Raw genomic sequence first — 144,179 nt, 5'->3', positions numbered from 1 at the left:
CTGTTGTTAAAGCATCATTTAAATATAATTTCCATAATCCATAACTTTGTTTAAACCATTTTACTCCAGCACTAGTTACTGCAGATAACTGAGAACTCACTGTGCTTAACGTTGAAGATGTGATGATATGACAGGCCCTTCCTCACTTAACAGAGGCCACAGGCAGTTTGATGATACACCTTAACACTAATGAACAGTTTATGCTAACCTTTAAGTAGTTCTTCTGATTTTAAAAGTCAGGATAGATACATCAGTCTAATAAAATGAATTCCTTAATCCCTTCAAAACACTGATAAGGCCTCAAGTATGTGTCAAGAAACAAACCAGGTGGTTTACGTTGCTGGGGAAGTCTGTCCTCCACAGAACAGCCTATCCCCTAGCAGATCAGCTTCTGATTCAATAGTGCTTAAGACTGAATATTAAATTAAACTCTTTTCAGTTTACTATGTTAGTAAGCTGAAGACTGCAGTGACTGAAGACTGGACTGAGGCAAATTCCTTTCCTGCAGGAGAGCCAGGTCCCATCAGAGGAGCAGGGAGGGCAACAGCCAGGGCGGCAGCAGCACTCTGTGCCTGATTTCCACCTGCCACCACACACATGTTAGAGCCCCAAGTGAACCCCGTTGAAGCTCGGCTTTACATGGCACTTGTCACTTTGTAACAGGTATCTACCCTTCTGATAAAGCCAGAGGTGCCTACACCCCGTTAGGCCTGGTCCACAAGTCAAAAGCTTCACATAGAGCAATATTTGACTTTGCTTCAAGGACTATTTCGAGCACAGGTGATCCATCAGCCCCTTCTGAACAGTCCTACTGCCGAGGATTTTGTCAGAGTCTCCTTGCGTAACTTGGTTTCAGCCTTCCTGCTTCTTTTATTCACTTGGATCAGTATGTTCTCACTATGCCATCTAGTACCACAAACCCCAGGTACTTGAGTGATTATTTTAATAAAACTTAAAACTCACAGAAGGCTGTTGTGGACTGTCTACATTACATTTAAGCACAAAGGATTTACCTTTATGAGTTCTACTGCTCCTATACTCTCACTTTGCCATCTCAACTGCTCAGAATTCTAGCACATGTACAGACAGCTCGGCATCTTTCTGGTCCCACAATAAAGCATTACACACAGAGACATCATTCTCTATGTGCATTGTTCAGACAATATTTTTGCATACTATGTTATTTTTAACCCCTAAAACTCATGGGCATTTTTGGTGAAGCAAGTTTACTCTCCTCTTACGGCTGTAGTTTTTTTCCTACTCAAAAGATATGCAAGGCATCTTCCTCATTAGCGATATGTACATACATATAAACAGCCTCGAAGCTGATTCTGTTTTGGTTCTGTTTATAAAGAAAAGCATGAGAACTGAAAAAACTTTGTCCCCAAGATTAGCATTCACTTTTTGCTTCAGTTTTAAGGTCTGACCTTTTTAAGTGCTTTATTACTACAAGATACCCCCAGGCATAACATTTTACCCAACTAAAGTTTTCACACCATTAAAAACACATTCTACTGTGTTAGTTCTACAACAGTAATTGCACTGGCACACAATTTATGTTGCTACTGGTAATCTTTCACTGCCAGATACCAAAACCTTGGAAGGGAAGGGAAGCAGCATGGGCTCTGCTGTGCAGGGAACTGCTGCTATTGGGAATGACCTCATAGTTATCCATGCTGACTTGCCCTTTTTGGAGTTGTAACCTGGCATATGCTAATCCTGTTAACTGCACCAGAGCATAAAAATAGGAGTCACAGCTCCATCAGAGAAGGGATTCTTCTAAACAGCTTAGGAAGAGACAGGGTAAGGACAGGGTAGGTGAAAGCCTAAGCAAAGGATCTTGGCTTCATAGTTATTTCTGTTGCTGTAAAACTAAACTCCAAGAAAATGGGTAAGTCTGAGCTTGCATAAATTTTATTTTGTTCGAGGGCTGTATTCAAAAGCAAAAATATATTGTATGATAAAAAGCCCTCCATGCCATCTCAAAACAAAAACACTTCTCTCTTTCCCATCATTGACTGTTTAACTTAATATACAATGTAATTTTTTATTACTCATATTGCTTTCCAAATGCTAGCAGTGCTAAATTTAACAATTTCTTTATATGTAGTTAGATTTCTGCTTCCAGAATTAAGAGGTTTGGCTTCCATTTTCAACTAGATATTAAAGTTTAAGAAGAAATTCAAAACCAGTGCAATGCAAAAATTTTTTCAATACACTGTAGATAGACTATTATCAAACAAATAGGAATCAGAAAAACTAAAATTAGAAAAACAGCACAAGCATTCATAAAAAAAGGTATTTAAAAGCTCCTAAAATTTTATTTAGTGTAGCCATTCTTCTATAGCTTAAGTAACCAGAGTGAAGATGAAAATGGAAGATTGTGTAACACCATGAAATTCTGTACCTTCTCATGCCTGTATCGTAGCCAGCTGTTCTCATACCTTTCATTGTACTCAGCCAGATTCTCAAGGAAGTGATGTCAAGCTGCAGTGGTCCATCACAGCCGCCTATATACATCTATCTAATAGTACATATACACAGAAGTAAAGAAGGTACAAGCTATTGACACCCTCTGAATCATAAGGCTCAAAACAGGGTTTTAGTCATCCCTCTCGATTCATCTCTTGGATAAAAACATTTTTTGAGTATGGCAGGATAGTTTCTTGTATTTCTGTTTGTAGTAAAGTCCTGAAGTTCTACATCATGGTTTGGAAGAGACTTCAAAGAAGCTGGTTTTGCAACATATCTACCAATGCTAAACCCAAAGCATATACTAGCACGTCAAGGCCAAAACAACTGTTTCTGAAGCCCTAAAACTGAGAACTTCAGGGAAACACAGCAGATACTACAAATGTCATGCCTGAATCAAGACAGCACGCTGGAAATCTCTCCCAGCTGACCCATCCCAGGTGATGCTGGCTACAACATAGCTCCCCTGTTCCAAACCGATGTGACTATTTTGGGCCCAAAGGCTATGAATTAGTGTTTATTAAAAGGAGTACTAACTAGCAACAATGCTTTCAAGGTCTTAACATACCCTGGGCCATGCTGAAGCACATCCTTAGGTGTCCACAGGGTGGCAGCAGGTTGATGCAGCCACCTCTGCTCTTCACCATGGGGTCCACACCATGGCTAGTTTGCAGTGAGAGTGTCCCCACTTCACAAGGTCAGTCAGTGCTCTTCTTCCATCACATTGTATATTTATGGCATAATTTCCCACTTCAGTGATCCTTGCAACTTCCTATGGTCTTCCTGGGGTTTTCTGAACCTGCATGGTGATTTCATGATTACACTCCACAAATGATGTCCTCCAGGCTAAATAAAGAAAGTGTAACAGACCAGGGTGTTGAGAAAAGGCAAAAAGCATAAAGCTGTCAATTAAAGATGAATCTGTCCTACTGAAACTGATATTCATCTAATTTACATTGCAAAAACTTGTAAGGACTTGAGACAGATTATGTTTTTCTTCTAGCAGACTGATGAAAACCACTAATACCAGGGAAAAAGTTCATAACAACTTTGAGAAAGCACTATATTAGATGTCTTTTGGTTGCTAAAAAGGCATTACAAGAGTTACCATGGATAAAAATAACTGAATATATGATGTGCTATGATACTATGATAGCACCCAACACTGCTGGCTCAGCAAATCACAGTCAGAGGGTGCAGGTAGAGCACAGGCCCAGCAGAGCTTAGAAGTTAGTAGTTTAGTTTGACTAATGACTTGTTTTGCCTTTTTTTTTTTCCCCTTAATGTAAAGAACCATGTGTTCTCATATTTTCTGTATGTTAACACCGGGCTCTTTTGACAGTGTGCCTCAGAAGATACTTTGTTAATCCTAAACTTACGGAATAACATCCAGTCATTGTCTTTTTCTTTTGAAGAACAGTATGACAGTAGAAGAGGAGCCTGCAGTGGATAGCAGCTTGTGGTCAAAATCCAGCACAAATGAGCTGCACTGGCTGCAGAGGACAGCCTAATGCTCATGGTTCAAGGCAATATACCAGTCCAGAATACGGGACATAAGCCCTCACTGAAAGGACATGAGTGCTCATCAGGAGTGACCCGGGCCAGCAAGAGGAGACTACAAAGCTCTTTCATAGGGGGATTTTCACTTCTGAGCTGAAGAGAAGATAGTATGGGAGCTAAAGGGATCTGTCTGGGGATTGCATTTCGACATGGCTGGGAAGGGCCTTGTCAGTCCTCTCCCATGATCCACACAGAACTGCTCCGCCTCATCTCACCCACAATCCGCTTAGCACTGGGGAAAAGCCTTCCTCTCTGGAGGCTTGGCTCTGCTCCCCCTGAGCCATCACATCCTTTGGAAGGAAATTCTCAATCAAAAGAACTTTTGCCCACTTGCAGCCTTCTGTGGGGACAGCACACAGACAGCAGTGCTGAGCTGTAGCCACAGCACTGGCAGTGGCCAAGCTGTTGCCAGTGGGAGACGCATTCCCATGGAGGGGGAACCACCCCATCCCTCTCGCTGACTCGCCCTGACACCAGGAGCAACATCCAACGTCCCCCCTGTTCCATGTCACAAACACATGGTACTCACACAGCAGAGATGTGGGCACTGAGCAGATGTCTCCAGAGAGATACCAGGGCCATTGCTAGTCAGATCTTGCTCCTGAGGTCCCTCCTCTGAGATACCCACTACAGCATGTCTCAGATCCCTATGGGGAGGTGGATTCTGAGTCCTATGCCCTCCCTCCCCAAGGCAGGGGTAGGGGCAGCGCCATGGGGAGATTTGGAGAGGGGCAGCTGGGCACATATTGGGAGCAGGAGGCCATGGGCTGTGGAAGGGGCACTCTCAGACATGACAGTGACAGCTTCTCTTGGGATGGAGGTCAGCAGGAGGCTTAGGCCATTCAGTTGGGGTTTATTTTTAACATATTGTGGGAGACATTGGCCTGTCAGCCTCACACAGCCTCTGGAAAGCAGCTAGGCTGTGATGAGAAACAGGCCTTGGGAGAAAGATAAGAACTGATGAGTTGTGCCAAGGTGGCAGGGAAAACCAACGGATAGCTGCAACACTGAACTGGGGAAAAGTCCTGAACTGTGAGAAGTTACCACTGTGTGAACAGCGCGTGAACGAGAAGTTGATTGGTCTGCACAGTGTGTGTTAGAGTGGTCCTATGCTGGTAGGAGAAAAGGTTGATAGCTGTCTAATTGCTGATTTGTTAGCTATGAGGTAAGAGCTTTGGCAAGAACATAAGTATATACCACTAGAAAAATAAACCACTTTGTTTTTAAAATTCTCATAGAGTTGTGCAGGTCTGATATCCTCCTGCAACCCCATATCCCATATTAGCTACAGCATCCTACAAATACGTCATGGTCAGTTTCTCTGTCTTCATTTGAGATGCCACCACAGGCATGCAGAGAATGTGCTGGAGCTGCAGATGGGCAGATAATGGTCTCTGCAGGGTTTGGGTTGCTCTGTGCTGCCATAAACCTTCCAAGTGCCATTTTGCATTTGCCACAACCAAGCTTGTCCATTCCGTTTTTGTTCCTTCTGGGAAGCTGAGTGTCCTTGACCACTCGGGGCTGTTTACCCTGTGGACTGCCACCAAATGGCAAAATACTCACCACCATTGCTCCCCAGTATGCTAGCCAGTACTGCAGGCTGGAGCTGTGGCTGCAGGAGAAGGGAAACTGGCAGCATTTCTCTCCCCCTGGGCTTAGCTGCTCCTCGGCATGTGCAGGTGTGCCTCTCCAACAGCCTCTAGAGACTAAGAGCTGCTCCTTGTCTCTGAACACTGGAAGTCTGAGGCAGACAGAGCATGCAACTGCTCTCGTCAGGCATGAAACACCCCAAAATGCCCCTGCTACTCACTAGGCCTTTACACCACGATGGCAAGGAGGTATGAAGGTAACCTGCAGTTATTATTGTGCTGTCTTCACTGCGACTGGTCTACAAACCCCTACAATGAGAGAAGGCTCAGAGAAGATAGACATGGATGACCTTCTCATGAGGGTCAGAAAGGAATCTAGGAAGTGGCCACAGCTATTGTAAAAGATGCTGAACTTAACACAAAGGGGATCAGTGGGTGATTTTTGTTGTTGATAAATGGCTGCATCAGTTGAGTGGGTCAACTGGTTATGTAGATTGATTTCGTCAAAATAAGCAATAGAAAGTATAATCTTCCTGAGCCAGCCAGACCAGCATGAGGGGAGTGTGTCTGAGGTTCAGCCTAACATAGAGTACAAAAACGAAATAACCCACAAAATGGACTTTGAAGAAAGTAATAGGCTTGAGCTGGCTTCAACCCATCTATGGCTTTCCAGTGACTGGGGATGCCCAGCATCATGACAGTGAAGCTGAGGTGGGTGACCCTGGCTGGATGCCAGGTGCCCACCAAGATGCTCTATCACTCCCCCTCCTCAGCTGGACAGGGGAAGAAAAGTACAATGAAAAGCTTGTGAACTGAGATAAGGACAGTGGGAGATCACTCACCAGTTACTGCCAGGCAAAACAAACTCGACTTGGGAAAAATAATTTCATTCATTACTAATCAAATCAGAATAGGGCAATGAGAAATAAAACCAAATCTTAAACCGCTTTCCCCCACCCATCTCTTCTTCCTGGGCTCAACTTCACTCCTGATTTTCTCTACTTCCTCCCCTTGAATAGTGCAGGAGGATGGGGAATGGGGGTTGTGGTCAGTTCATCACCCATTGTTTCTGCTGTTCCTTCCTCCACACACTCTTCCCCTGCTCCAGTGTGTGGTCCATCCCACAGGAGAGACAGTACTCCATGAGCTTCTTCCAGCATAAGTACTTCCCATGGGCTGCAGTTCTTCATGAACTGCTCCAGCATGGGTCCCTTCCACATGTCCTTTCCACAGGACAGAGTCATTCAGGAGCAGACTGCTCCAGCATGGATCCTCCACAGGGTCACAAGTCCTACCAGCAAACTTACTCCTGTGTGGTCCTGCCAGAAACCGGCTCCAGTATGGCCTCTCCACAGGGTCACAGCCTCCTTCAGTCACAGCCACCTGCTCAGCGTGTGGTCCCCCACGGGCTGCAGGCGGATCTCTGCTCCAGTGTGGACCTCCATGGGCTGCAGGGGACAGCCTGCCTCACCATGGTCTTCCCCGTGGGCTGCAGGAGAACCTCTGCTCTGGTGCCTGGAGCACGTCCTTCCCCTCCTTCTTTGCTGACCTTGGTGTCTGCAGGGCTGTTTCTCTCACATATTCTCACTCCTCTCTGATAGCTCCTGCTGCACAGCAGTTTTTTCCCCTTCTTAAATATGTTATCACAGAGGCACTACCACCATCACTGATCACTCAGCCTTGGGCACCAGCAGGTCTGTCTTGGGGCTGGCTGGCATTGGCTCTATAGGACATGGGGGAAGATTCTAGCAGCTTTTCACAGAAGCCACTCCTGCAGCCCCCTGGCTCGTAAAACCTTGCTACTCAAACTCAGTACAGGATGGTATAGATACAGACTGGCAATAGGAATCATGTTTGTATTGTAGTTCAATTGTATACTACAATTGCTATGCTGTGCTTGGGTTGCGATTTCAGTGCATTGCTGTATTGGTCTCCTAAATCAAAATCCCATGTAATGTTAAATATCTTCAAATTTGGTTAAAACATTAAACTCTCCTCATGTGAAATATCTGAAATAGTATTAGACCAAACTACCTGTCTGCAATAGATACTTCAGAAAGTGAAAGGAAATGAAGGTCTTACGGCTGCTGCCCATAGGTGGCAGGTGGGTGCCTGGCACAGGTGAGATCTCTGACAAATGCACCCACCACCACCTGCAGAATTTGCCTCCACTCCCTCCCTGGCCAGGCAAGCCCTGCTTCTGACTGAACAGCTTTTGTGTGTGCTGAAGCAGGTCATTAATTTACACAGTGTGTCTTTCCACCAGTAGAGAACATTGGTGCCAGGTTATGACTGGCAGGAAGAGGCAGCAGTGGACTGTCATTGTGCCTTACTGACCTGCTGCAGGCCTCAAGTAGACTTAGGTTATATACACATACATACAGACTTTGTGTTTCTCTTCGTTGTGATCCCACAGATGCTGATGCTGCCCATTGAAACGGATGTTTTTCTCAGTCCCACAGCTGCTGAGAACTGAGATCCCTAGGAAGAATTGCTTGCCTTCAAGCCTGGCTCCTCACAGATCTAAAGTTTGTGGCAGTCTGTTTCACAGGTCTCCCTAGGAAGTTCAGGTTTCTCAATTCTCATATAATTTCAGCACCAATTGATTAGGAGCACCTCCTGACTTCCTCAGAATTTCAGATGTGAGGTGTGTTTCAAGCTGCAGCAGTTTGAACTGAACAAATTGACACTGTATAAAGTTGAATTTTGCTGAAAGTTCCCACTAAGTCTACCTCGTTATATAGTGACAAATAATGTGGAAGACGATAATCAAGGAAGTGTATTTTCAGTGTGTTTGAGTAGCCCCTGGGTGTTCAGGATATACACAAGTCTTAAAAGTAACCACTTTCACTAATTACCACCATAGGAGTTAGACTATTTGAATAAAATTTGAGTCCTTGCCTAGAGTCTTTTTTCTATAGAGCAGATAATTAGTGGTACATTTTTAAAACACACTGTCATTTGCTGATTTCTTTTGAACTAAATTTTATCACGCTGTTTTATAACTCTTGCCACTAACTGAATATTTTGGATGAAGTATTTAATTAGAAAAAACTCTTTTGAAGTAGTTAGTGACAAAAATGGTAAAATAATTCCTATCTCGGTTTTTTTGTTGTTGGTGGTGGTTCATTACTATTATTATTTTGCAGTGCTATTACATTTACTAAACCCGTTAATACCTATCTGGATGACATAATATTCTGAGCTGACTCATGTTACACAAGAGGTGGAAGAAAAAATAAAAAGGTTAAAGGGACATGTCAAATGAAACTCTTCAGGCTTACCACACTCCCAATAGGTCATATTTCTTACTACTTACTTCAATGTAAACAATAATAAAACTACTATAAAAAAGTTGTATTTTCCTAAAACATAAAGAAGGATTCTCAGAAGCTTTGAATGATCATTCAGATACAAATGGAGCCAAATTCTTATGGAAGAGTTTATTATCTTTCACTGCTTTCAAATCAGGCTGTCAGCAGCCTCTAAAACACTCGTCAGACTTATTTCTTTTCCTAGAAATATCACAACAATTAGACTACTTTTGGATGGGACAGAGAGTGTAAAATTATTATGGAAAGATAAACATTAGAATCATAACAGAGAAGACCTTATTCACCTCTCACATTTTATTAGATATTTATTCACCAGTTAAGGCCTTAATTCAAAGCAGTTAAGTACATCCTTAGTCAGAACCTCAATGGCATAGGTTTAATCAGTGTAATCTAACATGTGTTTAAGTGATTTACCAATCTGAAAAACCAAGTCAGGCTTCATCCATTTTATAACAAAAATTTATCTCATCATATCCAATCTACTGCTATTTGGATCTAAGTATTGTCTGCTGTAAAAAAAACCCAAACACTGAAAGTTAATAATGCACTATCAGTTTGGCTGTGTAACTTAAAAGGAGGATGTATATTAAATATGAATGCTCTGCTGCAAGAGAAAGCTGAGTAATGATATAATCATTTTGTTTTCAATGGTTTGTTGAGTGGAAATACTTAGGTTGTTTTTTCCCCCATCAGTTCTATGCTGGCAGAAATCTTAAGGGATTTCAGGGCTGCCACAAAGTGTTAATTAATCCTGTATATCTCACTGAGTACCAGAGCAAACAATGACTTTGACTGATATAACTGTACAGGAGTGGATATTTTCATTTAGTTGGGGGTAAGTATATTAAGAGAAGAAAGTACTGCACAACTGAATAACTTCAAAAGGAGGGTTAAATAATTTCTGTTCATTTTGGAAGAAAGAGCTGAGTCCTTCTGGCAATGTCTTTCTCAGCCTAGAAAGATCTATAATCACTGGACTTATGCATGGAACCATGCTTTTCAGGTTAATTTGCTCTAAGGATGTTGACTGGGTCAAATACAACCCCTCCCTTCTCTAACAAGGTAGGCAGAGAAAGGACTTGGGTTTTGTCCAGATTGTGTTTAGGAATTAACACTGAATTATTCCATACTAGCAAGGCCAAAACCCTTACAGACATGCCCCATTCTGCCCCAAATCTGTAATATTCATGGAAATATTATACAGAGGGAGGGAGTGTTGACAGCTGCTGAGACAGGTTTCCTAGGAAGGTGATCTTTGCGTCTCAAAACCTGTGTGGCTTCACATGGAATTTAAGCCCTTGGTTGGATTCTTTTTTCTTTTGGTCTAGCACCAAATCTGTGTCCCCAGTGGTTGTAGGCTTTGATTCAGTTATGTATTGACTCATAAGAAATTATTTTTTTTTTCACTGGACATATTCCTGAACTTGAATTTAAGCATATATCTCAAGGGTATGATGCCTCTGTAACAGCCATTTATTGTAAAATATCTGTTCTTTTCATTCTTGCATGTTCCCTTCCCTTACCCTCTCACCCCTGTTATTCTAACATGCAATGTTGTCATAATGAAATCCAGATTCACCTGGGGTGATATTTGGATGACAATTTTTTAAATTTTATTTTTTAATGTCCTTGTGATGTCTCTAGGAAATTTTCTACTCTGCTCATTCTAAACTTATAAATAGAACAATGACATGGTAAGTCACTGATTTAAGAGTGTTGTGATCAAAAGAAGGAAAGAGGAGATAAGGGAGTTACTCCAACTTTGTATAAAAAAATGCATGTCTGGTCAACTCTAAAAAGGCTGATAGGAGGGGAACATCCTACCCCAAGAGGCACCACAAGATGCATGATTGCCTGAGAAGAAAATAGGCAGTAAATCCGGAAAAGATAAGGACGGGTGTGTGTGTGTGTGTGTGTGTGGAGACTGCCACTACTGACTTAGCTTAAGACCAGGAAGAAGTGTGTGTGTGTGTCTCCGCCTTGAGTTTGCACAGAAGAATTAAAGGACACTGTAACTTTAAATCGAGACAAGGCATGTTAACCAATGAAGGACAAAGTAATAAGAAACTAGCCAATGGTCATTACTGTAAAAGTGTTTGTGTAGTCTGAAGTGTGTAAATCCACTGAAGTTCTTTCTTGCAGTGTGCTGCCTTTGTGGAATTATGACTTAGTACCCCACTGTGAGAAGACATGGAATAAATATAAAACCTCTGCTGTGTGTATATTGGCATATTGCACACCGGATAAACAACCTTGCTTGTGGGACAACACTTGTAGTCATAAACATATCACAGAGAACTCTGCCTAAGGCTTGTATTAGTTGAATAGCTAACCTTTCTCATCAAGCAATGCTACTGAAAGAACAAGAAATGCAAATCTGCAAAGTACTGAATAATTACAGTCACAGAGGGGAGGCTGTTTTCACAGCTGTTTTACCACCGACATAGACATTGAATGCTAAATTACACTTGTAAAACCTTTGCAAAAATTGTTATGGTAGCTATATAAAACCCGCATTTCTTTAAGTCCCTTCACTGTCAGCTTGTATTGTAAACACTACAAGACAAGAGACACAGGTTATCAGCATGGGCAAAATGTTGAACAGTCATTGGTCTTTTGCTTCCTGTCCTCACCTAGTAAGCAACAGGTAGACCTCAAAACTAATGTCCACCTTTAGTAGCGCAAATGTGCTTTTGGCTGTACAAAAGCAGACTTCTCTCTGGCTGTCTGAAGTTCCAGGTAAGTCTCTTAAAAAATAGCGGGGTGGGGAGGGGGGGAGGTGTTCTGTTGTTTTCTAAGTCCTACATTTCCAAATAATTTATGATCTGGCTTTTTTTTTTTTTTTTTTTTTTGTCTTTTAGGTATTAGGGGGAGGTGGGATGCATGCTCTCTTCAAGGGTCATATGCATTACAATGATTGCGTAGCTCTCAATTGGAACACACACATGAGATTCTGATGTGAATCAAAACCCGTATAGCTAATACGAAAATACATACAGCTTGTAGTTACTGGATTTCTATAGCAAGCAAACAAAGTATCCAAAATATCCTATGCACATCAAAATGCACCACTGTTCCAGGGAGTTCCACTCAGAAAGGGAATGTCATTCTGGTGAGACAAGGTGCATGGTTAGGACTCTGGTTTCAGACTGATGGGAGACTGGCCTTTTTAAGACCAAGTAATGCGCAAGTTTTATTTTTTGCCAAGAGAGAAACATTATCCAATAAAAGAAGAGAAACTAGGGTACAAAAATTTTGTTTTGGTTATTCAGTTCTTCTGATGGTGAAACTTCTCAAAACATATCTGTCTTTAAAGAGTTTAGTTCTAGCTTTGAAGAACCGTTTGGGAGTTGGACTCAATGTTCCTCATGGGTTCCTTCCAACTTGAGATATTCTATGGTTCTATGATTGGAAGGCACTATGATGTTAGATTTTTTGGGGGGCTATACCGTGTAATTCATGAAGAAAAACCCCAAAAACCTGAAGAAATACACAGAACAAGGAAACTTAAAACATAAGCTTTGTCAGGTTGTAATCACCTCACACTTTCAAAAGGCTTCCTATGAAGTTCATGGTCCATTTCAGATACCTAGGATGTTCCCACATATCCAATACTGTTCGTCCTCCTAAAGCCACCTTATTTCTTTGTTCATTCAATTAAAAAGAGTTCCATTACTGCATTGAGCTGCTCCTTCTCGTGAAGATCTTCTGAGAATTGTTTCACATCCCTGTCTGGCTCTTTTCACTTTGGGCACCAGGCATCACAAAGATTTCCAATAAGCATCTGAAATCTAATTACAGTTCTTCTGTCTCAGAACTCATTGTCCTGGTTCAGCTAGGATAGGGTTAAGTTTCCCCAGCAGAGAAGGGGGAAGGGATCTCCAGCCGGGTTATTCATACCATGCTGACCTCAGATCCGGGCGCAGGAGTGCGGGAACTTTTTCCTTTGTGGCTTTGGTGGCAGGGAGCATCGCGAGCGAGCTGTCTGTAACCATTTGCGGTATTTCTCTGTATATCTTTTGTCTTGTTTCCTGTTATTACTGTTTATTGCTGTTATCATTGCTACTGTTGTTGTTCAGATAGTTTATCACACTGTTGTATTAAATTTCTTCTTATTTTAACCCGGGGTTTGTGCCTCACTGCCAGCCTGACCGGCTGAGGGTGGGGGAGGGGCAACGGCAATGTGGTCTCTGGTCCCTGCAGGGCCTAAACCATCACAGGCTTTTTGGCGCACCAACGTGGGGCACGAATTGGGTTGAAATAAAAATCAAAAAGGGACATACCCTGAGCAGAGTGTGTTAGAGCAATCTGTTGGGTGTAATTTTTTTCTGCTTGTATTTGTATTTGTTTGATAAGAAAATGTTTGCAATGTTGGCCCACTTGCTTGCATGGTGAGGCTGGATTAATCCTTATATCCAGTATATGATCCCAGTGGTGGTGTTTGTTATTGGTGGAAAATGTATAAAGGGTCTTATGTTGACCCTTATAGTCACTGGCTATTGAACGCTTATGCTGCCTTTGTATCACTGGGGGGGGTGGGGTGGGCCGGTACCTGTTTGCTGCCTGGGCTTTTGTTAGGGGTCTCACTCCCTCTATGGGTGAGCCAGGGGAAGAGATCCTCTCAGGTTTGGAGAGTTTTGATTATCCTTGGAGCCTGCAGGCCAGTGTGAGTGTGGCACAATGCTTTCTGAATGTCTGTCAGATCTTGTTTTGGGCCATGCGGCACTTCTCTAACAATAGCAGTGCCCGGAAACCTGCCCCGAGGTCAGATAATAGTGAGTGGCAAGGGCTGTGGGAAAAGATGGGCAAAGGCCTGAGTCAGTGGGCACCTCCAGTGCTTTGGAATTTCACTCCCGAACAAATGCAGAGACCTGATAAGCTGATGGAGTGCTTAGAAAGGGTGTGTTACCAAGCTGGCAAAAACCAGGAGACACAAATCGCTGCAATGTGTTGGGGACTTGCCCATGCCTACCGTGTCCTCTTTAATACCACCCACTGCACTCAAGGGGAAGAAAAGGCCACAGAATCTGAGAGTGAACTTACCGGTACAGTATCTGGGCCAGGGGAACAGGCAGAAAAAGTTTCAGTCTGTTCAGCCTCTACCAGCACAGCGACTGAGCCAGAAAGACAGCCAGTGCTGGTATCAGTCACCCCGATACAGAAAACAAAATATACTGGAAAGTCAGCTCACAAAGTGGGGGATGGGGATGAGCAAGGCCCAGCACGGGAACAGAAGGAAGGGCCAGAGGTGATCGTCCGATCTCTATCCCCGACTGAGTTGCGAGATATGCGGAGAGATTTCGGCTGCCTGGGAGGCGAGCAGATTTGCACCTGGCTGCTCTGATGCTGGGACAATGGAGCCAGTGCTTTTGAGATGGAGGGGAGAGAGGCCAAGCAGCTGGGATCTTTGGCCAAGGATGCTGGCATTGATAGGGCAATAGGGAAACAGACTCAAACGCTCAGCCTTTGGAAGCGACTCCTGCTCAGTGTAAGGGAGAGGCACCCCTACAAGGATGACATCCTATGTCAGCTAGGCAAATGGACCAGCACTGAGAAAGGCATCCAGAACCTCAGGGAACTGGCTGTGTTTGAGATGATCTATGGTGATCTGAATGATGAGCAGTCACCCATGGACCCAGATCAGTCCCCTTGCACACACCTGATGTGGCGAAAGTTCCTGAAGGGCGCACCAGAAGCACACTCGAAAGCATTGGCAATAGTGTCCTGGTGGACAGACACCCACACTCTGACAGTGGATGGAGTGGTTGGCAAGCTCCGGCAATAGGAGGGAAATCTCCCTTCATCTCAACATTCCTGGGTCTTAGCTGTGGAGGAACTGTCTCAGAGGGTCCAGAAAATGGAAGAGGACATGTCCTACATTCCACCTGCACGGGCTGATGTCTCAGCCATTAGAAGTAAACGTTTCCCCACCCAAGAGAAAGGCAGCAGAAGGCAGACACCACCAGGCACCCCGTGGCTTTTCCTCCGTGACCATGGAGAAAACATGAGGAGGTGGGATGGACAGCCCACTGCCGCCCTAGCTGCACGAGTAGAGCAGCTGAAAGGGAAGACCATCACAAAAGGGGAGTCCTCCAAGAAGAGCGCAGCTCCAGTGTCCAGTCAGAAATCCCCCAGGCAGAATAGAATGGCCAACGTTATGTCTGACCCTCTTGAGGGGACCAGTAAATCATTCTTGCAAGAAGTGAGTGATGCTGAGCAGGATTAGAGGGGCCCTGCCTCCAGCCAGGTGGAGGAAAGGGATAATCGGATTTACTGGACAGTGTGGATCCGATGGCCTGGCACGTCAGACCCACAAGAATATCAGGCTTTGGTGGACACTGGCACACAGTGCACCCTGATGCCATCGAGCTGCAGTGGGGTTGAATCCATCTGCATCTCCGGAGTGACAGGGGGATCCCAACAGCTGACCCTACTGGAAGCTGAAGTGAGCCTGACTGGGAAGGACTGGCATAAGCACCCCATTGTGACTGGCCCAGATGCCCTGTGCATCCTGGGCATAGACTGTCTCAGGAGAGGGTACTTCAGAGACCCAAAAGGGTACCGGTGGGCTTTTGGTGTAGCTGCCCTAGAGGAGGTTGAACAGTTGTCCACCTTACCCGGCCTCTCAGAGGATCCCTCAGTGGTGGGGCGGCTTAAGGTTGAGGAGCAGCGAGTGCCGATTGCTACCAGGACGGTGCACCGGCGGCAGTACCGCACCAACCGAGATTCCCTGGTCCCCATCCATCAGCTGATCCGCCAACTAGAAAGCCAGAAGGTGATCAGCAAAACTCACTCACCCTTCAGCAGCCCTGTATGGCCAGTGAGAAAGCCTAATGGCAAATGGAGGCTAACTGTGGACTACCGTGGCCTGAATGAAGTTACGCCAGCGATGAGTGCTGCAGTGCCGGACATGCTCGAGCTCCAGTATGAACTGGAGTCGAAGGCAGCCAAGTGGTACGCCACAATTGACATTGCTAACGCGTTCTTCTCCATTCCGATAGCGCCAGAGTGCAGGCCACAGCTTGTGTTCACTTGGAGAGGCATCCAGTACACCTGGAATCGATTGCCCCAGGGGTGGAACCACAGCTCCACCATTTGCCATGGACTGGTCCATACTGCACTGGAGAAAGGTGGGGCTCCAGAACACCTGCAGTACATTGATGACATCATTGTATGGGGGGACACAGCCGAGGAAGTCTTTGAGAAAGGGAAGAAGATAATTGAAATCCTCCTGAAGGCCGGCTTTGCCATTAAGCAAAAGAAAGTTAAGGGGCCTGCAAGGGAAATTCAGTTCCTAGGAATAAAATGGCAAGATGGGCGTCCCCACATCCCAAGGGAGGTGATAAACAAGATAACAGCCATGGCCCCACCAACCTCTAAAAAGGAGGCTCAGTCTTTCCTGGGCGCTGTGGGGTTCTGGAGGATGCACATCCTGAACTACAGCCTGATTGTGAGCCCTCTCTACCACGTAACCCATAAGAAGAACGATTTTGAATGGGGCCCTTGAGCAACAACAATCCTTTGAACAAATACAGCGGGAGATTGCCCAAGCAGCAGCCCTCGGGCCAGTCCGGGAAGGGCAGGAGGTTAAGAACATGCTCTACACCGCAGCTGGGGAGAATGGCCCTACCTGGAGCCTCTGGCAGAGAGCACCTGGGGAAACCCGAGGCCGATCTCTGGGCTTTTGGAGCCGGGGATACAAAGGTTCTGAAGCTAATTATACAACAACTGAGAAGGAGATACTGGCAGCGTACGAAGGAGTTTGGGCTGCCTCAGAAGTGGTCGGCACTGAAACACAGCTCCTCCTGGCACCCCGACTGCCGGTGCTGGGGTGGATGTTCAAAGGAAAGGCCAACTCCACACATCATGCAACAGATGCCACGTGGAGTAAATGGGTTGCGTTGATAACACAACGGGCTCGAATAGGGAACCCCAGCTGCCCAGGGATACTAGAGGTGATTAGGAACTGGCCAGAGAGCAAAGGTTCCGGGATGTCACCAGAACAGGAGGTGACACGTGCTAAGGAGGCCCCACCATATAACGAGCTGCCGAATGAGGAGAAGCGATATGCCATGTTCACTGATGGGTCTTGTCGTATTGTGGGAAAACCATCTGGGCTGCTGAAGTATGGCAGGACATTTCAGCCCGTGTGGAAAACCTCGTTGTGAAGGTGCGCCATGTGGATGCCCATGTACCCAAGAGTCGGGCCACTGATGAACATGGACACAACCAGCAGGCAGACCAAGCTGCTAAGATTAGAGTGGCTCAGGAGGACTTGGACTGGCAGGGCAAAGGTGAACTGTTCATAGCCCGGTGGGCCCACGAGACCTTGGGCCACCAAGGTAGAGATGCAACATACAGGTGGGCTCAAGATCGAGGGGTGGACCTCACCATTGACACCATTGCAGAGATCATCCACGGATGTGAGACGTGTGCTGCAATCAAACACGCCAAGCGGGTGAAGCCCCCGCGAAATGGAGAGCGATGGCTGAAATATAGATATGGAGAGGCCTGGCAGATCGACTACATCACACTGCCACAGACCCGCCACAGGAAGCGCCACGTGCTCGCAATGGTGGAAATAACCACTGGATGGCTGGAAACTTACCCAGCGCCCCACGCCACCGCCCAGAACACCATCCTGGGCCTTGAAACCTAAGTCCTGTGGTGACACGGCACCCCAGAGAGAATTGAGTCAGACAACGGGACCCACTTCCGAAACAACCTCATAAATGCCTGGGCAGAAGAACACGGCATCGAGTGGGTCTACCATATCCCCTACCACGCACCAGCCTCTGGGAAGATCGAGCGCTACAATGGACTGTTAAAAACTACATTGAAAGCACTGGGAGGTGGGACCTTCAAACACTGGGACATGCATCTAGCAAAGGCCACCTGGCTAATCAACACAAGAGGATCTGCCAGTCGAGCTGGCCCGGCTCAGTCAAAACCTCCATGTGCTGTAGATGGGGATAAAGTCCCTGTGGTGCGCATGAGGAATATATTGGGAAAAATGGTCTGGGTTAGTCCTGCGCCAGGTAAAGGTAAAGGCAAACCCATCCACGGGATTGCTTTTGCCCAAGGACCTGGGTGCTCCTGGTGGGTGATGCAGGACAATGGAGAGGTCCGATGCGTACTACAGGGGGACTTGATTCTGGGTGAGAACATGCCGTGAATTATACTGTGCCTTTGTTAATTGTTATTTTGTTATTGCTAACTGCTAAATGGCAGCTGGACATGACGCAGATGGTATAGAATAAAGGGGTGGATTATGTCCTGGTTCAGTTAGGATAGAGTTTAGTTTCCCCAGCAGGGAGGGAGAAGGGATCTCCAGCTGGGTTACTCATACCATGCTGAGGTCAGGTCCGGGTGCAGGAGTGCAGGAACTTTTTCCTTTGTGGCTTTGGTGGCAGGGAGCATCGCAAGCGAGCTGTCTGTAACCATTTGCGGTATTTCTCTGTATATCTTTTGTCTTGTTTCCTGTTATTACTGTTTATTGCTGTTATCATTGCCACTGTTGTTGTTCAGATTGTTTATCACTCTGTTGTATTAAATTTCTTCTTATTTTAACCCGGGGTTTGTGCCTCACTTCCAGCCTGACTGGCTGAGGGTGGGGGAGGGGAAACAGTAACATGTTCTCCGGTCCCGGCAGGGCTTAAACCACCACATTCATCCTTGGAATACTTGTTTTGAGACCTAAATCCTCTAGCAGAAGTATTATGAAATGCTAATTTAGGCCATATAAATGAGAATTATTGGCTGTTTTAACCAACAGTGTCTGATAATAATAATTCGTGATATTCCAATTGGTTCATTAGCTTTTTTAGTGTTGAATAATTGTTGGGCAACACTGACATCATCATCATCATCATCATCATCATCATCATCATCATCATCTTTTTTAAATTCTGGTTTTATAATTTTAATGGTTCTTCAAACGGTAATCCAGCCTGGATGGCACCTTTGAGATAACTATTTGAAGAGAACTAATAATGTGTCTTGCTCCTGGCTGTCAGAAATGGAATGAACCCCACCTTCCTCTCCTAAGGGAGGAGCTTGAATTGTCTTTTAATTGTGTTAGAATTATGAACCCTATGGTGTGTAGCTCCTGGAATATCTAAAATCCTCTTGTCAGATCAGAATTAAATTTTTATCTCTTTACCTCTGGCAGCCATGTGGCTTATGATGGATCAGTGGGAGGCAAAGTGTGAGGTCATCAAGTCCAGAATATTTTTCTGTGTGACAACTTATAAGAATGAGCAGTGTTCTGAAGACATAAAAAGGCTGTAAGTAGACACCATCAGTCTGCAACAGAAACACAAAAAGAAGAAGAATAATTATTTTCCCTACACAAAGTCTTATGCAGAAACATGACAATGAGAGTTCAAGTACTTCATTTCTTTGTTTCTTCTAGTAGGCTGAGCTCCCTGATTAACTTACCTTTCCCATGACACACAGTCACAGATGACTCCAAGGGTGTATTACATATCTCTGTCAGAAGATGCCTGAGGTACTTTAGAAGTAGAGTTAACTGGACAACGTCCTTACTACTAGAAAAAGAGAGGACATATATTACAATACCCATAATTGTCCATGATACTTTAAAAGAGAGATGCAGTATGAAAAGTGTTGAAAAGTGATGCTTCAGGTGCAGGCAAAATAGAACTCCAAACCAAACAAACCTCCCAAGAAAATGTTTCAGTTCAGGTCAAACTACAAATGAAAATACTTTGCTATTTAGTAAAATTTAAAAATTTGCATAGGAACTTTCATTTTTTGATGAAAATATATTTCCTGTTGATGTTTTTCTGCCTAGTAGTTCCAGATGGTCTTTATTAGGTAATTTCCTAGAAAACACTTATGAGATGCTGCTAACCCCCTTAGGTCATGCTGAAAATCTCACTGGACATAATGGAAAAATCATTTTGGTTTTACACATGTATGTACTTGGAAGAAATGTATATAATGCTAGAGACTCTACCCATTCTGATTATATTCAATTTACCCAAAATGATGATTGAAGTTACTCTTATCTGATAGCATTTATCTACACATTTATGGGTTGCTATACCTAATACTGATGTTACACTCCTGTTCATAAATAATTCCTTGGAAAACATGCCTTCAGATCCAAGCTTTTGAGATTGGTAGTGAAAGCTGTGCTTTGGAAATGCACTTTCTTTAGGTCACAGAGATTCATAAATCTCAGTGTTCATCAACTGGTAGATACTGAAATTTAGTGGGTTTGGTTGATTTATAATTTTAATAAGATAGCAGTATGTCCAAGCCCACAGCTGATACGTACTGTGTAAATGTCATCTTGGCTTTGCTACTCCAGCAACAGCTTAGTTTTCTTCTGTCCTTTAAATCAAAGCTGCCTTTAAGGGTCACAGTCTTCAATTTTATGGCTCTTCTTGAGTGGTTCATCAGACCAATACTCTACAAAATGGATCTTCATTCCTTCTCCCCCTTCTCGAGCTCTGCCTCTAAAAGAGCTGCCCCTGAAAGAGCTGCCTCTGTCATGCAGGAGGGAGAGGGGTCCCATAGCATCCCCCTTCCTCAGATAAACAGGTCTCTCCATGACAAGTCAAAAGCTCCTCCACTCTCTGAAGACCTCCCATAGTTAATAAGCAATGAAACATTTTAGTGAAAATCATTAGAATTAAATAAAACCAGTAATAATACCCCATGTTACTGTTCACCATGGAAGGATGAGTAGGCATTCTCATTTGATGTTTTTGTTTTCTAATTAGATCTATCATCAGCCAAAACAAACTTTAATTCATTATTTGTGTTTGTCACTGTTTTGCCATAAGATGACACAGACATGATTTTTTTTTTTTTTTCTGGTTGCAAATTTACCATAAACCCACAGTATTCCCCTTGACTTTAATCTGAATGGGTTCACAATGAGTTGCTGTAAATGATCCTACAAATTGCGAAAAGTGTGATTTTGTTTCCATGCTTCCATGGCAATGCTTCTTTTCTCAAAAAAAAGAACAAAGTAACATTTCGAACAGAACCTTTTAGAGCTTCTGGCAGAAAAAAATGAACTCAGTATGTTATATGATATATAATGAATTTTCAGGAACTAAGAGGAAATAAAAATATTTTACAAATGCTTATGGTACACTTAGCCCTACTATTTCTTAAAATCTCTTCCATTACATTGTTTAATCTCGAACTTGAGAAAACCACAAAGGAGAAAGTAGAGGTTTGTTGTAATAATTGTGCATAGCACTAGATTCAAATAACTGAAAGTAACGGATTTGTTATCAATATTGTTACACCGTCATCTGTGCTGGTCACCGCTGCCAGCCTGGTCCTTCCTATACACTAATACTTTGATGAACCATTTACTTTTGCTGACAACTGCCTCTTACAGACAGGCAGGGTAGTTAATATCAGAAGTCTCTTAGGTCTGTTTTGATGTGGGAGAACACAGGTAATTGGTGCTCAAATCACTAAACCTTGATGTGAGTAAAATATTTTTGAAAGTCAATTTGCTTAGTTTTAAACAACTAAGAGTCAATTAGAAGATCTTATTTTGTCTAGGATTAAAAAAAAAAAAATTACACAGATGGTTACCTTACTACACCTTACTACAGAAACACATCATTCTGAGGTAGAAAACTTCCCTTGATAAAAGGAACTTGATAGAACAAGGGGGAATGGCTTTAAACTGCAACAGGGGAGGTTTAGACTGGACATCAGGAAAAAAATTTCACAGAAAGAGCAGTCAGTGGAATAAGCTGCCCAGGGAGGGGTTGGAGTCACCATCCCTGGATGTGTTTAAGGGTCGTTTAGATGAGATGTTGGGGGATATGGTGTAGGGGAGAACTTTGTAGAGTAGGACTGGTGGTTGGACTCGATGATCCCATGGGTCTTTTCCAACCTTAATGATTCTGTGATTCTGTGATTTTATTATTCCCTGTACATTTTTGGGATTAACCAGATCAGTAGATTGTATTTGTTATAGTTAAGATTAAATGACATACAAAGACTACTTGCAACAAGGACTACTCTCACCAAGCCCCCTTTCTGAAGAAGTCAACGAAGGTTGTAGCACTTTGCTGTTCTAAGGAGTCTGAAAGACATTCATTTTTATGAGACTCTCCCCTAGACATACATGTCATAAGGAGGACTAGCATCCCAGAGTATGTATGTAATTTAGACCTTAGCCTTAAGCTCTTTCACAGCCACTTTCCACTCCCCTCATGCCTTTTCCTCTTCATGCACACACAGATGCCAGACAGTGACATGAAGACCTTTATATTTTGATCGTTATCCAGAAGTAGCTCTATAGTGGAGTGTGATGGTTTGACTCTGGCTAAATGCCAGGTATCCACCAAGTCGCTCTATCACTTCCCCCCCCCCCCCTTCCCTTTGTTTTCTCAACAGGGTAAAGAGGGGAAAGAAGATAAACGAACCCTTGTGGGTGAAACAAAAGCAGTTTTAATATAAGCAAAGCAAAGCAAAAGTCCACGCGCGGAAGCAAAAGCAAACAGATTTATTCTCTACTTCCCATGAAGAGGCGATGTCGGGCCTTCTCAGGAAGCAGGGCTCCAATACGCGTAGTAGTTGCCTCGGAGGACCAAGGGTGACCCCACCCCCTTCCTCCTTTCTCCCAGCTTTATACTGAGCAGACGTCATATGGTCTGGAATATCCCTTTGGTCGGTTTGGGTCAGCTGTCCTGGCTGTGTCCCCTCCCAAGATCTTGCCCACCCCGTCCCACTGGGGAAAATGTCAGAAAGAGCCTTGGTGCTGTGTAAGCACTGCTCAGCAGCAGCCACAACACCAGGGTGCTATCAACACCCTGCAGCTCCCAGCATAAACCACAGCACCATGAGGGCTGCTATAGGGGAAAACCGATTCCAGTTCAGCCAGACCCAATACATGGAGTTCTGTAAATTTTTACTCAGCCTCTCTTAATTAATGTTGGGAAGATCAGGAAGTCATTTGATTGCCTTTATAACAGAGGAGACAGCTGACACAAAAGGTTACAGCCTGAGAGAAAAGGTGAATGGGGAAAAACAGTTTCTGCTGTCTAAATAAAGTTTTTTCCTTCTCAACACATGCACATGTAGAGAACTGTGCAAATGAAACTAATTTTATGACAAGCATATCAATGTTAACCTAATTTGAAAATGAAATTTGCCTGAAATACTAAGCCAAATTTGAGCGGCCTAAACAGAGAAAAGCTTGAGAGACACATCTTTTTGTCCTCGTCAGCTCTCCCAGTGGATGAGTAAATGACATCGCATCTGTAGCCTTGATAAAGCTGCTACGACATCCCATGTACCTCTGCACTGCCCTGCTGTCTCACAGACTTAATATTTTCCAAGCCCTTCACTTCTTCCTGTGTGGGAAGTTATGATCTGTAACAGCAGGTTAATTAGAGGAATAAAAATTAAGCTGGTCTTTCAATGACAAACCATTGGTTTGGCCTCACTAGTGGAGCACAATGAAAACAAGAGAGGTGGTGGTGGTGGGGATACACCAGGATTTTAATCCTTTCCTTTAATAATTCACTTTTTAGCCTGGTTCTTTAAATGCAAAATAAACAGTTTATGTTTGTACTCCTCCCACTGCCACCCAATTTCTGAACAGCATTTCAACAGCATTTGATAATAGGAAAAATTCAAAGATTCTACACATTCTCTTACAATAAAGGAGAAAAGAAATAAAGAGGAAGATCCTATTCCTTCAATAAAAGTCAATGTCCTGGTTCAGCTAGGATAGGGTTAAGTTTTCCCAGCAGAGAGAGAGGGGGAAGGGATTTCCAGCCAGGTTATTCATACCATGCTGAGGTCAGGTCCAGGGGCGAGAAACTTTGATTTTACTTTCTTTTTGGCTTTTTGGTGGCAGGACACACGTCGGGTCTGTTACCTGACCATTTGCGGTATTTCTCTGTATATCTTTTGTCTTGTTTCCTGTTATTGCTGTTTATTGCTGTTATCATTGCTACTGTTGTTGTTCAGATTGTTTATCACACTGTTGTATTAAATTTCTCCTTATTTTAACCCGGGGTTTGTGCCTCACTTCCAGCCTGACCGGCTGAGGGTGGGGGAGGGGCAACAGCAACGTGCTCTTCGGTCCCGGCAGGGCTTAAACCAGCACAGTCAAGATAACAGTCTAACCTCTGTTCTTGGTACATGAAAAAGAATTCACACAAATAAGATATTATGATCACGCCCTCTCTGCCAAAACAATGCCGAGACTTTGACAGATAAGAGAGAATCCAACCATGAAATCTTCCAGCAACGTTGCACCTGATTGGTGCCATTCTTTATGCCCTGGCTGGGTGTTGTGTACTCTTAAACAACTGGTGCATCCCAGAAACTACTGGAAAATGAACAATTCATCTATAATATAATACTTGTACCATTATAGCAATGCGCTCAGCATTATTAGTACTGTAATGTACTTCTAGCTATTTTTGAAATAGGGTACTCCATTATATGGAGAAAATTATGAAATGTTTGATTTTCCTTGACACAATTTCTAGATTTGCAAACCCTAATGTTTCCAGCAGAGACTGAGAAATTCCTTGTGCTTCAACTCTCATAATCACTTGTACTTAGCTGTCCTATTCCCTTAGCAGATAGACCTCTGATTTATGCTCCTCCATCACAAGAACCAAAATAAGAACAAAGTTAAAGGAAGATAATTCTATTGTTTGGGGTGTTTTTACATGTTGGTTCTTTCCTACAACTTCAGTGATAGGCCACAATATCTTGTAATAAGAACTGCATGAATGGAGAATTAAAAAACAACATATAAAGCAGAAAATATTTTCTAAATCAGAAAATGTCAAAAGAAAGCAACAAAAAATGAATTTTTCCTTCCTACTGATTGCAAAGAATGGGGATACAAGAAAATAATTTTGGATTGACTCAGCATGAGAAAAACCTTTTATAATAATCTTGTATTTAACTCGTTCATTGTCTTCCTTCTATCCTTAAAGTTATGTAAGTTGTGAGCTGGCAATACTATTTCAAAGTGAATACAGAATACGGGGGTTTTTTGCCGTCCTGCAGGAAAATGTGGAAAAACACTGTTTTGTAGTTTGTCTCTCTGCCCTGAAATTGAATGAATGTCAGTAAATGTTACCTACTTCCTTAATTCCCAAAATTTTTCTACAAATTTTCTTTCTATTTAAAGTCTGAAAAGAAACACACCTTGAGAATTCTAGGTTGTCATTGTTCAATATTGTCTACTTTCTAGACAGGCATCACTGAGAAATTACAGCCTGGCCTGAAGAGGTTACAGTTTCAATGAGGATGGTGGCAACACGAAAATTTGTGAGGAAACTCTTTCTGGGATGATCACTTGGACAGTCTTGCCTTGTGTTGGTAACAAAACTGTTCAAGCATCCACATGAATGTATAAAACACTGTCTTTTTTTTTTGTTTTGTTTTGCCCAGGTTATCCAGTTCTCAACACCATTCAAAATGTACCTCAAGTCCATCAGAATTGTTCAAGCATGTTCTAAATTCTTTTGCACCTCTCTCCACTATTTGCATATTGGGCTCTAGGGCAACACATCCCACGTATGTCATAGAATCATAGAAGGGACCTTGAAAGATCATCTGATAAAATTTTTTGTGGGAAAGAGAGTCTACATGAGATTATCTAGCATCCTGTCTTGTACTGGGTCTGGCTGAATTGGATTTGGTTTTCCCCTACAGCAGCCCTCAAGGTGCTGTGTTTTATGCTGGGAGCTGGCAGGGTGTTGATAGCACCCTGGTGTTGTGGCTGCTGCTGAGCAGTGCTCACACAGCACCAAGGCTCTTTCTGACATTTCCCCCCACAGTGGGACGGGGTGGGCAAGATCTTGGGAGGGGACATAACAGGACAGCCGACCCCAACTGACCAAAGGGATATTCCAGACCATATGACGTCTGCTCAGTATAAAGCTGGGAGAAAGGAGGAAGGCGGTGGGGTCACCCTTGGTTCTCCGAGGCAACCACTACGCGTATTAGAGCCCCCTGCATCCTGAGAAGGCCCCACATCGCCTCTTCATGGGAACTAGAGAATAAATCTGTTTGCTTTTGCTTCCACACGCGGACCTTTGCTTTGCTTTGCTTTGCTTATATTAAAACTGTTTTTGTTTTACCCACAAGGGTTGGTCTATCTTATTTTCTTTCTCCCTTTGCCCTGTTGAGAAAACAAGGGGAAAGGTGGGAAAGTGATAGAGAGACTTGGTGGATACCTGGCATTTAGCCAAAGTCAAACCACCACATGTCTGATCACATCTTGAAAACCACCCACAATGGGAACTCTACCATGTCCCTGGGAAGGTTGTTCCAGTGATTGATTGTTCTCATCGTAAAAAATGTTTATGTCAAGACAAAACCTCACCCAGTGCAACTTGTACTTATTGGCCCTTTTCTTCTACATGTCGCTCCTTGTGAAGAGAGAGCCTCTCTCCTCCTCTTTGTAGCTGCCCCTTAAGTACTGAAATACTGTGATGAGGTCCCCTCTGAGCCTTCTCTTTTCCAAGGAGAAGAGACCTAACACCTTCAAACTTTTCTCATTGGTCAGGCTCTCCCTTTGATCATCTTCATGGCCGTCCTTTGGATCTTCTTCAGTCTGCTGTGTTTCTTGAATTGTGAGGACCAGAACTGGACACAGTACTCCAGATGCAGCCTGACAAGTGCTGAGTAGAGTGGGATGATGACATCTCTATCTCTGCTAGTAACACTCCTGTGGATTTAGCCCAGGATTCAATTTGCCTTTACTGCTGCAGTGATGCACTGCTGACTCATGTTCAGCTTGTTGTCCACCAGGACCTCCATCTCCCTTTCAGAAATGTTGCTCCCCCACCACTCAGATCCTAGCCTGTACTGGGCTCTTTAGTTATGTCACCCCAGGTGCAGGATCTTGCACCTGTCTTTTTTCAACTTCATGTCGTTCTTTCCTATCCATTCTTCCAGCCTGTCATGGTCTCCCTGTAAGATGACTCTCCCGTCTGATGTGTCCACCCCACCACCTACTTTGGCATCATCAGCAGAGTTGGTGAGGATTCTTGCAATTCCATCATCCAGATAATTCATGAAGATGTTGGACAGTGTGGGGCCCAATATTGATCCCTGGGAGAACCATACTTGTGAAAAGCTGCCAGCCTCAGTAAAATACATTGATCACCTTTTATTCTACTGTCCTGGTTCAGCTAGGATAGGGTTAAGCTTCCCCAACAGAGAGAGAGGGGGAAGGGATCTCCAGCCGGGTTATTCATACCATGCTGGCGTCAGGTCCAAGGGCGGAACCTTTTCACCTTGCTCTTTGGCGGGCTCGGTGGTGGGAACCCTTTGTCCGTAAACCAGCTAGTGGTATTTCTCTGTATATCTTTTGTCTTGTTCACTGTTATTGCTGTTTATTGTTATTATCATTGCTACTGTTGTTGTTCAGATTGTTCTATCACTCTGTTGTATTAAATTCCTTGTTACTTTAGCCCGGGTCTGCGCCTAACTTCCAGCCCGACCGGCCGCGGGTGGGGGACGGGCAACGGCAACGTGCTCTCCGATCCCAGCAGGGGTTAAACCTGCACATTAAAAATTGGCGCACCAACATGGGGCAGACCCTGACCAGAGTGTGATAGAGCAATCTGTTGGGTGTAATCTTTCTGTTTGTATTCGTGTTTATTTAATAAGAAAATGTTTGCAATGCTGGCCCATTTGCTTGCGTGGTGGGGCTGGATTAATCCTTATATCCAGTGTATAATCCCTGTGGTGGTGTTTGTTATCAGTGGAAGATGTGCAAAGGGTCCTATGTTGTTATACTGGCTGTTGAATGCTTATGCTGCCTTTGTATCGCTGTGCATGGGGGTGGGTCGGTACCTGTTTGCCGTTTGGGCTTTTGTTAGGGGTCTCACCCCCTCTGTGGGTGAGCCAGGGGAAGAGAGCCTCTCGGTTTTGGGGAGTTTAAATTATCCTTGGAGCCTGCAGGCCAGTGTGATTGCGGCTCTATGCCTTCTGAATGCATGCCAGATCTTGTTTTAGGCCATGCAGCACTTCTCTAACAATATCAGTGCCCGGAAACCTGCCCTGAGGTCAGATAATAGTGAGTGGCAAGGGCTGTGGGAAAAGATGGGCAAAGGCCTGAGTCAGTGGGCACCCCCAGTGCTTTGGAACTTCACTCCTGAGCAAATGCAGAGCCCTGATAAGCTGATGGAGTGCTTAGAAAGGGTGTGTTACCAATCTGGCAAAACCCAGGAGACACAACTCTCTGCAATGTGTTGGGGACTTGCCCATGCCTACCGTGTCCTCTTTAATACCACCCACTGCACTCAAGGGGAAGAAAAGGCCACAGAAACAATATCTGAACCGGGGGCACAGGCAGAGCCAGTCTCAGTCGCCTCCACCAGCACAGCGACTGAGCCAGAGAGCCATCCAGTGCCAGTGTCAGTCGCCCCGATACAGAAAACAAAATATACCAGAAAGTTAGTTCGCAGAGTGAGGGATGAGGATGAGCCAGGCCCAGCATGGGAACAGGAGGAAGGACCAGAGGTGATCGTTCGATCTCTATCCCCGACTGAGCTGCAAGATATGCGGAGAGATTTCGGCCGCCTGGGAGGCGAGCAGATTTGCACCTGGCTGCTCCGATGCTGGGACAATGGAGCCAGTGCTTTTGAGATGGAGGGGAGAGAGGCCAAGCAGCTGGGATCTTTGGCCAAGGAGGCTGGCATTGATAGGGAAATAGGGAAACAGACTCAAACCCTCAGCCTTTGGAAGCGACTCCTGCTCAGTGTAAGGGAGAGGCACCCCTACAAGGATGACATCCTATGTCAGCTAGGCAAATGGACCAACATTGAGAAAGGCATCCAGAACCTCAGGGAACTGGCTGTGTTTGAGATGATCTATGGTGATCTGAATGATGAGCAGTCACCCATGGACCCAGATCAGGCCCCTTGCACACACCTGATGTGGCGAAAGTTCCTGAAGAGCGCACCAGAAGCACACTCGAAAGCATTGGCAATAGTGTCCTGGTGGACAGACACCCACACTCTGACAGTGGATGGAGTGGTTGGCAAGCTCCGGCAATAGGAGGGAAATCTCCCTTCATCTCAACATTCCTGGGTCTCAGCTGTGGAGGAACTGTCTCAGAGGGTCCAGAAAATGGAAGAGGACATGTCCTACATTCCACCTGCACGGGCTGATGTCTCAGCCATTAGAAGTAAACGTTTCCCCACCCAAGAGAAAGGCAGCAGAAGGCACACACCACAAGGTTTTTCCTCCGCGACCATGGAGAAAACATGAGGAGGTGGGATGAACAGCCCACTGCCGCCCTAGCTGCACGAGTAGAGCGGCTGAAAGGGAAGACCATCACAAAAGGGGAGTCCTCCAAGAGGAGCGCAGCTCCAGTGTCCAGTCAGAAATCCCCCAGGCAGAATAGAATGGTGAATGTTATGTCTGACCCTCTTGAGGGGACCAGTGAATCATTCTTACAAGCAGTGAGTGATGCTGAGCAGGATTAGAGGGGCCCTGCCTCCAGCCAGGTGGAGGAAAGGGATAATCGGATTTACTGGACAGTGTGGATCCGATGGCCTGGCACGTCAGACCCACAAGAGTATCAGGCTTTGGTGGACACTGGCACACAGTGCACCCTGATGCCATCGAGCTGCAGTGGGGTTGAATCCATCTGCATCTCTGGAGTGACAGGGGGATCCCAACAGCTGACCCTACTGGAAGCTGAAGTGAGCCTGACTGGGAAGGACTGGCATAAGCACCCCATTGTGACTGGCCCAGATGCCCCGTGCATCCTGGGCATAGACTGTCTCAGGAGAGGGTACTTCAGAGAACCAAAAGGGTACCGGTGGGCTTTTGGTGTAGCTGCCCTGGAGGAGGTTGAACAGTTGTCCACCTTACCCGGCCTCTCAGAGGATCCCTCAGTGGTGGGGCGGCTTAAGGTTGAGGAGCAGCGAGTGCCGATTGCTACCAGGACGGTGCACCGGCGGCAGTGCCGCACCAACCGAGATTCCCTGGTCCCCATCCATCAGCTGATCCGCCAACTAGAAAGCCAGAAGGTGATCAGCAAAACTCACTAACCCTTCAACAGCCCTATATGGCCAGTGAGAAAGCCTAATGGCGAATGGAGGCTAACTGTGGGCTACCGTGGCCTGAATGAAGTTACGCCAGCAATGAGTGCTGCAGTGCCGGACATGCTCGAGCTCCAGTATGAACTGGAGTCGAAGGCAGCCAAGTGGTACGCCACGACTGACATTGCTAACGCGTTCTTCTCCATTCCGATAGCGCCAGAGTGCAGGCCACAGTTTGCGTTCACTTGGAGAGGCATCCAGTACACCTGGAATCGATTGCCCCAGGGGTGGAACCACAGCTCCACCATTTGCCATGGACTGGTCCATACTGCACTGGAGAATTTGGGGCTCCAGAACACCTGCAGTACATTGATGACATCATTGTATGGGGGGACACAGCCGAGGAAGTCTTTGAGAGAGGGAAGAAGATAATTGAAATCCTCCTGAAGGCCGGCTTTGCCATTAAGCAAAAGAAAGTTAAGGGGCCTGCAAGGGAAATTCAGTTCCTAGGAATAAAATGGCAAGATGGGCGTCGCCACATCCCAGTGGAGGTGATAAACAAGATAACAGCCATGGCCCCACCAACCTCTAAAAAGGAGACTCAGTCTTTCCTGGGCGCTGTGGGGTTCTGGAGGATGCACATCCTGAACTACAGCCTGATTGTGAGCCCTCTCTACCACATAACCCGTAAGAAGAACGATTTTGAATGGGGCCCTGAGCAACAACAATCCTTTGAACAAATACAGCGGGAGATTGCCCAAGCAGTAGCCCTTGGGCCAGTCCAGGAAGGGCAGGAGGTTAAGAACATGCTCTACACCTCAGCCGGGGAGAATGGCCCTACCTGGAGCCTCTGGCAGAGAGCACCTGGGGAGACCCGAGGCCGACCTCTGGGCTTTTGGAGCCGGGGATACAAAGGTTCTGAAGCTAATTACACACCAACTGAGAAGGAGATACTGGCAGCGTACGAAGGAGTTTGGGCTGCCTCAGAAGTGGTCGGCACTGAAACACAGCTCCTCCTGGCACCCCGACTGCCGGTGCTGGGGTGGATGTTCAAAGGAAAGGCCTCCTCCACGCATCATGCAACAGATGCCACGTGGAGTAAATGGGTTGCGTTGATAACACAACGGGCTCGAATAGGGAACCCCAGCCGCCCAGGGATACTAGAGGTGATTACGAACTGGCCAGAGAGCAAAGATTCCGGGATGTCTCCAGAGCAGGAGGTGACATGTGCTAAGGAGGCCCCACCATATAACGAGCTGCCGGATGAGGAGAAGCGATATGCCCTGTTCACTGATGGGTCTTGTCGCATTGTGGGAAAACATCGACGGTGGAAGGCTGCTGTGTGGAGTCCCACACGACGGGTCACTGAAGCTGCTGAGGGACAGGGTGAATCCACCGAATTAGCAGAGGTGAAAGCCATCCAGCTTGCTTTGGATATTGCTGAGTGGGAAAAGTGGCCAAGGCTCTACCTCTACACTGACTCGTGGGCAGTGGCGAATACCCTGTGGAAATGGCTGCAGCAATGGAAGCAGAACAACTGGCAACATAAGGGTAAAACCGTCTGGGCTGCTGAAGTATGGCAGGACATTGCAGCCCGTGTGGAAAACCTCGTTGTGAAGGTGCGCCATGTGGATGCCCATGTACCCAAGAGTCGGGCCACTGATGCACAACCAGCAGGGAGACCAAGTGCTAAGATTAGAGTGGCCTAGGCGGACTTGGACTGGCAGCGCAAAGGTGAACTGTTCATAGCCCAGTGGGCCCAAGAGACCTCGGGCCACCAAGGTAGAGATACAACATACAGGTGGGCTGGAGATCGAGGGGTGGACCTCACCATTGACACCATTGCAGAGATAGTCCACGGATGTGAGACGTGTGCTGCAATCAAACATGCCAAGCGGGTGAAGCCCCAGCGGAATGGAGAGCGATGGCTGAAATATAGATATGGAGAGGCCTGGCAGATCGACTACATCACACTGCCACAGACCCGCCACAGGAAGCGCCACGTGCTCACAATGGTGGAAGTAACCACTGGATGGCTGGAAGCTTACCCAGTGCCCCACGCCACCGCCCGAAACACCATCCTGGGCCTTGAAACCCAAGTCCTGTGGCCACATGGCACCCCAGAGAGAATTGAGTCAGACAACGGGACCCACTTCTGAAACGACCTCATAAATGCCTGGGCAGAAGAACACGGCATTGAGTGGGTCTACCATATCCCCTACCACGCACCAGCCTCTGGGGAGATCGAGCGCTACAATGGACTGTAAAAAAACACATTGAAAGCACTGGGAGGTGGGACCTTCAAAGACTGGGACATGCATCTAGCAAAGGCCACCTGGCTAGTCAACACAAGAGGATCTGCCAGTCGAGCTGGCCCGGCTCAGTCGAAACCTCCATGTGCTAAGGATAAAGTCCCTGTGGTGCACATGAGGAATATATTGGGAAAAATGGTCTGGTTTAATCCTGCGCCAGGCAAAGGTAAAGGCAAACTCATCCGCGGGATTGCTTTTGCCCAAGGACCTGGGTGTACCTGATGGGTGATGCAGGACAATGAAGAGGTCCGATGCGTATCACAGGGGGACTTGATTCTGGGTGAGAACATGCCGTGAACTATGCTGTGCCTTTGTAAATTATTACTTTGCTATTATTAACTGCTAAATGGCAGCTGGACATGACGCAGATGGTATAGAATAAAGGGGTGGATTATGTCCTGGTTCAGCTAGGATAGGGTTAGGTTTCCCCAGCAGAGAGAGGGGGAAGGGATCTCCAGCCGGGTTATTCATACCATGCTGACGTCAGGTCCAGGGGCGAAACCTTTTCACCTTGCTCTTTGGCGGACTCGGTGGCGGGAACCCTTTGTCCGTAAACCAGCTAGTGGTATTTCTCTGTATATCTTTTGTCTTGTTCACTGTTATTGCTGTTCATTGTTATTATCATTGCTACTGTTGTTGTTCATATTGTTCTATCAATCTGTTGTATTAAATCCCTTGTTATTTTAACCCGGGGTTTGTGCCTAGCTTCCAGCCCGACCAGCCGTGGGTGGGGGAGGGGCAACGGCAACGTGCTCTCCGGTCCCGGCAGGGGTTAAACCTGTACATCTACCCATCAGTTTAAAGATGTACACTACTCTCATGATGAGTCATGTTTGTGTGAAATGGATTTGTGAGCCCTTTTTATAATACTAAGAGCTTATTCTTTGGAAAGAAGACAAGCTCTATGGGTGCTTTTAGTACAGTTACAGACTAGATGAAAGCTCTACAGCTGTAACACAACGGCACATCAATAGTGATAAAGCAGCGAGGCCTCAAGGCTAATGCACCAGACCAAAAATCTAAATTCTATGCAGATTTTCCCTATTAGCTTGTGAAGTGACTTCTATGTTCTTTTGTGGTCAAATGGTTCTTATGACATTTGTTTGTTTTATAAACTGTTTCCTGCAGATGGAAGAGGCTGTAGAAGAGGTAGGTGACCTTGTCACAGAATGGGTCCTCAAGCTACACCCAAGGATGTTTTCATTTTACCTGATTTTTATTTGCATAATCCGAAGAGAACCTGTATATTAGCTATTTATGTCTGGAAATGTATCTTTCTTCCAGGGTGGTGATTACTTTCTAAGATGTGTGGTTACTGGGAACAAGTGCAACTCCCTGGTTATCAGTGAATGAAGTGCATGGAAAGGACAAGCCAGAGTGCAGATGTTGCTGAACCAACTCCCTTTTCAGCCTCAGATCTCACTGATCACATCTTGTATTACACCGTTACTGATTGCTGCTGTGAGAGACTGAAATGTCTTATGACTGTCTCAGAGCTTGCTTGTGTCTGTGCAGACCTCCAAGAGAAGCTGCTGCAGCCTGTGAATTGCTCTGGGGGATGCTGCCCAGAGAAGCGGGAGTGTATTGAAGGATGCACTCTCCACTTCTTGGCAGTTGCACTGTCCAGACTCTTTAGACAAGCCTCAAAGGGGCAGACATGGACTGAGCTGGCGCCATCCTGGAGCCATTTGTGGCTCTCTTGTATAGGCCAGACCCCATTCATGCACTGCTAATGAACTGACAAGAGACAAACGTTCCCGCCCTTGTCGGATGCAACAAAACCTGTTGGACCAGAGGAAAAAGAAACTGAAGGCAAGCAGATATGCTGATCAGCTGGTACGATGAACTAAAGAAGGCAGCAGAAAATCTTGCTCTTTGTGCATCTACCATTGAGGCCTGATCTGCGTGCATCCACCATCGAAGCCAGATCCGTGTGCACCCACCACCAAAGAACTGAAGACTGAGGACCAACGGGACGCTGCTGGATCCATGGTGGTGACTGTTCTTGCAGACCTATCCCACATCCTTGCTTTATTTCTGCCTTTTCCTTCTATTCTGTCCTATTGCTACTCCTCTTCACTTTTTTAATAACAAAAACCTGTTTTGGGTTATACGCCATTTGACCTCATTTGTGTCTTAATCTCGCTCTTGGGATCCTATCGAAACCTCCCCTGACATTGGATCGGGACCACTGTCCATTACACTATTGGTTGAAGTTAAATATGCAGTCTGTTGTTTGTGTGCATGTTAAACTCCATGTTGTACTGTCAATATAACAAGATACATTCAGTTTGGGCGTTTTGCTGATGTTTTTTAATATCTCAAACCATTTTCTGTATTTCTGGACTAGACAACCATATGTGTCTATTTCTTCAGATGCAAGTGATTCACAAGTGCTATCACTTTCAGTGAAGAGTGAATAGGAAACTTTAAAATATGAGTAACTGACAAACTACAAAAGTGAAAGGCACTGATTGGAAATATCTTGAGTCAGGAGAAAAGCTGTTGTTTATTTTCCTCCCTGTAGTTTAACTGTTTTGGAAGCAAGAATCACCATAATTCTTTGTGTTCCTAATATATTACCACTGAGAAAAATACACAGGCCCTTGTGAAGATGAACTGAGATAGATAGCTGTTATGCAAGCATGACAGGGGACCCTGCTGCTCTGAGGCAAGTGTGCCATGCTGCAAATACATGTGAAAGAGAGGGAAAGGTTTAAACATGTTTTTGGAAGTTATTCCCCTTTTTCTCATCGCTCCATTTGTCTGAATTCCTTGTACCAGGCTGAAGCAGCTCCAACGTCATATAAACATAAAATCTCTGGGATGTCCTCTTCTTAACGTGGACATTTAACCTCCATTCTCATATCCAAGAAGATTGTACCTTTTCCTGCAGATGAGGAAATGAAACACAGAGCAAGGAAGCGTTACACCTGAAGGGCACTAAAGTGAATCCAGCACCCAAGAGCACGGTTTCATGGGATCCACAGCCCGGATTACAACTGGGGTATTGTTGAATTACCTCCCCTTCCAGCCCCCTTCCACTGCCATGTTGTTTTCCTTGAACTGGAGCCGAGTCCTCCTGTGAGTATGCTCAGCTGATTCAGCTCATGGATTGATCTGGAAATAAGGAAACTTTGATGGATTAAATGACTATACATTCTTACTGACTTTCGCAAATATCACTGAAATGTATTTTTTCTCATCTATTTGAATGTTTTGGTCAAAGTGAAGATTTTAGCAACCCCAATGATATTTTTACAGCAGAATAACATTCCATGACCAGTTTCAAATATCACAGATTCCAAGATGTATTCTCACTAGTGGACACAACACATCAAATCAAGGAGAATGCAAATTGTCATGTTAGCATTATCGCACTACAAAGTAAGGTTACCATAGACACGTAATTTCTCACTAAAATTCCTTTAATAAAGATTTAAAATATCAAGTTCAGCATGACCATGTAGAACAAACAGAAAAAAATACATCCCGTAATCTGATGCAGAGCTTCCCCTGCTCCCCATATAGCTTCCTTGTTGCACAGTCTTTCTGTATCCTGTAAACTAGCCTGTGATTAGTCTTGCTCTGCAGGTGTGGGACAGAAGCACAAGTTGTGTCTGTGTTGTGTTTCAGGCACTGGCCTTAATTCACACTCCTGTTGCACTTGTACCTTCTGGAGACATATCTACATTTAGAAGTGGATTTGTGTATGGCAGGAAGAAAACAACTTGAGCCTCACACTAAGGTTTCATGCAGGTCTAATCACATCTTTATGATGGTGAATAGTTAAAAAACAATGCGACTCACACAGCTAGTCCTGCATATCTGATCACTAACCAATATGGTGCAGACAAGTTGGCCCCATGTCCCTTCTGAGAGGACTTTAGCACCACCTATGACAGTAACAATTTCAGCTGCTTGGACACTCTGAAGCAAAAAAGGTGAAGAGAGCCAAGTCAAGCACAGTTGCCAGGGTTTCGATTTTCTTTGCAGCTTGACCAATAGCTACTGTACCAATAACCATGTGTAGTCGTGGATATGGTGACAGAGAAAGTCTGTGGAATTAAAACCACACTGTCTATGCCTCAGCTACTGTCCTAAACATTTGAAAGTCCCACTTTTTTGCTAGAACCCAATGCATAGCTTGAAGACATCTTGCAGTTATGTTACTGTGAAACACCCCTTTGATCATATATAGCTATATAAGGCCTAAAAAGATGAAAGTCTGCACAATATTGTGCAATGCATTAGAAAACATCATCTCTCAAAGACCAGCAGCCTGTGCCAGCTGTACCCTCTCTGTCAGGAAGCAGAAAGGGCCATTGCTGTCTGGGGGACAGGATGCTGGAAGGCAGGAGAGGGTCCTCAGCAGCCAAAGTCACAGCCCAGATTGTGAGGCGGTACGGCGATGACGAGGCAGGTCTAAGAAGAAGCCAGGAAGCTAGTCTGCTGGTCAAGGTCAGGCCAAAGCCAGTGGCTGACAAGCAGATCCTACAGTGATAGGCAGAGGTCAGAAGCCCCTGACTCAGGGTCTGGCTCATCACATCTTTTTTCAGGCAGAGGCATGGCTGTGGCTGAGCCATGGCAGGACGGACAAAGGCCCAGGAGTGAGTTTCAGTCAGTGCTTGAGGGTGGGAGTCAGGGATGGAGACCCCAGGCAAGGGCGGTCAAGTCCATTGATACCTTCAGATCCTCGACGCTCTTAAGGCAGTGGGTTCACAACCTTGGTATTTAATACCAAGAGAAAGCCCATGTCCTTGCACTGGAGTATATACCTCCAGTCCCTCTGGGAGGTGTCATGGCCACACCTTACGAGGAAGATAGAGAAGTTTCACTGAGGTCAATGGAGGTCATGATCTCTGGTGGGCATCTGGATGATTTCAAACACAAAGCTGTGGGCTTCTGTTCTCCCGCTGATTATTGTGACAGTGAATGCTATGCAATAACAGTTAGAGACACAAAGGCCTCTCAGTTAAGTGGATGGGGTACTCCCTTGACAGGTTCTTCTTCTCCAAGGCACGTACATAGCTGCTGCAGCTCCAGTTTCACCAGATACTCCATGCTGTGCAGCCAGCTGGAGCCTACTTCATCTACATATCTGATCTCTATAACAAATTAACCTTCCGAGAAAAAGGTTTGCACTATGAATAGCAGTCATCAGAAGACAGAATAGTTCAAGGGATGCTTCACACATCTGTGTCACTAGATCAAAACAAGCTCACTCCAGGTCAGGTGTGATGGAGATGTATCCAACAGGTAGGCACTGCCAGTCAGATGATGAACAAACAGCTCCGGGGACTGATCTACCATCTGTAGGATAGCTTCTTGAGGTCAAGGTTGTAAAAGCACTGTGTCAAAGCAAGGGAAGAAAGCCTGTACTGCTGTTCTCTTTATGGTGTTCGTTCTCCAGGTAGATGTAAGATTTCATCCCCCTGCTTAAAAAAATGTTTTACCGTTCAGATACACTAATTTCCCTTTTGGGTTGGTTTTGCTTGAGATTCTTTATATATTCCCCTCAAAGGTGAATGGATTGGTGCCTTTTTGATGCAAGTTTTATAGTATTCAAACCCAGTTTCCTTGTGCAAGTGACAATATGATCCTGCATACAGTGAAAACAATGGCATATTCAGCTCTTGAACCTTGCGAGACTACTTTATAATAATAATCTGTCTACATCATTCAAAGATACTTTTCATTTGACAAAATTACTTGAACAGCAGTTTCTTAAAAAGCAAATTATTTAATAGTAAATGCAATTCACAGTAAGAAAAGTGTGTAGTTGTAGAAAACCAAGAAATAAATTATGGCATTCTTGAGATCAGTGGCATTTCTCTCCTCTCCTTTAAATATGTGCTAAGTCATTAAAAACTTAGTATCAGGGTTTACACCTAATTGGTTTGGTCATTCAGAAATACTGCATTCCAGAAAACAAACAGTATTTTGCGATCACAATAAGTCATCTATGTTTCTAAAGCCCCTTTAAAGGAAATATGGTTCAAAAATACGTGATAAAAATCACTTGCAGTTTTGCAGGATGAGGGCATATGAAGCGAGGTAAGTGTGCTAGTCATGTATACAAGAAAAAAAGAAATAAAAAGATTGTAAAATCACTAACACTGGAGCGTGGATAACTGGCTGTCCTAAAAGCCGAAGGCACTTCTTTTCATTGAGATTCAGGCACAGTATTAAAGAGTAGGAAGGGCAATGAACACTCTTGTATATTATTATTACTCCTTTGTTGAATAAGGATAGCTACAGTTTTTTCCCTGTTTTGTTGCCTGTGTGCTCATACTTTCCCCCGGAATTAGAAATACCTGACGGGGGGACTCTGCGGCCCCCACACTCTCGGGTTGCGTGTTGGTCCGTAAGGGGGACCTGGAATGGGGGTGGTTTGGGACTCTGCATGGGCTGGGCTCTACTCTATTTGCCTCCACCTAGGGCGGGCAGGCAGGCGGGCAGAGGCCAGGCGGGCAGGCCGGCCAGGCAGGCGGGCAGGCAGAGGCCAGGCAGGTGGGCAGGCAGAGGCCAGGCAGGTGGGCAGGCAGAGGCCGGGCAGGCAGGCAGGCAGGCAGGCAGGCAAAGACCGGGCAGGCATAGACCGGGCGGGCAGGCGGGGAAGCAGAGGGCGGTGGGGGGCGGGGCCGGAAGGCGGTGTGCTGGAGGGGCGGGGCGGGGCGGGGCGGCACCGGGCCCCCGCCAATCGGCGCCGTCGGCGGGGGGGCGGGCGCGGGGCGGCCATTGCCGCGTGCCGCTCGCCCCGCCTGCGCCCGCACCCGGTGCTGCCGCTGGCGATGCTGGGGGCGCGCCGCGCTGCCGCCGCGCTGCTGCCGCTGTGGGCCGGGGCTCCGGCAGCCGCCATGTCTACGCTGCTGGTCAACCAGCCGCGCTACGCCTGGCTGCGGGAGCTGGGCCTGCAGGAGGAGAACCCCGGCGTCTACAACGGGCGCTGGGGCGGCGGCGGCGAGGTGCGGGCGGCGACACGGCCTGGGGCTGGGAGCGGTCCCGTAGGAACCGGGCCCGGGGGGAAGGGTTCCACGAGGCGGTGTGCCGCGTCGCGGCTGCGCTTCGGCGGGGCCCTCGGCGTCGCGCCCCCTCCGCTGGGTAAAAGGGCGAGTGCGGCCCCGCTGCTCATACCCCCCTCCTGCTCTAGGTGGTGACGACGTACTGCCCCGCCAACAACGAGCCCATAGCCAGCGTCCGGCAGGTAAGCGCGCCTCGGCCGGGCAGGGCAGCTCGGGGGGCAGGGACCCCGCGGCTGCTGGGAAGAGAGGAGCTTTCCGGGCCCCTGGGCGGACTGAGGGGTGTTTGGGCCTTAGTTTGGGAGCTGCCGCGCCCCCTCTCGACTCGGTTCGCGGAGGGCACGGACCCGCCGGGGTGAGTGACGGCAGGGGTCTGGGGGATGTGGAATCCACAGGCCGTTGGTGGGGCTCGTCGCAGCTTGGGTCCTCTGCTGAAAACAAGCCTGTGGCTTTTCTGGGAAAAAACACAGGCTGTGCGCCTTCCCTGTTAAGTGGAGCTGAATGGCCAGAGGGAGGTATGAAGAACAGCAACGTGGCATTCACGTGGTAAATTCGTGAAACTTTTTAGTGTGAGAACAGTGCTATGACGCTAAACTGCTCCTTTTGTATATTAGAATTCGATTAGACCTTGATGTCCAGTGAGGCTGGTAGAGTAGGACAGTCCTCACAGCCTTTGTTTAATATTGCTTATACTAGTAGCATCTAAGATAAAATATGTGAATATATGATAAATGCCTCCCTCACAACTATTCTTTATGGAGCATCCTTTGTCATCTAAAGGAATATTTCTGCTTGTGGTTTGTTTTGTTTAAGCAGCACATGTGTTTCTCTTTAACAGTAATTTCAAGCAACCTAACATGCCATAATTGGAACAGGATATAAACTTCCTGTGAAGGCGGTGTTCTGTACTGCAGTACTATCCACAAGAAATGGCTTGAGTTGGATGCAGAAGCTTTTCTGTGGCATTTGTTTTGGGGGTTTGGTTTTCCTAACTTTTTCTTTGACATACTGTTTCATGTAGGCTAGTTTGGAGGATTATGAAGAAACAGTAAAGAAGGCTAAAGAAGCATGGAAGGTCTGGGCTGATGTAAGTTAACAGAGGCTTCTCTTTTATAACGTATCTCTGGCGGGTAAAGACATTAAATTGCCCTGTCAGGTGGAGGTGTAAAATCATGTTCATATTGTGTATGTTGGATTAAAGCAAAAATCTGCATTGAGGACCTCAAGAAACAAATCCAGATGACTTGGGCAAGTTACCATTGAGGTACAAAGATCAGGACATTGACTTGTGGAAAATGTTTGTTTTGAAAAGCCTGGCAAATTTAGCCAGGTTTGTGCTTTCCAGCCATTGCCAACAGGTCTTCTGAAGTTCAGAAACATTGTAGCATGGAAATTATTCCTGTGGGTCTGTTTAACTTCCTGTTGCCGCTTGCTTTCTCCTTCAGAGCTCTGCAGAATGTTTGGATAACTTGCGCCAATAAACATCTTCTCATGGGGTGAGGAAGACTGCTGGTTTTGAGTGTTCTTTTTCTGTTCAGCAGCTGTCCTGGTATTTCACAAAACAGCTATGTTGTTCCAAAACTTTAGTGTTACTTTGCTGTGTCAGACAATATCTATTTTTCCTTAGCAAGCTGTAGTTCTCAGTGTACCTGCACAAGCTATGTCAAGCCAGCACCCGTTCTCTTGCTGGCCCTGCCAGGCTTGGTTTTTATCTTCGGTTCTTTGATACAAGATGAAACCTGAATTTCGTAAAGTATTGGGCATTCTGTATTTTATCCAGCAAAGTAGTTTGCCTTGCATGAAGAGAACAAAGTTCAGGACAAGCGCAGGGGCTTCCTCAGGATGTTAGTATATGTTCTTTTGTTACAATTTGTGAATATAATGGTGGTTGAGTCCATGCCCACTCCTAATGTGTTTGAAAATAATATAAAAGCATTCTGACAGATGACAAAGAATCAACAGTTCAAATGCTTTAAAGCCTCATCTCAAAGCTATTTCTGGTTTGTGAATTTTGTTGTTCGTTGTCTTGTCTGAAAGATTTTTTTCTGTAAAGAGATGTTTGCATGGTTTATGTATTCCTCATTCCTCACTTCCCAGAGAACTACTGTTCAGCAGCAGCTTCTAATCCTGTAAATCCTGTTGCGTGAGTATTGTGGCTGCTGATTCTTATCTTAACATACTGATACCACATTAAAAAAAAATTTATTAATACTTGGTATATGGCTTAAATTTTTCCATGATTGAGGCTTCTGTGTGTCTCAGCATCTGCTAACAAAATAAATGTCAGCAGCCACTGTCACACTGAAAAAAAGTTTGAAAATGTATAAATTAAGTATACTTCAAAAGCTCAGAAACCAGTAAGTGTGCTGTTATAAAAAATCCTTGTTTCTTGAGGTGCAGCAGATTGTTTGGGGGCTTTGTGGATATTGTAGCTGAACAGAAGTAGAGGAACTAATAATCTGAATGCTTTTGACAATATTTAGTGGAACTGAAGTTTTGAACAGACAAAAATGACGTGTTACCAGTCTCTGTGGGGCAGGAAACAGTTTCTTGTAAAACAGAGTACATAATAAAAATGGATGAGTAACGATGATTTGGGAATATAGGGGGAAAAGCAGAGCAATCAGTGATTTCTTACTGCAAGGGCAGAAGACTAGCAATATATATGCAGCAGAAGTCACAGATGTTCAATCTCAAATAGATTCTTCTGTTTTCTTTTGTTTTGACTAGATCCCTGCACCTAAGCGTGGAGAAATAGTGAGACAGATTGGTGATGCCCTGAGACAAAAAATCAAAGCTCTAGGAAGCTTGGTAAGTGTTTTAAGAAGCAGTATAACTTTGTGGGGGAAGGGGTGTGTCAAAATGATTTTCTTAGTTTTAACTTACCACTCTCCAATAATAAGCTTAATTGCTAAAATGCTGTTAGTCCTATTAGCTTTCCTAAATAAGTTTTAAATTAAAAAAGGTAAAACAGAAAGAAAAAAAAGGTAAGTTTCCATTCTGGCATCCTGTGCTGAAAATGATAATATATAATAGGAAAATAAAGTGTTAATTCATTCTGGGTCACAGAATTACAGAATCGTCTAGGTTGGAAAGGACCTTGAAGATCACCTAGTCCAACCATTGACCTAACACTGACCATCCTCAACTACACCATATCCCTCAGTGCTATGTCACCCCGACTCATAAACACCTCCAGGGATGGGGACTCCACCACCTCCCTGGGCAGAACATTCCAACACCCAACAACCCCTTCTGGAAAGAAATGCTGCCTAATATCCAGTCTAAACCTTCCCTGGTGCAACTTGAGGCCATTCCCTCTTGTCCTATCGCTTGTTACTTGGTTAAAGAGACTCATCCCCAGCTTTCTGCAGCTTCCTTTCCTTCCTTTCTCTCAGCCTCCTCTTCTCCAGACTAAACACCCCAGTTCCCTCAGCCGCTCCCCGTATGACCTGTGCTCCAGACCCTGCACCAGCTTCGTTGCCCTTCTCTGGACACGCTCGAGTCATTCAGTGTCCTTTTTGCAGTGAGGGGCCCAAAACTGAACACAGGAATCGAGGTGCGGCCTCACCAGTGCCGAGTACAGGGGTCAGATCCCTTCCCTGTCCCTGCTGGCCATGCTATTGCTGACACAAGCCAGGATGCCATTGGCCTTCTTGGCCACCTGGGTACACTGCTGGCTCCTGTTCAGCCGGCTGTCAATCAACACCCCCAGGTCCCTCTCTGACTGGCAGCTCTCCAGCCACTCCTCCCCAAGCCTGTAGCGCTGCTGGGGGTTGTTGTGGCCCAAGGGCAGCCCCCGGCATTTGGCCTTATGGAAACTCCTCCAGTTGGCCTCAGCCCATGGCTCCAGCCTGTCCAGGTCTCTCTGCAGAGCCTCCCTACCCTCGAGCAGATCAACACTCCCACCCAACCTGGTGTCATCTGCAAACTGACTGAGGGTGCACTCGATCCCCTTGTCTAGATCATCAATAAAGATGTTAAACAGGAGTGACCCCAAAACTGAGCCCCGGGGGACACCACTCGTGACCGGCCACCAACTGGTTTTAACTCCCTTCACCACAACTCTTTGGGCCTGGCCATCCATCCACTTTTTTACCCAGTAAAGAGTTTGTCCAAGCTTCAAGCAGCCAGTTTCGCCAGGAAAATGCTGTGGGAAGCAGTGTCAAAGGTCTTGCTAAAGTCAAGGTAAATTACATCCACAGCCTTTCCCTCATCCAATAAGCAGGTCACCCTGTCATAGAAGGAGATCAGGTCTGTCAGGCAGGACCTGCCTTTCATAAACCCATGCTGACTGGGTCTGAGCATCTGGTTGTCCCCCATGTGTTGTGTGATGGTACTCAGGATGAGCTGCTCCATCAGCTTCCCGGGCACTGAACTCAAGCTGACAGGCCTGTAATTTCCCAGATCATCCTTCCGACCCTTCTTATAGATGGGAGTCACATTGGTCAATTTCCAGTCTGTTGGGACCTCCCCAGTCAGCCAGGACTGCTGGTAAATGATGGAAAGCGGCTTGGCGAGCACCCCAGCCAGCTCCTTCAGCACCCTCGGGTGTATCCCATCTGGTCCCATAGACTTGTGTGTGTATTTGTGATGCAGTCAGTTATGGATTGTCTCCTGGATTGTGGGGGGGGTCATTCACCCAGTCTCTGTCTTCTGGCTGTGGAGGCTGGATTCCCTCAGTACAGCTGGTCTTATTATTAAAGACTGAGGAAAAGAAGGCACCTCAGCCTTCTCCTTATCACTTGTTACCGTGTTTCCTCCTGCATCTAGCAGGGGATGGAGGCTCTCCCTGGTCTTTCTTTTGCTACTGACATACAGAAACATTTCTTGTTATCCTTGACTGCTGAGGCCAGATTAATTTCCAGCTGGGCTTTATCCCTTCTGATTTCCACCCTGCATAGCCTCACTGCCTCTTTGTAATCCTTGTGAGTGTCTAGCCCCTTTTTCCAAAGGCCGTAAACTCTCCTTTTCTCCCTGAGTTGCAGCCTGTGATGGTTTGACTCTGGCTAAATGCCAGGTATCCATGAAGTCGCTCTATCACTTTTCCCCCCTGGCCTTTCCCCTTGTTTTCTCAACAGGTTAAAGAGGGGAAAGAAGATAAACTAACCCTTGTGGGTGAAACAAAAGCAGTTTTAATATAAGCAAAATGAAGCAAAGGTCCATGCGTGGAAGCAAAAGCAAACAGATTTATTCTCTAGTTCCCATGAAGAGGCGCTGTCGGGCCTTCTCAGGAAGCAGGGCTCTGCGGCGGGCGGAGGAAGCAAGCAGTCGATTCAATGTGAATGATAGAGCAAGCTTCAACTTTATTGAAAGAAATCACACCTTATATAAGCACTCGACAGTAATCATGCATACTACTCACAAATCTATTGGATACATGTAAAAGGCTACATTATAATATCCCAACCCCCTGCAGCACTTCAGGCATGTCACATCATCTTCCTTCTTCTGGCCTGCCCTCTTTCCCAAGGTTGTTTACCATCACACTCAAGGCCATTGCGTACCTCAGTTTCTCTCTTTGTTAACATAACAGTCCTTTGTTAGCATAACTGTACCCTGGGTTTTTTCCTTTGTTTACCTCATATGGCTGCAATCAGCTCCTGCAGAGACCCATGGCCTTGCTCTCTGCAAGCCGTTCTCCAACAGGGCTCCAACACGCGTAGGACCAAGGGTGACCCCACCCCTTTCCTCCTTTCTCCCAGCTTTATACTGAGCAGATGTCACATGGTCTGGAATATCCCTTTGGTCGGTTCGGGTCAGCTGTCCTGGCTGTGTCCCCTCCTAAGATCTTGCCCACCCTCTCCCACTGGGGAAAATGTCGGAAAGAGCCTTGGTGCTGTGTAAGCACTGCTCAGCAGCAGCCACAACACCAGGGTGCTATCAACACCCTGCCAGCTCCCAGCATAAAATACAGCATCGTGAGAGCTGCTATAGGGGAAAACCAATTCCAGTTCAGCCAGACCCAGTACACAGCCAAAGCTCCCTGTTCAGCCAGAGTGGTCTTCTCTGGCGTCGGCTTCTCTTAGAGCACCTGGGGACCGCTTGCTCCTGAGCCATTAACACTTCCTTCTTAGAGAGCGCTCAGCCTTTACAGTGGTTGTCCTGCTGTTTTCTCACTTGCCTGTCAGATAGGTAACTGTCCGATACTAAAAGTATCCTGACAAAGACCTTCCTCTAGTACAGAGCTTTTAACCGTGGGCACTTTCTGGTGATCTGCAGGATTTTGTGAACTGACATGCAGAGGTGTGTGGCTTCAGAAGGTGAGATGGTCTTAATGAGATTTTCTTGTAGTGCTGTGCAGGACATAAAGGTTGAAGTACTGCGTCTTTAAAACACTTGCTAGTTGCTGGGGTAGAAAGGAAGAAAAGTGGGGAACTTCCCATTTTCCTCTTACAGGGCTTAACTATGTGTGCTGCTATTCAGAAACATCTGTCAGTGAATAACTCTGTGTGTAGTCAAGCCCATAGTGTTAACCTACAAAACTTTGTTCTCCTTTTTCCTTTGATATTGTCTCCTAAGCAGAGTTTCTGTGGTGGAATTAGAGTGCTAATGTACTTTTTTATTCAAAACTGGTACAGCTTCCCTGGTGAACGTTGATAGGCAGAAGTTTGCTACGTGTTCCTTGGACAAAACTTGTTGCTTGTTGCCAGAGCATTTTTCTAGCTTTTGCAAACAGGTAATATCTGTTCAGCTCTTCCAGGATAGGGCGTGAACTTCAGGGTAAAATTTGTGCAGTAGGTATCCAGTTTTTAGTACTTTTCCTGGCATTAGGATATGTAAAAGGGAACAGTATGGCAACTCAGGTTTTGATAATGCCCTTGGAAATTTCCAGCATCACTTCAGAAAGTCCTTGTCAAATGTCCAGATGTATCTCTGCTGCACTTACAGACTCACTGGTGTGTGTCTTGGTAAATATGTCTGATGCCTCTCTGTTTCTGGTCACAGATAGGGGCTATTCCTTCTGTCTTGAGATGACCACAGGTGTCACAGAAATACCTAGAAATGCACTTAGTTACCTTTATTTTAACTTTTGCATAGAGAGTGAAATCTTTTGGTAATTCTTTGAACCTGATTCCTCATTTAACAGCTTTTTTGAAGTACAATCACTAGTCTGAAGCAGTAGGTGATATCTGCATGACAATCATGCCTATAGATATAAGAGCATGACTGTGAAATTAAGTGGAGGTAAATGGTGACTTCTCAAGTCTTAAGTTAGTATATTTTCTCACTTTTGGAGGAAAACATCTTCAAGTACCAGCTTATTCTTATTGATCATCTGTACATCTGCTGTGTACATCTAGTATGCTTTTAACTGAAGAACATAGTTTAGGATTGACTTCAGCTGGAAAAAAAAAAAAGATCCTAAACATCCCAATTTACTAAAATACTAAAGATGTGTAGACATTTTCAGCAGTGTCTGAAAATGGAATCTCTCAAACTCACTTTGAGATGTTGTAACATGAGTAGTTTGCTCATGAAACATGCAAATGACCATTTTCATTTGCTGGAGCAGAGTAATCCCTCTCTTCCAATTTATTCCATGACTAGTACACAATGTATGCAAACATCCTGGATAAAATTCAAATGTTTCACATTCATTCAAATTCAGTGTTTTGTTGATTTTGTTAAATTTGTGAACCTCATTGCTGTTGGATATTCCTTTCAGTAATTATTAATTTTCTCAGTTTATGAGTTGTTGTATGGCAGTGTGACTGCTGTCTAGTTGTCTATTCTGTTCTTTCTTTAAGCTGTAAATAAGTTGGAAGAGGTGAATCTCTTCTAATGAAAAAAATGTGTATTGAATCTTACTTGGTGTACAGATAATACCTGACATTATGTATTGAAGATGCAAGAGAATTTTTTAAAAAATAATTTTGTCTTGCTCTTAATTTTTTCAGGTCTCTTTGGAAATGGGAAAGATTTTTGTTGAGGGTGTTGGGGAAGTGCAGGAGTATGTTGATGTCTGTGACTATGCTGTTGGTTTGTCTCGGATGATTGGTGGACCTATTTTGCCTTCAGAAAGTAAGTATGTGTGTATGTATGTTGGTTATTTGGGGTTTTTTGTGTAAATGAAAATAAGGAGATGTATCTTAGATATGCAGTGATTTAGTGCAGCAAAATCTCTGTACTGTGAATTATTTAGGCAGCATGTTGTCTAGGAATAGATGTGCTGGTAGGCAGTAGTGCCAGCTAATGAAGTATCTAGCCTGATAGGTGTGTGTAACGAGAGGCTGTAGATTTTTCTCTGCTCTTTTTGAAGCATTAGATTCTCTTTGATTTCTTTGTTAATAAAGGTGCTAGAGGAAAGTATGTAAAAAGTTCAGCAATGTAATTAGAAATGAGAAATCTTTTTATCAGTTATTGTTTAACAAATAATCACCGTTCTGTTAACTGAATAGTTAAAACAGTAAAACTTCATGATGTCATGTTACTAGGTTTTTCCACAATCTAGCTAACCTTGTTCTAGTAAGCTGCAGAGTACATATAAAACAGCTTTCCACAAGCTAATTTTCTGATAGATGGAGAAGTAATGCTAGGCCCCTTGCTCACATGGTTTCCTTTTTAAAAAACATTGAATGCATGCAGATTGCATTACCTTGTGTCTTTGCTTTCAGGACCTGGCCATGCCCTTATAGAGCAGTGGAATCCCGTTGGGTTAGTAGGTATCATCACAGCCTTTAACTTCCCTGTAGCGGTTTATGGGTGGAACAGTGCAATTGCAATGATCTGTGGAAACGCTTGCCTCTGGTAAGATATACCACTCCAATTTGCTAACAGTGTATTAAAATCAGAGAGCTGTTATCTCAGTCATGAAATTGCTATCAAATGTTTGGGGTTTCTATATATTTGATTCTATCTCTTGTAGGCTTAATATATATTTATTTTCAGGTTCACGTATAGCCGAAGAACTTTGTTTTATTTTGTGGTAATGTCTTTTATGAGGTATTAAGATTCACGCTTGTCCAGGACTTAGCCAGGTGGCATGTTAATAAAGAATCCAGTTTGAGGTTTTGCAGCAGTGGTAGTGGACAGTTAATATTTCAAATTGGTACAGCTACAATTAAGTCTAAATAAGTAGCTTTACTTCCTTTCCCAGCTCCTGCTTCGCTTTCATCTTCCTGCTTCATTCTAATGTCTGGCATAGGTCTTGTTCGTGTGGATTTCATCAGGGCCTCTGAATGTTCAGCTGTGGAAAGAAATGCTCAATATGCACCTGAAAACCAGCCTGATCAAAGTGTGCTGTGTTTCAGATACCATAAAAAGTGCCTATTTGAATTATTTCTTATTTTCAAAGAATTGAAAAGAAAATGTCTTTTTTTTTCTTTTTTTAAATTTATTTTTAGGAAGGGTGCTCCTACAACATCCCTCATTAGTGTTGCTGTTACAAAGTGAGTTCTGGTTTCTTTGCTTTCTGTTTTGCTTTGTAAACAAATTATTTTCTGTTTGAAGGTAGTGCTTAGTGGTCAGAACTACTTTCTTCTTGTTACTTAAGAAGTTACAGTGTATACATGATGTTGCCTATACAGTTGGACAGTTTTTTCTGGGACAAGGGCTGTGCTTCTGCTGAATTAAGGCTAGCTGTGTGGTTTGCTTCCTTGTCGAAGACGAATTGCTCACAATATTCAGCTTCCCTCAATCATGCACTCATGTTTCAGAATCATCTCTTTTTTTAAGAGTCTCAGTCCAACACCAGCACCAAGTTTCTTGGCAAATTCTTCTGGCTGGCTGTGTAGACCTATATCCTGAAGATACCTTCACCCAATCTTTGTTGTCCAAACCTACTAATACCTTAGCTTTCAAGGGTTCAAAACTCATTGATAAAAAGGAAAAGAAGCCCAAAGAGTAAACATCATGGTGATACTTACTCTAGTGTTATTGTTATTTCACTTGATATATTAGCATTTTAAATACTAGTGTGTTGTGTGCTACAAATAACATTTATTTTTAAATGCTAACTATAAATAGGTCTTTAAAAAATAACTAATTAGTAAGTCTTGTAGCTTTAATATTAATTTCTGAGAGCCCCAAACTACTTATGACTATTTTATATAGCTCCATGAAGTTATATAAACGTCTCTTTCTAATGGTGAAAGACTGTATGCCCAAGCTTTTTACACACTGATCCAGTGCTTGTCTGTGCCAGTTGTGTGGATGCATATAGGGTCTTCTGTATGAGCTATGATTGTAACACCAAAGTCCTTGATGAGAGAAGTGTGTTTTGTATTGTGCAAACTACGTGCCAATTAACTGCAAGACTGCTGCTTTTTAAAAATCTGTATCTTCTTCATGTGTATGGTCAGATGGTTTTAATGGTTCATTCCCTGTTACATGCACCTGTCAGAAATCTCTGAAATTCTTATTCCTTTGATTCTAGGATAATTGCCAAAGTCTTGGAGGATAACAGAGTGCCTGGAGCTGTCTGTTCTTTGGTTTGTGGTGGAGCAGATGTTGGGTCGGTAACTTTTCTTGTGTTTTGTGAAGATGTATAGAGGGTAAACTATATTATTTGAGGTAATACTTGTAAAGTTATTCTGATCTCCAGGAGTTTGCCGTATGTAAACGTACCTGTTGCCATCATTTTTATCAACTATATGTAACTCTGACCTGGCTGAAAGCATAATTTCTACTTGCTGTTGTGAGATCAACTGCTAGAAAATAACTTAGCAGGTATTTAACGAAGAGATATGACTAATATGTTCTACTTCTGCGTATGCTTACAGGCAAAGAATACAGCTAATACTAAATTCCACTCACCATGTTCTTAAGAGTTTTCCATTTCTAGTCCATTGGCCTTTTGGACCACTCATGGAGGAGAATACTTCCCCATTTTCCATGCTCACATAGGACTCTGCACTTGCTCATAAATGCATACCTGTGCTTGGAAGCTGTACCGATCAAATTGTTTTGATTGATTTTTACAATGTGGAAATTGCCAGTACAAATGTATATTCAGATGTATCTTTTGAGCGTTTCAAGAGAAGACAAAATAGATGGTAAGCATTAAAAAAGTCACAGGCATGTATACTTTTTTAGAGAACGTAACAATTGGAGCTGATCTCACTACGTACTTCAGATTAAATTTCAGAATTAGTACAGGTGATGCTCTTATGGGCTGAAAAGTGGGAGGGAAACAGCCTTGTTCCTCTTTTCTGACTAAGAAGAAGCTTTCCTGCCGTCTGCTCAGTCGCTTACCTGATGTTTTCAGAGAAGTGCCTCTTGACTTTAAAAGATCTCCCTGGTTGAAGTTGGTTTATGTGGAAGGTACAAGCAGCTTTTCCAACTGCTTTTCTATTGAACATGGTGGTGTGTCTCCCATTGTGCAGGACAGCAATGGCAAGAGATGAGAGAATGGACCTGTTGTCCTTCACTGGCAGCACAAAAGTGGGCAAGCAAGTAGCGCTTATGGTTCAGGAGAGATTTGGTGAGTGTTTGGGGTCTCCTCCATTTCAGGATTTTAAAATAACAGCTTGTTTCACTTACCTTGTCACCTGTTTTTTGGTTTTTTTCCTTAACTTGGTGGACATAGGGTGTTGAAACTGCTCAGAGCTAGGTACTGTGTTTTTCAGTTAATTCTGTTACAGCTCAGCATTTTTTCCAGGGCACATCCACAAATCCATGGTCCTACAGTTAATTTAGGGGGGTGTCCTTGAATATAATTGCATGGAGTTTGTCGAGATGAACAGCCAGAACCTATGGTCTTTTGGCAATGCATTCATGAAGAAATGCCTCCCCACTTTTTACTCTTTATAGATAACAGGAGAAAAGTTACGATTTTTGAGGTGCTGGTTTTGTTGCATGTATTTAAAAGTGTGCAGGCATGAGTCCATGTATAGCTTCTGGATTCTAACTTTTTAGTTTTAAACAGAAAACTTTGTGAACAGGATTTTCTCATTTTATACATTTCAAGTTCACAGGAATGTAAAAAAAAAAAAAATCAGAACAGTGCAAGCATTCACCCAGAAGTAGATGATGATTCATTCTCTCAGATTGGAGTTAAAATAGTTGCCAGAGAAATAAATAAGCCTAGTTAATTTCTATGTGTGGGTTTTGATCCCTGTAGCACCTCCTCCTCTTTGTCTACATTATAGTGTTCATGTTGCAACTTTTTCTGTTTTCATCTTTTCCAGTCCTATTTTTGCCTATTTTTTCTAAGCTTCTTTCTGCCATAACTGCTCTTCAGGTATCTTTCTTCACAATACGTGATAGGTGTAGTATTCGGTGTAATTTTCTGGTTTGACTAGAGGGATTAGTTGACTGTGATGCCTAAAACTTCTTGTATATCCAGAAGAATATGTTTAATGAAACTTAGATCTCGTTGGAGGTAACCTCAGTGAATGAGTTGCAGTGAATAGAGGTGCGCATGACATAACTTGTTTTGTGTGTTTTTGCTAGGTCGAAGTCTACTGGAACTGGGAGGAAACAATGCCATTATTGGTAATATGCACTGTAGAAATTTAGTCCCATAGATGATATTTGGTAGTTCGTATACAAATGTTTGTAGCAAATTGTTCTTCCCACCCCCACCCCTCCTGAGGGTTTAAAAAGTATGTAGTAGAATATTGGGTTTTCCTATCTTCAGTATTGTGGAGGGGTAGTGTTTTAAGATAAAAAATGAAAGTTCAAGCCCTTATGTATATTCACTGTTGAAGTTACAAAGGGAATGTAAGCCTCAGTAATGAGATGTGGACAATGCTAAATTGATTTTAGAATAGTTTTAATCTTGTGCACACCATGATTTTAGCATTTTACAATTTAAGTACATATATGCAAAGTTATGATACTTGAAAGCAAAGCATGGAGGTATTTATTTCATTAGCACATTTTACAGGTTTAAGTAACTCAGAGTATGATCTAGTTCCCAGATAAATATAACATAAATACTGTGAAGCTGAGCAATGTAGCAGAAAGCTAGATAAATGCCTGAATTGCTGTCCTGTTGTGTTGTATGTAGCCTTCTGTTTCACCTTGCTTATATTCTGAACAAATATAATTGCCTCTTTAGAATATTAAGTTCTTTTGAAAATCACATTTGGGTAGCTCTTTTTTTTTTTTTATCCTGTGCATAAACCTGCTTTATACTTAAAAAATTGTTTCCTTTTCATGTGGAAGTCGTGCTTTTTCTGGAATTGGGTTTGAATGATGGCATAAACATTGTTTGGTTGGACTTTGTCCTACATTTAATAATAATTTTGGATACTTAGGAGAATTCTATGAGACTGGTTAAGCTGAGTGATATTTTGGGGATCCCTTGAGGCTTATACATGCTAGCTTTGCTTTAAACATCCCAATGTTTTCTAGCCAGATTAATTTGTTCAGTTAATTTATATTTTACATTATTGTATCTCTCTGTGTTTTAGCTCCGTTTTTTTTGCATGCAATCTGGATACACTTTACCATTGTTTCTTCATGCTGCTAGACTTCTCAGTGAGAGAAGAACAAGGTGAAGAAACGGCAAGAAATTACTTGTAATTTCTTTAATTAAAATGAAGCTGAAGTTCTTCATAAGCTTTATTACAAGAGGCTGAGGCTGTCTTCAGTAGTTCAGACCTCCATTTATGTCCAATTGCATGTGTCTAATTCCAGGTGTAAAAGTAATAGGAGTTTTGAGGTGTTTCTATATACCTTAGTGTGCTGTGCTAGGGCAACTGTTCCTAATGCATCTTGACCAACCTGTCAGTTTATTATATTGTTTAGTGTGTTAAGTCCTGCAAACTGCCTGTTTACTTCAATAATGCTGATGTTTTTATAATTATTAAGTGTTTGAAGATGCAGATCTGAATTTAGTCATCCCATCTGCTCTGTTTGCTGCTGTGGGAACAGCAGGTCAGAGGTGCACAACTGCTAGAAGGCTGGTAAGTAAATGTGTATTGTCTGATTTGGGTAGCTCTGAATTTAAACTTAATTCAAAGTAGCTCATAAAATGTATAATAATTCCTAGTATTATGGAGAGCAAGAGATAATCTTTGAAACACATTTTTACTTTGTTAAAAATCAGTATGATAGGAAAATAATGGTGGTTTGTCATTCTACTATAATTACAGCTCTAAAGAACTTCTTTATATGTGTTTTTAAATGTATCTGGTGCTAAAACTCAGGAAAATAAAACTTAACCTTATTTCCTGTATTTCTCTGTTTTCATTGTCAGAGCTTCTTTGCTTCTGCCTGCTAAAAATTCTGGTGCAGTGTTTAGATTTCAGCAAAGCAAGGGGGGGGGGTGTGTGTTGCTTACTTCAATTTTTAACCAATTGTTTTCAACAAGTTTAAAGGTTTTATAATGTCAACCTGTGTCTGTGTAGTCTTTTCAGAGTTGGGTTGATTTGGTAAATTCTCATCAGAATTGATGTGGGTTAACTTTGGGTGTATAGGAAGTACAGTGATTCCTCAAATTGTAGCAATAAAAATGACTTAAGTATTTGTCCTAAAACACTTAAGTGAAGAGTTTATAGAATACAGTGATACCATTGATCTGAAGATGGGGTAAAATTAAAACAGGTTTTTGTTTCTTTGTTCCTTTTAAATCTTCATGGTGAAGATTTTGAATCTTCATTTCATGATGTTGGTGCTGTTTCAAGGCCTTGCTCATGTGTTCATTTTTAATTTTGGCATTTGCTGAATATGAGCAACAGTCTCCACACTTCATTCATCCCTCTTCAAAGTGCAGTAGTACTTTAGGAGTAGTTACATAGGGTGAGCTGTCTCACAGCCTTCTTATCATCTTTTGTTTAGTTCCTCCATGAAAGCATCCATGATGAGGTGGTGGCAAGGCTTTCTAAGGCCTATGCCCAGGTCCGCATCGGTGATCCATGGGATTGTAAGTATCTATTTCCAACTCGGGGATTTAGGAGACAAGTTTCTGTTTGTTTCTTTCTGTGTAAATTCCAAAGAGATTATAAATCAAAGCTATCTAATTTAAGCAGTTTACCAGGGAGTGGGGATAGCTGGTTTCATTTAGAATGCAAACTCTGAAACGGAGATGAAGAATCCAGCTAATGCTGCTTATCTTGGACAGACTAAATAATTACTCCTAAAATGTCATGATAAGAACATCTGCAAACATAGACAGTTTTGCTGAAAGTATATCTTTGAATCTTTTGTTTTCAGCTGACACTCTGTATGGGCCTCTTCATACCAAAGAAGCAGTGAAAATGTTCCTTGATGCAGTAGAACAAGCAAAACAACAGGGTGGCTCTGTGGTCTATGGTGGAAAGGTGACTTACCTTCATTCTCCCTGCTACATTTAGTTCTCTAGGAAAAATTTCAATAACATGGTGTCTTAAGCCAAGATTGAACCTCAGTTTGTCCTGTGAGCCATTACAGGATGTTACATTAGTCAGTCTGAGAATATTTGAATTGCAATCCTGTGCAGGGTAAAGACGGGTCTACTTGGAAACTACCTTCTCCTCCAAGAAACACCTTGAGAGTTTTTGACTGTTCCTTGCACTACTCCCTAATTGCACATGATCATGAAAATACAAACAGCAATGTACATGCTGGATATCAAACACGTAACAAAGAAAAATTGCTGTTCTGTCCCGGATTCACAGTATCAAACTTGAGGAGATACTGAAGATTCAAGAGAGCCACCCGCACATCTTCATTTTATGAGATGTTTAATTCTCAAGGACTTGATGTTCTGAGAATTCTTGTCTCTCACTGGCACCTTCTTTATTCTAATACCATTAAAGTTCTAATTGGCTTACTAATCAGTTTACAGGTAGGAGAAAAGAAGTGGTTTAGGAAAACAAGTCAGCTGCTAGACTTTGAGATTTGATTACCTCCTTAGTAGACTTAAGTTATGCTTCTGTATTTTAAATACTTAAACGAGTAAAATATGTTACCTACTCAGATGATCTGACCTTCCATTTCTGAGTGCTGTAGTCACAACTACAGCAATCAGACCATGAAGGATTCCCTTCCTACACTACTATTAAGCAGGATCTGGTTTGAACTTACTCAGTTGTTTCTTCTTTTATGTGTTTTGAAGGTTATAAATCGTCCTGGAAACTATGTTGAACCAACCATTGTGACTGGCCTTCCTCATAATGCACCGATTGTCCACACTGAGACATTTGCCCCCATACTGTATGTGCTGAAATTTAAGGTAAAGTAACAATGGGAGATTAGTCAGGTGTCATGGATGCTAAAACAGGAGCCAGGAGAGAGATTTCAGATGTATGTCACGTTCATGTAATTGTCCTGGCACTTCCAGAAGTGGTAACTGTTGTTTTGCACTGTGGGGTATCCACTGTAATAGCTTACCTTACTGTGTAGCTACATTTATGCATTTTCTGTGAAGAGAGCACTGTAGTTGAGTCTGTACAGGAATAGATTTTTACTGTTCATGTCAACATGCTCAAAAGCAGGTTGTGTGTTTTGTGCAGTGGTAAGAGGTATCCTATCCCTGACTTGGTGCACGTGTATTTGCCAAGTGGCATTTAGTATATTTGTGTTATGGCTGTGGTATGGGTTTTTTTTCACAGTGCTCCTTTGTAACTGCTTTGATTTGAATGATCATGGTTCAGTCACTGACATATGCTCCTTTTAGGAGGAAGAGGAAGTTTTTGCCTGGAATAATGAAGTAAAACAAGGTCTTTCCAGCAGTATCTTTACCAAGGATTTGGGAAGGATTTTCCGCTGGCTTGGGTATAATTTAAATTATTTTTCTACCTTCCTGAAGCAAGTAGAATGTCTTCTTACATGTCTTTTGTAAACCTATGCACAGTGCTAGTTGAGCATTTTATAGCCCTTATTTTAGGGAAGGAACCCTTCCTGATCTGAGGAACCATAGTGTCTTATCTTTGTAGGCCAAAGGGATCTGACTGTGGCATCGTGAATGTCAACATCCCAACCAGTGGGGCTGAGATTGGAGGTGCTTTTGGTACGTTACTTATACTTTTTTCTTTATCCTTTAAATGATGAAATCCTCTAGCATCAGGTCTAATGACTTGGTATTATTTCTCAGGCTTCATTTTTTTGAAGCTGGGGGGACTTTTATTTCTAATGACTCTGGAAGAGAATAAAGCATTACCACTGTAAAACTAGTATGATTTAGGTCTCATCTTATTTTTCAATATTTTAATCAGTCCATTTAAATTACTAAATCTGAAGAAATCGGTGAAGTTAAGTTTGAATTACACTGCTTTAGCAGAAGACAGAAATTGACCAGAGGTAGTTGGATTTCAGCTTTTAAAAATATCAGTAGTTGGTTTTTAAATATTCCATGTATCATTTTTCCCCCTTCCATCAAGGGAATGTAACTCAGAAGTGTGTTCTGAATGTGTTTAGAGATGTGGCTGAGTGGAAAACTATTTAAACCGGTTTTAACTAAAAACTGTCTTGAGCAATTCCAAGCACAAATACAGGCTGGGCAATGAGTGGATTGAGAGCACTCGTGCAGAGAAGGACTTCGGGGGTATTAGTGGATGGAAAATTGACTATGAGCCAGCAATGTGCACTTGCAGCCCAGAAAGCCAACTCTACCCTGGGCATCAGCAAGAGAAGTGTGGCCAGCAGGTCGCGAGAGGTGATTCTCACCCTCTACTCCACTCTTGTGACACCCCATCTGGAGTACTGCATCCAGCTCTGAGCCCCCAGCATAAGAAGGATATGGACCTGTTCAAGGAGGTCCAGAGGATGGCCATGAAGATGATCAGGGGGCTGGAGCACCTCCCTTAGGACATGCTGAGAGTTGGGGTTATTCAGCCTGGAGAAGAGAAGGCTTCAGGAAGACCTTCTAGTGGCCTTACAGTACTTAAAGGGGGCTACAGGAAAGATGCAGAAGGACTCTCTATCAGGGAGGGTAGTGATAGGACAAGGGGTGTAATGTCTTTAAACTGAAAGAGGGTAGATCTAGATTAGATATAAGGAAGAAGTTCTTTACTGTGAGGGTGGTGAGGCACTGGAACAGGTTGCCCAGAGAAGCTGTGGATGTCTCATCCTTGGAAGTGTTGAAGGCCAGGTTGGACAGGGCTTTGAGTAACCTGATCTAATGGAAGGTATCCCAGACCATGGCAGGGGATTTGGAACTAGATGATCTTTCAGGTACCTTCCAACCCAAACCATTCTATGATTTTTGTTGTTTGCATGTGTATATAAAAAATACAGCATAAAATATCTTTGTGAGAAAGTCTTTAAATACATTTTTGCCTTTATTTCTCTTTTTTGTATATAGTGAAGGAGGTGGGGGGAGGGAAGAAGAAAGATTCACCTTACCATTAAACAGTACAAGAACCAGCACATTCTTGTACTCTCATCTCATGTTAAAATATCTTTAAAACAAGGTCCTCTGGTGCCAGCATGATAAAACTTTCAACTCCAGGCATATACTTTTTGGATCAAGCATGAGGAGAGAGCTAGCTGCGTGAGTTGTATGTGGTGGTGTTCTGATAATTTATTTCAGGTATGGAACAAAGACAAAGGCGTAGTTTTTCCTATTAATTTTTATAAAATGTCTCATTTGCTGGAGTTAGTCTAGATCCCCATTCTCCAAAAAAATTTTGAGTTCTCAGTTAGAAATTTTTTACTACAGGTGGTGAAAAGCACACTGGTGGGGGAAGAGAATCTGGAAGTGATTCATGGAAACTTTATATGAGACGGTCTACTTGGTAAGACAGACTTTTTAAATTCCAAGTAAATGTAAATTACAGATAGGCTCACAAAAGTTCAAAACATAAATCCTTGACTACAGGAGGTTATCTACATGAGGTTATCTATGCTAAATGTGAGATAGCCATGTATGAGTGTAACTGCCTTTTTATGCAATAATTTACATCTATGTTCCTAGTAGAAGGTGATTTGAAGGGTCTAGATAGAGACCTTTCTTTATTCACTTCCTCAAAAAGAAAAAAAAAAATCTCTTTTTTTTTTCTTTTACCTGATTTTAAACTCGGTTAAAAATTAAATTACATTACTGAAACTTGACAGGGAATACATGAAGTGACAACCACAGTAAGGGGGCCAGTGTTGCCACTGGTGGGTGATTTATCTATGTATTTGGTATCTATCCATAAATCTTCTGGCAGCCTGTAGTGGGTGACCATTCCCACTCTCTGATGGCCTCCCTAGCCTTTACCTGTGCTAACTTTGGTTTCCATGCAGAGGCTTATGAATGTGAGAAATTGTGCTTTGATTTTTCCTGTGTGAACATTCTCCTATTAAGAGATTAAATGGAGAAAGATACTTTACTTTCTCTTTGATCTATCAAGAAAGAGATAATGGGGAATGTGGTCTTTCCCTATATATAGTTGCTATATTGAAAATCAGAGTAAAGTCAGTTTATAACTTGAAATAGACAAACTGCTTACAGAAGTCTTTTGTATACATGTGATAGAAATCTGAAGCCTTGTGTTTAGCAAGTGGACTGTATAATTTGTCTCAGTGATAAAGTCTGGTCTCTAAATACTGGTTTCTCTTCCAGTACAATCAACTACAGCAAGAATTTACCTTTGGCTCAAGGAATCAAGTTTCAGTAACAGCCTTATGAATGGCCATGCCATGAACTCTCCTAGCATTTCAGAACCAAGCACCTTCTAAGCCTCATGGTGAAGAAAGTTAATTACCTGAAATTTACCTGCAGGAGATACTAATTCTGTCAAAAAATCAGCTTCTCTAAAATTGCTTCGCTTTCAATGTATGAAATTAACTACTTCAGTCTTCAAATGAGAACTATGTAGTCTTTGGGAAGAAGGGAAGGTGACTGGAACTAACAAACTTGGATTTGAGTAGTGTGGATAATCTGTTGCCTTATCACTATATTTCAGTATCAACATTATCTGTATCCTCTGCTTCCCCACCATTCACTGGTATTTTCAGATGGTAGGGCTATGCTTCAAACTATGTGGTGAATTTCCTTACATAACTGGTGCTGGAGGGGATGAGCAGTACGGGGCTATTTTTCAGTGCATAAATAAAGGTACATTTTGTGAGATACCTTGGGCTTCTCAGGTTTTTTATTCATTTTTTTTGAGCAGGAATGTTCAACTGACTGTCCGTTTTCACACACTGAGCTGCTAGCTGTGAGGACTGCTTTAGTTTTCATGTCTCCTTCAGAAAGGAGGCTTTCACCCTGTGTTTTGGGAGATAAAGTGTAAAACCAAGGTCTACTGCAGTGTCTTGGAACCTCCTCTTAACACTAGAAGGAGCCACAGCCAATTCAGGTTGTCGGTGCTCTTGTGACATCCTGCAAGCAAACCAGATGAAGAACTGGAGATGCAGCTAGGAAGGATTACTCTTCTGGAGGGAATTTGCGGGGGAAAGGCAAATCTTTTATGTGTGTTTCACCTTAGGTGGGGGGTTTCTCCTGGCCACTGAAGACTACAGCCATCAGCAGCTCATTTAGGATCCTTGCTCAGAATCCAGGATGAGAAGGGGCATGGTGCTACAACAGTGATTTTAGCTTTCCACATGGTAACTTCTGAGGTTTTTAATGTACCATTTTTGGAGGACTTTTCCTCTCAATCTTATGTACCAAATTTCCCCAGTCTCTAAACATGGCAGAGCTGTTCATTTTGGCTGAGATTCTAGGACTCTGGTTTGGCTTTTGATTTATTTTGATGCTAAGATGTTGTAAGAGCAACACATCCAATGTGTTAAAGGTCCAATATATGACAATGCTAGCTGGTCGTCTTTCACCTTAATATCTAGTTTTAAAATATGCAGTGTTTTGAATTTTACATCTGTATTATAGAAGGTATTTTGGGTTTCACTCTAGAAAAAACATTAAGCAGCCATTTTTTTCCTACTGACTCTCTTACAGCAAGGTGAACTCTCTCCAGTAGTTCTTTGTGCTTGGCTGTTTAACAAGGAAACAGATTTCATGAAGGAATGTTGTGTTATTTGCACACAGAGATAACTAAAGTCCCCTAAACAGACAGATAAATAATTTGCAGATAGAAGGCAGAGAAACAATTCAATTTCCAAACTTAATTATTCTGAAAATAGCACAAGTTACAGAAGCTGTATCCTTTAACACTTCAGCAGCACTGAATGTTGCTATGAAAAACTCAACAATGAAGAGTAAGTTGAACTCTCTTTCCTCTTCTTGCTGCTTATTAATAGTTTTTGGATAGCCTCACTTTGTTACCTCTGTTCTTGAAGTTGAAGGCCTTTTTACGCTTTTTGGACAGGATAAAATAATTTCACAAGTCCAGTGGTTTAATTTACAGGAATAAGGTGTTAACTGCTATCTGGCTTTAGATAATGCGAACTCGGATGGTGGGTCTGGTGTTTGACTAATCTTCACATCAGTATCTGAAAATGAGTATGAAGGGAAAAAATGTAGGAGTGTAATCAGGAGTGACTGTATAGTGGACACACTAAACATTTTTAAAGGTTAACTTGATGTTTTGATATATAACAATCCCTTCAACACAAACTTTTAAGTAGTTAATTAGAGGACTCAGTCTGGAATACTTGTGTAATTAATCTGTATGAGTAAGTGCATTAGATCCACTTCATGTAGGCAAATATTGGACTCTAAGTAGATTACAAATTCATCCTTATTTCAGCTGAGTATATGAATTACTATTTCAAAGACTGTGTTATCTGCATTGTCTTTGGACTGCTAGTATGGCATTACAGTAGGCAGTCATAATGCTTTGTCTGCTTCCCAGATAGCTTTGAATTCCTTAGATGATTTTTGCAATTTGCTTCTCTCCACCTTTCTGTTTATTTAGTTACCTGTTGAAGAATCCTATCTGAATGACTTCCAGTGGAGTGGCTCTTGGGAAAGTGCCTTTAAAGACAGCTGCCAACTGTAATAAGTTTTGGCAAGGGTTTAGGTGCCTATAAGCAGTTATGATTATGAAGCAGTATTAAACGAGGGAGGTTTTAAAGGTACTGTGAACACTCTGTCAAGTTCTCTTTAATTTGGAAAGTCCACTCAGGAGATAGTGAACTGCATTAGCTGTCATTGAGTTATCTCACCCAAGGAAAGCGGTTTTAGAGTTCATAAAATGTGTCTTGGATCTACTGGTATGTGCAGCATAATGAAACTTGAGTTTTAACACAGATTTTATCAGCAGCTTCCACTGTTGCATATACTTAATTACCACTGAGTGTGTAACACCAGTGAATAACAAGTGTTAAATGACACGTGGTCAATAATTCATTTGTTAGCATGGTATTGCTTACTGTGAAATGATCTTGGTGGGAACAGTCTTGCAAGTAACTTCCTTTCTTTTTGCCATATTATTAACTGAAGTGCAAATGCTACTAATGAAATTTTTAATGATAAACAGAGCAATTGCTTTTTAAATGAATGGTGGAAAATCAAACCTGCAGGCTGTGATCTGCAGGCTGCTACCCTTCCATTCTATTTCATCCTATCACAATTCCTAATAGAACAGTTAGCAGGGGAACTGTTTTCAGAGGAAACAGCAGGGGGACCAGGAATACTACTCGTGAATAGTAGGTCTCAACTTAGGTTTTTGCAAATAGCTGCCCTGCAGCTGAATTTAGAACAACTGGGAAAGTGTTCACTCTTTCAGTACTAACAGACCAACCCGTTCATATTAATTATATCATGTTTTATCATGCATTAAAGACTCATTAGCTTGCACGAATCCATTCAAGTCTCTGCATTAATCTCAACAAGAGCTATGTAAAAAAATGAAGTTAATTTACAGAAGACCTCATTGCCTGGATTGTCTTCTGAATTCTTTGTACATTGATGCTGCACCAATATGCTGGGCATGTATTGCACAAGTGTATACTCATTTTCCAATGTGGAAAAGGACAGAAAGTTTTAAGACTTATATATGGGTAAAATGATTTAATCACATAAAATTATTGAGTAAAAACAATGACTTAGTAAGAACTTTTTTAACATCTTCTGTTTGCTGTTCTGAAATGTGTATTCCTTGATCAGCAAGACATGCTGTCATTTGCTACATGTCTAGTGTTTGAAAACTAACGGATTAACTGCATTCAGTTGTTTTCAAACCTCTGCTGCCACTGAAGCGCTTCTTGCAGTGAAAAGTGTCTTGCCTAACCTTTCATTTTGAACATGGTTGCCTGCAGGTACTTGGTACAAAGGTACATACTTGTTCACAATCTTTATTATTAGCATTGATTCTTCATACAGCTCATTGCTTTTCTCCAGATAATAGGGAAACGCTTCTGCAGTTTGGGACAGGGACTTCCACCATACAGTGTAGCAGAGCCTTTTTTTTAATCACTGTGGTCCTCCTGGTGTCGCTGGTGCTCAGGCTAAAGCCTGCCAAAGGGTGGCACGGTGGCAATCCCTCCTGTGCAGAGTAGCCTTTGTGTTTGCCAGCCAGCTGTGTGAAACAAACCTCTTCATCAGAATGTCTTTTATATTCCAGAACATCTGGGAACACTACTTCTGAGGTGGTAGTTAAATACTTCATTCTGCAAAAGCCTCAGTTGGTTATTGTAGTTGTTATATAAAACATTAACTCCAAAAGCCAAAGGATAAAGATAATGAGTTTCCATAACTCCAAATGCCGGGGGCTGCCCTTGGGCCACAACAACCCCCAGCAGCGCTACAGGCTTGGGGAGGAGTGGCTGGAGAGCTGCCAGTCAGAGAGGGACCTGGGGGTGTTGATTGACAGCCGGCTGAACAGGAGCCAGCAGTGTGCCCAGGTGGCCAAGAAGGCCAATGGCATCCTGGCTTGTGTCAGCAATAGCGTGGCCAGCAGGGACAGGGAAGGGATCTGACCCCTGTACTCGGCACTGCTGAGGCCGCCCCTCGATTCCTGTGTTCAGTTTTGGGCCCCTCACTACACAAAGGACATTGAATGACTCGAGCGTGTCCAGAGAAGGGCAACGAAGCTGGTGCAGGGTCTGGAGCACAGGTGGTACGAGGAGCGGCTGAGGGAACTGGGGGTGTTTAGTCTGGAGAAGAGGAGGCTGAGGGGAGACTTCATCACCCTCTACAGCTCCCTGAAAGGAGGGTGCAGAGAGCTGGGGATGAGTCTCTTTAACCAAGTAACAAGCGATAGGACAAGAGGGAATGGCCTCAAACTGCACTAGGGAAGCTTTAGGCTGGATATTGGGCAGCATTTCTTTCCAGAAGGGGTTGTTAGGCGTTGGAATGGGCTGCCCAGGGAGGTGGTGGAGTCCCCATCCCTGGAGGTGTTTAAGAGTCGGGCTGACATAGCGCTGAGGGATATGGTGTAGTTGGGAACTGTCAGTGTCAGGTCAATGGCTGAACTGGATGATCTTCAAGGTCCTTTCCAACCTAGATGATTCTGTGATTCTGTAATAGTGTACTCATCTCCAGGGAAGAACAAATTATTTAATACATAGTTTAAACAGTATGTTACAGTTTTCTAGCATTATGGCTCTGTTTTCCGGCAACCTAATTTCAAGGTGGGGTTAAAGGAAGGAAACAGTGCAAACTAGATCTCCCAACTTCAGAGGAAGGCACATCATTTCATTACACTAAAGCCTAGAAAGCTGGAAGTTGGTAGTTATGTTTCCTGCTTCCCTGGCACTCTCCTAACAGGTGTCACAAACCTCCTTAGATGTGGTAGTGAAGAGAGCATCACCCACTCATTTACTCAGGGGAGTGCTACAGAGGTAGCAAAATGAGATCATGCAAGTTTAAAAATGAGAGACAGGAATAACAGAGGATAAACACCATATTTCTTGCCTCTCAGGCATTCATTTAATCTGCAGATTATTACTGAGCACTTACTGTGTCCTGCCTTTTGTGGATTTTAAGAGGCTGCACACTCACTGGCCTGTGATTCAGACTGACATATAATGATATAAATCTCTCAGTCTGATGTGGTAGCTACATTTGAAAAGTATCTAAGAAGTGCAGCACATACATCTTCTTTGAGTTGTACTTCTTCTAACTACATTTTTTTACCAAAATGCTAGTATTTTTAAAAAACAGATTTATCACTAGAAGTATGAAGGATACTTATATAACCCCAGAATATCAACCTCTATCTAGCTAATAATGTGACTCTATTCATTTATGACTGTGCCCCATATAGATAAAGACATTCCTCTTCCTCTCAGTTTGAGCCAAACAGCACCTGGTTTATGGTCTTGATTTAAGGCAGAACAAATAGCAGAGTTAGTTTATGGTGATGTTTCACTGTAACGATGCAAATCAAACTATCCAAGCTTTGCTATGGTATTAAGTCTTTGAAAAAAAAAGAAATGTGAATCTTAGCTGAGGGAGAAGGTATGTAGAATCATGGAATGACAGCAGAGGGGACGGAAACTTATGGCAATAAGAAAAAAGTCAGGAATGGAGCACAAGGTAGGAAATATAAAAATGGTGAATCAAGTACTGCTATTCCAAAGCAAGCTTAACCAAAGCAGGCTGCTGTAACCTTGTCTTGCTTTCTATTTTCCTTTCCATATTTTTGATTAGCTGTGTTACTGGTTTTTTTTTTTTTCCCCCTGACAATTTAATGCTGAAGTGGCACCCCACAAAGTCTGACAAGCATCATAGCTGTGCAGGGGAACCTGTAGGAATGCAGAAACTGGTCACTGGTTGTGGAAAAAGGAAGGGCCTTGAAAGTGAGGATGAGGAATTCAGAACCACCATGTCCTGGTTCAGCTAGGATAGGGTTAAGTTTCCCTAGCAGGGGGAAGGGATCTCCATCCAGGTTATTCATACCATGCTGACGTCAGGTCCAGCACAGCAGGGCGGGAAGCTTTTTCTTTGTGGCTTTGGTCAGGGGAAAGCAGGCACGGGCTGGCTGTGTTCACTGCGGTATTTCTCTGTATATCTTTTGTCTTGTATATTATTATTACTTTTTATTGTTGTTATCATTTCTATTGTTGTTGTTCAGATTGTTTATTACACTGTTGTATTAAATTTCTTCTTATTTTAACCCAGGGTTTGTGCCCTGTTTGGTCCAAGGGTTGGGGAGGGACAACAGCAACATGGTCTCCGGTCCCGGCAGGGCCTAAACCACCACACACCAGCAAAGGAGGTGGTGAAGCCAGGGTGAAAGACACACACATCATTGCAGAGCAGAGAGAGGACCCAATACCAGGCTTTAGATGCTGGATTTTACATTGGGAATACTGGGGAAGGTAAGGTCGGGCTATTGCAAATGGGAGGTGGCGTGCACAAAATAGAATAGATTGAAAGAGTTTTTGAATATTGTATAAAGGAACAAATTTTAAGAGAGTTACTGAATGAGGACAACAGGAAAAGAAGCCAGATGTAGTTGAAGCTAACACACAAGGCCGCAATTAGGGCAGATAGAGTAGAGGCAGACATATTCACTAGGGAACAATATCATCCTAAACCTCCAAAGCTGTTAGAGTTCATTGATTGGAGCATGAATCTGGCAGTAGGACAAGCTGTCAAAACTATCCATTGTGGTTAAGGGAAAAAGCATCAACAGCACAAAGGGAAGCATCTGAGAAGAAACATTCTTGTTTTGATGTTTGTGTTTCTATTTATGTTTTCTTTATTGTAAAGATTGTCCCAATGTTATTCAGCATATTCTGTGTAAAAAAAAAAAATTAAAAACCCCCACACCAATCTCTTTGTTCATTTTTTTCTTTTTAATTCGCCATGATGTATTAGTCCATGCATTTCAAATCTCTGTATTTGTTAGATTTATGTCAGCCAATATTTGTCGAAGTATTCTAGCTTGTATGCTTGCATGCCGATCTTATCACTTACTCTTGTGGCTGTTCATCATCTTTTTTTTGAACAATAAATACTGAAATTTCACATTAAGACTAACCCTTACTGTTACTTAGCCTGTGTTATTGCATGCTGCTGTGTTGTTCCTACAGGAAATAGTAAATATGAAGCATACTTTGCACAACTATTTATGAGTTCTTCAAATCAAAAATTTCCTAATTACTCTTAGGGATTCCTTAGAGTATTAGCTTGTTTCTTTGGGGCTTTTTTGAAACTGGGTTAACACATTGGTACTTCAGTCTGCTGGATTTGCAAAGAGTAAGGGTTTGCTTGGTTTACAATGGCCCTCAGCTAATTAGAACACATTTGAATTCTATTTAAGCTGCTAAGAAAACCTGTTTTGCAATGTGGGTTAAAATACCAGGAAATCATGGTCTTTCATTATTTCCCCACCAGAGATCAAAATGACTTCTGTTATAGAATTACAGTAGATATGACCTAAGTCGAAACAATTCCTTTTTCCCCAAAGTACCTATAGACCAATATGTATTTTCTGGAGCATCTCCATGAGTTTACATTTGTTTTAAGGGTTTATCTAGTTTGTCAATCTGTAGCTTCTCATTCCTCAGCACTGAGGTGAGATTAGCGAACCATATGGTTCAGGAAATCAACAGAGTAGAAAATACTTGTGCTCTTCTTATTATTCTGGTTTAGCACTGCTTCTGTTTGAACTCTCTGTAAATCTGTATCATTACTCCAGAATGATATTTGCTGGGAGTGAAGAATCTGGATATTTATGTGTCTCTACCAGGCCACTTAATTAAGACTCGGGGTATTACATGAATATTAGACGAATACAGTGAGTGCAGCCAACACACAAACCAAGTTCTCCTTGATCTCTGTTGTGAACCTCTGTTGTTCATTTTTCATTTCCTCCACAGCTCTTCCCCAGAAGAGAGGGTGTGAGAAGCTGTATTTTTCTGCAATACACTGTTCTGCTGCTCTGCTTGTCCAAGAGATGATAAAAGCTGTCTGCCCTTCCTTGCAGCCTGAGCTGCCCTACTGCGATAACCTGCACCCACCACAGCAGCAGTCAGAGCTGGGGAGTGAGCACTCCAGCATGGCCTCCTCCCGTGTCCTCCAAACATCAGCAGTCAGTTGCTGGGGGTCAGAGGTACCGAAGGCCTCACTACGTGAAGCACAAGCATGTTGGCCTGACTGTATCATTTCCAAGGGTAAGAGCAATGCATGCTCACAGTGGTCCATGAGCATCTAAGACTGGGAGAGGTCTGCTCCTGTCTATGAGATTTCCAGAGAAATTATTATTGCTCTACAGTTGCCCAGTGCAGTGACTGCAAGGTAAAAGCACAGAGATTTCAATATGAAGACACCTTCCTTCACACAGTTGTGGCCAGAGCACTACAAAGCAAGACTTTGGCTTGTGCACTGAATTGGGGGATGAACAGAATCTTGGTTGAACTGCTGCCTCATCCTGCCGGTTCCCACATAGGGCCTGTGTTGTCATCTGGAACACTGCTGTTTTCTCTGTGACCTGCCATACTGTCTGGTGGAGAATCAGTCACTGTCCCACACCCTTTGGCTGCCTGGTTCAGTAGGTTTTCTCTGAGCCAGGCCAGGGAATCTCACAAAATCTCATTGTAACTGTTTTCTTTTATGACCAGGGGTACGTGCATGTGTATGATGGTCCTATCCAAGCTCACTCTTAAATATAGGTAAATGCTGCCAAAAGGGAATTAGACGTACAAAGCAGCATCTTTGACATTGACCCACAGTAGATAAATGTGTTTTTACCCTGGACACTCATCATTTCCATCTCCTCCTTCCTCTGCCAAACGGTTACTCGGATGCCTTGATCTGTTTCACAGATCATGCAGTGTGCCTTTGCACTCTGGACTTTGCACAAAATAACCCCAGCTGATTTTCCTGGAAGCACGTTAGGGATATTGATGGCACTGCACCACAGGTGTACTGGTGGGGATGGGAAGCAGCAGCATGTGACGAAGAAGCAGAGTGATGGTAGGGTGGCAGTACTACTGGTCTTTAATGAAAGCAATTGCTGGCGAGTTGGACAACTGTCACAGTCTGCCTCATTTAAGTGATTACTATTAGAGAAGATGGAAATGTGCATGCGTGTGAAGTGACTCAGGAACTTCACTGTATGAGTAAACCCTTAAGGATAAGGCAATACTGGTTTCTTTATAGTCATTTTTAATCTCAGGGAAGACACCATCTCCTCAACTTTGTGAGTGGCCCAATAAATAATAATAATGTAGCTTCACACAAGTGTTTTGTGAGGGATTGCTCACTCTAAGTGCTAGAGAGGTGGCAGAAAGACAGGTAGTGTACGTTACTCAAAAAAGTCCTGCACTCCCGTGGCCTAGCTCATGACGCATGCTATTGCCACTAAAATCCCATGTGAGCAGCTTATTCATCAACCATCCCTAGGAGAGAAACGGGCCAGTTGCGTGTGACTTAGAGGAATAAGAAGCACCACTGAGCCTGCAACAGAGGTATGAATGGATATTGTCTTTTCTTTAGTTCATTAGCACTTCCTGAACTGTGCCCTCACTAGGCCAGCTAGATTTTGGTAGTAAAATTATATACTTCTTTTTCCTCAAGAAACTTATATTGAAAGTAGCACCTTGGCAGCAACTTGCACAGTGCTGCTTCTCAGGTGTTGCCATTTGCACTGCTGCCAAAATGATGTCAGTGCCCAGAGCCAGGAGTCACTGTTTGCTCAGACACTCACTCACCTGTGCTGGTTTTGGCTGGGGTAGAGTTATTTTTTTTCATGGTAGATAGAATGGGGCTATGCTTTGCATTTGTGTTGAAAACAGTGTTGAAAACATTCCTGTAGACAGGGATGTTTTAGTTTCTGCTGAGCAGTGCTTACGCAGAGCCAAGGCCTTTTCTGCTTCTCACACCACCCCACCAGTGAGTAGTCTGGGGGGTGCACAAGAAGGTGGGAGGGGACACAGCCAGGACAGCTGACACCAGCTGACCAAAGGGTTATCCCCCATCATATGACGTCATGCTCAGCATATAAACCTGGGAGAGAAAGAAGGAAAGGGGTGATGTTTGCAGTGATGGCATTTGATTTCCCAAGTAACCATTACATGTGATGCAGCTCTGCTTTGATTGAACACCTGCCTGCCGTTGTGTGATGAGTGAATTCCCTGGTTTGCTTGCTTGCATGCACAGCTTTTGCTTTACCTCTCAAATGGTCTTTATCTCAATCCATGAGTTTTCTCACTTCTACTCTTTTGATTCTTTTCTCCATCCCACCATGGGGGGAGTGAGTAGGCAGCTGCATGGGACTTACTTGCTGGCTGAGGTTAAACCATGACACCACTGCTGCAATTCACACTTAAATTGCATTATCATATGAGTTATACAATTGTATGTGATGCAAAGCAGTTGGAAAATGCCCTGGAACTCCAAATACAGACCATCACAATACAGGGACTTTTATCCTTTGGACAATTACTTGATCATAAATTGGTTAGATAATCTAGGCTGCTAGTATTTACTTTTTGATGGGGCAGATTTTCTACCTACTGTCTTAATAAGATAGCCAAAATTTGTTTTAGACTGATGACAGATGCAAGGACAAATATGTTGGAGGAAACATCAAGACTTCATTTCAACACATAAAAGATCTATGCTTCATTTGCTCAAATTGCACATACTCATTACTCTGCAATGATGGCAGACTTTTTCAATTCATCTCAGTATGATTGATAAGAGTGATGCAGTTTTCTGTCATGAGTCTGTGGTTCTTATCCTGTGTGCAAGTTTATTTGCTTATGAAATGTTTGTGTCAAGTTCAATGTAGAGAGGAATAGTTCTCTCCTCTTAGGGCTTCCACAGTCCCTGATGAGACCAGTGTGGGATGACCAGCCACTAGAAGCACATACCCATATCCTGGAGATTTAAAATTTTTCGCAGTGAAGGTAAATTACAGAAGAACTTTGCCTGGGAGTGATGGGAACAGGACTGTTCTGCTGCACAGAGCACTTTCCCAGGCATAGTCAGGAAAGGGCAGTGGGGGAAATCCTCCATGCTTTCAAAGTCCAGACTCTCATGAACCCTTCTAAGATAGCCCAGGACACCACACAATAGCAGTTTAGTGGCTAAAGCGGCACAGCTGTTACACACTCACTCATCCATGCTTGGGTTGTATTGTGACAAGTTTTTACTTGTTGGAAAAACTATCAGAGAAAAAGAAAAAAAAAGTATGTTCTATGATTTAGACATTAATATCTCTGTTTTTATAATGCAATTTGAATACATCTGTTTTTGCAGTACATTCTTGCATATTGTGAAAGAAAGAATGGATCAATTCAGTTCAGAATAAATACCCACACTGTGGAAATCAAACTAGTTTAAAGATCTCTCGGTCTGACAGCTGAAAAAAAAAAAAAAAAAAAAAGTAGGTTTCAGAATGACAGAAAAAAAGCTTTTGAAAATAACCCTGTATTGTACACTGTACAGTTGTTACTGTATATCTCCAACAGAAAAAGAACCACATTTTTTCACCAAATGCAGAAACATTTATAGTATTAACTCAAAGAGCTTATTACAAACATTAAACCAGACTCAGAATTAAATGGCTCTGCTTCTTACAGCAGAGCAGAGCTGATTTATGAAAAAAAAAAAAGTGAGTGGGAAAATAAAGCTGGTAAGCAAAGAAGGTAATAGATGACAAAGATGATTTCTGGTTTTGGTGTTGGTCCCTGGCAACTAATTGCACTATACAAAACAAGAAGGAAAAAAAATCCAATGAAGTGTGTCAGCATATAACCTTGCTTTTGTAGGAGAAAAATGAATATTGAACTTATTTTACAGTCCATCTGATCCTGAAGCATACTTGCTATGACAGACATACTTCCAATGTTAACATTAAAGGCTTTAAAATAAATCTGATTTCCATAGGTTAGAAATAGTAATATAGGTCTCACTGTGCTAGGTAATTCTATCTGTTTCCTAAGGGAACACAAACCAAAAAACCACAGGACAAATAAACTCTTCTCTGATAATCCTCCATTGTCATATATTAAGAGGAGTCTTCTCTGATGCTTACAGCTGAGGAGTGCAACCAGAGTTGTGTGAAAGCCCAAGTTATAGCTACTGACACATTTGATCCATCTCTCTCATCTGTGCCCATGGCTCCTTGGGGAAGCACAGACTTACAAGGCAGGCGAAAAGAGAAATTGCCTCAGAATACTCTTGCAGTTTCCAATATTGTTTCACTTTGTATGGAGAAAAATACAGAAAACAATAGAGGAGAAAAAACACTGTCAGCAAAACTCCTGAAATATTATTATTCCAGGCATTGCTCAACAGGTTTTTCTTTGCTACTGGTCTATTTTACAGACTCCATATCTCTGGTGAAGATTAACTATTTTTAGATGGGTTGCTATTTAGCAGATCAACTTTTGGATCCAGGTTACATCCAGAAGCACAAGAAGGGAAATGGAGGCAGAGAATGTGCTATAAGTAAAAGGAGGGAGTAACTCAGTATGGGAGTTCTCAACAGCCATTCTCTGAGCACCCTTGTTTCTTTAGTCCTTATCCTTGTGCTTTCATTAGTTCAGTTAGACTCCAATCCATGACTTCTTTTCATGGCAGGAGTTATTGTGATAGTCAAAGTGTGATTTCAGAACCAGAAATGTAGAAGGGATTTGGAAGACTTGTGGAAGATGTGTTCCCACAAGAAGTTTAAGTCTTTCAGTTCAACAACTATCTTCCTTATAGCCATTACTACTGATAAGAGTCTTTAGAAGGCTGACCATTTCCAAATCAGATAATATAGATTTTTTTTTTTTTTTTTTTAATGTGTGCTATTAGTGTCATTGCTTAGAACTGTTTTGGGGAAAAACAGAGAAGGACATCTGTTCACACTAGTGTCATAAACCAGTGTCATAAAGCATTTATTTTTCACATGACTCATCTGTGAGAGAAGGTTCATGGTTCATTACATACATTGTGGAAACAGCTGGTAGTGCTAGCTGCCTTTCTTCTCACCTTGCCCCTGCTCCAGAATGCAGCCACGTGTGTATATTGCCATGATAGCAAGCAATCAGAGCTGTATTTTGCCCTGCATGCCAGGTCCAGCATATAGCATTATAATTAAGTTACTCATTACCTTTTCTTCTTGGAAGGAGCTCTTATCTATCTATCTGTAGATAGTGTGAAGATCTGGTTTTTAATTTTGTACCTGACAGCACATTGGAATGATTTTCCTTTAATCTCCTGCTAAGCACTGCTATAATAAAATGCCTACTCAGTGGAAAATTACCTTATCAATAAAGTGAGAACAGCAGTTAAAGAGGCCTTTAATGTGTAGTCCAAACTACCTGCATTGCCAAAGACTAATGAATCCTTGTTATGAAGCTTAATATAGAACATCACAGCTCCAGATATGAGCTTGCTGTTTGTTATGTAAAGCCTGGGAAAAGATAGATTTTCAACTCAAAGAACAAAATGAACTTTTAAGCAGTATCCAAATGAACTCAGTATAGAAATTGGCAAGGCAGGAATGTCACATACACAATAAAATACATTGGCAAGGCTCCACACACAATGGACAACAGGAAAAAAAAAATAGGGCGGGGAAAGAGCTATCTGGACTGAATTTACAGAGGCTAGCAGCTTGTGAGCCTAGGCAGAATGAAATCGCAGAACCACAGAACTGTCTAGGTTGGAAGGGACTTGAAGATCACCTAGTCCAACCATTAACCTAACACTGACAGTTCCTAACCACACCATATCCCTCAGCGCTATGTCAACCCGACTCTTAAACACCTCCAGGGATGGGGACTCCACCACCTCCCTGGGCAGCCCATTCCAACACCTAACAACCCCTTCTGGAAAGAAATGCTGCCTAATATCCAGTCTAAACCTTCCCTGACACAACCTGAGGGCCATTCCCTCTTGTCCTGTCACTTGTTACTTGGTTAAAGAGACTCATCCCCAGCTCTCTGCAACCTCCTTTCAGGGAGCTGTAGAGGGCGATGAGGTCTCCCCTCAGCCTCCTCTTCTCCAGACTAAACACCCCCAGTTCCCTCAGCCACTCCTCGTACGACCTGTGCTCCAGACCCTGCACCAGCTTCGTTGCCCTTCTCTGGACACGCTCGAGTCATTCAATGTCCTTTTTGGAGTGAGGGGCCCAAAACTGAACACAGGAATCGAGGGGCGGCCTCACCAGTGCCGAGTACAGGGGTCAGATCCCTTCCCTGTCCCTGCTGGCCACGCTATTGCTGACACAAGCCAGGATGCCATTGGCCTTCTTGGCCACCTGGGCACACTGCTGGCTCCTGTTCAGCCGGCTGTCAATCAACACCCCCAGGTCCCTCTCTGACTGGCAGCTCTCCAGCCACTCCTCCCCAAGCCTGTAGCGCTGCTGGGGGTTGTTGTGGCCCAAGGGCAGCCCCCGGCATTTGGCCTTATGGAAACTCCTCCAGCTGGCCTCAGCCCATGGCTCCAGCCTGTCCAGGTCTCTCTGCAGAGCCTCCCTACCCTCGAGCAGATCAACACTCCCACCCAACTTGGGGTCATCTGCAAACTGACTGAGGGTGCACTCGATCCCCTTGTCCAGATCATCAATAAAGATGTTAAACAGGAGTGACCCCAAAACCGAGCCCTGGGGGACACCACTCGTGACCGGCCACCAACTGGATTTAACTCCCTTCACCACAACTCTCTGGGCCTGACCATCCAGACAGTTTTTTACCCAGCAAAGAGTTTGTTTGTCCAAGCTTCAAGCAGCCAGTTTCGCCAGGAAAATGCTGTGGGAAGCAGTGTCAAAGGTCTTGCTAAAGTCAAGGTAGACAACATCCACAGCCTTTCCCTCATCCAACAAGCAGGTCGCCCTGTCATAGAAGGAGATCAGGTTTGTCAGGCAGGACCTGCCTTCCATAAACCCATGCTGACTGGGCCTGATCATCTGGTTGTCCCCCATGTGTTGTGTGATGGTACTCAGGATGAGCTGCTCCATCAACTTCCCAGGCACTAAAGTCAAGCTGACAGGCCTGTAATTTCCTGGATCATCCTTCCGACCCTTCTTATATATGGGAATCACATTGGCCAATTTCCAGTCTGTTGGGACCTCCCCAGTCAGCCAGGACTGCTGGTAAATGATGGAAAGCGGCTTGGCGAGCACCCCAGCCAGCTCCTTCAGCACCCTCGGGTGTATCCCATCTGGTCCCATAGACTTGTGTGTGTATTTGTGATGCAGTCAGTTATGGATTGTCTCCTGGATTGTGGGGGGGGGTCATTCACCCAGTCTCTGTCTTCTGGCTGTGGAGGCTGGATTCCCTCAGTACAGCTGGTCTTATTATTAAAGACTGAGGAAAAGAAGGCACCTCAGCCTTCTCCTTATCACTTGTTACCGTGTTTCCTCCTGCATCTAGCAGGGGATGGAGGCTCTCCCTGGTCTTTCTTTTGCTACTGACATACAGAAACATTTCTTGTTATCCTTGACTGCTGAGGCCAGGTTAATTTCTAGCTGGGCTTTATCCCTTCTGATTTCCACCCTGCATAGCCTCACAGCCTCTCTGTAATCACTGTGTGTGTCTAGCCCCTTCTTCCAAAGGCTGTAAACTCTCCTTTTCTCCCTGAGTTGCAGCCAAAGCTCCCTGTTCAGCCAGGGTGATCTTCTCTGTCGCCGGCTTCTCTTACAGCACCTGGGGACGGCCTGCTTCTGAGCCTTTAACACTTTCTTCTTAAAGAGTGTCCAGCCTTCCTGGGCCCCTATACGCTTCAGGACCATCTCCCAAGGGATCATGTCAAGCAAATGTATTCAGAGGGCAATAATTTCTGGGACACTTTCTTCAAGGAGCTAACTTCCAATTTTTTTGGCACAGATGTTTACTTAGTAAACAGACATCCAATTCAGGTTGTTACTTCTTCCACCAATAGTTACACTCTTTGAAAGGTGTCTAGACCTTCCAGGAGAGGTAAGATTTTTGGCACAAATATTGCTCATTGTGGCAAAAAAAAGGGCAAAGGGATTCATGTAAAGCATTTGTAACTTCAATAGGGGGATATCTGGAATAATCTTATACTTTTTGTATCAGAAGCACAAGCTTGGGGAAGGTTTTGCAAAAATACAGTTGCCTTGCATTCCTTCAGTCTGCTTGCTAAGATTCTGCAGCCTGAGCACTTGTCTGTAAATTATAATAGATATCAGCTCCAGAAGAAGGACAAAAGTTTCTGATCATTATACCAACCCTGTGAGTATCCTCTCAGAGCACTTTTCTAATCTGTTCCTTGGGATCATCCCCTTTGAGGATCCTGCCAATAGCAGGAGTAGACAAGGGCTGCTAACTACAGTGCCATAATGATGTAGACCTAGTCACCAAAATAATTTTAGATTTAATTTAAGCTGAGTAGGCACGGTATTACTGACCAGTTTGACTAAATGGAAACTTGAGAAGCCACCAGAAGGAAAACCAGAAGGTCTAAAAAATAACTATTTATGTCTTAGTGAAATGCCTATATTTTGGACAGGAATAGTTACAGGCATCATAACATTGTATTAAGCTCAGGGAATAAACTCATAAGTGCTGCTGAGTTAGTGCATGAAGTGTACATTGTTTTATTATATGCATTTGACTGATTTTTTACTAAAAACCAGGAAGGCTGCTGATAAACGGAATAACTTAAGAGACAATTAAATGAAAATTACTGACATATATTTTGTTGTGGCTATTCACTGAACAACAGGCTTTCATGAAGCTCTACAATTATAAAATTGTATTACACTGATATTATAACCCAAGAAAGCAAAAACCCCTATCTTTTGTAAAGCCTCATTACCTGCAATCATGAGCAGAAATCTCCATTGCATTCAAACCACAAACCTAACAGTATCAAATAAGATTAGCCAGTTTTCCCACTTGAGCAAATTTGCATGACAGATAGTCTCACCAGGCAAACTGAAAGCAGTTGCTGGCAAAATCCTTTCAAACAGCATTATTCCTCTCCTGTTTACAGAAGCATACACACAGGCACTGAGCACAAAAGGAACCGTTTTCTCAGTTTAACTGTTCATTTTTTTGCCTAAGTAGCCAGCTTTCCCATGATCTTTACTGCGCATCACACCTGCTCTAAATGCAAAATCTTCTATGTTTTTGTGAGTAACACCTTACTAGCAGCTGCAGCTGAACCAGCTGAGCAATAGCCTGCAAAGGTTTGGATAAGAGCAACCTGGAGATTTATTTAGCATTTGTCAGCTGACTATTAGGTGGAAACTTGGAAATAAAAGTGCAGGCACAGCAGGAAGCAGAGAGCATTACTATACACCTGCCTGAAGCTTCAGGTGAAAGCAGAGATAGTATTAAATTCAAACACATATACACACACAAAACTGTTTGTCCTTTCTGCAAATGCTAATAGGAGTTACTACCTTGAATGTTCTGCTGAGAGGGGACCTTCTTAGCTGCATCCTTCACACCAACAGTATCAAAAATGTGATACCCCTCAGTCCAAGCCAGTTCTGTTGGTACGTCCTGCCCAGACAGGACTGGGAGGACAGGACAGGACTCCTCCTCAGTCACAAGATTGAATCACAGGATCGAAACCACTCCACTGACACTTCTAAACTTTGTCCCCACAGGGTCTTAATGTGTGCTCTGTCTCCCAGTTTGGAAGTACTGCAGTAGTACACATTGCCCAACTATGCACTGACTTCTGAACAGTATGACATCCTCCTCCTCCCTCTAGGAAAAGGAGTGAGGGTATCAGCTGAAGAGCAGAGAAGAGGTGATTGAATTGCATCAGTGAGCTGATGGGACCAGAGAGTCACAAGCACTAAGCACCAGTTCTTTCTTTGGTGTGTAACCTGTTTCTCCTCCATTTGAAATACTGTTACACCTTCGTCAAGACTTGCCCATCTGTGGTGGTTTACGCCCTGCCAGGACCAGAGAACATGTTGCCGTTGTCCCTCCCCCACCCTCGGACCGAGTAGGGCACAAAGCCCGGGGTTGAAATAAGGCAAAATTTAATACAACAGTGTAATAAACAATCTGAACAACTACAATAGCAATAATAACAACAATAAACAGTAATAACAGTAAACAAGACAAAAGATATACAGAGAAATACCGCAGTGAACACAGACAGCCCACCACACCTGTTTATTGTGACCAAAGCCACAAAGGAAAGCTGCGCTGGACCTGATGTCAGCATGGTATGAATAACCCAGCTGGAGATCCTCTCTGCTGGGGAAACTTAAACCTATCTTAGCTGAACCAGGATACCATCCTAGCATGCTGCCACAAGAGGCTAAAGGGCATGCATCCACCTCTGATTACTCATTCACTCAGGTAATTATTATGTTTACTTATGGCTAATGATAATGGGTTAGCCTGCCTGCTTTACAGAAGGCACATGACAAATATTATCTCTCCCCCCCCCCCCCCCCCCCCCCCGTTCTTTTTCTATAGCAAAGCATATCCTTGTTGATGTGATGGGGTGACAGGCAAACACCTTTCAGCCACTGGATATAATCAAGTTTCCTTGAAGTTCCTTTGATAAAGGTGACTTGTGGCATCAATTTGTTGATTTGACTTGTCCCCCCACAATTTGACTTGTGGGGGACTTTAACCTCCCTGATATCTGCTGGGATCACAGCACAGCAGAGAGGGAACAGTCCAGGAGGTTCCTGGAGTGTGTGGAGGATAACTGCCTCACACAGTGGGTGAGTGAGCCGACCAGGGAAGGTGCCTCCTGGAGCTGCTTCTGGTGAACAGGGAAGAGCTTGTGGGGGAGGTAAAGGTTGGAGGCTGTCTAGGGTGCAGTGATCATGAGGTGATTGAGTTTGCAATCCTTGGAGAAACAAAGAGAGGGGTTAGTAAAACTGCCACCTTACACTTCTGGAGGGCTAACTCTGACCTGTTCAAAAGACTGATTGACAGAATCCCTTGGGAGGCTGCCCTGAAGGAAATGGGAGTCCAGGAAGGCTGGACATACTTCAAGAGAGAAGTCTTAAAGCCACAGGAGCAGGCTGTTCCCGGGTGCCGGAAAACAAGCAGGCAGGGAAGGAGCCCGGCCTGGCTAAACAGGGACCTTTGGCTGGATCTCAAGGACAAAAGGAGAATCTATTGCCTTTGGAAGAGGGGGCAGGTCTCTCATGAAGACTATAAAGATGTAGTGAACTTATGCAGGGAGAACATCAGGAGAGCCAAAGCACAGCTAGAGCTCAACTGGGCTGCAGCTGTTAAAGATAATAAAAAAATGTTTCTATAAATTTGTTAACAACAAAAGGAGGATTAGGGAAAATCTCCCTCCTTTATTGGATGCAGAGGGAAACATGGTAACTAAGGATGAGGAAAAGGCTGAGGTGCTCAACGCTTACTTTGCCTCAGTCTTTAGCAGTGGAACTGGCTGTTCCCTGCACACCCAGCCTCATGAGCTGGGAGATGGGGAGGGGAAGCAGAATGAGGTCAGCACAGTTGAAGAGGAGGTGGTCAGAGACCTGCTGCACCACTTGGATGCACACAAGTCTGTGGGAGCGGATGGGTTACACCCAAGGGTGCTGAGGGAGTTGGCAGATGTGCTCACCAAGCTGCTGTCCGTGATTTACCTGAAATCATGGCTGAGTGGGGAGGTCCCATTGGACTGGAGGGTGGCAAATGTGACACCCATCTACAGGAGAGGCAGAAAGGACGATCCAGGAAACTATTGAACTGTCAGTCTGACCTCGGTGCCAGGGAAGGTCATGGAGCAGGTCATCTCGGGTGCCATTAAAAGTCTTATAATAGACAACCAGGGGATCAGGCCCAGTCAGCATGGGTTTATGAAAGGCAGGTCCTGCCTGACAAACCTGATCTCCTTCTATGACTGGGTGACCCACTAAATCCAGTTGGCAGCCGGTCACGAGTGGTGTCCCCCAGGGCTCGGTTTTGGGGCCACTCCTGTTTAACATCTTTATTGATGATCTGGACAAGGGGATCGAGTGCACCCTCAGTCAGTTTGCAGATGACACCAAGTTGGGTGGGAGTGTTGATCTGCTCGAGGGTAGGGAGGCTCTGCAGAGAGACCTGGACAGGCTGGAGCCATGGGCTGAGGCCGACTGGAGGAGTTTCCATAAGGCCAAATGCCGGGGGCTGCCCTTGGGCCACAACAACCCCCAGCAGCGCTACAGGCTTGGGGAGGAGTGGCTGGAGAGCTGCCAGTCAGAGAGGGACCTGGGGGTGTTGATTGACAGCCGGCTGAACAGGAGCCAGCAGTGTACCCAGGTGGCCAAGAAGGCCAATGGCATCCTGGCTTGTGTCAGCAATAGCGTGGCCAGCAGGGACAGGGAAGGGATCTGACCCCTGTACTCGGCACTGCTGAGGCCGCCCCTCGATTCCTGTGTTCAGTTTTGGGCCCCTCACTACACAAAGGACATTGAATGACTCGAGCGTGTCCAGAGAAGGGCAACGGAGCTGGTGCAGGGTCTGGAGCACAGGTAGGTACAAGGAGCGGCTGAGGGAACTGGGGGTGTTTAGTCTGGAGAAGAGGAGGCTGAGGGGAGACCTCATCGCCCTCTACAGCTCCCTGAAAGGAGGGTGCAGAGAGCTGGGGATGAGTCTCTTGAACCAAGTAACAAGCGATAGGACAAGAGGGAATGGCCTCAAACTGCACCAGGGAAGCTTTAGGCTGGATATCAGGCAGCATTTCTTTCCAGAAGGGGTTGTTAAGTATTGGAATGTGCTGCCCAGGGAGGTGGTGGAGTCCCCATCCCTGGAGGTGTTTAAGAGTCGGGCTGACATAGCGCTGAGGCATATGGTGTGGTTGGGAACTGTCAGTGTTAGGTCAATGGTTGGACTAGATAATCTTCAAGGTCTTTTCCAACCTAGACGATTCTGTGATTCTGTCAATTTTAAAACCATAAACGGAACTACAGACTTGTGGTACTGATACAGAATTAAAGGGGGGGAAGTAGAGAAGGGAAACAATGTGGTCAAAGTCCAAAATGCTGCATTACCTGTGTAACTGTGGAAGAATAGGGAAAAGCACGGAAAAAGATGAAAAAAAATAACTTCCATAGTTTTATTGTGAAACTAAGTATTCCAATAATCTCATGACAGCTAAGGAAAGGCAAAGACTGCAATATGGAGAACAAGCAAATCTCACACATTTCTGACAGATCATGAGATGGGGAGTCTAAACAATCTTAGATTGATGGTGCAAGACTGGGGAACTTGCACAAAGATAAAAGGAGGCTATGGGGCTGTTCGCAAAGACATACCAGGTGCTGATAACGTTGCTAGGCTACTATCTCCTAGCTCAAAGAGAAGCCTCCTCTGATCCTTGAAGTTGTGGGTATCAGCAACAGATTACCTCAAATTCCAGCACAAACTGGCCTGGCAGTCTGGTCAGAAGCCAGAGAACAACTGAGGCTGCGCAGAGCGACAGGGTGAAAAGTTCATCAGTGAGGAAGAAGAGGTACTTCATCTTTACGACCCCTGCCCAGTACTTGAAGAGCTCATCAAGCAGGCGCAAGGGGAGGAGACCTGATTACCATGAGAAGCGAGGGGAGGCGGGGGTACACTATGTATATGTACAGGCATTCTATGAATATGCACTATTCTGTAACATATAAGCCAGACGGGAGCTGCAAACGGCATGCATGTTTGTGGTGGAGCGATCCCCCATGCACCCAGCGCTGAATAAACATACCCACTTTATAACTCCACAGTTATAGAGTGATTTCTCCGCAAGTCAATCATGCTCAGACAGAATCTTGAGCCAGGCAGGCACATTAGAGAGCAGAAATGGCTCTCTCAGCTGCCTCAACATTACAATACCCATCTTCTATCCTTCAAGAACAAATCACTTAAGAAAACTTAAAATTTCCTCAAAACTGCAGGTGTCAAATTTGCTCCTACTGTCACTGCAGTCTGGGAAGACCTTGAGTACAGCTGAGTAAGAGGAAGCACATCAGCAGGCTAGAGTTTTGAACCCTTGGTGTTGGGCACTGGTGTTTGCACAAAGTTAGTACCGTGAAGTATGAGCCTCATGATCCTGAGTAGCATGTCTGACTAAAACTGATGGATAGAACTGAGTTGATCCAAATTACAGTACTGAGTTGCTTGTTTTAAAAAAGTTTATTTAAACAAAGTAGGTACATTTCACAGAAATGGTTACAAAATGCATAGCATATTATAAACAATACTATTACTTTATAGATACTAGTTGTTATTATCCTAAATATTGGTTTTTAAAAACTAAGGAGCCTGCTTGGTGAATCAGAAGCTAAAAATCCCCAGTTATTCCATCTTAGGCACAGTGAAAAAAAAAAGTATGATGTAACAAAGCAGGTGTCCACTTTTTCATTGTGTACTGATTGTTTGTATTGCTGCATCATTAATTTGCCAGTTCCTATTATGTGGAAATATCCAGTCCCTTCAGTCACATACCAAGACTATATTTCCATCAAATGGAGCATAAACTGCACTTGCTCAGCCAACCAAAAGCCCATTCAACTCCAAGCAAAACTGATTGAGGGTCTTCACACCAATTAACTTAATGGACAGAGACCATATGAGTGGACAAAGAACCTAGTAGTTTTTCTAAGTTGTGCAGATATGTCACACCCATACTGCTATCTGTAAGCAACTTGATTGTAAGTTGGCAAGTCCATACATATTTCAAGGTTGACTTCAATGGAAATTGAATGCCCAGCAGAAACAGACCTTACCCTCAGTGGTGATGTAATACCACAAAGTGGAATTGAGCATTTTTACAGCACCTGAGGACTAAGTAGACCTCACACATTCAGAGCTTCATATAGTCTAATCCAGGTGTCTGCTTTCTGATCTTTGGGATGCCAGGGCACAAAGAAGTAAAAATGAAGAGCACAACACCAATCCATAACCACAGCTGAGACAGATACCAGCTCATTCACACAACGCTTCAGCACATGATTCATGACTGAAATTCTTCCCATTTACACTTCTATGAGAATAGGCAGAAAACAAATGCTGAGGTAAAAGGGATTGCACCAGGTTTGCACTGGTGTAAGCAAGTCTAGAATCAAGCAAGCTATAAAATCTATTAATTCACACACAATAGAGATGGAAAAATCCCCTTAATTTTTAAAACATTGATACATGTTGATCAAAACATGTATGTTTTCAAAACAGATACATGCTCAAGAATAAACTGACTTTCTGTATTATAACATGAGCTTTACAGTAGTTTAAGCTTGGCTTGGACTGAAAATAAAGAAGCTTGAACTCTGACCAGCAGAGCAACTTCGGAACTGTTTGTCAAGAGAGAAGAATGAGGTCTGAAGCACTCCAAGAACATCAGTATTTCATTCACCATCTTCAAGTAGTTTTTGTAAGTTGTTCTGTATCTTAGAAAAAAAAAAAAGAGAGAAAAATAATTGGGAAGCAGGAAGTGTTATACTGCATTTAAAAAAAAACCCCAGTCAACACATACCCTTCCACATCTCTGTATCCCAACTATTCATACCAGTGGTATTCATGTTAAACATTTCCTGCCCTAGAGTCAAAGGAAACATCTGGATATGATCAACCTGCAGCACACTTAGCTTTCACATTATGAATATGTCCTGCAATTTCCTCCTATAGATTCTCTCCTTCACTAGGTATGAGAAAATAAGGTAGAAAAAAATAGAGCTGGAAAAAAGGGACAAGAAATCCAACTGAACTTGATCAAAACCCAATAGAAGCCTCAAATTTTAAAGTTGCAGCTCTCAGGTTTAAGTGGATAATTCAAATAGTTTTTTAACAGCTTCAGCTATACAGTCAGCTATGATGTGTGCACAGCAAAATAAGGTCTTCTAACCATTAGCAGACATGACCCATTTGCCAGATTTGTTGTCTGGATTGCGGGTTATCTTCCCTTAGTTACACTTAAGGCAGTGCCAGCCAGTTGCACCCTCAAGGATGATTTGTGCAGACCTATTTTGAACAACCTGTTTATCCACCTTGCATCTCCTTATCCTTAAAAGCAGACAGGGGGGAATATAGTGGGTCACATCCCCTGGGACATGTGTTCTCTCTGTCTTAGTAACTAGCAGTCACTGGCTACAGAAGGTTTGATCACAGCTACTTTCAGGCTTTAATTTGAGGATCCACTGTATTTCCTGTTCAAAGATAACATTTAATCCTACCTCATGATTTCTAGCCCAGATCCACACCTCTTTCCAAGAGGGACATTTTGGGGAAAGAAAAACAGTAGGAAGCACCTAATTTTATGAGTCAACACATACACAGGAATTTCCTTTTAACAAGCTACCTTAGAACAAGGGAACAAGTAACATTAGACCATGTTTTCCTTCCCCCAATTTTACACTTTATCCTCTCTTAAAATGCACCATGCCTATCAACCTGGTAAATACACTTAAATGTCAAAGCAAAATTCTGCCAAACCACGGTTAATTCCTTGGTTCCAAGTATGAAGTAGAGCTTGTAAAAATAACAAAAGTAACTGCAACATACGCTTGCACTGAACATTTTTTAACTGGAGAGTAATTTTTAGCTTTTAACCTAGATAATTTCTGTGCTCTAGTTTACAATGCTGCAGTTGCACAGGAAGTGAGGGGAGAGACAACAAGTTACACTGGAACTTTTATGCTGTTTGCTGCTGAAGCCAGCTGCAAGCAATTAGTAGCACTTTTCACTAAGGCATATGAAACAGTTATGCAACTGCAGTAACTGTGCTCAGGGAACATAAAGCTATTAGAGTTCTACCAGTTTTTCAGTACAAGAGTAGGATCAAAGAGCCTGTTCTAACTACCACTCATCTAGATTAGAGAGTACCAGGATGTGGCACGATTTATCTTGTATGCACAGCTGTTGATTGTGTCTCGAGTATTTGCAAATACAAAGTAAGACTTTAAGGGTCCAATCCTGTAGACACCAACTGAAAAAAAGCACATGACTTCAGACTCTAATTCAGGATGGAGGGTCACTTCTCTGAGAATAGCTGAATGATCTGACCATCCAGCTGCCTTTTACTGTGTCTCCAAGCACAGACTATATAAGGCAGTGGGAAAGTGCCTAGCCCTGCTGCAAAGGGCTGGCTGGCTAGTTGGTTTCCCACTATAAGGAAGTGAGGTCTCCCATGAACCATCTTACCAGCCTGTCCCAGACAGCTGGAAAACAGTAACCTCTTAAGCCTTATCAGTAACCTAATTTGGATAAAGATATTATCTGGTGATCATCTGATAAGCATTTTCCCCTTGTATTCATATTGTTATTAACCAGAGCATACAGAGAGGTTATGCTAGCATTACTCTAGACTTCCACAGCCAAAGGGGTGGCTGTGATACCTCTTTCTGGCAGCCTTTGTAAAGCCTATGTCACACAGGCAAACAGTGATACTAATATAATCCTAGCTTCACATTATGTGAGAAACTTGGTTTGGGAAAACAGATGTTCAAAGACCTTGGCATGCACTCAATTTTAGAAGCAGAGGCAAAAATATCCCACATGACTTAAGTACACAGGAATTCAAGTAACTTTTGGTTTTGCTCCACTAAAACTTTTTTCATGTTTGGCCAGTGTGTGTTCCCAACACATAACATTCCATACACCTGTACTGGATGCAGCTGTCAAGATCTGTGGGCAGGGGCAGCCAGGGCCTGCCCTGTGCTGAACATGGCCTTGCCAGCAGCCTCCCATGGACCCACCGCAGGCCACAGCTGAGCCCCTCAGCCAAGATGGTGGTGGAGCCTCTGGGAAATGTATTTAAGAAAGGGGCAAAACTACCAAAGAGAGAGAGGAGGAGAGTGAGAAACAGCAGAAGGAACATTAAGGTCTGAGAAGAAGGAGGGTAAGTGTGTGCTCCATGGCCGAGAAGATGTCTATGCTGTAGCCCATGGTGAACCCACATCAGAGCGGACAGTTATTTCCTAAGGAACCGGAGCCCTTTGAGGAGCCCATGCTGCAGCAAGGGGAAAATGGGGGAAGAAAGGAGCAACAGAGAAAATTGTTATGTACTGACTGTAACCACCCACCAGCCCCACTGGAGGGGCAGGGATAAGGGTGAATAGTCAGAAGCAAAGTTAAGCCTGGGACAGGGGGAAGGAAAAGTGTTGTTTTACTGTTTATCCTTGTTTCTCACTACCCAAATCTAATTTAACTGGCATTATATTAAATTTATTTTCCCCAAGTTGAGTCTGTTTTGCCTGCAATGGTAACTAGTAAGCAATCTTCCCACCTTTATCTTGACCTACAAGCTTTCTCATGCTATTTTCTTCCCCTGCCCTGCTAGGAGGAGGAGGCGAGTGAGCAGGGGCTGGCTGGGTGTCTTAACTGCTGGCCAAGGCCAACCCACCACAACACCTGAAGTGGAAATAAGGTCTGCACACCCACTCTTGTTTTGCATAGATTTCCAATTTAAGTCGGAAAGCACATTTAGTTTTGTAATTAGAGAACAGTAAAAAGTTAAATTCAGGTATAGGGAATTACACAACTGGTGCAGCAGCATTTGTGTTAGTGAAACAGATTCCAGCCACTTTGTATGAGGAGGCTGACTACATATGAAAGTCTGAATTGTTTTTCTTAATCAAAAAACCAAAATTCAAACAAAAGCCCCAGACAGAAAAGTCCAAACAGTAATAAAGGTTAAATTCAGAATCTCTGGCATTCATGGACAAAAAAAAATTTGAGACAATTACGTGCAATAATCACCCCTGAAGTGTCCAGTTTATTAGTATTCCTGGCTGCAAGCCTCAGCTCAAGGCAAAACATTTACACATACCAATGCTTGTACTCCAGCTAATTTACAGTCCAAAAACCAATCCTTTGTCTACGAAAACATGCCAGCTTCTGGTATCAAATATGGGAATCATCTGGCACTTTTCAAAATAACAGACTACAGAAATTCAGCTAGAACCTGATTAGTGTATCAGCACTTGCATTATAACACAGGAAGTTACCTTTTCCAATTTTATAAGATTAGCAGTTAACTCATCACAAAGGGCATCAGCATTAATTTGCAGATGAGATCCCAAACCTTGGCGCACTGGATGTCTGTCAAACAGAATGAAGAAGTGTGACAGAAGTGAAAAAAGAGGAAAACAGAACTGTAGATGTAGATGGGAATACAGTGGCAACATTGTGTACTGTACTTGTTTACAGAAAAAAATGCCTAAGTCACTTCTGCACTATGGACTACATTCTCTTTATGTGATATCATACTCCAACAGTTCGGATGGAAAACTTCACAGCTATTTCCACTGGAAATAAGCTGAAAAGTTGTGTAAGTTCCATGTCCTGTGACTTGGAGGAAATAAAAAAAAAAACCAACCCCTTGACAGTGTAGATTAGATCCTGTATCTCATAGTGCACATTAGATCCTGTATCTCATTCTAGGATCAGAGCAACAGAACTTTCTCATCTAAGAGTGCTTCTGAAGAGGGACAAAGTGTCTTGCTAACAAAAACTTGTCAGAAGTGGGAAAATGGCCTACTATTAGAGGGAGTTTGCCTCTCTCCTCGCATTGTTGGTAAAATATAAATGCAGGACTGTTTAAGATTAGAACCATTTCCTTCCTATTCCTTTTTTATCAAGAACCTATCTCTGAATGCATAACAAATGCATACAAGTCCTACTGCTTTCCACAGAACACAGCTGAGAGCAGTCATTGTTCAACATGACCACTAGTGTGTTGTCAGATTGACCTGTTTGTCATGGATAGGTCAAGGAAAGCTGAATTAACAGTCACACTTATTCAAGAGCTTTGAATATTCGAGAGCTTTGAACAGGTTTTAAACACTTTGTGGACAATTCCACCTAGCCGTGTTACAGCTGTCTTGAATTTTATCTCCCCACCCTGTTTTCCAGCTAGTGCTTCTCCAGCTATCAGCATTCCCACTCATGCTGCATACGGCTGCAGGTTTCACACTGAGACATACAAATGACTTTTGAAGCCATGTTTTACAGACCATCTCAGAAAAAAAAATAAAATCAGTTATGAGAAGAGGTGAAGAGTTATTTCAAAATTTAATGCTGAATAAACTGATTAGTGTTCTCAGCAGTACGCAGTTAACTGCCTTCTGCGCTAAGACAGGAGCAGGAAGCTGACGCAACTTACAGTGGCATACTGCTGTGTTGTATGACCTTGCACTTTTGCCTCTCCATTTGACGTTTGCATATTTCCTATCTAGGCAACATGGAGATTAAAAAAAATTTAAAAATATACAGATGACATCCATGACTCTAGCTACAGAATGAAACTATCTGTGGAACTATAACACCTTTCCCTATTTCTTCTTCAAACACATGGTTTCATTTGGTGGTGTGGGGTGCTGGTTTTTTTTAAATTTACTTTAGGAAGACAGGATATCAGTTCTTAAAGAGAATATGGGCAGCTCAAAGCTTTAGAAAATATTATATAAGCAAGTCAGACGTATTAGCCCAGAGATTATGAAGTACCTTCTGTCATCTTAGGCTAATTAAATGACATTAAGACTGAAGACAGAAGTTACACCTTTTCCACAGAATCACCGCTCTGGAAAGGAAATACTCACTTCAGCAGTTTACACTGAAGTTACAACTACATTCTCAAGACAGTAGTACACCATGATCTATCACATTTGTATTAGAAGTCCTAAAGAGAAAGCTGTGAGATGAGGCTAGTACAGATACAAGAACTACAGGACACTGAAGTATCACAAGGGTACTGCAGTATCACAGCGGTTTCTGAAGGAAACAGATGAACATGACAGATACTGGCTCAGATTTTAAAACCCCAACATTTTACAGTGTATCTTACTCCTTAAGATGTGAATCAAAGGATGTGATGGAAATGAGACGTTCCTCCAGGACACTGATTTTATATCTCATGTAGAAGGTAGAAAATATTAATACACAAACACTGTAAGAGGGAAAAATAGGGTACATCAGTTAATGGAAACTTTAGAGGTACCTGAAAATTGAATGTTGAAAGACATTTAAATTGTTACTTGTACATGTTGAATAATAAAGGTATTATTCTTAGGAATACCCATCAGCAGCATTCAAACAGTTATAAAAATCTCAGCCTTGAGTAAGCCTTTGCTATGTGACATGTAAAATGAACCTGCAGGTAGTTAAACTCTTAACATTTCCTGAACCAAAAGACCCTTTGCTCTTAAAAGGCCCATTAAGTAAGCCTGCCCCAGCATTTCTGCTTCTGAAAAGTATAAAGGCCACAGTTCCCAATAATTTCCTTTCTTCAAGTGAAGCTTAGACTGTATTAATCTATACAAACATAAGAAATACTAGTATTTTGACAATCTTTATTAATTGCTAACTTACAGAACTGCGTAAAATATAAGTACATGGTTCAGAGACAAGAGCTTCTGGGACTTCACTTTGTGGAAGAATCTGAAGGCTTCAGAATGGCCTGTGAGTAAATGAACCAAGTGTTACTTTGATCAAAGCAGACCACAGCACACAAGCCATGTTTTGGAGCATGCGACAGATAATATAAATAGAGAGATAAACAAGAAAGATCTTCCACATTATGTGAACTGACATAACTATGCAAATATCTTGACTTACTCCAGCTGAAGATCTTTTCTTGACTCCTTACCATTTCGAGGACTGCTTCGGGCTTTTCCATCAGGTCCACGTTTACTGTGTGCATCTGAACGGACAGACTTTGCCTCAGTCTTGGAAACTTTCAAGTGAGTCTGTGTCTCAACAACATGATAATCTGTGAAAAGCAAGATTTTTTAATAAAGCTGAAATATTAAGTGAATAGAAGCTGTTGGTAGCTTAAGTTAGTCAAGCATAGGGGAAAAGGAGAATTTTAAAAGGTGCATTTCTGGACTTGGGATAGAAAGCGGCAGTTGGTTTAGCCTCGAAACATTTTTCTTTTACATAGTAATTCCACATCCTCACAAAATATAACGAAACACCTGGACTGGAAGAGGACAATGTATACTGCATTTACATTTCCACACCCTTTGAAAGATGACAAGCTGTGCAAACTTCGAAGTTTGTCACTGAATTTCCACTCAGAAGACTGTACACAGACACAAAAGTAACCTCTCAAAAGGACTGAATATGCTAAAGTAACAACTCCAAAGCAACACCAGATGGAGATATTGAATTGTTCCTTTAAAAAGGAGATTATAGCTCCCTTTCCCGACTTTTTTAAATGCAGATGATGCTTGAAATTTCGAGATGGGACAGGAAAATCCAGACACTCTCAGTTTTGTTCATGCTTTCCTTACACACCCTGGACTGCTCTAATGATGCACAAGAAACAGAATCACAAGTGACAGATGTGCTCTCCCCCACCCCTCAATTCTTTTTCCTAGGGTGATTCTTTAGCTGGATATTGGTTTTTTACTTGTGGAAAAGGAAAATGGAAAGGTTTGAAGCAGTTATTAGCCATAAGGCAGACAGACAGCAAATCACTGTTCAGAGCATTCACGTGGCAAGTGAGGACACCACAATTTAATTACTGCTTCACAAACACCACCAAACAAAAATACACACAGAGTAAATACCAAAGATGAAAGTAAATAGCCCCAAATCATACCACTGAAAAAAGACACATAGCAAAAAGAAAGTTAATTAAAAATAATATGACAGAAAAGTGATATTAAAAAAATGATAGTGTTTCATTTAAAAGTCAAAATGGAACCCAGAGTAATAACAGCATAACAACACAATAATATGTTAATATATATTAACTGTATAGCAGAATAATACCTTAGGTTTTGCTAGTAACATTCACCATGTGTGTGGTGGTTTAGGCCCTACCGGAACCAGAGACCATGTTGCCGTTGTCCCTCCCCCACCCCCAGACTGAGCAGGGCACAAACCCCGGGATGAAATAAGGAGAAATTTAATATAACAGTGTAATAAATAACAATCTGAACAACAACAATAGCAATAATAACAACAATAAACAGTAATAACAGTAAACAAGACAAAAGATATATAGAGAAATACCGCAGTGAACACAATCAGCCTGCTTCGCATGCTTCCTGACCAAAGCCACAAAGGAAAGCTTCCCGTGCTGTCAGCATGGTATGAATAACCCGGCTGGAGATCCCTTCTCCCTGATGGGGAAACTTAACCCTATCCTAGCTGAACCAGGACAATGTGCTAGATAAAACAAGTGCTTTTGTACTTAGGAACTTATATGCAGTGAGTTTCTACACAGCCTTCCTGCTAATTAGGTGAAGAACTTGAGGCATATGAGACTACAAACAGCAGAGATAAGAAAGAACAGTTTTGAACAGTATCTTCAAGTGTTTTAACTGCAAAAAATAAAACGAGGGTTTTAAAAAACAAACCCACAAAAACACATGCCAAAAAAACCCTTTTTCAATGACCAAAAGCCACCACTGTACAGAATGTTATTCGTATAGATTAGAAGAAGATACACTGTGACTTGAACTACTTTAGAATAAGGGGGTTTGTTTGTTTGTCTGTTTTTCTTTTTTTTAAAAGCAGGAACATCTCCTATTTTTATCTCTACTAGCATAACTGATGGGGGATGTGGAGAGCAGATAGTACATGGAAAGCAACTGGAGGTAGTAGTGACAAATCAGATCCACTGCTAACCAAGTCACTGCCTAAGTCTGGATTGCAAAGGGATATAATAACGGGAACACAGTTATTGTGGCTTTGAGGAAGACCTTAAAAACCATGTCATTCTCAAGGACTGTGGAGAATGTAGATTCCACATCAGAAGGGGATTACAGAAGCAAAACTGAGAGATAACACATTCTCATTTTCTTGGGGCCCCATGATTCCACTCACCTTGGAAGCATTCCAGCTCTGGTGTCTGTGAGCCTGTGCTGCTGGACTCTTCCATCTCTTGTCTCCGCTGCTGCACAATTCCGTCCAGATCAGAATAGTCTTCATTGAAATCCTGATGGGAAGAAAGTCACAAGAAAGCCCATCCCTGTTCTAAATCTTATTTCCTCTGACTTCCCTTTAGAAACTGAACCAGCAATTACAGATTTAAAACTGTTTAACCAGGAACAGTCTCTGATATAAGATCAAGTTAGCAAAATAAGCCCTATATTATCACCAGAATTCAAGCCTCATCCCCTGACTTAAGTGAAAAGATTTTAAGTCTCTATGTAAAAGAAAGACTGTTAAGTTATACAAACTGAGAAGTTCAGGACAGGCATTACTAGAATTAAGACTCTGGTTGTCACATGTGACTACACAGGTCTTTTAGATGTCTGAACTGGCTCACAGAGGAAGGACTGCAACTACAAACACTTGAAAAACTGTTCACGGCAGAGAAGAAGCAACTTTCAGTAGAGAGTCTGGTGAAACCTGACTGCTAAGGAGAGCATACAAATGTTGGAATATATACAAAGCATATTTATGTATGTATACTGCATGTGATCACATCAAATTACACCTATGCTAATCATTCCACTGCTTCCTAATGTTGCAAAACTCATGGAAGTTCTAGAAACAGATGTCATGATTTCCTTCAGTTTCTTTTCTTCAGACATTATAAGTAATACTTGCAATGAAAGACGCCATGCAACAAAAGAACATCTCATCCATTTACCAAGGGCAAAGTAGTAGGTCGATCAGCCCTGAAGCTGTTTTCTGCAGAAGAGGGATTTGGACTGTTGCCCATGCTTGTATCCTGAAAAAAGCAGCAGTGTTAACAAGGAATACACTCAGAAACTACCTACCATTTAAAAGAAGAAAAGCAGTAATACTGAACACAAAGCTACATACCATCTTCATTCCCATTAGTACTTACCTCAAGATGTCTACAGATAGATTTCAATAGCTTGTAGGTGGCATCTCTGGAGAGTAAGGAGACAAACATGTACTGGGAAAAAAAAAGTTCCACAACTGTTTGAGAAAAAAAGGAAGCTTGCACAGAAAGCCTATAAAACTGATAGGTGGTTTTGCTCATCAAGTATCTATTTTCAAACATATAGTAGTAAAAACCTCCAGTCCTTCTAAGCCTATGACTCGAGGTTAATCACAAGGAACAAAGAACAGGCACATAAAAGTTACCATGTTCTGCTGCAGGAGCCAGAGCATAGTCCAGAACTGTTCTTTTCTTAAAAAGACTTTGCATATTATCTTTTATCTACCCATTTAAAAAAAGAAAAAAAAAAAAACACACCAAAACCCCATAGTTGGTTTTTTTTTTACAGTTTCCTGCATCCACAAAGGATCTGTGCAATGAAAATAGTCTCATTCTAAAGTTCTAGTATCTAAGCTTAAGATAATCACATTTTCTACTGACTGATGCAATGACTATTCCTGAGAATCACTGTAAGCAACAGTATTTTGTGCATCTAAGGTACTGCTGGTCAGGTAAAATACCCAAGGAAATAAAAGAATACTGTCAAAGCTGCCAACAAGGCACGTAACCCTATGCGCATGCACTTCCAGCTGTTTCAGTTCCTCCAGTGCTACTACACATCAGTCTTGGAGAACAGGGAATGTTAGATTACAGAGAGCAGGTGGCAACCAAAGATTCTGTTTCTTATTTTCTCATCAAGTTCTACATAGCTTTGTTCACTGCAGATCCAAAGAAAAAACACAAGGAGTTAGTAAGAGGGAAAAAAAAAACCAGTCCTTGCCTGGTACAAGAGTGGAGGTAGAAGAAGCTAGAATCATCCCCTAAGAAACCAGATCCTCCAGGGTCCTAAGTCTAAATGCTCACATGCGACCAATTTCTTTTGCTGTACCAGATGGCCAATTGGGACTTTCAAGAATCCCTCATATTACTACCAGAAAGTAGGGAGGGGGGGGGGAAAAAAGAAAGCAGGCAGAATGCAGTAGCTTTGCCCCTTACCAGTACTTACCCTATCTGTGACTGTTGCTATGATCAGAGCATTTGGCACAAGAAGGGCAGTTTTGGTTTTCTTCAAAAGTGTCACCGAGAGCACAGGTATACTAATCTGAAACAAGATCAATGCAGTTTTAGAGTCCCAATACATGGATAGAAATCTGCACAATCTTTCATGAGGAGCCAGCCTACTGACTGTGATAAGCCAGACCTCCAACACTCTTCACTTGAAGATTTCTCCCCTATGTCTCCACTAATATTTCGTATTACTATTTCTTATCTGTTTTTACTTCTGTTTTTATCAGATGCCAATCCAGGCTTTTGTCTGTGTCTTCCATTCCTGGTCCCTTCCAGCTACTATATAACTACACGCTTAGTGCACTGTAGATCTGTAGAACAAACCAGTTTTAAAGATAACCTTCTTTGTTTAGAAACAAAATATTTCAGAACAGATGAGACAAGAGCAGCTTGTTGAAGAACGAACATAAAAGTCTTCTCACTACTTACAGGTCCTTTAGTCTGCAACAAGCAGCTGAGTAAACAGGTCGTCCTTCAGTAAAGATCCAATACCCACACACCCACTGACTAACTTAAACTGATTCTTCTGCATGCCATCCAGATTTGTCTACATTTAAATTGAAAAGTTCTCAGTTTTCCTTCATGCTTTGTGTTTACATCCAATTCCATTAGCATAATGTCTGCTAAGTTTCAAAGTATTCCACTTCAGATACTCTGTATGGACTCTTCTTATTTAAATTACCTGGCTTGACGTTAGGCCTACAGTTTAGCGAGTTAGGCAAATATAATAATCCTGGATACTCATGACTAAGCTACAGCTCTTGCTGAAAATTTCTTTGGCACACACTGTCACAACTACCTGAGAAATCTGGAAGCACTGAATTAAAAACACATCATTGCAGAAGGAGAATGAAGCTACTCTGTGCAAAGTTTCATTAAACCTTGTTAACTTTTGTTTAGAACAGCAATGCAAAGTCATGAAACAAAAAATGTATTTGTGTACATTAGTCTGGGTGCAAGATTGCCAACCACTGCTGAAGCATGGCTACTGAAGTGTCTGCTTGTCATCTAAGGGCTGGAAACTTGTGCTTTACTTGGTACTTAGTCTTGCTAAAAAAATTGTGCTAACAGGAAAAAAAACAAATCAACCCAAAGCATATAATTTTAATTATTCTTAGTCCCAAACCTGTGTCTAAGAATCAGTAAATCTGGTCATCATTTGTTCTATTGAGTATTTTATCATGTCAGCTCCATTTGTCCTGCTTCAGAAGATGTTATCTTTCAAAAATGGGTAATTAAACAGGTCCTCCACTATACTTTTTCTTCTTAAACTAGACATTGTTATCATTCCACAAAGTTCTTGCAACACTTTTCAAAATAGCTTTTTCTGGGAGTGAGGAGAAGGGAGCAGCTACCATGTGCATTTAATAAAAAATATGCAGAATCCTCAAGTAGTCAGAACAGAATCTGCATAACTTTAAAAAAAAAAAGCAAACCAAAATAAAACCAAACCAGATATTTCAGCAGAAATCCTGCTAATAGTTATGATAAATAAAGGCAGCTTAGAAGTTTTCAGGTGAACTGGTTCAGTTCACCTCAAAGAACTTTAAATCAGAGATGTTAATGGCATTCCACTGCATGCTATTTTGATGGATAACATTACTGTAATCAAGACTAAAGTGCACTTAACTAGGATTAAGTACTTGCTTACTGCACTGTTACCCAAGCATTACATTAAAAGGGTAAAATCACTGCAAAGTACTTTCTTTATATCTGGACTAATAATTATTTCAGGAAAACAAGGTTTACCTGCAAGCAACTTGGAAAGCAACTAAAATATGTAAGATAATGCTTACTCCAGGAAAGACTCAAGGCAAATACAGCACCAAAACAGAACTACCTGGAAAGACAGTGATGTTTTTCAAACCTGTAGAAGCAATCTTTTACTTCTGAATATGTACAGTGTTTACATTGAAGACCCAAATCTTCTGACCTGCATGGTTATTCCCTCCACCAAAGCTTTCAACAAAAAAAATTTCTGCAGCAGAAAAACCATGTTGAAAAATTTCTTACAACATACAGACCTGCCATTTCTCACAATAAAACACTTTATCACTAAGCTTAAATTGTTTTACAAGTTCTAAGCAATGGAGGTTTTGTGTCTTGGAAACTCTGTCAGTGTATTGACTGCTAAAAATGTTCCTCTTCCTGTCAAGTTTGATTTCCTCCTCCCCCTCGCATTAATTATTTTTCATTACATCCTCACTTTTCCTGCTTTTTTGTTGATGGTATTCCTAAAAACTTGTGCCTGCAGTATGTGACTGAACAAAGCTTAAAGTGTGTGTTGCAGGGGTAGTAAAAGACAGCTGGAAGTAAATGATCAGGCCTATCCCCTTCACTCTGAATTTCCCTGCAACGTTTTCTGAAAACAATGACCCAGAATTTAATAATTTGGAATATTACTATAGCCACATTTACAGATCCTCTCTACTGTACCCTATCTTGTAACATGTTTTCCCTTTTCATTGTATACATAAATATGTATATATTCCTGCATTTAAAACTCTGTTGACAAAGATAATTTCCTAGTACTACATCATTGTCATTCTGCATGTACTTTCCCAGGTTTTTCCCATCTACTTGGTAGAGTTCTGCTAGATATCTGTATAAATTTAGCTTAGTTTGAATTAGAAAGCTGTCCCACAGTTTAAAGTAGTCACATTTGTTCATGGTGAACATGAAATTGTTAGTACAGCAGCTTCAATTTTAATGAAACTAATTGCCAAGATAGGCTGTTATTAATTATGAATGATGGTATCCAACCATTTGTTGATTTCCTTTGTGTCACATGGCTTTCACCGACATACACACCAGCCGTATTAATGTACCGCCTACAACTACTATCCATTTTCTTGTGCTAAGCAGTAAAACACAATAATCTATAAGGTCACTATGAACAATGTGTTGTGAATAATTTTAAGCATTCTTTAAGCCTATTCCACCTTCTTCAAAAATAAATGGTGTTTCATCAAAACGGTTGACAGCAGAGAAATGAGATACAGTCAACTCCTAAACTGGTTTCAGCACCCACAAAAGGTCTGGATCTAATCAGGAACTTTGCTCAAGGAAGTACTTGAGAAAGACGCCAAAGAAATCCTTGCAGCAAATCGAGCTGTTTCCCAATAAAAGCTCAAAAACAAAGCAGAGTTTATGTAAACAAAACCACTCCAAAACCTCCAAATAACAGAACACAAATCTTTTTGGAAAGGCTTTATCTGAATGCATATCATTCACCACAGGGGGCCCAGTCTTAGATGGGTCATATTTGAACCAAGAAAGAGTAAAGATGATCTTGTAAATGAGAATCTTCCCAACTGTTTATGTTCCTTTTCTGCTCTTCATACTAGGCTCACACGGGAAAACCTAGCAAAACTGTTTTTCCTTCCCCATTCTGTCTATGCAGGAGTGTTAGAACCCCTCCAAGACCTTTGTCACTCAACTCACAAGCCAGTTTTAGTTCTTCCTCATTATCTTAATATGCTTGATCATTCCCTCCAGATCCCCGACTGCAGTCTTGTAATCCTTATACTTTTCAACCTTCATTCCTCCTCCTCTTTTCCATACTTAGCCCAAGGTAGATTTTTGTACAGTTTGTGCTACATGGGCTTAGCAATGCCCTCACTGCTGCATATCAGATCCTTTCCTTTCATCTGTTTTTTTCAGACAGAAATTCCTTAAGAGAGAGACTCAATCTTTAATAATAAGAGTGCTCCAGTTCTCGAATGACTTTTGGACATCACTTCTGAAGACTGATTGTATTCAGTAACACTTTGAAGTGTTAGTAGTAGTCTAGCCTTGCATAATCATGTGAACCTCTGATGATGAATACATTGTTAAATAACATTACTGTTCTGTACATAAAGATTTTACTAACCTTAGTGTCTTTACCAAAAACCTTGGAATGGAAGCAAATCCAGTTTTCAGAAAGGAATAACTTTCCTTGGTACAGAATTTCTTTCTGCAGAGCACAGGTAAAGCCTGAAACAAATAGATACTCTATGTATCTTTACAGTAACCACAACCCAAGCCAATTCTTATCAGTGTGACTTCTGTTTTGATTTTTCTTCAAGTCATAATACGTTTAGGTTTATACCTTTTGATAAACATAGTTAAACTTACTGAGTATTTCAAGGTTTGACAAATACTGACAAGCTCAGAAGATTTCACAGGTTTAAGTTTAGACTCAAAATATCTGAAGGGCAAAGACTGAAATGCATAACATGCAACTCATTCCCAGAAGCCAAATATCTTTCCTGGGAGAGTAACACCTAGCTTCCTATAAACTTTTTACCTAGCTTTCACGTAACTATATTATGTAAATGCAAAAGCTTAATGAAAGGTTTTAGCTTTAAGCTTTTAGCTCTATACCAGTTCTCTGGACTAGATGATCAGCAGAGGTACAACACATGTAAAGTAATACTGCTTTTACCTCACAGTCATTGAGCAAATAATTTCTCACTCATGAATCAATTTCCCTGTATTCAAGAAACATTTGTTATACATCTCTGTGTAGAATTCATTTATTATAACTACCACAGAGAACAGCAGAATCTTTAAATTTTAAGTCCTTCTCCTACCAGTGTTTTTAAATCTTGAAGCATCACCATCAAAACTCAAACTAGTCACTTGACCAGTGCTGTCTCAATTAAGTAGTGCCTTTAGTAAGGAAGCTTCAATACCAAAAAATGTCGCACAAGGTTACTCCACTAAGAAGTGCAAAGCAGGCTACAATACCCAAAGACGCTCAACATCCGAAGATTTAAGTTTTGCAAGATTACAACAAAACCACCGACCGCATGCAAATGAAGACCCTGAAGCTCTAGGCAGTTGAAGTTTAAGATTTTGAAAATCTAGGTAGCCCCTCTCCTACATCACTGCAGTTGGCAGGTAACAACGTATCTTAGATTCACAGTAAGCAATGACATGGGGGTTAATACTTACTTTGTTTCAGTGGCTCATCAATGGGAACATCTAGAAACAGCTTATGAAACTGTGCATTTGCCTTCAGCTAAAAAACAAAAAGCCCCACCCCCAGAGACACATGCCTTATTAGATAGTCTTGTAATCAGATGACCCATTCCACTTCCTGTCCTCCCAATATCTTCTCATTTTGCCCACTTGTTTTACAATAAATCCTTATTTTTGCTATGTGGTTGTTAAATCTGTATCCTGCTTTACCCAAACTCTAAAGCACTGATGAAAAAAGAACCTATGTCCTTATACAATCACAAACTATAATATTGCTAAACAAGGGGGCTCCCATGGTAGTTATGTATTTAATCTTACTATATATAAACAAACAAGTCCATTCTCCGCCCTACCTGATTTGAGGCACGTTTTTTCCTTTCAATCTTGGAGTCACTCTTGATATCCATTGTCAGGAGTGGACTATCTGTGCTGTTCTTTGTCCTAAAGATTAAAAAAGTCGTCCCATATAAGGCTGGCCTCAGTTCATTAATCTTGGTAAATCAGCAACAGGACATGCTTTTTCATGAAACATGCTAATCCTTTAATAACTACTATGTGATTCATCAATGATTATGCAGCAATAAAGAGGAGTGTATCTTATTCTTAAAACACACCAGCCATCACTGAAGATCTTTTAATTTAGAAGGAATATTCTAAATTATTAATTGTAAGGAGGTAAAAAAGTTCAAGATATTTTTACAACAATGAGTTATCACAGCACTTAGCTCCACATTTGTTTGTTTCTTGTCAACATGTGAAATACCAACACTAATTGTGTTACTTACCAATGCAAGGTAAAGTAAGATAAAATGTAGCAGCTGAGAGTGCAAGGTAATGTACTGAAAGTTATGAACTTGTATTACAAAATGTGAGATCATTTGCAAAGTACAACAGAGAAGAAACATAACTGCACAAGTCAGAGTGTAGCTATGAACTGTGTAGTATAGTGTAATGAAGTCATTAAGACAGCCAGCAATTTCAGAGGAGATGAAAGTGAATTGTGAATGCCACTTGTATAGGAAGCTGTACATGTACAGCTCCAGCCATTCATAATGGAAAAAGAAAACTAAATAAAAACCCAGCAGCTCTAGAGTAGAACAAGTACAGAGGGAAGTCTCTGCAGATGGCTGGGAAAATAAGTTTAGGGGTTTTTATACAGGAGGAATCAGTGGCATAGACTATTCAGAAAAACAAAAACAGAAGTGAGATAACAGTGTATCATAAATCAGGAAGAGAAGAACATTATCCTGGAGAGCTGTTTAGCACATAACAAAAGCATATCAACATGCTATAAAATTAAGGTAGCTCTTTTTTAGAGGCCTTCAGATGCACACTGAAGAGCAGAAGGGAAAACACAACACAGCACTCCTATACTGAAAGACTTGAAGAACATGTGCTAAACTTCAGTGGGGCAAGAAAGGTGCTATGAAAGTTTCCATTACTGCACCTTATCCTGTACAGCAAATCTTACCTAATTTCCTAAACTTGAGAGGTTCAGGGTTTCCAGTAAAAACTGTAAGGGTGAGAGACCTTACTGTAAGAAGGTAACTGTAAGAGAACCCCCAAAGTGTAATGGAGATACAGCTGGATTTAGGAAAGAGATCGTACAGCAGGTCTGATTTAGACAGCAGTGTGACTGGCTGCATTATCTCAGGTGGTCCCTCACAGAAGAAAATTCTAATATACATGTATTTGTGTGCCTATGTAAAGTACAGGTCAAACTGAAATGAACAATGAGCCTTATAAAAAAATCTTATGCCAACCTATCACCAGCACACAGGCAATTACATTCTGAGTAGTAAGACTGCAACAAGAGTTTGGAAAAATAATCACATATTTATTCCAATACCTGCTCCTCAAAGATGCTTCAGGAAATCAAGTGCTTTTTAAAAAAATATCTGCCTTGTGACTAAAAGCACTGTCAGGTTGTCTGCTGACTTTTGCATCGCCTGCTCAGTTGACAAAGTGGAAGGGATGCAATATTTGTATTCAAGACCTCCAAGAGGGATTTTAGTATTATTTCATTTTCTTTTTGAAGAGTTTCAAATTCCAGTTCTCCAACAAAGAAAGGATTACTGGTTTTGCAGAGACATTACAATAATCTGATGCAATATACAGCACAGAGTCCAAAATTAAAACTTTTGTTATAATTTTACCATGGACAATCAATATTCCAGCATGGAAGTGTCCTGGGAACAACCCAGCATCCAAACTGCAGCTCAGTTTGATTGCCTGTCAAATTGACTGTGAAACAGATGTAACTGGCATTGGCACCAGTGTATTTTTTCCCAAACAGGGAAGCTAAACCAGTCCAAAGTCTATTTTGACTGCTCGTGGTGGGTAAAGAGCAACCCCACATCAACCCTGAATCCTGTTTACTTGCATAGTGTGCAAGCTAACCCACAACTAGGATGTCTGATAAATCTTGCTATTCAGTGTACCTTCTTGAGTGGGTTGTAACCATTGTGGTTATCTGACCAGAAGCAAACAGAGTATTTCTGACATTACCTAGCAACATCAACTTTTTTACGGTCATCAAAATACTCCATTTCAGTGGTATGGGTCTGCAGCAACAGAGCAGGCAATTTTCCTGCCTTTCTCTTTTCATCTGTTCCATTTTCTCCATCTGAACTGCAGAGGGGAAAAAAAAAAAGATAGAAATTTGTATTGCAGGATTCATGCCAATATCAAATGCCACTAAAACATGTTGACAATACAGCACATATTAAAGAACAAAACTCTGACATATCTTTTGTATTAAGGTCCTGAAAAGTCTTAATCTACTGATTTGACAGCATTACTCATCTGAACAGTATTCTGAGCTCCAGTACTGGAATTTCAGAAATGGAGAGAGGAAAACTGAAATACTGCCATGGGTATTCCAGCACTCATAAAATTTGTAGCTCTAGCTTCCATTCCAAGAAGAATGTCTCATTTAGGAAAAATGCATTCCATGTTCAGTACTCAGACCCAATGATTAATGGAAACTAATTTGAATGGTAAGCTGGGAGAAACACATCCTGCATGACAGTACCAAGAGTTTAGCAGATTATTTGTGGGTCAACGTTGCCAGAAGAAACTGGGTACTACTTTGCCTCTTGCTTACCTCTTCTGTAAGAGTCTACCTGCAGGATTTTCACAATAAAGGGTACTCTCAAAGTATCAAAAGCACTGGTTTTATTTTACAAAAACAGCACTGCCACCAGAGTGTGTTGCCTTTTCACAGCACATGACACTGCCTCAGAAATGTATGAGGGAACTAGACTCTAAGGGCTAAAATGTGCCATCACAGCCTTTTCCTGGCTTCCCTTTCTATAATTTTCGAATGAAACGTTAACTCAGAAAATTCAGAAGAAAAAAGCTGTCATTAATAACACGGTCTGAAGAATGACAAGATATGTCAAATACATACACACACCCTCCTTCAGAAGACTAAAGCCTCAGAAAGACTACAGGATGCTCTTAGGATTAAATAAGAAAGCCAAACTATGTTGCTTGTTAATGTAATGCCTGACCTGAATTACCCCATATACAGAAGCTTTCCGTTACAATGTTTAATTTCTGCAATTTTACAGCAATAACACTAACCGCCATGTGACAGTGTCTTTACAATAAAGTTTCTTTTCCTATTAAGACAAAAGTTTTGCTGACAGAGGTTCCCAGACTAATTTAATCTCTCTTATTTTAGGAAAGGCATAAAAAGATCCATTCCTTTGATTACACTTTGGTGAATAAGATCAGAAGATGCACCTCAAAACATCTTAACTGAGATCTAATGAGGTGGTATCCTACCTTGCAGCTAAATTAGAGCTTATGTCACAGGACAGAAGCCATGGAGTTTTGCCTTACCAGTGCTGGGACTTGTTCTCACAGGTTTTACGTTTACATACAGCAACTATTCCCTATCTAAACCTTTCTCAATCCTTAGCACTCCCCACTGCAGGGGCACTGCACTGACATTTCCTAAGTCACATTTTGTGTATACTTGGACAGGTTACAGCACTAATAAAGTCAATAAGGGAAAAAAACAATTGTATCCCCATCGCTTCACTCTTGGATTGGCCCTGCCTGACCATAAGGCACCAGGCTTTTATTTTCAGCCAACATAAACTAGAATTAAATAGGCAATTCAAGAGATTCAAGCAGAACCCAATCTTTTGCCTGAAAAACTCAAATAAACAATTTTATGCTATTTGAGATATTAAGCAGAGAGAACTGCCAATCCAAGGTGCTCCCCACAAGCATAGGGGAGCTTGTATTCCAAAAGTCTGAAAATGTCTTAGTCACAGTCTTTATCTGCTGTATTTCTGTTCCTCAAATTCTTGGGCCTCAAGGGAGGTCAGAGAATACCAGACTTGGGTGGGATGAGGAACAAAGTGAGGCAAAATTGTCAGGTTCAATCACACCTGCATTTCAGGAGGGCAGTGCAGCACGGACACTCTCAAATGAATAAGACTACATGACACAGTGGTATTTTTAGGATGAGTTAGATGATTGAGTTTATTGAGATGTTTGAGCCTGGAGCGTGCCTGGTGTCCATTATTGCCTTGGGCAGCCTGCTATTCCTACACAGTAATGCTGTTGATTGATCAGCAGCATGTATCACTTTGTACTACAAACCTGTTTTAAAAAGTATACCTGAAACAGTGGTTTTAGTGTTCACTTAACACTTGCCAGCATGGTTAGATGCTTTGTTACTCTTAAATGTTTCGTTTACTGACCACTCATATTTTCTTTTCCCTCATCCATAAAGTAATCCCTACTTTGAAGTTAAATCTATGAGCCTGTTCTATCCTGTCTGTCTTTCCAATTAACCACTACTATTCCTGAACCTCTACACATTCCCTCTAGCTGCCTTCAGATGGCAGAGAGCTAGGGCATCTCAACATGCTAATCCTGTTGTGTGTGGAAATGATGAGCTACCTCATGCCAGTCTGATCACCTCTCCAGGACTGTCTTCTGCAGCTGAGAAGAGGAAGAATATACCCAAACACAGCAAGAGTTTTCCAAAAACATCTGAGGCATGAGGAGACTCACCTGTGTAACACATGCCACTGACAGTAGCAACTGGGTGTATTCCTGCTAGCTGATATGGTTTTGCTGCCTATCCTTCACCCTACCTCCCATATGCTGCCTTCACATAATAAAAAACTACATAATGATTTGTCTTCATGTTCCTGATAGCTGTTGTGCGGAGCTATAGTTAAGTTCCTATTAGGTGTCTCTACAGTATCAGAAGAATCTTAGCTGACCCTCAGGAGAAGGAAAGATCGCAAGTATGACCTAAAACCAGTACAATATTGTTCATCAAGTCACAAGCAAATTAAAGCACTCCTTACATTTTCATGTGCAAGTCAGGATTCATAAATGCTTTGTAAAAAGAGCACAAATGTCAGCAATCCATGAAAAAAAAAAATTAGATCAAGTGCACTTTAAGTGCTGCTTGCTACAACTCTTAGCAATAGTTGCATGCAAGTGAACTGCACTTGCAAATACCAGGGCAAAGCATGAAAACTTTGTGACATCAAGACTTTGCTGATATGAAAAGAAACATTTTTCAAATTGAACGTATATTGTGCATTTGGTACTACTACCAAGCCTATCTAAAATAACAGCTAAAATGCTTCCTCTAATTTCCAAATAAAAAACAGTTGTCAGAGTATTTTCAAAACCGAGGTCTGCGCTTACTATGGGATAATAAGTTAAAATAAACAGTACTTGAAAGCACTCTAACCAAACTTTTTGCAAGAAATGTTTTCCTTTTTTAACCATACACCAATAACTGAACTGAGTTTAAGTGAGATTAAATCACAGAAAAGGGAAAGTGATGTGAAATACATTAACAAAGGCAGTGGACTGTTTCATTCTAATGAAGTACAGCATGTACTTTATTTGTCAATGTATTTTAAATGTCAGAGGAACTTCACCTCTTCTGATTTGAACAGTTTCTGTGAAACAAAAACTTTCTGACCCGTGTGTCAAGTTCCTTGTACTGCAGAAAGTTTTCTGAACTTCTAAAGGTTTTCTTGTTTGGCACTAATCTTCTCTGGACCTGAAAAATTCAGACTTCCTGTAAAAATTATGCTGTGTCACATTAACGGGGATTTTTCAAGAAGAAAAAAATTAAATGCAGTAATCTAAAAGATAAGCTTTTTCCCTGTTCCCTTCAAAACTAGTTTGAATAAGAAGCACTGAACACAAATAATGTGAGAGATGTGCTAATAGACCACAGTTTGGAAAGTGAGCCTTAAAGAACAAACGTTGTCTTTGACAACCTCAATATAGTCTTACTGAACATGAACACTTCTCAGGCATATGTAAGAGTCATCAAAAACTCCAGCACTGTACAGTAGTTACTGTCTTTAATTCCCCTCAACCACACAAATCTTTGTACAAAGCTTCCTTAGATCTGCCCCAAAGGACAACGATGCTACTTGGTCTGCATGATAACAGGTCTAAAAAATTGAGAAGACACACTGAGTTGACAAACCAGCCCCCCAGCCCACAAACTGTACATCAGTTACATAGGAGGAAAAAGGCATGTTGAATAACCAGAGATGTTAGCTACCTCTTCAATTGTTTGCGAAACTGCAGCCAAACCAGTATTTCCCTAGCGTTCAACTGAGTGAGCACTGCTGGAACATTTCCTCTGTGGATGGAGCATACATATTGGATCATCATGGTAACTTAGAAGCCCTGTTACCCTGCTTCATCTCTTTTATACAAAAAGGATTCATTTTGCAACAGCAGTTAGACTACTGTATTGCAAATGATGAATCAAAAGAGTGCAGAGTAATTTCTCCCCTACTGTCCACAACCATGTTTGGTACAACATAGGTGGAAATATAAAAAAACAAATGCAATGACATTCTGTATCTTTTGGTTGTTGGGTAGCTATTGGATTTACTCAGTAGCTCTTAGCAGACCAAAAGGATTTGACAAAGGAATCAAAGTATGCAGAAGGCTCAAATACTAAGAGATGGTGTTATTTAAACTATTCTTACTCCTAAACATGAACCTATTCAGATAAAGGAATTGATTATACTTTCAGAAACTAAAAGCCAAAGAGAGAGTCTCACAAAATTTCAGCATCCCAAATCAAGGTGACAGACTCTGGCAGGCTTAAAAGCAGAGGAGATGGAGCAGGATAAAGAGATCTATCTAGGCATCATCCAGGGGACATACCACCAACATGCTTCAAGCAGAGATGACTGCAAGGCGGTAAGATTAAATGTGTTAATGCTTGAAAGGACTCCCTGCTGCCAAGCATGCTGCAGTCCAGAGACCTCCCCCTCCGCATACTTTACTTGATTTATCACACACTGAATGAGCAATCATCTCAACATTCCTTTTGCTACACCTAAAGTCTTAAGCGTCCCTTCAGAACTTATGTCCCATATCTCCACTAAACATCTTTTCTACGCCACACCAGTCTGAACCACACTTTTTGAGATGCGTAATCAGAATCCGGGTGCTTTATCTGAAGATCTTGCTTTCATACCTTACACAGTCGAATTACTTCACTCCTGAAAAAAAATACCTTTTCCATTGTAAACTCTCCCACTGTCCTCTTCATAGCAGATGAGAGTGGTCTCTGTACAGTATAAACTAACAACAGTGCTCAAGTCGAGGTTTTAGAGGTTGTCTGTTTCTACGAAGTCTGGTCACTCAGAAGCAAAATGTCTCCAGTAGCTCTACAGCCATGCTCCAGTGTTACAAGGCACAAGGCACTGATCACGGAAGAAAATACATCTCCTAAAAAAACCACGCCTCAGAATAATGTTGATTTAATCTACTCCTAAAACCAAGTATCGCTTTTACCATGCAAATGGAAAACCAAATGTTAACTACCATCAAGACTCCAAATCTATCAAAACAGGCAGAAAATGAGCTACAGCTACACTAATCACAAAGCAGCAGAGAGCTGCTTAACAGCTGCTATAATAGGTGTTAAGGATGGCTATAATGTATGCATTTGGTATTTGTGTAATTCCATATACATAGTACAGAGCCTTTAATTAAGGCTGAAAAGTGAAGGAAGTAAAGCAGCTGATTCTTAAGTAATACAGTTCCTATTGTCCTGGTTTGAGACCAGAGGGCAACGAAGCACTACAAAGCCGTTCACTCACACCTTCACCCTCAGGAATGGAAAGGAAAAAATGAAGCAAAAGGCTCGGGAATTGAGATAAGAAGAGGGAGGGATGACTCACCCATTACTGTCACAGGAAAACTTGTTAGGGGAAGAAAAAGAATATCACTTTAATTAAAACACTAACAACACCAACACTTGAGTGGGACAGTGAGAAGCATTATCACATTTAAAAAACACCTCCCCCCACCCCTCCCCTCTTCCTAGGCTGTTTTCTTCCCAATTTCTCTACCTCCTCACCACCAGCAGCACAGGGGGCAGGGAATGGGCATTAAGGTCAGTTCTGCCACTGCCCTCTTCAGGGGGAGGACTCTTCGCATTCTTCCCCTGCTCCAGTGTGGTGTCTGTCATGGGAGACAGTTCTCCACGAACTTTCTCCAACATGAGTCTTTCCCACAGGCTGTACCTGTTCCTGAGCTGCTCCGTCGTGGATCTGTCCTGTGTGTTGCAATCCTCCCAGCACCAAACTGCAACAGTGTAGTTTTCTTCCCTGAAAGTCCCGGCCTTCCTTGGACACAGCAGCCACCTGCTCCAGTGTGGGGTCCTCCACAGGTTGCAGGTCAGCATCTGCTCCACTGTGGACCTTCATGGGTAGCAGGAGGGGGCAACCTGCCATCTAACCATGGGATACAGCAGGGTCTCTGCACTGGCACACCTCCCACCCTTCCTCATCCTTCCTTCCACTGACCCTGGTGTTTGCATAGAGGTCCTCCTAGCAACTCCTCACAACTCCCACTTCTCCTCCCAGGTTCCCCTTCTTAAAAACATTATCACAGAGGCACAGCCACCAATCGCTAATTGGCTGGCCTTGGCGAGAGGTGGATCCAACTTGGAGCCAGGGGAGCTTTGAGAAGCTTTTCAGAATGGGCCACTGCTGTAGCCCCCTCCCCTGCTACCAAAAACCCTGCCACACAAACCCAGCACACTTAGATATTTTGTATGACAGGTAACAGCCAACAGATGTATTTATGCTGAATATGGAGAGCAGAAAAGGATTAATGAAGGAGCAGAGATGTGAAACCCTGTAGGAGGGTGTGGTGGTGCAATTCTTATCCCTCCCTGCCCCTCCTTGTTGGGCTGCTTGGTGCTAGGTGTGATTCCATCTACATTCCCCCGGGGCCATACACCAATCTGCAAAGATAAGGACTGATATCGTTAAGGACCTTGGCTCCTGCCCCCCTCTGATTGCTAAGAAACGGTTATAATGGCCCATCATCTCCTGATGGCCTGGCACACCTGTGCCTGAGATGTGGTCAGATGGAAAAACAACAGGGTTGCATGTTCATAAAATTCTCGTGCAACTGCCGGAAGGCACCAGATAGTATTTGACAAAAGTCAATTATCTTGGACCCTATAAACTGCGACCACCAGAGAGACCCTTTGAGCTCTTCCGGATCGCAGCGGCCTGTGACCAGCATCTCCCCTGAGCTGGGACGCCTCTCAGGTACCAAAACCCTTACGGTGTCGTCTGCTCCAGACGGAAGGCCAGGGTGAAGTCCACCAACCGCCCGCTGAGGAATGCCAAGGCATTGTAAGTATTTGTTCTAAACTAGAGAGGGGAATTTTCTTTGAGCTAGCTTCTATTTAACCTGTTCTTTCCCCGCTTATTGGGGGGGGGTGTGTGTGGGTATGTACCCTTGCCCTTGTTCCTGTGTGTGTTTGTCCCTTTTGTGTTCATTTTACTGAATCCAAATACCTTTGTTTCTGTATGTATATGTCTGTGTATGCGCATGTATATATATGTATAAATTAAGGTACCGTTAAGTAAGTTAGAGTGAATCTTGTAATTTTAGAATCTGTGAATAAGTCGCTTCTCTTTCTGAGTTATTTTGTATTGATAAATTGCTGTTAGTTATTAATAAATAGAGATTATTTTTACTAAATCATTACCGTGTCAATACTTTCATCCACGACAGAGGGAAAGGGTCAGTCTGTTAATATGAACAGGTATGAACCAGACTGAGATTTAACTGCCTCAGGTTGTTCAAGGAACAGGCTAATTCTCTTCTCATGAGATAACAATCAAACATGGCATAATGGAGGCAAAGTTATACAGCTGCCTGTTAACTGAATATCATACGCATATGGATGGCCACACATGCACATACACCATGTGTTTCTGCATTTTTAGGATGAAACGTGTCTGCAGGCACAGGTGGAATTTTGATGTCAGCTAGCACCAAAAGAGAATCCAAGCTAATTGTTAAAGACTTTTTTTAAAAATTGTGAATCTTATTTTATATATCAAGGTAATTAATTTCAGAAATATTTACTGTGTACTATTTCACAGCTATCTTTTGGAACACAATTACTCATTTGTCAGTAGTTTCATATGTCTGTGTTGTTGTATTATTATTATAAGGATGAATGAGATTTTTGAGTTAACACTGAACAGAAACTCCTCTGACACTGTTAATGCTAGAGGAAGTCAGTATTTTTCCTCAACTGAATAGACATTTCACATAAAAACCAGATTAAGTTTCACTCGGACATCAGCGAGATCACTGTGACACTGCAGACGTCATTAGCAAGTATGTAAATTCTCTGCTCTAAATACCATCTATTATTAACTGGCTGTATTCCCTGTCTAATCAAAACCAGACTGCTATCAAGTTCCATAGCAAAAAAACAACCAACCAACACAGAAGAATTCCCTGTGCTCTGAAACATGAGACACTATAACAAGATATTTTATTAAGTTAACACTAGAACAGGAACATAAGCCATTTAGCTCTCTTTTCAAGAGTTTCCGTTTCAGATATCCACTTCAAAAAGCAAAAGTCCTCTCATATGTATCTTCACTCAATTCCACAAGATTTCCATGATGCAATTTTCACGGGAGTCTCAGCAGGGTGACCACAATTATTCATCTGAACACAGGCATGGTCAAATCCAGCACATGACACAAATCTTTGACAGACACATTTCTGACAAAAATGTGAAGCAAAAGACCATAGGGGAGACACTCATTCAGGTCTACTCTGAATTGGAGCATGTGTTCTTTTCATTCTCCTACCTGGTGGTAGCCTTTAGGACGAAAGGTTTTCCTGTCTCCTAGTTCTAGCCTACCTTATCTTCTGACCCAGAACGAGACAAAAAATAGGATCACAGTTGCTACTGAAGAGTAAGCGTGCAGCCTTCTATTAGATCACATTTTTATCTTTAGCTTCCAGAGGTAACAGGAAAAAGGGAAAGAAAGAATAATTCTGGATCTGCGACTGGTTTAGGGTGCAGAAAAGTGGGCAAAGGCACTTAAGTATCATGTCTACCAACTCTTCTATACTGCATTCAATAAGAAACATAAATACTGCATCTATACACAATCCATGTGTTCAGTATGACCTCACAGGCATCTATCAATGATATCTGCTCTGTAACTCAAGCAGGAACAACACAAATCTCTCTCCGGAATGACACAAGCACCTTTACAAATGAGGTCTGATCACCAGAGCATAAGCATAAAGGTTTAGACTGAAGCTACATCTCTGTATTTTGGAGGAAGAACTCGAGCAACATGTCTCCACATGATACAAGACTTGGCTGTCAGCAGTCCAGCATTAATTGTGTTTTTGAAAAAAAAAATAAAATGGTTACATCAGACTGAATTAAGATTCTTTAAAAAAAAGCAGACACCAGTAATTATATGAACAACTGCTATTAAGAATGCAGAACAGTTAGAGGTGATAGGAGAGGTTTGGGAGCAATCTTATCAACACCTTTACTCCTTACTATGCTGCTTAAGAAAAACAAAGTTAAAAAATGAAGCTGCCATGAATCACTTGATCAGAAGCTTCTGTTTTATGGCATTATTAGAAATAATTACTCCATATGCTGCACACAAAGTATTTTAATCAATGTACATGGGAAAAAAGAGTTTTGGTTCTTCAGACAGGTTATATATGAAGAGAAGGATGGTTGAGTTTGATTATGCAGCAGTTTTTTTGAGAACTGGCATTGACAACAAATAATCCACTATCATTAATAAGATTTCTCTGTTTAAAAGGTAATGTTAATAGAGCATTTCAAGGCATGCCCAACATTTTTGTAGGCTCCTCAGCAAGAACAGTGCACAAGGCCTAATGGAAAATACCGAGATGAAAATTAACATCTAATTGTGTCCATCTGCCTTGTTTCATCACACCTTCTTTCAAGGATGGAAGTGAATCAAAGCGAAATCACTGTTGGAGGCTCACTGTTTACCAAGGGCCTGGCAATGATGAATTTCCCACAATGATCTTTGCAACCTATGATTTTTCTTATGGATCCACACTTATGTGCTCATGGAAAAGACCAGAACAATGTAGATAATCTAATACAGAAGCTATCCTTTCACCGTAGGAAGTACTAGCTTCCAACAAGGGGTCTAACCAGTGCTAATCACAACAGTGCCTATGACTGCCACACTGTACATAAGGAACCGTATTCCTTCCAAAGTCTTGGAAAAAGATACTTTTATTAGAAGCAAATGTGACACATGGTGGCCAGATCCCTGCTAGGGCCAGCCTGATTTTCTATTTTCTGTGTCACCAGGACAGACAGTCTGAATGCTCTGTAAGCTTCTTTCTTCAGTATGAGCCTTTCCACTGACCACACACTGTCCTCCATGGCAACGTTCACTCTCTCCTAAGCTGCCCATTGCATATTTACATGTATTGTAAAATTTCACAAAACCAAATGGGCATATGTAATATTTTATTATTTACTGAACTTCTGTAGTGTAACAGTCCATCAAGAAAAAGGCTGAGCAAACCTAAATGGATCTTCTTAAACTAGCATAGCATAAACGGTAGCTACAAAATTACCACCAAGAGTCTTTTGCCTGGGTGGTCAATCTTTCATAAACAGCCTAAATTTAAGATTCCCAGTGGGCTAAACCACTGAGGCACCTACAAGAACAGATTTTTGTAGAGGACATGCCTTGGTATGGTTGTTTTTTTGGGTGTGATGTCAGGAACTGTTGTTTCACAGTAAGGTAACTAGGCTTCCCCCAACAATCCACAAAAAAGGAAGGCTTCAGCCTGCCTCTACACCCTCTACCTTGCTGAGTTTCTCTGCTGCCTACCTCCAATCTGCATATTATTTCCTGCCACTCCTTCTGGAAGCTTTATTAACCTCCCTCACCTTAGTGTGCTGTTTTTCAAGGATACAAGCAGAAGCCAGTCAGTGCCAGGTAGAAAAGTAGTTAAAGGAAGTGAATACTTCATTACAGCACTGAAGCTCAGTTACAAGTGAATTAGAAGAGGCAACTGTTTTCTCCTTATACATAACACTACAACCTCTGGTTCTCCCTTTTATTCAGGTGTCCCGCCTCACAGCACTTGAATTCATTACTGTAGCAATCACCCCAGCATGAGCATGAGACAGCCACCTTATCCTGTTTTACAAAGAGTAGGTTAGGACCCTATACAGTGGGCTGTCAAGGAGCAGTTGCCCATGTCCTCCTGGAATTTCCCCCTGACCCTTGCACTATCTGGAATGAAAAAATTGATTTTTTAAATATTTGTTTGCAGCTTTCTAGCAGGAAACATAATTTCTCTGTAATTCTAGGCAGCTCAGTGATCTTCTAGATAAAGTAAGTATCTTTTCAAGGAAAAGTGGAGAAACAAGAAAAGACAACTTGTCCTACCATATTCTTATTATCTGCAGAGAAATTATTTGCTCTGTGATGACAATATTTGAAGAGACTTGCTGATCAGCCTTCCTGGATTCAGACAGCTACCTATGAATTTTCATTACAGTAAGTACTTTAAAAGAGGTCTGTAAAGACTGCTAGACCAAACACAAGATCTGTCTGGTGTAAGAGTAACACAAGTCTAAAAAGGTTAGCTGGAAAAGATATATATGGATTTGGCAGCAGCTATGTATAGAGTATGAAGATCATTAGTCTCAGCAGTGTATCATTAGATAAGCACATAGTTTCTAACCACATGATGACAACATGCATAGCGATAGTGGTAAGAAGACAATACTCTGATACTACATTTATGCATCACCTGTCAAATACCAGTAACAAATCCTGCTGCCCAAAGCTTATCTGTAGTATTATGTTGCCTAACAAGCATTTCTCACAGACTGTATATAACTGGTAAAGACAGCACATTTGGGAGCATTTCAGGTTAGTCAGTGAGTCACTTCGGTACAAATAAAAGGCTGTTTGAATTCATGGCATGCATTTACACATGGCACAACTATTTTTAAAATGCTGCTTTTGTAACTTAAGTATATATACACAGTGAACAAAAAATGACAGGTAAAAAGGGAAAAATATCAGCAATTATCAGCAATATCAGCATCATCACGAATAAATAGAGGTCATCCATTTTGGAAACCTCTTTTCTGTCACACCTCAATTTCAGTGTTTCACTACTTTTCAGAGTATGCATTACAAATTTTGTTATAAAAATAAGGAAGAACTACCAGGGAAGAATTAAAAATATGACAGTTAATACGTGTTAATATCTTCATCCACTGAAAGTACAGAACATGAATAACAAAGGCACATACATATGCCTTGTTCCTTTCACAAAAAAACAGCAGAAGTTTGGTTGATGTAAAGGAGTTAACCTGCATCAAAGCTGAAATAAAACTACCTAATAAATAATCTCTCCTCCTCTGCATTTTGTATTTCTCTCAAGTGTCTAGGAAAAAAAGTTAGTGAGTTATGAGTACACACACATCAACCAGTTAATTGTCTGTTAATTTATCAACTGATAACAGTTATTAGGAAACACCTGTTACAGCAGCATAAGATGTCAGACAAACAAACCATAAAAATCACATTCTCTCTTGTCCCAGAAATACATAATTTGCCTGTAAGCATTTTCAACTTCTTTCAGTAGCATATTTTCCCCAGTATCTACAACGTGGTTTTGCTAAAAAAAAAAAAAACCCAAACCAAAACAAAAACCGCCAAACTGTAACTTCCCATACCTTTTAGTGTCTTAAGTCCCAGCCTCCTCATTTCTTTAAGTTACACTCAGTAGTAACTGGACATTACCTTATACTGTCTGTAGAATGTGCCACTTAGTGGTATCTTACCATACAGTAACTCAGCACATTGCCCACATAGACAGATTTAATCATACTAGGACAAACATGATCTGTGGAAACCAGAAAACACTGTATTGACTTCAGCAGAAGCAAGCGTGTGTGAAAGCAACGGATGCTGACATGGAATATGAACTTCTCATTATTACACCTCTGCCATTTCTCCTTAATGTACCACATCATTTTCAACAAAACATCTGTTCCACTAGCTATCCTTGTGATGGGGCTGACAGCTTCTGAGGCAGGTCCACCACAAACAAAATACACCCCACTTTCAAGTCAGAAAAATAAATATCCTCTAAATACAATGCAAGGGTTAATTCCTTTTTTGGTCCAAGGCCACGTCAGGATGTAATGGTTACGGAACACCCCTTGGAAAGTATTTTCTGTCCCAGAACTTTTGGGTTGCTTGGGAAAAACTCCACATTATGACTAACCTTTGGCACACCACTATTTTGGGTTCATATAATAACAGCACCCATCGTCCATGAAGTGTTATCTCTGTGGTTGTACAACCCACAGAAGTATACTGCAAACTTTGCAAAGATATAACTATTGCTAAACTTGCCATAGATGCCCGTTTCCGAAATGAGTATGAATGTACTTAATTCTTTCTGTATAAAGTTCCTGAATCACTGGCAGATACATACAATCTTCTCAGATCTAATCTTGAAATAATTAAGAAAAACAAATCCAACAAAACCCCCCAAACATTTCTACAGCTTCAATCTTTCAGAAGCACCTATCACCAGGGACACCTTTACAGTAGCAGCAGAGCATATCAAGCTATAAAGTCCATACCTAAAATGAACATTATTTTAAGCATACCTACAGGAAGTACAGATTAGAATACACACATATATCTTTCTCCCTTGTGCTTTGGAAAACACCGAAAGATTCCCTGAGACACTATAACTCTGCTAGGATTTTTTTTAAAGAGAGGTCAGCATGACCTCTGGTGGTTGCATATTGTTTCCTGAAAGTACATGAAGGGAATGAAACTCCACCACAACCACACATACCTATTTACGAAATTTTCTAAAAACAAACCTTCAGCAATCCAACCTTCAGAGTTCACTTTAACTCAATCAAAACCAAGATTCTGTTCTTGTTCTTCAGCTGAACAATCCTCCCTGTAGCTTCACATTAGTCAAACCAAAGTTACTTGGTTTCCAAGGTTAACTCACAGTCAAATGAACATGATGGTTTCTCATAAAGATCCAGCTACCACTTAAATGGGATTGACAAATTAAATTCCAACTTGGTTCCCAGCTAGCAAATACTTTAAGAACTTTCTAGTTTAAAGATGAAGCATTTCAACCTTTTAGCCTAGGGCAGTCTTTTCATCCTCCTGCTGCCCAGGCCAGTATTGCTGAACACTGAAGCTTACAGCGTAACAGACCTCCTAGTTTTCCCCTGCGTGACACCTACCTTCTACTGAACAGCAAAAATTGACAGCTAAGAAAAGGAGAGTCATAGTGAGTGAGACTCTTCCATTTATCACAGTTTAAGACTGATCTCACTTCTACACTGCAGTTGATTCAGCACTGAAAGATTAAGTACCTGGTGACAAAACAGGATCAATTTGTTAGTTGGTGCATGTTCAATGTCTCCGACATAAAGCTCACTGTCTTGGGACTCCTAGTCCTGTTCTCAAGTGAAAAATCAGATACAGATCTTACATACCTGAAGAACTTCAGTAGGTTCACTGGCATAATTCTGCATGGGGGATCAGGACCTTGGAGTCAGAAGGCTCTAGAGAAGGTTGGGCAACTCAGTCTCATTTGTAATGTGAAGTCACTGATGTGACTATACCTTATAGGATAAAGGGCACTTAGAAGACACTTTGATTCCTAGTACTCTCTAACAAGCAAGTTATTTGTGGCAACAGATTTCACTGCAATACATACTTCTCGAATACACCTACTTAGAGACCAGGGATACAACAGCTGGGGCACGGAACCCCACAGACCTTCTCAGAGTTTCTTTCCAGGGAAAGAGCTAGTTGCTGGTACCTTGTTCTTCTTACTCCTGGAGGCTGTTTAAGGTTAAATCTTTGTGAAGAAAAGTTCTTTGGGGAGGGGAATCACCCCAGGTCAGCATCCTTGGAACTGTCAAGTCCCATGTAAATTGGGAACCTTGTATGGAACCAGACAGCTGCTTGATTCCAGTAAGATTTTCACCCGATGGTCGTTATCATGGCATACAAGCACCTAAACAACTTCCAGCCTCCACAAAGAGCCAAAGACCAATGCAGGAAATGAAGTCTTTAACCCCTGATGTCTGCAGTCACCATTAGAAGCTGGGAAGGCCAGCGGCCTCAGAGGAGTGCAGGGAGTCCTCCATTGTTACGAGACCAGCAATGATTGCTTTTCAGCTGCAACAGGAAGCCCTCTGACTTCCCTACCACTCCTCAGTTAGCCTAAGCAGCCTTCACCAGCCAGCACGGCCCCTGTTCCTCACGAAGAATATGATGTATTTTTAGACTCTTCATCTCATTTTTTACAGTACTTCTCAGGTGAAAAAACAGAAGGAGGCCAGGTTATGGGTATGGCCATGCTGGGCAAAAAAAATGGCGGGGAACCATGCCAAGGCAGGCAAGCACCCACCATCTTGCTGGAGTGGCCTGTCCCATCTGTATCTGGGACATAAGTCTGAGTGAACTCCCACTTTACTGCATCTTGCCTGCATCAAACTTTCAAACTTCCAAAGTTTTCTTGGCACCCAGAGGAGAGGATCACAGCTTCCCTCTGGAGTCCATGCACGTTACTGTAAGTGATAAAGTACAGCCGCTGGATTTCTGTGCCACAACAAAGGATTTCCAGGCTGTTGCATGAAATTACTAGAAGCAGTATTTGTACGCCTTGCTCCTAAAAGTACGACTTCGGAGTTTAACGCCGTGCTCGGGGCCCTCTCTTGAAGCTCGGCTGAGCGGAGATGTTCGTGCCTAATGCAAGCCCGGACGCGGAGACCCCTTGGCGACTCTTCCCTACAAATTTCAAAGCCAACGCCCAGAAGAACGAAGCCCCCACCGCGCCGCCAAGCCCCACGCCCGCCGCCGCCTCACAGGGCCCAGCCGCTGCCGTGACTCCGCCGAGTAACTCTCTGCGGCCGCCTCTCCCCTGCAGGGCAGGCCGGGCAGGAGCCTCGTCCCGCGGCTGGGCTGCGCAGGGTCCCGGCGGGCCGGCGGCCGCCCCTCCCGGTGCGGGCAGTACTCACAGCCGCAGGGCGCCCCTGTTTTCCCGCCTACCGGCGGCCCGCACAGCCTTCGGCTCCTCCGCATCGCACCGCTGCTCGGTCGTAAGCACCATCGGCACCCCTCAGCACGACACAGCCCGCCGCCGCCGCACGGCACTCAACCGGCGGGCCGGCCCGGGCCGCCCCGCTGCCCCGCCCCGGGGCGGGCGCCGCTGCCGCTGCCGCTGCCGCCGCCGTCCTGGGCCGGCTGGAGCCGGAGCGCGGGCCCGCGGCGGGGAGGTGCCGAAAACGGGTTCTGCCCGTCAGCCCGGGGTGGGCGGCTGCCGCGGCGGGGAGCTCGGCCCCGGTTACGGCCGCGAAGTGACAGACGCGGCAGTGGGAGCCCGCGCTCCCCGCGTGGCCGATCCGTTACGCGCCTTGAATTATTCAGTCAGGACGCTGTCGCGTGAGACGCTGCCTCCCGCTGGCTCGGACAAAAGGTGTCCTTAATGTTTTATACGGGGGGACGGGAGATGCGGTTTCACACACACACACACACACGGTCTGAGGAGGGAAGGTTGTGGTGGCCGTGGCCGCATGGGAAGAAAGCTCGCAGGCCGGCAGTAACCCACAGAAAACGGCTTTCCACAGGTTACCTGTCTGCGTTTTTCCCTGGTGTCTCTTTGAAGCAGGAGATAGTCCAAATGCCGATACTGGTCTCCAGACAGCTGTACTAACAGGAACTTCTGTGGTGATCAGCCGATTCTTACATCTGGCTGCCTCGAGTGGCTTTTGTTTCCTTTCTCTTCAGCAGCACCCCAGGCTGCTTTGTCTGCCCGGGAAATGACCCGATGTTGTGCAAAAATCAGCGTGAGCATAGCCTTCCTCTGGCTTGCACTGGTGGGTCTGCTGGGGAAGTTGTATGCCCTCAGGTTAAACGGCCCCTTTTGGCAGAAGTCATCTCGCGTGTCAGATATAAACTATCAACATGCACATGAAAAACGTTCCATTACGTGGTTTATATGCGTGTTCAGGTTGAACAAAGCAAAGATGGAGTGCTGTAAGGATACATTTCAAGGAAGGCCAACCTTGGGATGAGAGTTCAAGGTAACATCTCTAGAAACAAGTCTGTTTTCATGGCTCAGTGTGTTAGAATATATTCGTAGAATTAATATATTAAGTTTTCTTCCCAGCTGCCAGACTGTTCACAGAAGGTAAGGTGAGAACGGGACAGTGGTCTCTGGTAGTGGACATCAAGATAGGAGATAGATACTAATGTACATTTAAGATTAAAAGATGTACAAAACAAATCAATTACCTTCTAGTGGCGTTGCTAGGATTGCTTGATACACAGCAGTTTGAACGTGCAAGAACTAAATCTTAGGTATTGTTCGATATATTCAGGAAATAAGTAAAAAGAGGTGTTAATGCTGATAAGGCTCAGAACTGCCATACCTGCCTGGGGACACAGATCCTGCAGAATGACTGCTGTATGGTCTTAGCTAGAGTAGATGGGTTTAATTAGCTCCAGTCCAAAAAATTTTAAAGACTCTGTGCTTTAAAGCTACATAGACAGGAAGACATTTAAAATAGCTGTGTTTCTGGGAGACACGATTAACTAATGTTTATGTATTATTTAACGTGAAAGTCAAGGCACACATGGAAGAGAAATTAGATGTAATTTACAAGAAAGAAAGATGATTCAGGCCTGTTAGGTCCTGCACTTGTGAAACTTTTGATTGCTGCCTTCTGCTTCCCTGTGGAGCACCTAAGCAGGTTTGGCACTGCATTGCAGAGCCTCTCCCACCCCTTTATGCCAGATGCAACCTGTGGCTATGTAGTGGCATCCTATTTATCCAAGGAATAACAGAATAGGCCACATTTCAGCTGTCTGGGCTGCAAGTAGAGCTGAAGCTGAGTTAGGGAAGGCAGGGTCGGCATGCTGTGGTCTGTTTGAAGCCAGGACTCTGCTGGGTTACAGCAACCTGTGTGAGGTTTTGGGTTCCCTGGGAATTGTTCTCACGTCAGTGTGCACTACCAAGCCATGCACAGTATGTCAGGAATCAGTAAAAAAAAGTGACTGCCCACCCTTCATCTTATTTTTGGAGGCCTTTCATTGCAACTAGAAAGGTATCAGTTGCTATTTTAGTCCTAATTTTGAGGCTGAAGGCAACTTGTTGAATAACTGTCACTTAGCTCTAGCCACTCCAGCAGAACAGTGCTGGTTTACAGTAATCAAGAATCCGGCTTTTAGCTATATGAACAAATACAATCAGCTGCCTTTTGAGTGCTTAGATTTTTCGGTCACTGGCAGATTTAGCTACAGGAGATAAATGCTACCTCTGACTGTTTTGTTCACTTATCTCCAGAGATTCCTGCCTCTACCACAGTAGTGAAAGAACTGGAAAGGAGCTGCTTGGTCCCTGGAGCTCAGTCTCTGTTTTAGTTTTGTCTGGCTCCATTCTCAAAAGTATGCAAAGCTCTCTGTTTTAATTTGTCAAGTTATTATATTTACTGTAGAAGAAACTTATATTCAAATAAATTGATGCCTGCAGCCTGGAACTAAAATGAACCCTTACTAAATACTTTATTCCATATCATAATAGTTTAACTCTTGTCAGAGACTTGTTTTTGCAAATTATCAATATGTGCCTCCCTAGTGCATTTTATTGTTATCCATTAATGACAGTGAAGATAATAAGCAGTGACTATAGCTTGTGTTTTTTGGCGGATCTGAGAAAGAACTTGTGGCCAAGCTTTGTCAAACTGCATGGTGCAGCAACTTCAGAGTGAGAGGACATGCACCCAAGTGATAAAAGTCCAGAATTCCAGGATTCTCAGTAATCTGTAGTGAGAAGTGACTTATATTAACCAAATGTGCAGCTGTTCATGTGGGTAGAATATATTTTGAAACCTTATGCTTTTATTTTGATATGCTATGGCAAGTCTTAGATATGTAAAAAAAGCACAAAGGACCTTCTACTGTACAGTCATGATTGCTTATGTATACAAATACAGTAAAATAAATATGTGAAGACCAGGCTGTCACCAACAGAGACCCATTGTTGTGTGAAAATGTGTTTTTCTTGTAATTGGTGAAGACTGGGAAGAAAAGGGAACTTAGTGTACTATAAAATTACTGATTACTGTTTAATGCTTGAAATACTGGTGATGCCAGGAAGGCAAAAATTGACCTGTGTCTGCTGTGAAGAGTCTGCATTAAGCCTCGGAGAGGCCTGAGGGTTTTTGAGTATCAGGTCCTTCAACATTACATGTAACACAGCAAAGGATGGAAAAATAGAGATGAAATAATAGGAAAAACTTTCATTGTAAAAAAGGATTATATATGTCTTCAGTTTTCTATATGATACTCTGCGTTGGTAGGATTCTGTGGAAGCTACTCAAATGCCTTTGAAGGCATTAAGTCCTTATAGTACTCTGTTGCAATATGATAGGAAAGCAGTCTTATGTTAGATACCATAGAAGTAAGAGCTGTGGTAGTATGAAACACAAACTAATAACACTTTTGGAAAGATGTTGAAACGGTGATCTCTAGAATATATAGAAGCCAGAGTGAAATGTCTTATAGCTTGGGAGGTCCAGACTAGAAAAGACAAACTGTGCTAAAAGAGTGGTGCAGCATTGGAAGAAGTTGCCCAGAGAGGCTGTAAACTGATTTTGGAGGTTACAAGACCCAGCTAGACAAAGCCATACCTGATCTGATCTGGTGTTGGTGCTACTCCTTCCTCAAGCAGGAATGTTCAGAAACATCTGCAAGTCATTCAACATACTTGAAATATGGTCAAAATAAATGTAATAAACCAAGGTCCTAAATAGTCTGTAGAAGTTAAGTAGGGCCAGAACACAATGAGTGATGCAATTTTGTAAGAAATGAAAAACAATTTTGGCCAACTGATCCCTGTTCCTTGCCTGGATTAAGAGTGTAGTGATTTATTTGTTTTTAAAAGTGTAAGATTGCTTTATACAGTCCTGTGATTGATTTCTTCTGAGCAGTTTGCTAGAAGTCATATCTGCCTATTTATTCCTGTCTTTTGTCTAAAGGACCCTGGATTACTGTATTGGTTTTACTTCCCTTTGGACGGGGAAGTGCACAGGGCATATTAAGTAAGCTGCGCTGACAGCTAATTAAAGCATTTCTCACCACAAATGGTGAGACATACTGAGGCTGTTCATTGTGGCTGAATACTGAAGCAATTGGATGAAATAGACTACAGATATGTACTGTAGCACCCAACAGGAAAAAGGAGAGAAATTCTCACACAAAATGTCTGGGGTGTTAGTAATGTGGTGTCAGCCCCCTCCATAGTGAATATGTAATACACTGTATGTGTACTCCATCAGCACATTTACAGCCATTTTGATACCAATGACTTTCACGCAGTTTACTGTGTAGTCACAGAAGAAACAATGCATACTGTGTGTCTTACTGATGCATTTCACTGTGTGTCATACTGATCAAAAGAACAGTATGGGAAGGAGGATAAATGGCAAAACACAGTGGAACCGGTGAAGTAAAGGAACACATCTCTCTCCAAATTGTTCATGGCAACTTTCTCATATTCTGAAAAAAACAACCTTGTGACATGTAATAACTCAGTTCTGCTACCTGTGAGATGGCACTCAGCCAGTTGGCACTCCGCTGAAAAACACAGGTCAGTGTCTCCTCTTAGCTGATAAGAAATCAGTCATGACATATTTCCTGAGCAATATATTGCCCTGGATGCCTCATAGATGGCATTGTTAGAATGCTGTGATGCCTGAATCTTGACATTTATAATGAAAGTACCAAATCCCATGGCAGTGAAATCTATTTTTCTCCATTTATAATATATTGGCCAGCTAGGCAGGAAAAGATAAATACAAATATTGCTTGTTCTGCCCTAGTGGATTAGCTTAATTTGATTTGTCATTCTCTGGTTATAAATGTCCAAAGGAAATCCTGGGTGACATCCAAGTGAGACATCTCTGTATACAGATAACACGGACAAATATTTCAATCCATGTATGCCAGTATGGTTAAGACATCAAATAGATTATGTGCGTCTAATGAATAATATGCATGCATATATATAATTACTGAATCTGTGTATCATAAAGGAATACAGTTCTCTTTAAACCAGATATGCATGCATGCATGCAAACGTTCATGCTATATCTAAATATGGTGATTGTTTTGTTGAGAGAAATCTTTAGTCATTTGGCAGTCTCTGAAGAGCGGCAGTATAGTATGTTAAGTATTTAAGAAAGTTAGAACAACTTCTTTGAGGATAAATTGAATCTTCCACAAGAAAAAATAGTGCCCAGAGAAAAAATAGTGCTTGGAAAAGGATTGTTCTTACCCTGAGGAGAGGAAGGTTAAAGTGAGAGACACAGGATAATATGAAAGAACGGATATGCTGTCAGTGCTCTCACAGTCTTAACATCACATGAGGTTGTGAATCTATCTACTGAGCTGGATAGACTTACTCTTTTGTCTCATATAGAACTAGATGCTATATTACTCTGGTGGAAAAAACCTGAAACGTAGGTATGTCTTGCAGAGCAAGGCCACGTAGGGTAAATGCCAAATCCCAAGTGTAAGCCATTGAACAGTGAAGGGATTGCCAGTGTTTCAGGTGCTCATAATTGAGCTCTAAAGACAACATACCTTTTAGAATATGGTAGGTATGTGTTTATCTCTTTCACATGACTGCTTGGATTAGTCTGAACTAAGCCTCGGCGTTACAGCAGTGCACTGGATGTTTCTGAGGGGTATAATTTCAATGGAGAAGTAAATTTTCTTTAAAAAAGTTAGCATTCCCATCCAGAAATCTTCAGAGAAAACCTGAATATATGGATCCTTTCTTGTGTCCAAACAAAACCTCCAGTGCAACAAAACAATCTTTACAGTTTATGTCAGAAATTGTTACAGAGTTTTTCTGTTATTCTGCTGTATGCAAAAACCAGGTAAATATTAATGCCAGATCACAGATCGAAATTCAAGTATTGTGTTGTCCCTGGCAGGAGGGTTGAAACTACATGATTTTTAAGGTCCCTTCCAACCCAAACCACTCTGTGATTCTATTTGATTGATTTATGCATTGCAATAGATGAGCCAAGATTACAGTTGAGGACCCTTTTGTCTCCCATTTCTATGACTTTGCATTTAGAAAATTACTTCTATAAGCTGTACTTTTTTTTGAAAAAATAATTAATTTAAATTTTTACGTAATGTCAATGTTACTGGCACATGCTGAATCTTTACTTTTTTTTTTTTTTTTTTTCCCCAACCATTTGATATACAACCTGCATTTGATTATCACTAGGGTTGATGTTAATGTATGTAGCGGTATGACATTCACAGAGCTGGTGGTCAGTAGTCCTTGTGATAGGTAGTAAATCGCCTGTTCATCAAATCCAGTAAGAAGACAATAGAAAAGCAAACTGTCATATGAACTATTGTATGTTGTGTAAGACTAACAGCAAATGTTTAATTGAATTAACATGATAGTGTGAATTGTGACCGGAAGAAAGGGGGGGGAACAACAAGAGAAGAAGCATCTGCACTTCAAAAGGTGTGAAGAGTTGCAGATGCCCAATTAAGCAAACAAGAGAGTGTTCACGACCATAAATCTCCTTATTCAAAGAGACTGCTGGGCCTAGGCTGATAAGGACGCTGCAGACTTAGTGGATCATCACATTCCAGGCGAAAGGTGAAAAGTACACTGTGAGGAGGACCTACGGCCTTCATCCCAAACGACCACCACCCATAATTTGGGGACCCTTACCCGTATTTTTAACAGCTTCTGCGCAAGCGTAAAAGACTGATAAGCTAATTACCATACGAAGCGGGAATAGGCGGGTCCAAGTAATGTATATGCATAAGTGTATAATGACTATGTAACACTTTATAGTATAAGATTGAAACAAAATGCCCTGGGGTTGCGGGCCCTTGTTGGAGCAGGAGACTCCCCGGCCGCCCAGCGCTGTTTTGCTTGTTGCCGCTTGCTAAATAAAACTCTGACTCAGCCAAATTTAAGAAGTCAGTTTATAACAAATTGGTGCCGTGACTCGGATCGCGGTTTCCAGGCGGAGCCCCATACAGGGGAGGCGCCCCGCTGAATTTCGGCGGCCCCTGCCTGAGGACTGCTCCGCCGAAGCCCCGACCGACGAACCCTAAAATTCGGCAACAAACAAAAGAACACCGGTTAACCCCATAATCTTTGTGCACGAAGTCCCGGACGAAGACGCACAGGGTTGCGTGAGTATAGGCCGGTTTTCCGTTCGGTTGGGGTTGGGTTGCCTGGAGCGTGGTGTGTGAGACGCCCAGTAGGGCGAAGCGAGTGCGGACCCCTCGGTAGTGCGGTTCCCATATCCCGCGAGGGACTGGGCCACGAAAAGGGGGAGTAGAGTGTGTGAGTGTGTGCAGACGCTCCAGAAGATGGGACAGAAGAAGAGCAAGCCTTCTGATCCCATGGGTGGCGTGGGAACCCAGGCGAGGTACCCTCAGATACCACCAGATAGCCCTTTAGGATTGATATTAACTAATTGGGAAAATTACCCCTCTAGGCGGGGTAAGGACAAAGTAAAAATGATTTATTATTGTATGGAAGTTTGGGGAGGCAAACAAATTAGAGGAGACCATCTCTATTGGCCTGTTTTCGGGTCTTTTGAAGAGTGGGTTTGCCAAACTTTAAACATTTATCTACACCAGAGGGGGCTAAACCCTCTAAAACGAGGGTTTAACCTTGCTAATCAAGAGGCAAAAAGACCAGCTCTTAGATGCCTTAGACCGAAAACCAAATTTAATAAAAAAAAAAAAAAAAATTTTTAAAAATCATCTCACGGTCTGAAAAAGGGATGAATGAACAAGAAACCTGCAACCGGACAGATCTTGGCTCTGTTCCGAATAGCAAACAGGAATTTACAAGTCTGGCAAAATCAGCAGCCTGCCCCGATGCTATTAATTGATAATCCCGATCAAATGACTCCCCTGATTCGGGGCTTGCCGGACTCTTTGAAATCACATGCAATACAATTACAAGATCGTTTGTGGAATGTATTAGCCTCACAAGGGGGGAGACAGGCAGGGGGGAGAGCCCATGACTTGGTAAGAGATAGCTCAGGACTTAATAAATTATGGCCGAAGAATGGGCCTTATCAGGGGAACAGGTAAACCTAAGCCATCCATATGCAAAATGGAAAAGCAGGAAAATCTGTCCCCTTCCACTCCACAAGTTTTAGGAGCAAAGAGAAACCTCTTGTGGACTGAGGGAACAAGACAGGGGATTCCCCGAGAGTTAATGGATAGTCTGCCTACTACAGTTTTAGAAAAGCTCATTCGAGCCTGGAAAGGCAGAAGGAAGCTGCCTCCACCCCAGCCGAGCAGACCTTTTGGAGGAAGGGAGGGACAGAACTGAAAACTAACGAGATGGTGGTAATTGCTTCACAAACACCAACTGCCCCTGAAGAGGACTTGATTGATTTAGGGTCGGGAAACTGGATGTGCCATCCCCAGTAAGTGAGCTGGGGGATGGCGGGTGGGTCCATTTAAGGAGGCTCACAGAAAATACTAAGGGAGACTTATTGATTACTTTTCCGCTTGGCTCCCTTAAAACTCCAGTTATTTTTCTAGTAGATACGGGTGCTCAGGTCTCAGCACTCCAAACTGATATTACCAAGCAGAATAGCATAATTCCTGGCAAAAAGCAGATTTGGGTTACAGATGTTTTCGGGGACTCTAAGCCACAGCTAACTGCTCGGCTGAAATGCTGGTTACCTGGGGATGAAACTGCAACAGAAACTATTATAATTCTAAAAAAAAAAAAATAAAAATAAATAAATAAATAAATAAAAAAATTCCACATCCTGAGACTTGACCTATTGAAGGGACAAGCCTGGGTAGATTCAAAAGAAAGAAAATGGAAATCTTGGTCCCCAACTACCTCTATAAGACTTTTACAGCAAGCGCCTGCACTTCCTCCTTCTAAAATTGTTAATGTGAAACCTTACGCCTTACTGTTGTGTTCCAGGGAGGAGATTGCTCTGGTAACAGCAGAGCTGCAGGAACAAGAGATAATCATTCCAAGTCACTCACCCTATAATTCCCCAGTGCGGCCAGTCCATAAAGCTAAAGGGAAGTGGCAACTGACAGTTGACTATCAGCGATTATGTGTCCATACAGGTCCTCTAACAGCTGCAGTACCTAACATAGCTAAACTGACTGCAATACAGGAGGCAGACAAAGATGGCTTTGCCTTTATATGGGAAGGTGTGCAATTTATTTTTACATATCTCCCCCAGGGATACTGCCATCCACTGACCATTGTTCATTATGCACTAGTGTAGGAGCTTGCTCAAATCCCTCCTAGGGAAAGGGTCAAGATATATCAATATATTGATGATGTTCTGACTGGTGGTTCTGATCCTGCTGCAATGGGACAGACCCAGTCAGGAAATCACCCTGCCCACCTCGGGAGCCTCCACCTCCCCCAACTGCACCAGAATACCCAGGAGATTCAGACTCCCCACCAAATTCCCTGAGGGAGCAAAGAGTAACCGGGAGTCAGACTAGAGCAGGACAAGGCAACAGCAACTTGTACCCCCTAAGGGAGGTTGCAATGGGAGGACCCCCTAGGTGTGGCGGAGAGGGTGGATCAATTTTTAGGACCAAATATTTATGCCTGGGATGAAATGCAAGCCATAATAGCTATATTATTCACTGCCGAAAAAAAAAAATAAAGGAGACATGATCAGGAGGGCAGGAATGAGAATCTGGGACCAACAACATCAGCAGAGCCCGGCAACAGATATGGAGCGGTCTCTAATTCAACCTAACTGGAATAATCAGAATGAAATTGATAGAGGCCATATGCAAGACCTGAAGACGATTGTAGTCCAAGGTATAAAAGAATCAGTCCCTGAGGGCAGAATATTAATAGAGCTTTTAGTGAACAACAGAAGAAATATAAAACACCTACTGAACGGCTTGAAAGATTAAGAAAAAGCTTACAGTTATACTCAGGAGTAGATCCTGCCACCCCTGCGGGGCAGGCTTTGTTAAAACTCAGTTTGTGGCTAAGTCCTGGGTAGATACTAGGAAGAAGCTGAAAGAGATCTAGGATTGGCAAGAGAGAGGAATGGATGAATTACTGAGAGAAGCTCAGAAAGTCTATGTTAGAAGAGAAGAGGAAAACCAGAGAAAACAAATATGAGAGCAAACGAGGGTATTGGCAATGGCCATGAGAGAGGGACAGAGAGGAGCTTTAGCAGCGATGGGAAGGCCTGTCGGAGAACAAAAGAGAGACGCTCCTAGGAAGGAGGCAGTCATCCCTCCGACTTAGAGCGTAAAAAAAAAAAAAAAAAAAAAAAAAATATAAGGGAAGTGGAGTGTTTTTATTGCAAAAGGAAAGGGCATGTGAAGAAGGTTTGTTGAAAGAGAATCCAAGATGAGAAAATATTCTTTGAAGATTAGTGGGGTCAGGGGCTCTATGTGCTGGGGACCCCAAAGAACAAAGAGCCCTTAATAAAACTTAAAGTGGGTCCTCAGCGACAAGAAGTAGAGTTCCTTGTGGACTCAGGAGCCAAAAGATCTACCATTCAGGCTTTACTTCCAGGTTGTAAGGTATCATCAGAAAAAGTTAATGTAATAGGGGCTAAAGGTGAACCATTTGAAGTCCCCGTTCTTCATAATATAATTATTGAATCAATATGTAAATATGTGATTGGAACATTTTTATTAATACCAGAAGCAGATTATAATTTGCTTGGACGGGATCTGATTATAGAATTAGGAGTCAATTTGGAAGTGGAAGAAAAAGAACTCAAAGTCAGATTATGCCCCCTTGCAGCTGCGGATGAAGAAGAGATTAACCCAGAAGTATGGTATACCCCAGAGACAGTGGGTAGACTGGATATTACCTCCTTTTGAAGCAACCATTAGGAACCCAGAGATCCCGACCAAAATCAAACAGTACCCTTTGCCGCAAGGAGGCAAGAAAGGCTTAAAGCCTGAAATAGAAAGACTCCTTAATAAGGGACTATTGGAACCTTGTATGTTGCCTTTTAATACTCCAATATTGCCCGTTAAGAAAGCAGATGGGAGTTACAGATTAGTGCATGATTTAAGGGAAATAAACAAAAGAACTGGTACTATGTTCCAGTAGTAGCAAACCCTCACAAGCTATTAAGCCAATTGAACCCTGAACATCAATGGTATAGTGTCATCGACCTAAATGATGCATTTTGGGCCTGCCCTCTTAAAGAGGAATGTAGAGATTATTTTGCCTTTGAATGGGAGAACCCTGACACTCACAGGAAATTAAGATGTCCTAGGTTAAATGTTTACCTCTGGCTCTACTAAATGTCAGAACCCAGCCTAAAACAGATACTAGAATATCTCCCTTTAAAATGTTATATGGAATGCCTTATGATTTGGAAATGCCCCCTGATCACCCTCAAATTAAAGATGCAAGAATAATATCCTACCTAATACAACTAATGGCAAGGAGAAAACAGCTGCGAGCCCGAGGGATGGTGGTACAAAGGCCTCCTTTGGACATAACAATGCATTGAATTCAACCAGGAGATAAAGTATTGATTAAATCGTGGAAAGAATCTTCCTTAACCCCCCCCGTTGGGAAGGACCCTATGTTGTTCTTATCACTACAGAAACTGCTATTCGAACTGCTGAGAAGGGGTGGACACATGCCAGTCGTGTGAAAGGACCTATACGAGATTCATCCTGGCAGGTGACCAGCTCTCCCGGAGATCTGCGAGTCACTCTTCGAAAGACCTAAACGAACACTGTGAAAGTCAAGGTACAAGACATCACAAAAGAACTCAATGAGTGAGATGTTAATATTTTGTTAATTAAAACCCATAATTGTTTCCCTTTCGTGTATATAGAATACAATACATGTAAAGAAGGCTGGTGGATTCATAATACACTCGAGGCGAACCTCCGATCTAGTCGTAATCAAGATTACTGACTAGAACGGTGGTTAACTAACTGGGCCTTAAAATTAGAAACAACAGAGAAGGGGGAAAAAAAAAAAAAAAAAAAAAAAAATAATAAAAAAAATATATATATAAAAATAAAAAAAAAAAAATATATATATATATACACACACACACACACTCACCCTAACTGGCCTACAAAGTTCCAACGTCAAAATCCTTGTCAAGGGCCTGAGATTGAAGCTAAAACGGGGAGGCCTATGCAGACCAGAGTAGAGGTAAAACGTACCCCTGAAGAATACGACTGCTGCCGAGAAGATGAAGCACACTGCTGCTCTATGCAACAGAGTAGGCAGAGGAGGCAGAGACGTACACCAGTGGGGAAAAACTTCAAGCCCTACTCTGAGAGAAAAAGGCTCCTAAAAAGCGAAGGCCAGGAAGGGGTGCAAATCACCTTGACTCTACAGGAGCAATGCCCTCCTTCTATAAAAGTTGTAAAAACTTTCAGAATCCTACCAACCTTCTATTGGATCTATTGGACTATCTGGATAACAAAGAAATGGAGTTTCCACCCTTCTCAATACATTCTGAACATACTACTCATAACACACATGCCACAAGCACGGGCTGGACTGAACCACCAGCCCCATCAACCTTTTGAATGGACCCTAACTGCTGAAAGGGGTAACCAAAAGCAAATGCAGACTGTAATAACATCAGGGGCACCATCATTTGTAAGTTCCCTGTGTACACTTGTGCCCGTAATGCCTTGCACACAGGACTCAGGATTTTATATTTGCCCCAGTTCCAACCCAGGAAAAAGCTACTGCAATTATCCTAACCAATTCTATTGTAAGTATTGGGGATGCGAAACTATAGCCTCAGATTGGGTACCAGAAGCAGGGCCACTTATCCTCTTAATTTTAACCTTAACTTTTGGTCCTTGTATATTTGACAGGGTAGTAAAGATCATTAAGAACAGATTAGAAACAGCTCATTCAATGATCATGGGAACTAAGTGTGAACCTTTGGGGGGAACACCGAAATTGGAAGAAACTTTCATCCTGAGCCAACAGGCACTCGAAAGATTTGATGAACAACATGGTAAAAAGAAAAAGGGGGGATTGTGATAGGTAGTAAATCGCCTGTTCATCAAATCCAGTAAGAAGACAATAGAAAAGCAAACTGTCATATGAACTATTGTATGTTGTGTAAGACTAACAGCAAATGTTTAATTGAATTAACATGATAGTGTGAATTGTGACCGGAAGAAAGGGGGGGGAACAACAAGAGAAGAAGCATCTGCACTTCAAAAGGTGTGAAGAGTTGCAGATGCCCAATTAAGCAAACAAGAGAGTGTTCACGACCATAAATCTCCTTATTCAAAGAGACTGCTGGGCCTAGGCTGATAAGGACGCTGCAGACTTAGTGGATCATCACATTCCAGGCGAAAGGTGAAAAGTACACTGTGAGGAGGACCTACGGCCTTCATCCCAAACGACCACCACCCATAATTTGGGGACCCTTACCCGTATTTTTAACAGCTTCTGCGCAAGCGTAAAAGACTGATAAGCTAATTACCATACGAAGCGGGAATAGGCGGGTCCAAGTAATGTATATGCATAAGTGTATAATGACTATGTAACACTTTATAGTATAAGATTGAAACAAAATGCCCTGGGGTTGCGGGCCCTTGTTGGAGCAGGAGACTCCCCGGCCGCCCAGCGCTGTTTTGCTTGTTGCCGCTTGCTAAATAAAACTCTGACTCAGCCAAATTTAAGAAGTCAGTTTATAACAGTCCTGATATAAATTGCTTAAAAATCTCATTCTCTTGTTCAGTATATTTTTTGCAGGGTCATTCTGAAGACTGGTCAAAACCCCAAGGCTTGAGATTTTTCTAAAGTTGATATCTGGGTACAGGGTATTGACTGACATTATAGGGATGGGCTCCAAAGGGGAGGTTGAGATCCCTATAGTTTTTGCCAATATTTTGATCTGGACTATGGGAAAATGTTTTGTTCTAATGCCAGAAGAACTCTATACATTCATGCTGATAAAATGCTGCATACACATGTGGCCAATACTTTTATCAATATAAATCTGATCTATTATGCATGGCTGACACCTCAGCTATAGCTCCAGAGTCTTTAATTTGCTTCTGAAATCTGTTCCGCTCTATGTCTGGAATAACATGCTGCCATGGTGACAAACTGTGAGCTCCCCTGTCTGAATAATGTTAATAACCCCCCGGACTGTGGCAAATTTGTGCTTATCCCCATGATGCCAGTTACAGTGAGGTGAAAACAGAGACATAAAAACTTAGGCATATAGTCAGGTTTTGTCCTCAGGCATGAATAATTAGGATGAACAAGAGCAGTCATTAAGGTAGTGAATTTTCTCTGTGGGTGCATCTTCATATATGGGAAATATGCTCTAAGAAAATAAGTATTGAAAATAGTACCTAAAAATTCAGACCCTGCAGTTCTTTTTCACAAAAGCATTTCCCCTGATTTTTCATGTGCCTCATTCTGGATAAGTGTATCATTACTGTGACAAACACATAAAAAGCAAGTTTGGTGAGACCTCAGTCCAGCTATTCAGAATTATGTAGGTTGGAAAAGACCTTGGAGATCATCTAGTCCAACCATTAATATATAACACTGGTTATCTCATTGTGTGTAATCATGCATTCTTCTTACTAGGTTATCTAGTATTACCTGCTATTCCATCTTTGCTATTGATAGAGGTATAGTTTCACAGCAGGGCTTTACATGACCATATTATCCTTCTTACTGAAACAGCAGTTGAGTAAACTGGATTTCTAGAAGGCCTGCCCCTGCCACTTGCTACTTGGCAGGCAGGTTGATTATTGAGAAATTGGAGGCAAAGGACTCTGTTCTTTGTAAGGGCTGATCATATTCCTGTCAGCTTATATGGTATCTTTTTGTGTACTGCTTATCTAGTGGTAAATAAAAAAGTAGGTAAATCTGTCTGCCCAGTGTTCTGGGCTGGACAGAGAAAAGAGGACAAACATTCTATTGCCCAAATTAGAAGTGGTTAAACATCACCTACTTGTGTTGAACCCTCCATATGCCACTGTATGTACTCATGCCCCAATGCTTAATCAGAAAATGAGACTGAGAGGCATACAAAAACATGTTAGATTTTTAAAAAATAAAGGCTCCAAGTGATTAGTTCTAGGTAAGAGCCTCTGAGAGCTCTAATTAAAACTTAAAATTTCTGATTTCTTATTCTCTTAAAATTGTTGGACATTATCTCTCTGACATTTGAGTTAGAAGAAAGGGTATTATGCAGATATAATATTAAAAAGCCCTAATAACATTTCTAAAGAGGAAAAATGAGGCCAGCAGATTTATTTATACTTTGACCCAATTAGTGATGTGAGACATCACCCCATATAAAGAATTAGTGCACAGGCACAAAGAAATATAAATCAGCCACAGAAAGACTATGTAGAGGTGCTCTCTCCAAATCACTCTTGCAGGGTGGCTGGGCACTGAGCAGATATTAAAGTCTAAAGCTATTTTGAATAACCTTTTAAAGCTATTGTATTCATAATAGGTTGACATAAATACTACGGACGTTTACTTGTCTCATGCAGTAGATGGCAAAGGGTAAGTGGTAAGTACCTGTAACCCTCTGACACTGCCTTCCCTCATTTATCTGTGCTAAAATGTGCGTGATTTATCCAGAACTCTTCATTGCAATGAATTCCATCTTCATGTGAGTCCACAATCCAACAAGTCCACCTTTCCAAAGTAAGAAAACAGATTCCCCCTTAAGAATTGTTTGTGATTGTTCTATCAGCAGACCCTTTAGCAGTATTAATTCATGGAAGGATTCAACTTCCATAAATGCTCCTTGCCATTATGGCAGCTTTTCTCTTGATACATAATCTAATAAGCATTGTAAAGTTTCATATAGGCTAAAACACACATGAAAATATTTTGTTAAATTCACTGTTCTAAAGAAAACTTACATTTGTTTTCTACAGAGATCCACTCAAATATAATAGATTGTATTGGATGACCTAGCAGAGGTCATTTTAAGACCTAAATTTATTGGTGTACAGTGCTATACATTTTCAAAGCCCTTCAGTGTAATAGATAAGGAGAGAACAACACCCCCCTGTTCTCCATTACAAATTTCTCCTTTACAGTAGCACTCCCTTTCCCAGGACAATCAGTAACATGAGTGAACCGATCATCTCTGCATGCTCTGCCTTCTCATATTAAGCCTCCTCATCAGAGTATTTTCACTGGTGTATTTGTTCCAGTGCCCTCCTGTGTTGCTGCCCTGTCCCGGCACAGCATCCAGTACATACAGAATACCCAAATATGTCAGGTTTTACCTTATAAACGCCGATCCAAAACTCTCTATAGGGCTGACTGGGTTGTCATTACTTGACTTTGGGAAGCTGTTCTGACTTTCAGAATGAAAAATGGAGTCCTCCAAGGAATTGCCTTTTCTCATTGTTTTAATGGAGTTGACTGCAGAATTAGGTAAATTCAATTCTAGAGCAACCCTTTAAACACACAGCCTTTCACTGTTACAGGAAATGCAGTCTTGGTATGACTCCAGCTCAGGCTAGTTTTTAAAATCAGTTAATGAGTAACATATTGATGTGACATCATAAGGGGTTTTCGTTTTTATCTGCAGCACTTTGTAAGTTTACTTGGAAACAAAAATCATCAAATCTCTGTGCCCTTTGTCTTTGGAATGTTATTATTATTAGCAATAAATTGTTTTGATGAATTAACAAAAAGAAGGAATGTAAATCAAGAACTCTAATGTTCTGATGTTTCATTGACAGGTTTATACCAAAACCTGTAATGTGGTCTGTCATAAATTCTACTTTGTGAATTATCTACCTGTCTTTAATTACCCAAGTTTGAATAACATAACTGTGTAACTTTCAAAAATGACTACATCCACCCATCCTGACATGTCAAAATTACTATATTGCATTTCACCAGTGACAAACTGGTGCACATGTGTGCATGTAGCTTCTATAAAGTCGTCATTGCAGTTAATCTTAAATACAGATAATCTTCTAATTCTTAGTGCCCCTAAACCCAACTGAACTAAAAGTTTGCCTAACCATTTTTTCCATAGGAATCGGCAAACATTAACTACAAACTTACACAGTTTTCTGTTTGTTGAAGATGAGTATAATGATTAGGTTAGGCAAGGAAATGATACGTGATGGTTTTTTAGATTGCAAGTCCTTTTATAATACCAAATTAGCACCAAGGCCTCCAGAAATTCTGGTAAACTTCATTTAGGGCATGCATGGGAGTAAGTGTTTGTCTATGAGACTGAACAAATATGTGGAATCTAGTGCTCTCTTTCTATTCTCAGCATCTATAAACAGATTGTGAAACAATACAAATGTATTTGGACTGTTCTAGGCTTTACTTGTCAGCTCAAAGACATCTAGTCGAAAGATGATGTTTTTCTCCATGTTTATTGTTGTTTTCACAGAATCACAGAATCATTCAGGTTGGAAAAGACCCCTGGGATCATCAAGTCCAACCATCAGCCCTACTCTACAAAGTTCTCCCCTACACCATATCCCCCAACATCTCACCTAAATGACCCTTAAACACATCCAGGGATGGTGACTCCACCCCCTCCCTGGGCAGCCTGTTCCACTGACTGACCACTCTTGCTGTGAAAATTTTTTTCCCAATATTCAGTCTGAACCTCCCCTGTTGCAGTTTAAAGCCATTTCCCCTTTTTCTGTCACTAATTACCTGTGAGAAGAGACCAGCACCAACCTCTCTACAATGTCCTTTCAGGGGGTTGTAGAGAGTGATGAGGTCTCCCCTCAGCCTTCTCCTCCTCAAACTGAACAGTCCCAGCTCCTTCAATCGCTCCTCATAGGATTTATTCTCCAGGCCCTTCACCAGCTTTGTTGCCCTCCTCTGCACTCGCTTTAGCACCTCGAGATCTCTCTTCTACTGAGGTGCCCAAAACTGGACACAATACTCCAGGTGTGGCCTCACCAGTGCAGAGTACAGGGGGACTGTCACCTCCCTACTTATGCTGGTCACACTATTTCTGATACAGGCCAGGATGCCGTTGGCTTTCTTGGCCACGTGGGCACACTGCTGGATCATGTTCAGCTGCTTGTCAGTTCGAACCCCCAGATCCTTCTCTCCCAGACAGCTCTCCAGCCACACCTCCCCAAGCCTGTAGCCATGCAGGGGGTTGTTGTGTCCCAAGTGCAGGACCTGGCACTTGGCCTTGTTGAAGCTCGTCCCGTTAACGTTGGCCCATGGATCCAATCTACCCAAGTCTCTCTGTAGAGCCTCCCTGTGCTCATGCAGATCGACACTCCCACTTACCTTGGTGTCATCTGCGAACTTACTGATGATACACTCTAAGTTCTTATCAAGATCAACAATTGAACAGAAATGGTCCCAACACCAAGCCCTGAGGAACACCACTTGTGACCGGCCCCCAGCTGGATTTAGCTCCATTGACCACCACTCTCTGGGACCGTCCATCCAGCCAGTGCTTGATGCAGCAGAGCACACGCTCATCCAGGCCATGGGCAGCCAGTTTTTTTATGAGGGAACTGTGTGGAATGCTTTTTGAAACTCCAGAGTGACAATATCCACGGATTTCCCTTGTCCAGTAGTTGGGTCATTTTGTCATAGAAGAAGATCAGGTTTGTCAGGCAGGACCTGCCTTTCATAAACCCATGCTGACTAGGCCTGATCCCCTGGTTGTCTATTGTAAGACTTTTAATGGCACCCGAGATGACCTGCTCCATGACCTTCCCTGGCACCGAGGTCAGACTGACAGTTCAGTAGTTTCCTGGATCGTCCTTTCTGCCTCTCCTGTAGATGGGTGTCACCTTTGCCACCCTCCAGTCCAATGGGACCTCCCCACTCAGCCATGATTTCAGGTAAATCACGGACAGCGGCTTGGTGAGCACATCTGCCAACTCCCTCAGCACACTTGGGTGTAACCCATCCGCTCCCACAGACTTGTGTGCATCCAAGTGGTGCAGCAGGTCTCTGACCACCTCCTCTTCAACTGTGCTGACCTCATTCTGCTTCCCCTCCCCATCTCCAGCTCTTGAGGCTGGGTGTGCAGGGAACAGCCAGTTCCACTGCTAAAGACTGAGGCAAGTAGGCGTTGAGCACCTCAGCCTTTTCCTCATCCTTAGTTACCATGTTTCCCTCTGCATCCAATAAAGGAGGGAGATTTTCCCTAATCCTCCTTTTGTTGTTAACAAATTTATAGAAACATTTTTTATTATCTTTAACAGCTGCAGCCCAGTTGAGCTCTAGCTGTGCTTTGGCTCTCCTGATGTTCTCCCTGCATAAGTTCACTACATCTTTATAGTCTTCATGAGAGACCTGCCCCCTCTTCCAAAGGCAATAGATTCTCCTTTTGTCCTTGAGATCCAGCCAAAGGTCCCTGTTTAGCCAGGCCGGGCTCCTTCCCTGCCTGCTTGTTTTCCGGCACCCGGGAACAGCCTGCTCCTGTGGCTTTAAGACTTCTCTCTTGAAGTATGTCCAGCCTTCCTGGACTCCCATTTCCTTCAGGGCAGCCTCCCAAGGGATTCTGTCAGTCAGTCTTTTGAACAGGTCAAAGTTTGCCCCCTGGAAGTCTAAGGTGGCAGTTTTACTAACCCCTCTCTTTGTTTCTCCAAGGATTGCAAACTTAATCACCTCATGATCACTGCACCCTAGACAGCCTCCAACCTTTACTTCCCCCCACAAGCTCTTGCTTTGTTTTGTTTTGTTTTTGTCTCTGGTTTATTTGCATGACTAAATACCTAATCTTTGCTTTTTTAAATGTAAAATTTGTTTTGTGATCAGTTTTGAGCAAACTGTAATGAAATCTATAAATGTCAGAAACAACAGGAGAAACAGTAACTATTAAAATACAGGATTTGTGTAATAGCTAAGAAATAAAGGTAGAGACAGAACTGCAATTTTCTTGGAATTCTGAATAAATGTGAGAAATCTTGAAAGAAAAAAAAAAAGGACTGAAATATGTACTTTTCATCATCTTAGGTATTACCTGTGAAATGGAAAAAATTGAACACTTGTACTTAGGAGCAGTATTTAAGCTGCTTGGGAATTGAATTGGGCTTCTTGGTTTTCCTGAGTTAAACGTTCTGAATTAATGCCTCCTTCAATAGCATCTTTGTTTTCCTGCTATCTAGGCCTTTTTGTTACTCTAATTCTTCTTGATCCTGCATGATCATAGACTACAAACACAGGGCTGGCTAGCTAGGCAAAATCTTTGTTCTTTATTCCTCCTCCTTAAAAAAAAATATATAACCTTTAACAAATACTGTAAACAAAAGCTGTTTTCCTCCTCTAGTCACAAGGAGAATTGGCCTTGGCTCTGTTGTGTTGTTCACATTCCATCCACTTAGGGTAGGATGTCTTTACTCTTTTTTAAGAAACAAACACCCTTAAAACTGATTAGACAACTTAAGTGACGTAGTAAGCTTGTAAATCATTAATATGAAGTATTTATCTTTGAAAACAATCTATTTGTAAAGTAAGTTGTAATTAAACTGCTTCATTAAAAGTCAGAATGGCAACTGTGTTCCTTCTGTATGTTAGAGAGAAAATACAGAGAGAGGGTAACTGAATTTTTCCCTGAATGAGCAATTGCAGGAACGATTTTAGGAAGGAGCAACCATGACGTGATTTCCATCCTTCAGTTTTATACATCTTTGCTGTTGTTCACAAAAGTCAAGTTCTTTTACGGAGCACTGTGCCTCCCTCTAGACTACTGTATTGCATTATATGCCATCCATAGGGTAAGTCTATGCTTTCTAGGCCTGCAATTGTATGATCACATTGTGTATGCCTGTACTGAAGGGTTTCTTGGTTTGCCCATGCAGGATGCTATACTAACCAGGTCAGGTACTTAGCTGGTGAGTTAAATGCTCTTGTGGCTACACAGGTGGTATTACTGAGCTAGTTTAGGACTAGCTCAGGCCTGACTATATAGAATCATAAAATCATTTAGGTTGGAAAAGCCCCTTAAGATCATGAAGTCTAACCATAAACCTTAACACTGCCAAGTCCAACCCTGAGACTCTTACTGCTGCTGCTTATTAAGGGGACTCACCTTTCTTAAGTGTTGTAGTGGTAACTGCCTGGATTGATGGAAAGAAGAGGAGCAGGCCTACAAGATGCATTTCTGGTGGGAGCAGAGAGGTACAGTTGTGGTAGTGATGTCATTGTATGCTGAAGGGATGGAGCTTTCCTCTCCTTATTATCAGGCTCAGACAAACTGAGTTTACTAGTGATTGCTAGTGCCTCTGCACAACTGTGATCTTGAGCTGTTTTGGACATTGTTTGGGACTGGAAAAGAAAGAGATTGTAGTTTTCAGTTAGGAGGCCAAGAGGGCTGGCCTGATGGTTTCTGTATAAAAGATAAGACCTGAATTCATGCCATTTTTATTGGAAGGGGATCTAAGCTGTATGATCAACCTCAGGGTTGCCCTATTTTGATGCAAGTGTATGCAAACATTGCAGTTAATAATCACTGTGCAAATTTTTATAGTAGTCAATCGTTCCCTGTCTTTCTGATTCCTGGTATCCATAGAATTTTCCAGGACTGGTTTGGTACTTAACAGAAATTTCACCTGTAGAGGTGTATGGCAGATACAGTACTTGCTTTTCTTAGCTGCTTGCTTTAGATCTCTTAGGAGTAGTTAACGGATACCAATATCTTTTCTCTTTCTGATGAGGTGGATCAGGTGTGGGGAGAAGTTGATACGCCTGATGGTCTGGCTATCTGCTGTACACGGACTTCTCCCCAGAGAATTGTTCTTCAAGTTCTGAAGAAACTGGTAGCTCGGTGGCTTGTAAGCCTGAATATATTTGACTCTGTCTCTTGCTGTCTTGTATCATGAAAACTGCTTTTCCCCTTTATTTCTTGTTTTTCTTGCTGTAATATACTTTTCTTCAAGTCCGTATGCATATTTGGCAAAGTGTATCCTTATTTTTCTCAGTTATCAGACTATGCCCTTTAATTCTGACCTTTGTCACTGACACTCCGTTATCGCTTACCTGGTAGACTATATCTTATGGAGTCTAGCACTGCTGCAATTGTTTCTGATATGCAGACAGAGGGAAAAAAAAGGTGGTTGGTGTCCTTGAACCTCAAACAACTTTATTCTCAGTGTGCAATGGCCAACACTGAAAGGTTAGAATTTGTCTTGAAAAATTTACAATTCTCTTTTTTCTTTTATCCTCATGACTGCTGTGAATCTTTTTTCAAAGTGAGTTACTCCAAAAAAACGAATGGTAGTTGAATTTTGCTTTCTCATTTCCTGAAGTGTTTCTTCCTGAAGTGAAGAATTTCCTCAATTTCTTCTGAGGAAAGAGATATCAGGAAATATATTAGCAATGTCAAATGTGTTGCACCTATTTTGAGTCCCCATTTCTTTACTAATAAAATGAATTCATGTTATCAGATAGGACGAAAAAAAGTGATGAATTCTGGGTATTCAGATCGAGAGCTTTCATTTATGCTTGGAAAGCCTTTATGCCTTGTGATAGGTAACTGCTAAGAAACTGCATAAAGATTGCAAGTTAAAGTGATGATAAAAGGAGACATTATTAAAAAAAATGGTAAAGAGATGGCTGGAAATACATTCTGAACAAAGCGTTCAATTTTATTACCATCCAGGATTTAATCAAATCAACAGTAAACCAGTCACTGTACTTGTGGCAGAATGTCATACTAGTGATTTGAGATGGTAGTGAATGTTTTAATGTACAATCTTGTAAGAGCTGATATCTTGGCTGCAGTGCAGCCACAAAGCCTTATAGATTTTATGATAAAGAGCAGTGGAATGGATGAGTGCATGTTTCTTCAGTTTGCTCTAATTTACAGGCTTGTAAACTGGAGTAATACTTTGCATCATCAGTCTGTTACAATCCCTAGAATAACTGGGGGGGGAAACAACGTTTAACTAGTATGTTAAGTCCAGGCAGCACTACAATGCTGAGTTCTTGCTTTATGGCTTTGGCTTGCATAATTTTTGTTTTCTGTGGTAAATAAAGAAGTAGCTGCTCTGATTCAGTACTGACATTGTCTTTCAGGGTTAGGATTGCCTCCATTTTTTTTCTTTTTTTTACTGCCTGGACCAAAACTGGTATTTTTTTTCTCTGAATTGTACATTTGAAAAGTGCACCTTTCCACAGATAATTCCAGAATGGAATATGGATCAGATCTAGTTCACTATAAAATCAACTTGGACATTTTTAGATACATTTTATAGCTAGGTTTCTATATTCTGTCCCTCATTCTAATCTTTGATTTCTTGGTTTTTCTCCTGAAGTTATATGTTTGTTCTGTTCCACCATGTGCTTAGTCTGCAACAGTGAGATACAGTCAGTTTGTAGGCAGTGAATTAGTTGAATATGTGGGATGCTATAGGTAGATACCTAGGATTGCTGTGGCTCCTTCTGTGTTGCTCTGAATGCTGGATGAGAGCAGAACCGGTAGAATCGCAAACACATTTTCGGAGCAAGGAGACAGGGAACTTCTTCAACTGGCCGGGTGCAGTGAGATAGGTAGATGAAAATGTAGCATAGAAGAATGACACCTAGAGGTATATAGGAATGAACTGAATAGTGTGGTCTCCATGTTTGTGGAAGTCAGTGACTGTTTTCCTCTTAAATAATCTTGTTGTATGAACATGCTCTTAAAACTACATCTTTTTTGCTCTCTGGCATGGTGGTCACCTCAGTAGATGCTCTTGTGCTTACTCCAGTATATGAATGCTCACCTTTCTCCCTCTGGAGCTTCCTTATGCTCAGCTCCTGGAGCCACCCCAATGAGACTTATCCACTTCGAGTACTCTGACATATCTGTATTTGGGAGCCTGTGCTTCCACAGAGAAGAAAATTTTTTAAAAAACAAACCCACACCTAATGAACTTGGAAGAAAGCCATTGGGGTGGAGAAGAGAGTCTGATGTGGTAGGGTTACAAAAAGGAATGCTGACTTGAAAGGTGAGGTTTTAGAAAATTTTTTTGTAACCATAGGAAACCCTGAAGTCTAAAAATTTGGTGTGCATACAGCTTTAATGCTTGAGCACCAGAGGCTGATAAAGAAATGCAAGATAAAAAGTGGCTGAGTTTGTTGCCCTGTGTGAGTGAGAGACTTGAGTTTGTTAATAACAACAAAAACATACATCTTCTGGTAAATTAAAGGACTCCTGCTATTAATAATGCTTGGCCTGAGTGTCTTGAATGAGAATGAGAGTATAGATTGTGGTAGTAAACAGCAGAATATAGGCATGTGAAGTAGCATACAAGATAGTAAAAAAAACCTACAGCAAATTCATATTTACACATTCGAATCTGATGAGATTGTCAAGATTGTGTTCTCAAACTTTTTGTGGTAACAGCATTACAGCCAGGCCTGGCGTAAAATGTTGCTAAGAATGAGAAATTACAGTATTTTACCAAGATGGTGACTGCTGACATGACATGACAGGATATCAGGCAGCATTTCTTTCCAGAAGGGGTTGTTAGGTGTTGGAATGTGCTGCCCAGGGAGGTGGTGGAGTCCCCATCCCTGGAGGTGTTTAAGAGTGGGGTTGACATAGCGCTGAGGGATATGGTGTAGTTGGGAACTGTCAGTGTTAGGTTAGTGGTTGGACTGGATGATCTTCAAGGTCTTTTCCAACCTACATGATTCTGTGATTCTGTGAAAGGAAGAAATTAAGTAGCAAGCATCATGAAATGTTGAAAATTTCTATTTACTTGTAGTGCTGTCTTCTCTGAGGTGAGCTTTTGCTAGCTGTCTTCTATCTAGACCTCTGCTTTATTAAATAAATACTTAATTTGGTCAATGAGGTACTGGTCTGCACAGTGTAAAATACCATTGCTGACTTTGCCGTGACACCCCCTCTTGAGGGCTGCATAGCCAAAGGCATTAGTGAATAAAATAGGAAATTCCAGCAATGTTTAGCTAGTATAGCAGCATCAGGAAGATGCATGAGACAGTAATAATGTCAGTGAGGTAGCAGCTGGTAATGAAATTGTCAGTAAAATAACAACAAGGTAGTGATAAGAATAAAACTCCAAAAAGGCTAGCTGTAATATGTCAGTGTAACAAATCATTCAAATGGGAAGGTCATTTGAAACATTATACACAACCTACCTAGGTGAACAAATCTTCATCAGACTTCTACTCAGATCACTGTCAGACAACCATGTGCTGCAACAGGAACTTAATTTGTAGGTAGGAAGCATCAAAAAAACCTCACTTGATAGTAACTTGCGTACAGTAATCGATAAAGATAGTCTGAACCAGTCATGGATTTGGTTGCTTTGATTTTCTCAGGAAGTGATTTGATTGGCCCATCAGAAAAGTAAGCAGATCCAGGAAATTTAAGCACTTCAAGCCTGTTTTTCTGTTCTTTATAAGAAAAGTGGCAATTTACTGCTCTGATGTAGTCCTGATCAGAATATAGGCCCAGCTGCTCCATTCCCTTCCTACTTCTTACCATGTGTTTGTGTTTAACCCAAACAATAGGAGGAAGAGTTGGAGAGACAAGTTTGATTTTATGTCATTGCACAGTAGAGTGCTTCCTGAAAGTGAAATAAAAACAGATTTTTTTTAAAAAAATCCTTTTTTCCTTTTGAATGTCTTTTCAGAGATAAACTTCTATCCCTGCATATGCAAACACCTTTTTAATCTGCTTTCTCTGTGCAACTGTGTTGAAAATATTTTTTTTTCCTTAGGTATGACAATTAGGAGCCTTGTCAGAGTAAAAGGGGAATGAAGGTTTAGGTGCGGCTTTTTCCCCTTGAAGATTACATTATATTTAGCTATGTACACGATTTAAATTACATAAGCCTTGTGTTTTTCCTTCTTGAAGGGCAAAGAAGAGCACAGAAATTACATTGTTCAGAAACAAACTGTTTCAGACACAGACTTCTGTTTGCAGCCTGGATATTGTTTGGTTTGGTTTTGCTTTTGTTCTTCCTTTGATCATCTTAATTCCAGAACACTTTTAGGTCTTGTGCATGAGTTGCTGTATATACTTTTCCTGCGTAGAGGACTGCATTTGCCAAGTTGTCTGACTCCATCTGTCACTCCAGCCACCGTGAGCACAGTTGCAGTAACAGGGTTTAGCTCTAGTGACTGCCCCGTGGGAGACGAGACTGTCTATCCAGACCTCCGGGGTTTTTTTACCTAGTGTGAGAGAGGAGACAAAATACTTGAACTGAGGGTGTCAGTGAAGGCTGCTGCTGAAAAACACAGGAGAGGTGAGCTGGACTCTGGCGTCTCAGCAGTAGCTGTAGAGCCTATCTACTGCTGCTCTGTGTCCAGTCAGCATATAAGGCTGTGTAGCAGGGCCTGAGAGAAGGAGGGAGGCTGCAACACTCTTCTGCAAATGGGTGAGGTGTTGGTCACATGTGTGTAGTTCTCTTTTTTTCTTTTTTCCTTTTAAAAATCTTTTTATTGTCTGAAGCTAGTAGGCATACAATCTGCAGCCTAATGGGAAGATTTTAATGTATACATCAGTGAAAACTGATTGTTGGGTCAGTATTTACCATTTGAGAGCGATTGCACCACGTCAGATACTTACAAAGAAATTGCAATTATGCAGTGATAGGTTATGACAACAGAGCCTCATTAGTCTAAAATACCTCTTTGCATGTTCTAATGAGGAGCTTAAAACATTGTACAAACAACACCTAATGAAGTTAATGCGACCCTTAAGAGCTGAATAGCAGTAGACCAGTTTTTGCAATTGCATTAAGTGAAACTTGAAGATGTGAATGTATTTGGGGAAGGTTAAAGGAACTCTGCTGATTTTGATCTAGTCTCTATTACCAATTAATGCTGAGTGTTTGAAAAGCGTATTCAAGCCACCTGTGTCACTCAGATCTAAGTGACTAGGGAGAGCCTTCAAAACTTCAGCTCCTCAGTTTGACCAGCAATTCAGGACCATGGCCTTGGGGTCTCTAATACTTCAAAGGAATTACATAAAGCTATTGTTTGGCTCTATTTGCAGTAGGGTAGCATTGCTTAATGGTGCTGAACCATGGTAATTTTGGTTTGTTCATCTCTGCTTGCATTCCTCCTTTACATATCCGTTTTAATATTCTTATGGCAATTTTTCCTATCCTTGAATGAGAGTGAGCAAAACATAAAAAAGTTAATGTGACAAAGATGGCAACTTGAAAGAAAAACATCTGTGTTAATCGTTAGTATATGCAGAAACATGTTTGAAAATATAAGGAAGAACTTTTAAAATCTGTACTAGATCTGGCGTTATGCTAAAAGCATTTCGTATTTTCCAGTGGTTACACAAGTTATGATTTAAAATTATAGGAATTAGAATTTCTATCCAGACCATTACTCTGCATTACACTATACTGAAAAAACCCTTCTATACTGAACAAAAAATATAACAAGCTACTTAGTAAGCTAATAGCATAAGAAGCTCAAATAAGTTGTTGATGTGTCCAGAACAATCTTTTTTGTTTAAATCTAAGTATAGATTTGTAGGTCAGTTCACTATGCCAAGCTATCAATTTGGTATTGATAATATAATAGTACTGAAGTGAACAAAGTATGTTTATGCTTAAACAGGAGACATAGCTCAGTGTTCCAGTAAAACTGGAAATAATACTACTAGGCTTTTTAACAACTAGCTTTAAATTCCTAACATTATTTTTAATTACTAGCAATTTAAAATTATATATACATATTAACTATTAATTTGCTTTCTAAGTGATCTAATCTGGCAGAAAATTATTTGTTAAGGAAAGATAGAAAACATCAAATACTTTTTTTTCCTCACTTGCTAGTTTTGGTGGTTACCTTTTAACATTTTTTACCAGTTTTATATCTAAAAGATTAAATTAAACGTCTGCAGTTAGAATAAACTTTGTTTTATAATCCAGATCATGGATTTGTTTAAAAAGTTCAGGGTTGCGCTAGCCATTCTAATGTAACATTAATCCAGTGTCCTTAAGAATGCTGTTAAAACTCACCGTTTTATACTAGGTTCTTGAGGTGTGATGGTAACTTTGCCTAACATGTTCAACCTTTTGTGTTCAG

General features: G+C 42.2%; 2 protein-coding genes across 4 annotated transcripts; one reads left to right on the top strand and one right to left on the bottom strand.

Moving 5' to 3' along the window:
• The first annotated feature begins 39,055 nt into the window (after positions 1–39,055).
• On the top strand, positions 39,056–59,263 carry ALDH7A1 (aldehyde dehydrogenase 7 family member A1). Of its 2 annotated transcripts, XM_074931465.1 has the most exons (18): positions 39,058–39,277; positions 39,463–39,516; positions 40,353–40,418; positions 42,062–42,142; positions 47,233–47,356; positions 47,950–48,082; positions 48,679–48,723; positions 49,710–49,787; positions 50,659–50,756; positions 51,728–51,769; positions 53,093–53,187; positions 54,062–54,146; positions 54,437–54,543; positions 55,320–55,436; positions 55,881–55,978; positions 56,140–56,213; positions 57,864–57,939; positions 58,752–59,263. In XM_074931465.1, exons 1-18 carry the CDS (start codon positions 39,104–39,106, stop codon positions 58,804–58,806), a joined length of 1,602 nt encoding a protein of 533 aa, XP_074787566.1. In that variant the 5' UTR covers positions 39,058–39,103; the 3' UTR covers positions 58,807–59,263. The 2 variants fall into 2 exon arrangements, with proteins under 2 accessions (XP_074787568.1, XP_074787566.1); XM_074931467.1 differs by lacking the exons at positions 54,062–54,146; positions 54,437–54,543 and having other exon boundaries at positions 39,056–39,277.
• Positions 59,264–81,038: 21,775 nt separating this feature from the next.
• GRAMD2B (GRAM domain containing 2B) lies at positions 81,039–132,570 on the bottom strand. Of its 2 annotated transcripts, XM_074931445.1 has the most exons (14): positions 132,449–132,570; positions 100,254–100,376; positions 98,099–98,186; positions 97,719–97,785; positions 96,652–96,755; positions 92,716–92,811; positions 91,653–91,724; positions 91,452–91,532; positions 90,680–90,791; positions 88,491–88,613; positions 88,214–88,301; positions 87,690–87,791; positions 85,852–85,945; positions 82,141–82,296 (listed from the first exon to the last, which is right to left on the bottom strand). In XM_074931445.1, the coding sequence occupies exons 1-14, from the start codon at positions 132,568–132,570 to the stop codon at positions 82,255–82,257; spliced, it is 1,314 nt and encodes a 437-aa protein (XP_074787546.1). In that variant the 3' UTR covers positions 82,141–82,254. The 2 variants fall into 2 exon arrangements, with proteins under 2 accessions (XP_074787545.1, XP_074787546.1); XM_074931444.1 differs by lacking the exons at positions 85,852–85,945; positions 132,449–132,570 and adding an exon at positions 116,161–116,271 and having other exon boundaries at positions 81,039–82,296.
• Positions 132,571–144,179: the final 11,609 nt, after the last annotated feature.

This window comes from Athene noctua, chromosome Z (genome assembly GCF_965140245.1).
Source record: "Athene noctua chromosome Z, bAthNoc1.hap1.1, whole genome shotgun sequence".
Taxonomy (NCBI): domain Eukaryota; kingdom Metazoa; phylum Chordata; class Aves; order Strigiformes; family Strigidae; genus Athene; species Athene noctua.
The sequence above is the reverse complement of the archived record's forward strand: the minus strand, read 5'-3'. Positions and strand labels throughout refer to the sequence as shown.

Coding starts and splice junctions, on each gene's coding strand:
- ALDH7A1 (XM_074931465.1), top strand. CDS start 39,104: ATGCTGGGGGCGCGCCGCGCTGCCGCCGCGCTGCTGCCGCTGTGGGCC. Junction 48,724..49,709: donor ATTAGTGTTGCTGTTACAAA/GTGAGTTCTGGT, acceptor CTTTGATTCTAG/GATAATTGCCAAAGTCTTGG. Junction 55,979..56,139: donor AGGATTTTCCGCTGGCTTGG/GTATAATTTAAA, acceptor TTATCTTTGTAG/GCCAAAGGGATCTGACTGTG.
- GRAMD2B (XM_074931444.1), bottom strand. CDS start 116,252: ATGGTGCTTACGACCGAGCAGCGGTGCGATGCGGAGGAGCCGAAGGCT. Junction 97,786..98,098: donor AAAAACGTGCCTCAAATCAG/GTAGGGCGGAGA, acceptor TTTGTTTTTTAG/CTGAAGGCAAATGCACAGTT. Junction 82,297..87,689: donor TTTGATTCACATCTTAAGGA/GTAAGATACACT, acceptor TTTTTTTCTAAG/ATACAGAACAACTTACAAAA.